The sequence below is a fragment of the Cervus elaphus genome, chromosome 9 (genome assembly GCF_910594005.1).
Source record: "Cervus elaphus chromosome 9, mCerEla1.1, whole genome shotgun sequence".
Taxonomy (NCBI): domain Eukaryota; kingdom Metazoa; phylum Chordata; class Mammalia; order Artiodactyla; family Cervidae; genus Cervus; species Cervus elaphus.
Window position 1 is genome coordinate 33,835,583 of NC_057823.1, and position 144,179 is coordinate 33,979,761.

General features: G+C 38.0%; 1 protein-coding gene across 1 annotated transcript; it reads right to left on the minus strand.

Moving 5' to 3' along the window:
• Nucleotides 1–70,561: 70,561 nt before the first annotated feature.
• Nucleotides 70,562–71,667, minus strand: FTMT (ferritin mitochondrial). Its single transcript, XM_043913957.1, has one exon. The coding sequence runs from the start codon at nt 71,588–71,590 to the stop codon at nt 70,862–70,864; it is 729 nt and encodes a 242-aa protein (XP_043769892.1). The 5' UTR covers nt 71,591–71,667; the 3' UTR covers nt 70,562–70,861.
• Nucleotides 71,668–144,179: the final 72,512 nt, after the last annotated feature.

A 144,179-nucleotide genomic window follows, 5' to 3' on the forward strand; every position in this document is an offset into this window, starting at 1 on the left:
AGAGGGTGAAATGGGGAGATGTAGTCAAAGGGTAAAAACTTCCAGATATGCAGATGATACCGCTCTAATGGCAGAAAGCAAAGAGGAGCTAAAGAGCCTCTTGATGAGGGTGAAAGAGGAGAGTGAAAAAGCCGGCTTAAAACTCAGTATTAAAAAACTAAGATCATGGCATATGGTCCCATCATTTCATGGCAAATAGAAGGGGAAAAGGTGGACGCAGTGACAGATTTCCTATTCTTGGACTCTAAAATCACTGTGGATGGTGACTGCAGCCATGAAGTTAGAAGACAATTGCTTCTTAGCAGGAAAGCTTCTTTGTCATCAAACCCAGACAGTGTGTTAAAAAGCAAAGACATCACTTTACTGACAAAGGCATGTATAATCAAGGCTATGGTTTTTCCAGTAGTCATGTCCAGATGTAAGAACAGGACAATAAAGAAGGCAGAACACTGAAGTATTGATGCTTTTGAATTGTGGTGCTGGAAAGTACCTTGGACAGTAAGGAGATCAAACCAGTCAATCCTAAAGGAAATCAACACTGAATGTTCTTTGGAAGGACTGGTGCTGAAGCTGCAGCTCCAATACTTTGGCCACCTGATGTGAACAGCTGATTCATTGGAAAAGACCCAGTGCTTGGAAAAATTGAAGGCAGAAGGAGAAGAGGGCAGCAGAGAATGAGACAGTTGGATGGCATCACTGATTCAGTGGACATGAACTTGGGCAAACTCTGGGAGATGGTGAAGGACAGGGAAGGCTTGCATACTGCAGTCCATGGGGTCGAGAAGAGACAGACATGACTTAGCAACTGAACAACAAGGACACAAACTTCCAGTTATAAGAATAAGTTATGAGGATCTAATGTACACCATGGTGATGACAGTTAATACTATGGCATCATATCCTTGATAGTAGATCTTAAGCATTGTCACCAAACACACACAAGCACACACACACACACACACACACACAAGTTAACTATGTGAAGAGAGATATGTCAGTTATCTCAATATTGGTAGTCATTCCACAATGGACATCAAATAACTGTGCTGTCCACCTTAAATATGTACAATTATATCTGTCAATTATTCCTGAATGAAGTTAGGGGAAAATGACCATCTAATTTTTGTTTCTAAAGTGATATGAAAATTTGTCTCTAAATATATAGTAACACTAGGTCTTTCTTGACCCAGCTGGCAGCACCATCAGTTGGTGGTGCAAGAATATGTTCCATGCAATCTACATTAGCTTCCATTCAAGCCAATCCAAATGGACATAGGCTTTAAATAAAATAGTACACTTACTATGGAATTGTACCTTTAAGATTAGTCCCATAGTCACACTGAACCATGATGCTGTATTTCTGGTAGAAACTGGTGAGCTTCTGTGAAAATGCTAGAGCTGCTGGCACATTGCCAAGCCTCAAGAAAAGCTGGCTGGGGTGATTTGACATGAGAAGAGCCACATGTTGCTGAAAAAAATTTGGCCTTTTAGCAAACTGACATATTTCTCTGTAAAGAAGCCTAATACATTTACATGCCAAAAAGAATTTAATAGAGTTTGAATGAAAAGAATTTGAGCTACACAAATGTGAAATAAACTCTATTTAGAGGGTAAACAAAAAATAAAAATGAATTTACTTAGAAATTGTTAGTTTAGGGTTTAAGACCTTCCCTTTAATGAAATGCCAAAAAAATGTAAACTTCTTTTATTCTCACTTAGACAAGAATTTATACTGGTTATCTGAAGTCAGAGCTAATAATCCCAATCTGTCAAAGGTCAACTCTTACATGTGGGTTTTGCAGTGTATAAAAACACTCATTTAATGATTTTTCCACTCCAGTAGTTTGAACAAAGATTGAATACTAGCTGCACAGATTTGTGCAAGGTGCTGTCAATGAGACAAAGGCAAACAGAAAAGAAAGCTGCATATAAGACGCATATACACATGATCATGGCATATTACTGCGGTGCCAAGAGAAGTGAGACGGTGGCTCTAGTAGTAGAGAACCCACCTGACAATGCAGGAGACATTAAGAGAAGTGGGTTTGATCCCTGGGTCGGGAATATCCCCTGGAGGAGGGCATGGAAACCCACTCCAGTATTCTAGCCTGGAGAATCCCATGGACAGAGGAGCCTGGTGAGTTACAGACCATTGGGTTGCAAAGAACCGGACATGACTGAACTGACTTAGCACAGTTGCGCATTAATATAAAAATAGAAACTTTGCACATAGGAAGTAAGAAGGGGGAATGATTGCATCCCCAGTTCAGTTCAGTTCAGTCGCTCAGTCGTGTCCGACTTTTTGCGACCCCATGAATCACAGCATGCCAGGCCTCCCTGTCCATCACCAACTCCCGGAGTTTACTCAAACTCATGTCCATTGAGTTGGTGATGCCATCCAGCTATCTCATCCTCTGTCGTCCCCTTCTCCTCCTGCTCCAAATCCCTCCAAGCATCAGGGTCTTTTCCAATGAGTCAACTCTTTGCATGAGGTGGCCAAAGTATTGGAGTTTCAGCTTCAGCATCAGTCCTTCCAATGAACACCCAGGACTTATCTCCTTCAGGATGGACTGGTTGGATCTCCTTGCAGTGCAAGGAACTCTCAAGAGTCTTCTCCAACACCACAGTTCAAAAGCATCAATTTTTTTGGCACTCAGCTTTCTTCACAGTCCAACTCTCACATCCATACATGACCACTGGAAAAAACATAGCCTTGACCAGATGGACCTTTGTTGGCAAAGTAATGTCTCTGCTTTTTAATATGCTATCTAGGTTGGTCATAACTTTCCTTCCACGGAGTAAGCATCTTTTAATTTTATGGCTGCAATCCCCATCTGCAGTGATTTTGGAGCCCCCAAAAATAAAGTCTGACACTGTTTCCACTGTCTCCCCATCTATTTCCCATGAGGTGATGGGACCAGATGCCATGATCTTCGTTTTCTAAATGTTGAGCTTTAAGCCAACTTTTTCACTCTCCTCTTTCACTTTCATCAAGAGGCTTTTTAGTTCCACTTCACTTTCTGTCATAAGGGTGGTGTCATCTGCATATCTGAGGTTATTGATATTTCTCCTGGCAATCTTGATTCCAGCTTATGCTTCTTCCAGTCCAGCGTTTCTCATGATGTACTCTGCATATAAGTTAAATAAGCAGGGTGACAATATACAGCCTTGACATACTCCTTTTCCTATTTGGAACCAGTCTGTTGGTCCATGTCCAGTTCTAACTGTTGCTTCCTGACCTGCATACAGGTTTCTCAAGAGGCAGGTCAGGTGGTCTGGTATTCCCATCTCTTGAAGAATTGTCCACAGTTTATTGTGATCCACACAGTCAAAGGCTTTGGCATAGTCAATAAAGCAGAAATAGATGTTTTTCTGGAACTCTCTTGTTTTATTGATGATCCAGAGGATATTGGCTATTTGATCTCTGGTTCCTCTGCCTTTTCTAAAACTAGCTTGAACATCTGGAGGTTCTCCGTTCACGTATTGCTGAAGATTGGCTTGGAGAATTTTGAGCATTACTTTACTAGTGTGTGAAATGAGTGCAATTGTGCAGTAGTTTGAGCATTCTTTGGCATTGCTTTTCTTTGGGATTGGAATGAAAACTGACCTTTTCCAGTCCTGTGGCCACTGCTGAGTTTTCCAAATTTGCTGGCATATTGAGTGCAGCACTTTCACAGCATCATCTTTCAGGATTTGAAATAGCTCAACTGGAATTCCATCACCTCCACTAGCTTTGTTTGTAGTGATGCTTTCTAAGGCCCCCTTGACTTCACATTCCAGGATGTCTGGCTCTAGGTGAGTGTGAGTGATCACACCATTGTGATTATCTGGGTCATGAAGATCTTTTTTGTACAGTTCTTCTGTGTATTCTTGCCACCTCTTCTTAATATCTTCTGCTTCTGTTAGATCTATACCATTTCTGTCCTTTATTGAGCCCATTTTTGCATGAAATGTTCCTTTGGTATCTCTAAGTTTCTTGAAGAGATCTCTAGTCTTTCCCATTCTGTTGTTTTCCTCTATTTCTTTGCATTGATCACTGAGGACGCCTTTCTTATCTCTCTTGGCTATTCTTTGGAACTCTGCATTCAAATGGGAATATCTTTCCTTTTCTCCTTTGCATTTTGCTATTCTTCTTTTCACAGCTATTTGTAAGGCCTCCTCAGGCAACCATTTTGCCTTTTTGCATTTCTTTTCCATGGGCTGGTCTTGATCCCTTTCTCCTGTACAATGTCATGAACCTCCGTCCATAGTTCATCAGAGTCTCTGTCTATCAGATCTAGTCCCTTAAATCTATTTCTCACTTCCACTGTATATTCATAAGGGATTTGATTTAGGTCATACCTGAATGGTCTAGTGGTTATCCCTACTCTCTTCAGTTTAAGTCTGAATTTGGCAATAAGGAATTCATGATCTGAGCCACAGTCAGCTCCAGGTCTTGTTTTTGCTGACTGTATAGAGCTTCTCTATCTTTGGCTGCAAAGAGTATAATCAATCTGATTTCGGTGTTGGCCATCTGGTGCTGTCCACATGTAGAGTCTTCTCTTGTGTTGTTGGAAGAGGGTGTTTACTATGAGCAGTGCGTTCTCTTGGCAAAACTCTATTAGCCTTTGCCCTGCTTCATTCCGTACTCCAAGGCCAAATTTGCCTGTTACTCCAGGTGTTTCTTGACTTCCTACTTTTGCATTCCAGTCCCCTATAATGAAAAAGACATCTTTTTTGGGTGTTAGTTCTAAAAGGTCTTGTAGGTCTTCATAGAACCGTATCCCCAGGGGCTATTAATATAGAGAAAAAATAGATACCAGTCTTTGCCTTCATGGAGCTTTCTGTCTTATAACAGAAACAGAAGTAGACCAGTAACTATGCAAATATTTAATCATACATGCTTATGAACACCACAAAGGAGAAACACTGTCAGAAGAATATGAAGTAGAAGACCTAACCTACTCTGAATTTTTAGCAGTGTTTCCTGAGGAGATGGACTCTGAGCAGAGATCTAAAGGAGCTAGGTCACTACATTGAATTGGCAAGGGATTAGTTTATGGTGTGACTGGGGATGCTGACCTCAGGTAAAGATCTTGGCAGTGAATACAGTGGACTCAGCAAAAGAAGGAGAGTTTGCAGGGCAGATCCAAGAGAGCATCTAGCTGTCAGGATCATGGCGTGATTTGGGGGGAAGCAGTGGGAAAAAGTATGGGAGAAAATGGGGTCAGAACAGAGTGGGGATTTGAATGCCTTTAATGAATACTTACCAAGGTACGTGGACTTCATTTTGATGTTCAGTAATTGTTGAAGTCATTTCAGTGGGGGGTATACTGGAAGCAGGACAAGAAAAAGCTGCTCTGTTATGAATGTACAAAATGCATTTGTGAGGAATCAGTCAGAGAAGTTGCAGTGGAGGTGTTACTGAAACTTTGAGAAGTCTGAATGAGAGTAACCTCAGTGGAAATGGAAGGAAGGTTGGAGTTAGATGTAAGGGTGAGTAGAGTGGCAAAAGTGACTTCCAAGCTTTGGTTGTTTGATGCCAGTGTCAGAATTTCTGGACACAGGGAATTTGCTGACTGTCCAGTGGTAAGGACTCTGTGCCTCCACTTCAGAGAGCATGGGTTTGACTCCTGATGGGGAAACTGAAACTGAAATCCCTCAAGCCACAGGGGAAGGCCAAAAAAAAGAAAAAAGAATTACAAGACACACACACAAAAGGATAAAATTTTGCTGAGACGTGAATGGGGTTTGTGAACCTCAGCTAAGTAAATGCACTTTTTTTTAAAAAAAAAAAAAGATGCAGTAATATCTAATAGGTAGACAGGATAAAATAATTCATGTGACAGATTTCATTTAATACAAAAGTACAGGAAAAAAACTGTAGTTTTTTCCTGCAAATCTGCTTATATGAATGAAATATAAATTATATTTTTAGATATCACATTAATTTTTAAACTGTTTTTCCCTAATGGCTATCCTCCAAGGGAGAGGCTGGCAGCTGGTTCAATAATATGAATCAAAGAGTAGGGTAGAACTAGGTAGCTTGGATGTCCCTTTAATGAAGCATCTTTACATGATATATAGTGGCTTGTTTACTCTTCTTCCAGAAGCTTAATTTGTGACCCTGAACAATTAATGAGTGTTTACTTAATTCATTTAAAAAGAAGCAACAACTAATCCCACTCTGCCTGTAATAACCAGCCAGTTGAACCAATTCCAGGCCTCTTAAAATATTTTTATTTTGCACTTAAACAATTTAAGAAGAATGTCTTGCTAGTCCACAATTGTGTGTTTTGTTTTTTTTTTCACTTTTTATTTTTTTTATTTTATTTTTATTTTTTTTCATTATTTTTTTTTTCCAGTGGGTTTTGTCATACATTGATATGAATCAGCCATGGATTTACATGTATTCCCAATCCCGATCCCTCCTCCCACCTCCCTCTCCACCCGATTCCTCTGGGTCTTCCCAGTGCACCAGGCCGGAGCACTTGTCTCATGCATCCCACCTGGGCTGGTGATCTGTTTCACCATAGATAGTATACATGCTGTTCTTTTGAAATATCCCACCCTCACCTTCTCCCACAGAGTTCAAAAGTCTGTTCTGTATTTCTGTGTCTCTTTTTCTGTTTTGCATATAGGGTTATCGTTATCACCTTTCTAAATTCCATATATATGTGTTAGTATGCTGTAATGTTCTTTATCTTTCTGGCTTACTTCACTCTGTATAATGGGCTCCAGCTTCATCCATCTCATTAGGACTGGTTCAAATGAATTCTTTTTAATGGCTGAGTAATATTCCATGGTGTATATGTACCACAGCTTCCTTATCCATTCATCTGCTGATGGGCATCTAGGTTGCTTCCATGTCCTGGCTATTATAAACAGTGCTGCGATGAACATTGGGGTGCACGTGTCTCTTTCAGATCTGGTTTCCTCAGTGTGTATGCCCAGAAGTGGGATTGCTGGGTCATATGGCAGTTCTATTTCCAGTTTTTTAAGAAATCTCCACACTGTTTTCCATAGCGGCTGTACTAGTTTGCATTCCCACCAACAGTGTAAGAGGGTTCCCTTTTCTCCACACCCTCTCCAGCATTTATTGCTTGTAGACTTTTGGATAGCAGCCATCCTGACTGGCGTGTAATGGTACCTCATTGTGGTTTTGATTTGCATTTCTCTAATAATGAGTGATGTTGAGCATCTTTTCATGTGTTTGTTAGCCATCTGTATGTCTTCTTTGGAGAAATGTCTGTTTAGTTCTTTGGCCCATTTTTTGATTGGGTCATTTATTTTTCTGGAATTGAGCTTCAGGAGTTGCTTGTATAATTTTGAGATTAATCCTTTGTCTGTTTCTTCATTTGCTATTATTTTCTCCCAATCTGAGGGCTGTCTTTTCACCTTACTTATAGTTTCCTTTGTAGCGCAAAAGCTTTTAAGTTTCATTAGGTCCCATTTGTTTAGTTTTGCTTTTATTTCCAATATTCTGGGAGGTGGGTCATAGAGGATCTTGCTGTGATTTATGTCGGAGAGTGTTTTGCCTATGTTCTCCTCTAGGAGTTTTATAGTTTCTGGTCTTACATTTAGATCTTTAATCCAAGTGGGCTTTATCCCAGGAATGCAAGGATTCTTTAATATCCACAAATCAATCAATGTAATACACCACATTAACAAATTGAAAGATAAAAACCATATGATTATCTCAATAGATGCAGAGAAAGCCTTTGACAAAATTCAACACTCATCTATGATTAAAACTCTCCAAAAAGCAGGAATAGAAGGAACATACCTCAACATAATAAAAGCTATATATGACAAACCCACAGCAAGCATCACCCTCAATGGTGAAAAATTGAAGGCATTTCCCCTGAAATCAGGAACAAGACAAGGGTGCCCACTCTCACCACTACTATTCAACATAGTGTTGGAAGTTCTGGCCACAGCAATCAGAGCAGAAAAAGAAGTAAAAGGAATCCAGATAGGAAAAGAAGAAGTAAAACTCTCACTGTTTGCAGATGACATGATCCTCTACATAGAAAACCCTAAAGACTCTACCAGAAAATTACTAGAGCTAATCAATGAATATAGTAAAGTTGCAGGATATAAAATTAACACACAGAAATCCCTTGCATTCCTATATACTAACAATGAAAAAACAGAAAGAGAAATTAAGGAAACAATACCATTCACCATTGCAACAAAAAGAATAAAATACTTAGGAGTATATCTACCTAAAGAAACAAAAGACCTATACATAGAAAACTATAAAACACTGATGAAAGAAATCAAAGAGGATACAAAGAGATGGAGAAACATACCGTGTTCATGGATTGGAAGAATCAATATTGTCAAAATGGCTATTCTACCCAAAGCAGTCTATAGATTCAATGCAATCCCTATCAAGCTACCAACGGTATTTTTCACAGAACTAGACCAAAGAATTTCACAATTTGTATGGAAATACAAAAAACCTAGAATAGCCAAAGTAATCTTGAGAAAGAAGAATGGAACTGGAGGAATCAACCTGCCTGACTTCGGACTCTACTACAAAGCCACAGTCATCAAGACAGTATGGTACTGGCACAAAGACAGAAATATAGATCAATGGAACAGAATAGAAAGCCCAGAGATAAATCCAGGAACCTATGGACACCTTATCTTTGACAAAGGAGGCAAGGATATACAATGGAAAAAAGACAACCTCTTTAACAAGTGGTGCTGGGAAAACTGGTGAACCACTTGTAAAAGAATGAAACTAGAACACTTTCTAACACCATACACAAAAATAAACACAATTGTGTTTTATTCATTCATTCTTGAAGTCTTATTTCACTCACCCTGTAATGTGGATAGAGTCAACATGTTCATTCAACCTGCACTCACATTTTGCCAACTATGGAAGTTTAGTGCATTGACTCTCAGTTATTGGATAGGAGAATGCTTTGCTGGACAGTTCTAGGAATTGTCCTAATGCTGTTCCAGGAAATACACTACCCCCACCCCCACCCCCCTCCATTTACAAGATACTCATGTGTCTGTCCCCTAGCAGATTAAAGGGTTTTAGTTTTAACTTGGAGCAGCTTTTGGAGCCCACTTGGGGTGGACATGGGCAGCCAAATAAGCAGAGATGCTCTCTCTGTATTTAGGAGTGCATCTTCTGAATCTTTTAAAGAAAAAGCTCAATTGCTATAATTAATTGAAGTTTTGGGGTCAGTTTTGTATTCACAATTAACCTGCTTTTGAATTGAGATTTCCATACAATCATTTGGTGACAGTAATAGAGACTTAACCAGCTAAATAAGACAAAGCAAGTGTTTTTGTCTTTGATATTTTTCCATTTGGAGGATGATGGAGATGAAACCATGTGTAATTGAAGAGAATAAGGACAACGCTATAAAGAAAGTTGTTCAATCCTTACTGTGCATGAACTTGAACCTGTGTCTATCCCATTTCCCCCGTGGCATTATTTACCCTCCCTTTGAACCGAATGTAGTAATCATGCTTCACTTGATTGAGAGCACACACTTATGAAAATCTTTAAAGGCAACGTTTTGCAGAGTTTTCCCTCCATAAAAATGCTTCAAACACTCCTGATGACACAATTTTAAAAGGAGAGGCTCAAAATATGAAACCTCAAGAAGAACTTCCACAAACTGGAAATCTAATGAAAGATCATTTGGCAGAAAGCAGAGTAACATTAGCAATTTTCGGAGATTGCCCGTTGAATTGGGACTTGGATAATATTAAGACAATATATTCAGTCAATTAGGGATAAAGAGGTAAATGTAAACTCTATATATCTCCAAGTATTGGATTTTGGTTGTTTTGCTCCCTGTATTGTGGTGTGGAAGAAATTTTATTTTACTATAGGATATTCCACAGGAAAATGGGTTTCTATAAAATAAAGGCAAATTTGGTGAAAATAATACACTCTAGTTGGTTTAATACAGGGATGATGTGAAGCTCTGCAGTTTTGACAATGTATTTTCATATCTTATCAAAATACACTTCCTCTCCAATATCCTGTACTCTTAAACACTTTAAAAAGATGTAATCCAGGGTGAAATACTGAAAAAATTATTCAATATCACTTTTGTTTGCATTATAAAAATCCTGGGGGAAATTGCACAGAGAAATGTGTTTGTAGTGTATTCTAAAATGTCAGGTATTGTGCTGTTATGGCTGAAGAATTTCATAAATACTTTTCCTTGTATCATCAGAAAGATCAAAATAGAAAATCACCTGGAAAGCTGTTTAAAGTTTCCTTATCTCCTTTTAAAAATGGCATGCTCTAGTTTAGTAAAATTCAAATAGAAACATAGTGGACGGTTTTCTTTTTATGTAAATATTTCATTCTTTTCACTGGTGCATCTTCTCCTTGAGACAATTTTTCTACTCTGCAATTCAGAAAATGGCATGGAGGGTTCTTTATGAAGACAAATTGTCTACAGGTCCTGCCAGGCAATAGATTAAAAATGATGTTGTTTTTTGAGAGCATGTAGAGGGTATGCAGCCACCACAACTGAGTAACAGTTAAGGCTATGAAATAATATATCCACAGTTATATAAAATGCTAATTAATGTAAGAAATTTGAAAGTTCACTGACTTTCATAATCTGTCTCTTAAAAAGTAAGTCTCATTCTGAAGAGCTGTAGTCTTCCTGCTGTGCGCACATGATTAGCGGTAATGGAAATTAGATAAGCATATGTAGTGTAAACTCATCCTTGCTTTTACACTGTGCTTGTCAAGTGGAGATATAGAATGAGATGTGCTATTAATGCTTCACTGCTCTGTGGACATATGGTACGCTTTTAGCAAAGTGGCATCCTGGGAGGATATTTGCTTATTTTTCATGCCTGGAATTGAGACACACAGCATCCTCTCCCCTAATGTCTAGTACAGAGTACTAAGAAAAACAAGTGGCTTGTTTTTTTGTGCTTATGACCTAACAGAAGGTCCCCATTCATCATAAATTATGTCTAATATAAACCTTCATAACTGAAGTTTATTTAATGTATTTTCAATCTATGGTACTCTTCTTTTTCTGTCCTAAAGTTTTCTAGAAAGGTCTGTAATCTCAAAACAAAACAAAAATACCCTCCTGTTACAGAAAGATTGGAGAATGTAGGATTTAGGAGAGCATGTGGTTAATTTTTTTTGAGAATCTATGAGTCCAGCAATGTTTTAATCTTATTTTGTTTAATCTTTACCATACACTTTTGAGATAGAAATTATTCCCAATTCATAAATGAGGAAACAAGATGGTTTTGTTCCTTGCCAGTAATCACAAAACTTCTGAGTGACAAAGTTGTAATTAAAACTCAAAGCTGTGGAACTACACTCTTTCACTACAAGTATTGTTCATAGCTCTTAATTCACCCTTACCTTCTGCATCCCTGACTTGGAAGGGTAAAGTTAAAAGCCTACTAACTTTATACCATGATTCACTTATCTTGTTACAAAATCACCCTACCAGTGAAAATTCACACTCTATGATTATGCAGTTATTAATCGACATTCAGTTTTCTCCCAAAATTCAGTGGGGATGTTGAAATGGGTTTGGTGCCTATTCTTTGCAAATCCTACTATTATCCTGAGTAATTTCTTTTTTTAAACTATTTTTAATTGGAAGATAATTTATAGGTAGTCTTGTGTTGGTTTCTGCCATGTGCTATGCTGTGCTTAGTCTCTCGGTCATGTCTGACTCATTGCAACCCCATGAAGTGTAGCCCGCCAGGCTCCACTGTCCACGGGGTTCTCCAGACAAGGATACTGGAGTGAGTTGCCATGCCCTCCTCTAGGGCATCTTCCCAACCCAGGGATCAAACCCAGGTCTCCTGCATTGCAGGCGGATTCTTTACCACCTGAGCCTACGTACGTCTCCTCCCTCTTGAACTTCCCTCCCACCTCATACCGCATCCCACCCTCTAGGATGACTAGCAGACTCCTGAAGATTATCATCATCCAGAATGGCTCTATCTCTAAAATGCTAAATACTAACAGAACCATAGCAAAGATTGCTAGTTATCTAGCAACCAATACTTTTCTCCTTCACCTTAAAACCCATGATGTGGGGTAAACATAACTATCTAGAAGAAATATTTTTAATTAACTAATTAGTTTTATTTTTGGCTGCACTGGATCTTTGTTGCTGCCTGGGCTTTCTCTAGTTGTGGGGAGTGAGGTTCGTCTTCTTTGAGGTGCTCAGTCTTCTCATTGCAGCAGCTTCTATTGTTGCAGAGTACAGGCTCTAGGGTGCACATTCAGTAGTTGGCGGCACACAGTCTTAGTAGTTGTGGCACATGGGCTTGGTTACTCTGCGTCATGTGGAATCTTCTGGGACCAGGGATCAGACCTGTATCCTCTGTATTGGCGGGTGGACTCTCATCCACTGCACCACCAAGGAAGTCTCTGAAGAAATACTTTTTTCCAGGTTCTCTTATCTCTTAGCCAAATGACAGTTCTGATCAATAAGACATAAGCAAAAGTTTGTGTAAAACTGTCCTTAAAGGGAGATGGGGCAAGAGATTGCTCTATTAAATACTTCTTACTGATTTAACAACAGATGTGGTGACTGGAGCTCCAGTAGCCATTTTGAACCATCAGAAGGAAAGCATAATTTGAAGATGATTGAAGGACAAGAGAGAAGGAGACTGGTTCCCTGATTCTTAGAGCGCTCTTATCAGCTCTGGACTGTCTATTTCTGGACTTGGTTTACATGAGAGAAAGAAGTAACTCTATTTTGTTTAAGTGAGTATTAATTTATTTCTTCAAATTCAGCCAAGTGTAAACCTGATATGTTAACTCTCAGACTCAGTATCAAGTTGTCCATTATTTCATACTTCAGTGGCTCTCTTCTAATGATCATTGTTTTCCTAGCCAGTCCAGCACTCACAGTCAAACACATGAACAGCTCTTTCACCAACACTGTAGTTATTATTTCCTAGAAAAATCAAAGAATACCATCCCAGATTTAATGCAGCAATCTAGAATTGCCTAGATTTTCTAGACTATACCATTTATTTGCACATTAATTTTCCCTGATCCAGAATGCCAACCTCTCCATGACTCTTCAGAAAATCCTAGTCTCTTAAATATCACTATATGTATGTAATATATATTAGGTTGGTACAAAAGTAATTGCAGTTTCCAACCATGAATTTTAAATCATTATGACTAGTCTCAAGGGCTTCTCGGGTGATGTTAATAGTAAAGAACCTACCAGTGCAGGAGACATAGAGGCATGGGTTTGATCCCCGGGTTGGGAAGATCCCCAGGAGGAGGACATGGCAATCCACTCCAGTATTCTTGCTTGGAAAAATCCCATGGATGGAGGAGCCTGGCAGGCTGCAGCCCATAGGGTGGCAAAGAGTTGGACATGACTGAAGTGACTTAACACATGTAGCACAAAGTAAGTATAAAATAAAGAACAAGTAATATGTCATTAGCAAAAAAACATAAAGAGAGAAATATGCATTAAAATGATGTATAATATAGCCACATTTGTTTAGAATGTATTCCAGTATCAAATGGCAAAGTTCAACAATGTAAAACTGCAATCACTTTTGCAGCAACCTAAGAATATATAATTATGTATGTACATAATCTTTGATTACAACTTTATTGACATGATTATATACCACTTCCTCCTGGTCCAGGATACCCAGATGTTTATATTGTGACTTACTGATTTTCAAAGGGTTTTCTATTTTCAACAAGTCTGACATTTCTAAGACATCAATGAAATAGCCTACGAATTTCATTGATGCTAATAGGAGAGAGATGTATACATGTATCTTCTAGTATTTTTGTAAGGAGAATGTTCAGGGATCATTTGAGCATAATGTTTTATATTTGCATTTAAATCTGACATTTTCCTCCTTTGTTTTTAAGAAACTGAAGCATTTAAAATGATCTAGTGAAATATGACTTTCAACTTCAAAAATGCATATGTCCACCCTTTATTTAAATTTTGTTGTCAATAATGTTGACATTATTCCTATGTTGACTATTCCTATGTAAATCAAAACATCTTTTAATTTAGTTTTGTGTAACATTAAAATGTACAGCATAATATCAGTGAAAACTGGATTCTCCTGAAAAGTATTTATTATCTAGTATAAATATAGAAGCCTATATTTCTATATTCTAGAAAATCTAGAAATCACTAGTTTCAAAAGCTGTAAAACAAGATTGGGCTGTCATTGCAAGTTATGTTAAAATCTCTACAGCATTGCCAAGTGTGATACTATATCAGGATAAATATTATTATCAATAAATGGTATAAATGCCTGGATTTTCAAGTTGTTTACAGAACCCTTAGAAAATTTGACAAAAATTAAATTTCTGAGAGGTTCAAATGAATCTGTTAAGAACTTAATCATTTTTATAATAATTTCTATTTCATTTGTTTTCTCTTCTAGCTTCTCACCTATCAGTGATTAATAGCTGATTATGTCTCTTCCAGACTATAGAAGATTCTGTAAGCTATGATTTCTTTATTCATTACTAATGATTAAGAAAGTACATCTTAAAACCTAGAAATATTAGCATTTAACAAAATATAGCTAAGATTACATTTTTGCTGATGAGAAATATTAGAAGGCTAGTGAACTGAGGTTCTTAGGTTGCTTCCGTATCTCGGCAATTGTAAATAATGCTGCCATGAACAAGTGGTGCATGCATCTTTTTGAATTCATGTTTTCCATTTTTTCAGATATATACCCAGGAGTGGAACTGCTTGATCGTATGGTAGTGCTATTTTTAGTTGTTTGGGACACCTCTGTACTGTTTTCCACAGTGGTGTACCAATTTATATTCCCACCAACAGTGTATGTGTTCCCTTTTCCCCACTCTAGGAAATGTCTATTCATGTTTTTGCCCACTTAAAAATGAGTTTGCCCATTAAAAAATTAATTGTTCTTTTCTTATGAACTTTTAGAAATTCCCTGTGTAGTACATTCATGAATTCATCACAGTTTGTGTTCTAGGGAAGCAGATACCGAGAGTGAAAAATGCGAGTTTTATTAAGGAGACACACATTGTAAAGTCATTAGATAGGGACCTTACCACTGAACAATTCACACACGCACACACACACACACACACACACACACACACACACACACACCCAAGAAGAATATGACCTGAGCTACTACTTTCTTGGTCAGTATGACCCTGAAAAAAGCATGATCTCGGTTCACAAGCCAAAGGAGACTCTGAAGGTGTTAATAGCTGAGAGCTGACAGCTACCCATACTCTTAGTAATGGGTGAGCTCATTCTTAAAGGGAATACACATCTCTTCATGTGTTACAGACCCTTTTGTAGTTGTATATATATATATATTGAAGATATCCTGTCAGCGGCTTGTATTTTCACACTTTTAGTGGGTTTTTTTGATGAATATGACTATTTAATTTTAATGTACCTTAATTTATTAAAATTTCCATTCATGTTAATTTTCAGTTCTGTTAAAAACTGTTCCAAGTTAATTATGGTATTCTTTTAGTGTTACTTACTAGAAGTGTTATTGTTTTGATCTTTTACATTTAGATGTACTCACCATGTGGAATGGATTTTGGTCAACAGAGAAAAATAAAATTATCTGTAATTTTATCTCTCTATCTAGCATCAGCATCATCATCTGTCTATAACTATACTTAGACAAGACATAGATAGACATCCAATTAACCCAGCAGAATTTATAGAAGATCATTCTTTTCTACTATTCTGCAGCAACATCTCTGACATACCTTAATGGTCAATAAATGTACAAACTTGTTTCAGGGCATTCTGTTTTATTGTATTAGCCTGTTTATCTTCCCTGCAGTACCTTCCCTGATTTAATTTCTGTCCCTTCAGAACTAATCTTATTATCTGCTGATATCATTCCTTGTTCTGTTTCTTCAAAACTTTCTGCCAGTCTTTCTCAATTGATGTTCTCATCTGAATAGAAGAAAAAAGATACTTTGAGTGATAATTTTATCAGTTGTCTCAAATATGTTACCATTCTAGATGCATAGGAGAGAAGTTATTAATAACTCATGAAATGGAACTTTTAAGGCATTAGAGTTTAATCCTCTCTTGAAACTCTGGTTGAGATATCTGAGAGAGCTGCTCATGGTTCCTTGTGTATTTAAAATAAGCTTGTAATATTTCCAGAAAAATTTTTGGGAGTTTAATGAGTGCAGAATTTAATCTATATTCCCTTTGAAGAAAACCAAAATCTTTACAATATGAAGTCTGAAGTCACTAATATGATATATTGTTCCAATTATTTAGGTCTTCTTTAATTTCTCTAATTAATGTTTTATAATTTTATAAGGTCTGAGGCATATTTTGTTAGATTTGTTCTTAGATATTTGTTATGTTGAATGCTATGTAAAAGTAACACTTAAATTTTTTAAAATTTCCATTGCTGATATTATTCAGAAAAAAATGTTTTTTTAAGCATTGACCTTCTAATTCTTAGCCACAGTAAATTTACATATTACTTCTCATAGTCATTCTGGAAATTCTTTTAAATTTTCTGTGTGCACAGTTGTCTATTGGATCTATCTGAATAACTACAGATTACTCCTTTTCCAATCATTTATTTTTTATTTTATGGCATTGGTTGGAATCTTCATCATAGTCTAGAAAGAGCAATAATCACACTGCCAATTTCTTGATGGAAAGCTTTCAGTATTTTCCCTTTAAGTACAATGCAGATTTCTTTCTACAAAGGATTCTCCTTATTATATTAGCAACGGTCTTTATCCTCTTAATTCCACTAATTTTTATTATGAATGGATAGTTAGGATGATCATATAATTTTCCCCTTTAGAATATTAGTGTTATGAAATACCTAAATTCAAATGTTAAAATAACCTTGCATTCCTGAAATAAATGCAGCATTGTCCTTTTCCCCACATTTTGTATCTTATCAGTTCACTAATACACTGTTTAAGACGTTTGTACCTATGTTCTTGGGAGAGATTTGCCTACAAATTTCATTTCTTAATGGGACTTTCAGTGATTGCTATCAAAGTTATGCTAGTATTGTGAATTCAAGTGGTCTCATTTTCTATTCTGAAAATGATTGACTAAAATATATTTGATCCCTTCTTAAAATATTTCTTAGTTAATTGGTAATGTCTTTTGTGCCAGAAGCTTTTTTTGTTTAAAAATGTTTCATTATACATACAATTATTTAATAAACATAGGACAATTCAGAATTTCTATTTTTTCTCAAGCCAATCTTTGTAAATTCTGTTTCCATGAATTTATTCATTTCACTTAAATTGTCATGTTTTGGACATACAATTCTTGGCCTATTTCCATCTTCCCACCATGTAACAGTGGCTTTTTGAAGTTTTCAGATTTGATAAGTGTGCTTTTTCCTACATTCCAATGCTTATTTTTACATTTTATATTGTACTTACTGGGTCACTTTAATTGGAGTTAATAGGAAGTTAGCTATACTCAAACACCTCACAAAACCAGATGTTCCTCTTAAAGCACAAAGCTCCTTACTAATAATTTTGAAAGTTAAAATTAAAGTTAAAAAGTGTTTAATAGAACAATAAATAAATGAACAAATAGTGTGTGTACACACACACACACACACACACAAGGGATGAGAGAGAAACAAGAAAACTGAAGCCTGAAAACATTGAATAGGTTACCATGCTTTCTACAAAAGTTTTTCATAATTTTAGTATACGTCAACAAGTCTTAACCAACACAATTATGTGGATAATATAAATAGATTGGTAATGTATGAGTTACCCAGGTGTTTCCAGCTTTTAATAAAAATATTTCTCACAGTGTGCCCCCAAAATAATCAGCAACTTGAAGGACAGATTAAAACCAAATTCCTGAATCCAACCCCACATCTACTGAATTAGAATCTCTCGGGGTAAAACCCAGAAAACTGTCCTTGTAACCAGCTCTCTAGGGGAGTTTTAGCCACTGATATTTGAGATTAATCTCTTTGAGATTAATTTCTTTAGAGTAACCCTCTGCTGGTAAGATACCAGACTGACCTTACCTTTGTTGTGCTATGCTATGTTTATTCACTCAGTCTCGTCTGACTCTTTGCAACCCCATGAACTGTAGCCCGCCAGGTTCCTCTGTCCATGGGGATTCTCCAGGCAAGAATACTGGAGTGGTTGCCATGCCCTCCTTCAGAAGATCTTACCAATCCAAGATTTGAACCCAGGTCTCCCACATTGCAGGCAGATTCTTTACCATTTGAGTCATCAGGGAAGCTTCATAGAGATACACTTGAGAAGCTTTTTGTACAGAGAAAGGAGAATATCTTGTATTTTACCTGAGACGGAGGATGTGCTGTGCTGTGCTTAGTCACTCAGTTATGTCTGACTCTTTGTGACCCCATGGACTATAGCCCACCAGGCTTCTCTTTCCATAGAATTCTCCAGGCAAGAACATTGGAGTGGGTTGTCATGCCTTCTTCAGGGGTCTTAACAACCCAGGGATTGAACCCAGGTCTCCCACATTGCAGGCAGATTCTTTACCATCTGAGTCACCAGGGAAGCCTGAAATGGAGGATAACTGTCTCTAAAGAGAGAAGATACAATATCTATCTGTATAGATATCTGTAAAACTGAGGTTATAAGAATAAGACATTTTCAGACCTTTTGCTGATACAATTTAAAGTGGAAATTGTTTACCTAACCCCAAGACAGTTTATTTGTTTGACTAAAGCCTTATTCTATAATTTTTTTCCAATAAAGAAGAAAATGAGTTATATAATTGTACTAAAACTCAGGCATAATGAATTATTGTTGGATGTGATATGTGTCCAGATACTCAAAAAGAAATAACTATCATTTGTCACTTCTCAGTCTCTACTAAAAACAATATCAGTTTAGAGTGGGGAAATATGATCACACAAAATGTATCTTTTTCTAATAATAAGTTTTCTTTTTACATATTGGTGCTTAATGAGTTAACTACCAGTGTGTCAATATTTTTACATTCAAACAATATAACTGATGATAGGAAAGCACAACCATTCTTTCTGTTTTGCCTTGAAATGAAAACAGAAAAGTTTTCTAAGTAAATATTAGAATTTCTGATGATAGTTTCTAGTGATGATGAACTAACAGCTATTAACCTGGGTACTAGGTGCTGTGTGATGTTAATAAGCTTCTCTGTAGACCTCATATCTGGGTTTGCTCTACACTGCCTAATGTCATGGGCTGCCTTTTGTCATGTGTCATACCTTCAGGACAAAGCAATGTAATAAATTCATCCTATTTTTATACTGTTAACTTGTATATTCCATAACCAACTGGGTTGAACTGTTCTTGAAACATTGGATGGTATGAAGCAGAGAGAGTGAGTCTATTTTTTTTAATTAGTTTTCTTTTATTTATTTGTTTTTTAATTGAAGGATAATTGCTTTACAATATTTTGTTTTCTGTCAAACCTCAACATGCATCAGCCATATGTTCCCTCCTTCTTGAACCTTCCTCCTGTCTCCCTCCCCATCCCACTCCTCCAGGTTGATACAGAGCCCCTGTCTGAGAACTTCTGCATTGAGCTTAGCTTATTCATGAGGATAAGGAGATAGCTAGGAAGAATGGTTCAGTTCAGTTCAATTCAGTTGCTCAGTCATGTCTGACTCTTTGCGGCCCATTGGACTGCAGCACCCCAGGCCTCCCTGACCATCACCAACTCGCCGAGCTTACTCAAACTCATGTCCCTTGAGTCGGTGATGCCATCCAACCATCTCATCCTCTGTCATCCCCTTCTCCTCCCGCCTTCAATGTTTCCCAGCATCAGGGTCTTTTCAAATGAGTCAGTTCTTTGCATAAGGTGGCCAAGCTATTGGAGTTTCAGCTTCAGCCTCAGTCCTTCCAATGAATATTCAGGACTGATTTCCTTTAGGATGAACTTGTTGGACCTCCTTGCAGTCCAAGAGACTCTCGAGAGTCTTCTCCAACACCACAGTTCAAAAGCATCCATTCTTTGGTGCTCAGCTTTCTTCACAGTCCAACTCTCACATCCATACATGACCACTGGAAAAACCATGGCCTTGACTAAACAGACCTTTGTTGGCAAAGTAATGTCTCTGCTTTTTAATATGCTATCTAGGTTTGTCATAACTTTCCTTCCAAGTAGTAAGCGTCTTTTAATTTCAAGGCTGCAATCACCATCTGCAGTGATTTTGGAGTCCAGAAAAATAAAGTCAGCCACTGTTTTCATTGTTTCCCCATCTATTTGCCATGAAGTGATGGGACTAGATGTCATGATCTTAGTTTTTTGTATGTTGAGCTTTAAACCAACTTTTTCACTCTCTTCTTTCACTTTCATCAAGAGGCTCTTTAGTTCCTCTTCACTTTCTGCCATAAGGGTGGTGTCATCTGCATATCTGAGGTTATTGATATTTCTCCCGGCAATCTTGCTTCCAGCTTGTGCTTCATTCAACCTAGGGTTTCTCATGATGTACTCTTCATATAAGTAAAATAAGCACGGTGACAATATACAGCCTTGACATACTCCTTTCCCAATTTGGAACCAGTCTGTTGTTCCATGTCCAGTTCTGACCGTTGCTTCATACAGATTTCTCAGGAGGCAGGTCAGGTGGTCTGGTATTCCCATGTCTTGAAGAATTTTCCACAGTTTATTGTGATGCACATGGTCATAGGCTTTGGCATAGTCAATAAAGCAGAAATAGATGTTTTTCTGGAACTCTCTTGCTTTTTCTATGATCTAGCAGATGTTGGCAATTTAATCTCTGGTTTCTCTGCCTTTTCTAAATCTAGCTTGAACATCTGGATGTTCATGGGTCATGTACTATTGAAGCCTGACTTGTAGAATTTCGAGCATTACTTTGCTAGCATGTGAGATGAATGCAATTGTGTGGTAGTTTGAGCATTGCCTTTCTTTGGAATTGGAATGAAAATTGACCTTTTCCAGTCCTGTGGCCACTTCTGAGTTTTCCAACTTTTCTGGCATATTGAGTGTAGCATTTTCTAAACTGTTAAGATATATTAAAACACCAAAGTAAGCATTATAAAATATTCACTCCAGAAATCTTAAAAATATTGTCTAAGATATGCTTAAACTTGCCAATGCAGTATTCAAAGATAACAGGTTACCTTATAATTGAGATTAGTATTCAGTTTGATTTTGCTTAGTAGTTGCCCATTAAAAAAATCTTGATTTTTTAAAAAAATGAATACACTAGATATTTAATGATAAAATAGTATATTAGATTCTTAAGAAATTGATGGAATTATTTAACAGAGAGGAATGAAAATGATTCCATCCTTTATTTTCATCTTCCCATTAGCCCATTTTATAGTCAGCATATTTTTCCAAATACATAAATGAGAAGAGCAGAATATCATAATAATTTAATCAAATCCCTTCCAGGAACATTTAGAGACAATTGCCAAATGCTGTAATCACTTCCTGCAGTCTTGATCTTTGAGGTGTTTATGAGGCAACATAATTAATGTCCTTGATCTTTTGGGAGTTATGTGTAATTATTCTGTGCCTCATCTATTTAGGACTCGGAGTTCAACTCTTTAAGGAGAACTGCTCTTACCTCGTCTGCATAATGCACTGATAGTCAAATCCTTTTTCCGAACTTCAGGGATCCATTCCTTGCCATGTATTATTCATTTTAAGTAAGTTAATGTCATTGGGAGACAGAGTTTCTGCCTTGTATGATAAAATGATTTTAAGTGAGGTATAGTTAATTACTTATCACCCATGCCCTAGTGTGCTTTTCCATATGGCCTTTTTTGGCATATGAGTGACAAGAAGTCATCAGGGCAAAATCATAAGCAGAATTTTTATATTAAAACTTTAATGTGTCAGTGACCAGGGCACGAGCTAATTCCAGTTTTCTAGCTACAGAACCTGGGCGAATAATTTAGCATCTAGTACTTCTCAATATGTTTATTTTAGTTCAACTTCTTCTGTTTGTTAAATATAGAATTATATCCCAAGTGCTTCAGTTGAATGTGTCAGTGACCTGGAAGGAAAGTTTTATTAGCAGAACTCCAGTCTCCTCGTGGGAGACATACCAAAACTCTTATTTTTTTTTTTTTTTCAAAACTCTTATTTATTTATTTTTTTCCCAATTATTTTTATTAGTTGGAGGCTAATTACTTTACAATATTGTAGTGGTTTTTGCCATACATTGACATGAATCAGCCATGGATTTACATGTGTTCCCCATCCTGAACCCCACTCCCACCTCCCTCCCCATCCCATCCCTCTGGGTCATCCCAGTGAACCAGCCCCAAGCACTTGTCTCATGCATCCAAACTGGACTGGCGATCTGTTTCACACTTGATAATATACATGTTTCGATGCTGTTCTCTCAGATCATCCCACCCTCGCCTTCTCCCATTGAGCCCAAAAGTCTGTTCTATACATCTGTGTCTCTTTTTCTGTCTTGCATATAGGGTTATCATTACCATCTTTCTAAATTCCATATATATGTGTTAGTATACTGTATTGGTGTTTTTCTTTCTGGCTTACTTCACTCTGTATAATGGGCTCCAGTTTCATCCACCTCATTAGAACTGATTCAAATGTACTCTTTTTGATGGCTGAGTAATATTCCATTGTGTATATGTACCACAGCTTTCTTATCCATTCGTCTGTTGATGGGCATCTAGGTTGCTTCCATGTCCTGGCTATTATAAACAGTGCTGCGATGAACATTGGGGTGCACGTGTCTCTTTCAGATCTGGTTTCCTTGGTATGTATGCCCAGAAGTGGGATTGCTGGGTCATATGGCAGTTCTATTTCCAGTTTTTTAAGCAATCTCCACACTGTTCTCCATAGTGGCTGTACTAGTTTGCATTCCCACCAACAGTGTAAGAGGGTTCCCTTTTCTCCACACCCTCTCCAGCATTTATTTCTTGTAAACTTTTGGATAGCAGCCATTCTGACTGGCGTGTAGTGGTACCTCATTGAGGTTTTGATTTGCATTTCTCTGATAATGAGTGATGTTGAGCATCTTTTCATGTGTTTGTTAGCCATCTGTATGTCTTCTTTGGAGAAATGTCTGTTTAGTTCTTTGGCCCATTTTTTGATTGGGTCATTTATTTTTCTGGAATTGAGCTGCAGGAGTTGCTTGTATAATTTTGAGATTAATCCTTTGTCTGTTTCTTCATTTGCTATCATTTTCTCCCATTCTGAGGGCTGTCTTTTCACCTTGCTTATAGTTTCCTTTGTTGTGCAAAAGCTTTTAAGTTTCATTAGGTCCCATTTGTTTATTTTTGCTTTTATTTCCAATATTCTGGGAGGTGGGTCATAGAGGATCTTGCTGTGATTTATGTCAGAGAGTATTTTGCCTAGAGACATACCAAAACTTTTAAACCACAACTGTCGGTATAGTTTTGGTGTGAAAAAAATCCAAAATGTTCATAGTGGAAAGAAAATTATAACATTTCTTTTAATTGTCTTGGGTTATAGAAAAGAAAGTAAAATGCTCCTTTACCTTTTATAATTAGGAAAGTGTGCTTTAAAATATTCCTTGATTGACAAATACTTGTTCTGGTACAAGTCTTGTCAACCAATACATATAATGATTATTGAAACTGAAGAATTAAGTGTGAGTGGTTCAGCTCTCTTCTGCCTACCTCAGGGAAGCTTGGGTACAGCAATCTTGCTGCGTGGGTTGGTTGTGATTTGGCATCATGTTGCTCTTGCGTGTGTGTGTGTGTGTGTGTGTGTGTCTGTGTGTTTAGTGGATCCGTCATATCCATCTTTTTGCAACCTTGTGGACTGTAGCCCGCCAGTATCCTCTGTCCATAGATTTCTCATAGTAGACTTCTGTTTTTACTTTGTCGGTTGGTTCATTTGGAAGTAGTCTTGTGTCCTATTGCAAATTTGGTCTAAAACTTCTCCCATAATAGGACATGATATTGCTATGTCATACTGAAATATTAGATCTAGAAAGGTTTTCAAAATTATTTTAGAGTAAGTCATTTTATAGTTGAGAAAACTGAGGGCTAGAAGTTAGAATGATTGAGTCAAGATTACAGTTTAATTCTTTATGGCTTAATGCCATTAAAAAACTCTCTTAATTCTAAAATAAATGAACACATGTGTGTGATTCACTACTCCTAAATAGGTATCAGAAAACCACAATCAAACCACAATTTTTCTTTTCTCTTATTAGGCTTCCCAGGTGGTGCTAGCAGTAAAGAACCCACCTGCCAGTGCAGGAGACCATAAGAGACACAGGTTTGATCCCTGGGTTGGGAAGATCCCCGGAGAAGGGAATGGCAATCCACTCCAGTAGTCTTGCCTGGGGAATCCCATGGACAGAGGAGCCTGGCAGGCTACAGTTCATGGGGTTGCAAAGAGTTGGACATGACTGAAGTGATTTAGCATAGTACAGTCAGTTCAGTTCAGTTCAGTTCAGTTGCTCAGTCATGTCCAACTCTTTGTGACCTCATGAACCACAGCACGCCAGGCCTCCCTATCCACCACCAACTCCTGGAGTTTACTCAAACTCATGTCCATCGAGTTGGTGATGCCATCCAACCATCTCATCCTCTGTCGTCCCCTTCTCCTCCTGCCCCCAATGCCTCCCAGCATCAGGGTCTTTTCCAATGAGTAAACACTTTGCATCAGGTGGCCAAAGTACTGGAGTTTCAGTTTCAGCATCAGTCCTTCCAACAAACACCAAGGCCTGATCTCCTTTAGGAGGGACTGGTTGAATCTCTTTGCAGTCCAAGGGACTCTCAAGAGTCTTCTCCAACACCACAGTTCAAAAGCATCAATTTTTTTGGCACTCAGCTTTCTTCACAGTCCAACTCTCACATCCATACATGACCACTGGAAAAACCATAGCCTTGACTAGACGGACCTTTGTTGGCAAAGTGATATCTCTGCTTTTTAATATGCTATCTAGGTTTGTCATAACTTTCCTTCCACAGGGTAAGCACCTTTTAATTTCATAGCTGCAGTCTCCATCTGCAGTGATTTTGGAGCCCCCAAAAAGAAAGTCTGACACTGTTTCCACTGTCTCCCCATCTATTTCCCATGAAATGATGGGACCAGATGCCATGATCTTAGTTTTCTGAATGTTGAGCTTTCAGCCAACTTTTTCACTCTCCTCTTTCACTTTCATCACGAGGCTCTTTAGTTCCTCTTCACTTTCTGCCATAAGGGTGGTGTCATCTGCATAACTGAGGTATTGATATTTCTCCTGGCAATCTTGATTCCAACTTGTGCTTCTTCGAGCCCAGCATTTCTCCTGATGTACTCTGCATATAAGTTAAATAAGCAGGGTGACAATATACAGCCTTGACATACTCCTTTTCCTATTTGGAACCAGTCTGTTGGTCGATGTTCAGTTCTAACTGTTGCTTTCTGACCTGCATACAGGTTTCTCAAGAGGCAGGTCAGGTGGTCTGGTATTCCCATCTCTTGAAGAATTGTCCACAGTTTATTGTGATCCACACAGTCAAAGGCTTTGGCATAGTCAATAAAGCAGAAATAGATGTTTTTTTCCGGAACTTTCTTGCTTTTTCAATGTTCCAGCAGATGTTGGCAATTTGATCTCTGGTTCCTCTGCCTTTTCTAAAACCAACTTGAACATCTGGAAGTTCATGGTTCATGTATTGCTGAAGCCTGACATGGAGAATTTTGAGCAGTACTTTACTAGCATGTGAGATGAGTGAAATTGTGTGATAGTTTGAGCATTCTTTGGGATTGCCTTTCTTAGGGATTGGAATGAAAACTGACCTTTTCCAGTCCTGTGGCCACTGCTGAGTTTTCCAAATTTGCTGGCATGTTTAGTACAACACTTTCTCAACATCATCTTTTAGGATTTGAAATAGCTCAACTGGAATTCCATCACCTTCACTAGCTTTGTTCATAGTGATGCTTTCTAAGGCCCACTTGACTTCACATTCCCGGATGTCTGGCTCTAGGTGAGTGATCACACCATTGTGATTGTCTGGGCCTTTAAGATCTTTTTTGTACAGTTCTTCTGTGTATTCTTGCCACCTCTTCTTAGTATCTTCTGCTTCTGTTAGGTCCATACCATTTCTGTCCTCTATCGAACCCATCTTTGCATGAAATCTTCCCTTGATATCACCAATTTTCTTGAAGAGATCTCTAGTCTTTCCATTCTGTTGTTTTCCTCTATTTCTTTGCATTGATCACTGAGGAAGGCTTTCTTATCTCTCCTGGCTATTCTTTGGAAGTCTGCATTCAAATGGGAATATCTTTCCTTTTCTCCTTTGCTTTTCAATTCTCTTCTTTTCACAGCTATTTGTAAGTCCTCCTCAGATAATCATTTTGCCTTTTTGCATTTCTTTTCCATGGGATGGTCTTGATCCCTGTCTCCTGTACAATGTCACGAACCTCCGTCCCTAGTTCATCAGGCTCTCTATCAGATCTAGTCCCTTAAATCTATTTCTCACTTCCACTGTATAGTCATAAGGGATTTGATTTACGTCATACCTGAATGGTCTAGTGGTTTTCCGTACTTTCTTCAACTTAAGTCTGAATTTGGCAGTAAGGAGTTCATGATCTGAGCCACAGTCAGCTCCCGATCTTGTTTTTGCTGACTGTATAGTGCTTCTTCTCCATCTTTGGCTGCAAAGAATATAAGCAATCTGATTTGGGTGTTGACCATCTGGTGATGTCCATGTGTAGAGCCTTCTCTTGTGTACAGTACAGCACAGTGCAATCTTTCTCTATGCTGGCTGTAAGAATGTGGTTACCGAGAAAGCTAGTAGCAATGTATGTGTTTTTTAAAGCAGAAATTGTATATAATTTAAGTACAAATGTGAGATATATTTCTGTCATAACTTACATATTACATATTAGTGAAGTTGATTTGCCATGCAAAAGGGAATTTGTACTTGGAAAAGATTTTCATTACTATTGCACTTGTCTTAGATGTTTATGATGCTGAATGGTAGCATTCTTTCAGTTAAATGAGAAAGGGTGCTTAACTATAATGTTACTCTCCTCACACTGTAGTCATACTTTTATTTTTAAAAATGATAATTTGCATATTTTCATTTTAGAAAGAGATGTTTGATAGAAGGTAATAAAAAAAGAAAAAAAATTAGCTAATTTCCAATGAAATAAAACTTGCCAAGAAATCAAGGCCAAGTCCAATTTAATAGTGATTAAATAGCAATTATAATTTTAGAGCCATTAAGGCAACAGTGTGAATTGATTTGGTTTCTATTCACTCCCAAGGAGGGACAGACGCACATTGTGTCAACAGATGTAGTCACTTCACTAAATAATGCTCTAGAGGGAAAATAAGGAGAGCTGGATCTATGATCAGCTTTACCAGTAATTTTGCAGAGCTCCTATTTACCATAACAGAATTTTAATCTATGGCTATTATTTCTATTCTTGCCTTTTTCTTGTAGAGAGAGTTTCACGGACAAAGAATTCTGTGAGAGTGGTAAATTTAAACAATTCTTTGCATGTTTTCAAAGCATTTCGCTACTGAGAAGATAGTTGTTGTTATTGTTTAGTCTCTAAGTTGTGTCAGACTCTTTGCAACCCCATGGACTGCAGCATGTGATGCTTTCCTATCTTTCACTATCTCCCAGAGTTTTCTCAGATTCCTGTCCATTGAGTTGGGGATACTATTTAACCATCTTATCCTCTGCCATCCTCTCTGTTACATAGATTAAAGTTGTTGTTTTTTTCAATGACTAAAGACTTAATTCAGTATCTTTAACAGACGCTCTCCCTTCTCTTTCTCTTAAATCCTTTAGATATTTTCCCTGTGTGTAATTTTCTTTCCTTATTCTCAGCTATCACACAAAGCTCGATATCTTGAAAATCTCACTTTAGATTAGTCGCTCTGCTAAGATTCAAGTTCTATTTCTACATGCCAGTTTGATCTTTAAAATGGATGTCTCACATGCACTTCAAACCTACTAAATCTCTAGATTTAACTTTCCTATTATCTTTCTCATTAAACACCTTTCTTTCTTCCAGAAGCTTATTACTTATGCTAGGAAATTTAGAACTGCTTTGTATAAAATTCCTAGCTTCGTGTCTAATATGCCTTAAATTACTAGCAATGATAGCCTTATTCTTTTCATGAATTTGGCTGCTATAATTATCTCATGTTCACCTTGAGTAGCCTTTATAATGCTGCCCAAATTCTTATATATATATGTGTGTGTGTGTGTGTGTGTGTGTGTATGCTCTTATATATATATATATGCTGTACTTAGTCACTCAAATGTGTCTAATTCTTTGCAACCCCATGGACTGTAGCCCTCCACACTCCTCTGTCCATGAGAATTCTCCAGGCAAGAATACTGGAGTGGATTGCCATGCCCTCCTCATGGGTATATATATATATATATATATATACCCATGGTGGTTTAGTCACTAAGTTATGTCCGACTCTTGTGACCCCATGGACTATAGCCTGCCAGGCTCCTATGTCCGTGGAATTTTCCAGGCAAGAATACTGGAGTGGGTTGCTATTTCCTTCTCCAGGGGATCTTCCAGACCCAGGAATCGAACCCAGGTCTCCTGCATTGCAGGCAGACTCCTGCATTGTAGGCAGATTCCTGCATTGTAGGCAGATTCTTTACCAATTGAGCTATGACAGAAGCCCATAGGGACATGAAGGTACTTGTTGTATTCCAAGAGTGGGTAGAAGACTTGTCATGGTGCAGAATGAACCCAGAAACTTGGAGGTTGGGATGAGATAAGAAAGGATCTCAAATGCCACCAAACTTTAGACAGTTTGAGCTCTTGAAGGTTTTTTAAGCTTGAGAGAGACTTGAACTTGTCTGTTCTGCTTTTCCCATCCTGAATTTCTCTTTCTCCATTTCACTTCATAGCAAAACTTCAGATAATAATCATTATATCTGCTTTGAAGTTTTTCCTGACGCCCACCCCTTGTTACACAGAGAAGTGATTAATTCCTGCTCTAGAAATTCTTTATCATTTGTTAACATAGTTAATTCTAATTGTTAACCTTTGTTGACTTTTATCATGTTTTTAATACCCTATAAGTGATTAATATATATAAATTTATGCATACTTTATGGGAAGACACTATTTTTAATCCATATATTTTATTTTTTTTATTTTTTCATCTATTTTTATTAGTTGGAGGCTAATTACTTTACAATATTGTAGTGGTTTTTGTCATACATTGACATGAATCAGCCATGGATTTACATATATTCCCCATCCCGATCAGCCCTCCCACCTCCCTCTCCACTCAATTCCTCTGGGTCTTCCCAGTGCACCGGGCCCAAGCACTTGTCTCACGCATCCAGCCTGGGCTGTTGATCTGTTTCACCCTAGATAATATACATGTTTCGATGCTGTTCTCTCGAAACATCCCTGCAAACTAGTACAGCCGCTGTGGAGAACAGTGTGGAGATTTCTTAAAAAACTGGAATTAGAACTGCCATATGACCCAGCAATCCCACTTCTGGGCATACACACTAAGGAAACCAGATCTGAAAGAGACACGTGCACCCCAATGTTCATCGCAGCACTGTTTATAATAGCCAGGACATGGAAGCAACCTAGATGCCCATGAGCAGACGAATGGATAAGGAAGATGTGGTACATATACACCATGGAATATTACTCAGCCATTAAAAAGAATTCATTTGAATCAGTTCTAATGAGATGGATGAAACTGGAGCCCATTATACAGAGTGAAGTAAGCCAAAAAGATAAAGACCAATACAGTATACTAACACATATATATGGAATTTAGAAAGATGGTAATGATAACTCTATATGCAAAACCAAAAAAGAGACACAGATGTACAGAACAGAATTTTAATCCATATATTTTAGATGAGAACCTCAGGCAAGAGTGATTAAGAAACTTTGCCTAAGTTCAGACAGCCCGCTAGTGGTGGAGTCAGGCTTTGACCCAGGCTGTCTGGCTTCTGTGTCTATGCATTCATCCACTTTTTCTTGCCTCCCAATAGTATTTAACACTGGATGCACTGTCGTGTACCCCTGTCATATCCTTGACATTAAGGGAAGACTCAAGTCCTGTGTAATACATACATTAGTTTGGCTGCAATAAGTACAATTAGAGGCAATTGAGATGTGAGCCCTTTAGGATTATTCAAGTGATAGCTGATTGCAAATGGTTTTCACTGCTAAAGTGCTTTTGAAAGTGTAATTATCCATAATACTGGATAATCAACTTATATTACTAAAGGAGTGATTATTCATTTTTGTGGCTTGCTTCTTTGTTATTACTGACTTTTCCTTTGGCCTGTCATCCCACCCACCTTTTTTTTTTTTTTTTTTTCGCTATTTCTCTGCTTATTAGTGTACCTAACAGAAGAAAAGACAGGAGATGAATTCTAATCATTGTAAGCTACTAGAGTAGGGGAAGGTTAAATTATTGGACAACATAATGCTTAGGGTTATAAGATAAAAGTTTATGCATACATACTTATTTTACATTATATTACCAAAACTCATTTAAAATTTAAGAACCATGTGTTGAGTGTTTACTATGTGCTCGGCTTTGTGGATTACATTAACTGCTATTTTAAGAGCCAGGAAGGGTAAACTTGATCTTATATTTTCACCTTTTATTAACACAGAACCATTCTGAGAAGTCTCACGTAATAACTTTTGACAGCATATATTAATTAACTTGGCAGTGTTCATAAATATACCTGTGCAAAAATTCTGACTTTAGGAAATTTGGTTCATTTTTCATTGGCTGAATATGTCTGAATTCCTTGCTTTGACATTTACAGCCTCCTCTTATCTTGTATATACATTGTGTTTTAATTGTAGGTCTGGAAATCTTCCCCAAGAACCTTCTACTGGCCACACTGATGGAGTTCCCAAATACATCACATTCATGTGCTCTAGAAAACTTCACTGTGTCGCATTTGTCTTTCTTGTAACATAATGATTTATGACACCTTTCTTTTCTTTGACATACAATCTAGAATATTTTCAGTTTATTTAATATATGTCTAATAAAAATCTATTCCTGTCTCTTTGGGTGGGCACACTCAAAGCCTGGAGTAGGGCTGAGGGTCATCAGTGACCCTCTTGTTAAAAGAGAGCCTTGACAAAAAATTTGCCTCAGACAGCAGGGGTTGGCATTCTCTTTCTTATCTGTTTTGAAATCTATGAAGCCCCTTTTATTGGTACCCTTTATATCTTGTCAAGAAGCTAAATGCTTAGTTGTCTTAACATTACAAGCAATCTTTTTTTTACTGTGGGGACTTGTATACAGTTATTAATAAATTTAAAGCCTCACACTTTGCATATTTTGTCCAGAAGATGCCTTTTTCCAGCCCTTGTTTGTTTAAAAGTGTATCTTTCATTTTTAATCCACTATAAAAATACAAATAAGCTAGATGGGTATATTTTTGATGAATTGTTTTTAAACAGTAAACATCTTAAGATGTAGTTTATCTACAGAAATTAAATTAAATAAATTTCTGCTTGGTTTCAGGTTGTTCAGTGAGCTGAGGTCCATGTCTTATCTAGTCATATCATTTATACTTTTTCAAAGTGAACTTTCTCACCCTCTTCAATAGCTGCCTCTATATTCAGGAAGGACTTTAGCAGTTAAGATTGAGGGCAGGAGGAGAAGGGGACGACAGAGGATGAGATGGTTGGATGGTATCACTGACTTAACGGACATGGGTTTGGGTAGACTCTGGGAGTTGGTGATGGACAGGGAGGCCTGGCGTGCTGTGGTTCATGGGGTTGCAAAGAGTTGGACACGACTGAACTGAACTGAACTTAGCAGTTAAGATAAGATTTTCCTTTTCATTCCATCCTCTGCCTTTGCTTGGGTCATTTGATAGGTTTGACCTTCTCAAAACTGTAGCCTTACGATCCTTTGACTTTCTCTAGTTTAAAAATCTTAGAAATCTGTTCCAGTTCATCAATTTCTACTTAACATTTGGAACTTGTCATCACCTACAACCGCTCAAGTTGAAAGATCTCATGTCTTTGATCTCAAAGCTTTATTCTTTTATTTCTGCCACAGAACTTGTTCTTTTCCTTCCCTTGACCATTAGTTGCTTCATGCATGCATGCATGCTGAGTTTCTTCAGTTGTGTCCAACTCTTTGAGATCCTATGGACTGTAGCCTCCCAGGCTCCTCTGTCCATGGAATTCTCCAGGCAAGAATACTGGAGTGGGTTGCCATGTCCTTCTCCAGGGGATCTTCCTGACCCAGATTAGTTGCTTCACTGTATTTCTAATCTCCCATCTGCCAAGCATTTCTAGATTTCACCCGTGTCTCTATTCATCCTAGACTCTCCTAGCAATTGGATCATGCTCTCTCACTCTTATAAACTCTTGGTGTTCCTGCCTTGTCAATATTCAAACAAGTGATTTGCTTATACTTGCCTTTTAGACTTATTTTGTAACCCAAAGTCATATGACTTGAAAAATTATCTCCAGCCCAAATCCCATAATTTCCAAATAAGAGTGTTATAAAAAAGAACAGACTTGAAATTAGATTTTTTTTTTTCCCTGAAGAAGTGTGAGTTGTTCTGCTTGACACATTTAGTGGAAAATGAAAGAGAATGTAACTGGGAAGATGAATGAGACCTAGGTCAAACAGTGGTCTAAAATACTCAGCTAAGAAGTTGAAATTCATTCCATAGATAGGAGGGAGTAGTTGAGAAAAATCTAAGTGGATTAATAATATTCTTAAAGCTGCATTTTTAGAAATAAAATGGTGATCATAGTGTGGGAAATTATTAGCATGTGAAGAATAATTGAAAGCTTCATGGCCTGAATTGGGCAGCTGGGACAGGAATGAAGAACTGTTTCTCCTTCACTGTATTCTTCAGTGAACTAGTATTTTGCATTTATTATAACGGTCTATGGCTCTATAACAAATTTTAGAAAAATCTCTGGTCTCTTTAATAAGATGACATGCTGGTTTATTTTTCTCATGGGAAACAAATGAGTTTACCATACTGACTCTTTTTCCTTGGTAAAATGTTCTATGCATCTTTCCAGAAATGGAAATGTTATACATACTAGAAAAATGGAATTTAACCTGTGATGTTTGTAAAAACTTTTGAAAAGTATTTTACTGTGTAGAAGTTATGCCACCTTGCTATTTAATTTGTATCAGAGAAGAGAAATGGTCTTTCCCCTCAGTATTTTACATGAGGTAAGACCACTGAACCTACCTGAAATGATTAAGAGGGTTATAATTGAATTGTCACCAAGATCATGCAATCTCTGCCAGGGAGTTAATAAAAATGTTCAGAAGTACTTTCTACTTTTAAAGCAGCCACTGAACTTGACCATAAAGCCTGGCTAGGGGTTGTTGGCAGACTCAGTCTGTGTTGCTCCAGTGACTCCAGTGAGCTAGGCGAGTTAAGAGTCCTGGACAACACTGCTTGAGAACACAAAACTTTAGAAAAAAGATGACAGCAACAAGAATAGCCTGAATGTTCCTTGGCATTGCCTTGGATAGGAAATAAATGTATAGTATAAATTCTTATGGAGTATTTTCTCTCTGTCTTTTGTTACCATGAACTTTCCAACTAACTTTAAAAGAAAAAAAAAATATTCTAAGGCCTGGGCTGAAGAGGAGAGAAATATCTAATTTTGTCAGTACTGTCAGATCCCATTATAATTTCATCATTTCATATAGTCAAATATTTTTCTCTAACTTGATTTATTGTCTGCACTGGTAAAATAGAAGTGGCTAGAACCTTTCAAATGGCAACCTATCTTGAAAAAGAATAACAATATATCAAAATTATATTCTGATGACTGTGACTCAAGTTCCTTGCTATATGACCTTGCTAAGTCACTTCAGTCATGTCTGACTCTGTGAGACCCCATAGACAGCAGCCCACCAGGCTCCCCCGTCCCTGGGATTTTCCAGGCAACAATATTGGAGTGGGTTGCCATTTCCTTCTCCAATGCATGAAAGTGAAAAATGAAAGTGAAGTCACTCAGTCATGTCCGACTCTTAGCAACCCCATGGACTGCAGCCTACCAGGCTCCTCGGTCCATGGGATTTTCCAGGCAACAATATTGGAGTGGGTTGCCATTTCCTTCTCCAATGCATGAAAGTGAAAAATGAAAGTGAAGTCACTCAGTCATGTCCGACTCTTAGCAACCCCATGGACTGCAGCCTACCAGGCTCCTCGGTCCATGGGATTTTCCAGGCAAGAGTACTGGAGTGGGGTGCCATTGCCTTCTCCGTATATGACCTTAGTTTTGTATTTTTCCATCCTTTTGAAGATTTTAGGATGGTGTGTAAGTTTTTATGTTCAGTTAGCTGCCATGGAGCTGAAATTCAATCATTAACACTTAATAAAGCCTGTGGTGTACATTTATTAATTCAGCTTGCTCTAATTTGAATGAAATTGATGCTTTATATAAAACTATATCTCTTACTGTAGTTCTCTTTTTCTTCCTTCTGTTAAGGTTTGTGTATATTTGCTATATTCTTTCCAACCTTCTGCCATGTTAGTCATTGGAAAGCAGGGATTGAATCTCTCATTTTTGAATCAATGCAGCATCTACACAGTATTATGGCCTTGTTTTCATTTAACAGGATAAAAATACCATGAAATCTATCTTAATAGTGCAACTGTTATCCCACATGAAAAAAGCATTTTTATTAATATGTTAAGTCACTTGTACTTATGTCAATATGGTCATGTAAATATAGGGCATCTTTTACATTTCACTTTATTCAGCAACACTGCCTTGAGCACTTAGATTTCAAATTTTTTGTTAGGAACTTGAAATGCAAAGAGAAAATGGAGTCCTAGTTGTCTATAAAGGTAATACTTAGGAATTGGAAATCCATTTAGTTTTTCTCAAAAAGAATCTGAATTCTTCTCTCGACTAGTTTCCTAATGACATTAGGCAATTACTATGTAATGAACTTTATTTAGCATGTTAGAAATATGATAATTAATTATTGCCTAGTATACTGTGTGGAAAATGAGGTAGTTTATTTGAGTAGAGAAGTTATGAGTTCTGATAGTTTTCAGTGTTCCAGAGCTTTTATTCCTTATTTCACACACACACACACATAAACCTATACCAAAATGGCTTTATATATGTGTTTGTCTACACACACATATATATATAATTATATGTATATATATGTGTATATATATACATGCTTTTGACCAAAGTTATTTTCATTCTAGCATTATCATTGGAGTGGGAGGGAATATAAAAAGAGAAATATTCTTCTTATTCACAACAACAAACCCAACTATAAGATGTATGAAATCCTAGGTCAAAATAAATCAAAATAAGACCTACTGGAAAAAAAAGGAAATATCTATTGAAATTTTTCATGATTTCAATCAATGAGAGAGTGGTAATGAGTATTTATGGTTGAATTGACCTCAAAGAACATGAACTATAGTCATAGCTTAGCTCATCTTGGGTTTGGATGCTTCACATTTTTTATTTCAACAGTTTTCCATGGGTTTCATGCATTTCTACATGTCTTAAGCACTGTCTGTTTTATCTTAGACTATCTGCTTAAGGATGTTTGTAAAGCAAATACTCTTAGAAGAAGTGGGCAATGTCTTGCTCCAGAGCAAATTTGATTTACTGTTCATTATAATAAAGATAACATCTACTTTTGGGGCAAAGTTCAAGCAGGTTTACTGCCCATTCCAAGATATTTGGGTTTCCTAACTGCAGAGTTCCATGCCTGTAATGTGTCCTGCTTTATGTATGAGTATACCCAGCCCTCTTTGCAGTGACTCATGGGGATTTGGGCTCAGAGAACTGAGCAAAAACAATGATATTCTGGCTACTGCTAGTGCTGTAAGTAACAAACCAAGCATTGTTTCTGATTCAGGAGCATAGTGTCTGCCCATCAAACTATTTTGCCCTGCTTGCAAGTAGGGTAAAAATCTCAAACCCGTCATATTTCTTAACAGATACAAGAGGTTGATTTCCTATTATAGAATCGTATAAATGGACCATCTTTAACTATTTATCAGTAACTTGATATGGAATTGTTTTTATCTTTTTCCCCCAAAGTCATGCAGCTTTATTTTTATTTATGTCATGCAGCTTTATTTATGCAGCTTTATAATTTTTATAAATATAACCAAAGCAAGGACAATGGAAGCTGCAGGTAGAAATATACTCCTAAGAAATATTAAATAGAGTAATTGCATGTTTTTTTTTTGTTGTTGTTCTTTTAGTTAAACGTTTAGGCTCCTACCCTTCTACACAGAGATCTACTTTATCATTTTCATCTCTTCACAACGCTATTCCTTTTGAGATTCTTAGCAGACAAACTCTAGGTGTATTATAGGAACTAAATAGAACTATAAATACAGAGTATTTGCAGACCAACCCTCATCCACAACTCTGTGGGGAATTAAGCAAATGGCAAGAGTGTTTTAAGTGCAAAGCTGCGAATTTCAGTCCTCTGTTTTGTCTTTTCTGTACTAACATGAATTTCCATCACCTAGTTATTGGAGTCCTTTTTGAAGTGAAACTTGGACAAGCATTTAATTGAACATTATGTAAGGACTAAAAGGAAAACACTGTATGTTTTAAGTGTATTGTGTGTGTGTGTGTGTGTGTGTGTGTGTTATGAACTCATTTAGGAAGCCTGAGATGATTTCCCCAAGTCTATTATCAACATCTCTCTTCATAAAGAGAGTTTTTGACAGACAAAAACATAAAAAAGACAATTATTTTGCTCTTTGTCTTCTCTCCATTGTCATTGACTATGGACTGTTCACTAACACATTTTAGAAATAGGCCTGTGAATCAGGTAGTGGGTAAAGCAAATTTTTGGTGTGTAATTTGTTTCTGTGCCAATATCAATTTTTCTTTAGACCAATAACTTTTTGAAGGCAAAGCCCCTGCCTTATATATCTTTGAATTTTCACCATTAACTCCATTGGCTCTGGATAACAGGAGGTGTTCAGTGAGTGTTTCTTTTGTTTGAATTAATAAGAAAAATAACTGAACTAAAAAATAGTAGATGGGCATTCAGTTCAGTTCAGTCACTCAGTTGTGTCCAACTCTTTGCGACCCCATGAACCACAGCACGCCAGGCCTCCCTGTCCACGACCAACTCCCAAAGTCCACCCAAACCCATGTCCATTGAGTTGGTGATGACATCCAACCATCTCATCCTCTGTCATCAGCTTCTCTTCCTCCCCTCAATCTTTCCCAGCATCAAGGTCTTTTCAAATGAGTCAGCTCTTCTCATCAGGTGGCCAAAGTATTGGAGTTTCAGCTTCAACATTAGCCCTTCCAATGAACACATAGGCCTGATCTCCCCTTTAGGATGGACTGGTTGGATCTCCCCACAGTCCAAGGGACTCTCAAGAGTCTTCCCCAACACCACAGTTCAAAAGCATCAATTCTTTGGTGCTCAGCTTTCTTTATAGTCCAACTCTCCCATCCATACATGACTACTAGAAAAACCATAGCCTTGACCAGACGGACCTTTGTTGACAAAGTAATGTCTATATTTTTAATATGCTGTCTAGGTGGGTCATAACTTTCCTTCCAAGGAGCAAGTGTCTTTTAATTTCATGGTTGCAATCACCGTCTGCAGTGATTTTGGAGCCCCCCAAAATAAAGTCAGCCACTGTTTCCACTGTTTCCCCATCTATTTGCCATGAAATGAAGGGACCAGATGCCATGATCTTAGTTTTCTGAATGTTGAGCTTTAAGCCAACTTTTTCCTTTCCTCCACTTTCACCTTCATCAAGAAGCTCTTTAGTTCTTCTTCACTTTCTGCCATAAAGGTGATATCATCTGCATATCTGAGGTTATTGATATTTCTCCTGACAATCTTGATTCCAGCTTGAGCTTCTTCCAGCCCAGCATTTCTCATGATGTACTCTGCATATAAGTTAAATAAGCAGGGTGACAATATATAGCCTTGACGTACTCCTTTTCCTATTTGGAACCAGTCTGTTGGTCCATGTCCAGTTCTAACTGTTGCTTTCTGACCTGCATATAGGTTTCTCAAGAGGCAGATCGGGTGGTCTGGTATGCCCATCTCTTGAAGAATTGTCCACAGTTTATTGTGATCCACACAGTCAAAGGCTTTGGCATAGTCAATAAAGCAGAAATACATGTTTTCTGGAACTCTCTTGCTTTTTCAATGATCCAGCGGATGTTGGCAATTTGATCTCTGGTTCCTCTGCCTTTTCTAAAACCAGCTTGAACATCTGGAAGTTCATGGTTCATGTATTGCTGAAGCCTGGCTTGGAGAATTTTGAGCATTACTTTACTAGTGTGTGAGATGAGTGCAATTGTGTGGTAGTTTGAGCATTCTATGGGATTGCCTTTCTTTGGGATTGGAATGAATACTGACCTTTTCCAGTCCTGTGGCCACTGCTGAGTTTTACATATTTGCTGACACGGTGAAAGTGTGGCACTTTCACAGCTTCATCTTTTGGGATTTGAAATAGTTCAAGTGGAATTCCATCACCTCCACTAGTTTTTTCATAGTAGATTGGCATATTTTCAGCCAGTTTATTGTCAAGAGAGAATAAAGAAAATGGTTTACTTCTGGCAGAGTAATACATCTCATTTCAAATATCCATGTATGTTTTAAAAATGGGTCTTCAATAATCTTCATCTACTCTTTTTATAATTTTTAATTTTCCTCTTTATAATGGGTCAAATAAACAAATAATTATAGCAAAAACTAACTGAGAGCTTACCAAGTGCCAGCTACTGTTTTAAGCTTTCTCCATTTTTACCTCATTTACCCATCAAAAAGCTAAAAAAAAAAAATTATCTTTATTTCTATTGTGCAAGTGAGGAAATGGGTCAAAGGGAGGATAGATAATTTGCCCAAGGGCACACAACTAGTTTTCAAGACAATATAGAGTCAAAGAAAGACTGCTTGATTCTAGATTGGTGTCTTAATCAATACTGCCTCTTAGAGAAAGGTTAAAGTACAAGTGCATCCATTAAAGGTGATCCACATCTGCAGTAACTAGCTGTGTGTGGCGTGTGCTCAATCGTGTCTGACTCTGTGTGACCCCATGGACTGTAGCTCACCAGGCTCCTCTGTCCATGGGATTCTCCAGGTATGAATACTGGAGTGGGTTGCCATGCCCTCCTCCAGAGGATCTTACTGATGCAGGGCTCTAACCCGTCTCTTGAGTCTCCTGCATTGGCAGACAGATTCTTTACCACTGTGTACTTGGGAAGCCCTGTGGCAACTATTAATAAGTATTAATTGGAAAGGTTAAAAGGGAATTGAAATGTGAACTATTTTGAAACAATTTTCTGTTGTAGGAAACTAGCATCTGGCTTTAAAAATCTTTTTTTTTTCCTTCATCCTTGGCAAAACTTTACTTTCCAGAGATTCTGGCTGGAGCCCATTAAACCTGGATACTGGAAGGGAGAAAAAATACATTTTGTACTTGACCCGAGACTGAACTTTATGTAAAGATCACGCCACATAACAGGTGTAAAATAAATGCTTTTATGGTAGACTGAGGATGGCATTAGATTCTAGATTGCTATCTCATTTTAAACTGATTTGTTTAAACTGATTCCAGTTTACAGACTATCTCATTCCCATTACTCCTTTGATGGAATTTATATCTAAATCTTAGGTGAGAATATGACATTGATTCTGCAGTAAGTTTTATATGTGTTTTGTATGGTATCATAGTTAGGAAGTTAAAGTGAAAGTCACTCAATCATGTCCAACTCTTTGCAACCCCATGGACTATACAGGTCCATGGAATTCTGCAGGCCAGAATACTGGAGTGGGTAGCCTTTCCCTTCTCAAGGGGATCTTCTCAACCCAAGGATGGAACCTAGGTCTCCCACATTGCAGGTGGATTCTTTACCAGTTGAGTATAAGGTGAACCCAAGAATAGTAGAGTGGGTGGCCTATCCCTTCTCCAGAGGATCTTCCCCACCCAGGAATTGAACCGGGATCTCCTGCACTGCAGGTGGATTCTTTACCAACTGAGCTATCAGGGAAGCCCATAAAGTAACTGGCAAACATTTTCTGGTGGTGATTCAATTTTCTGACATTTTAGAGTAAGTATATATGTGTATAAATATATAGGCTAAAAAATAAATAGATCAAGAATCAGAAGTCCTAAAGCTTAGTGGGGATTTCATAATATTATGTAAGGAAATTAACTTCCTCAAAATGGTGTTAATAACTCTGAGTTCTTGGACTTTTAATACTCGTATCTAATGGAGTTCAGGGAGCTTTCAAAAGAATGGCTTCTAAGTTTTAAAAATTGCAAATACAAATCTAAAATTAATTGATATAAAAACATCTGGGGTTATCTAATGGACCATGTAATCTAGTACTGAAACAAGATGTGACAGTTGGCGGTTGGCTTTTACCTTGGTAATGTTTTTTGACTTCCACATTAGCAACACTTTGGACTAGATAGTTCTTTGTTGTGGATCTGCCCTGTGTGTTATACCGTGTTTAGCAGAAATCCTAGTGTCTAGATGATAGTATCCCCCCCCCTTCCAGTTGTGACAACCAAAAATGTCTCCATATGTTTTCAAATATGCCATGGAGGCAAAATTGCCCCCATGGAGAACCATTATGCATTAGTGTCTAAAAACACGTTTAAGTGAAGAGGTACTTTCTTTTTTTCCCCCCTAAATTGAAGTATGTGTGTTTGTGTGTGTGTGTGTTCAGTTGCTCAATCGTGTCTGACTCTTTGTGACCCTATGGACTGCAGCCCGCCAGGCTCCTCTGGAATTTTCCCGGCAAGAATTCTAGAGTGGGTTGCCATTTCCTACCGCAAGGGATCTTCCCAACCCAGAGATTGAACCCAGATCTCCTGCATCTTCTGCATTGGCAGGTGGATTCTTTACCACTGAGCCACTTTTGATTTAAATTATTATATTAGTTTCAGATGTACAGCATAGCGATTCAGGCTTTTTTTTTTAATAGGTAATGCTCAATTAAAAGTTTTTGCAAGATAATGATCATAATTGCCTGTGTTATTCAATGTATCCTTGTTGCTCATCTATTTTATGTGTGGTAATTTGTGTCTCTGAATCTCGTACCCCATCTTGTCCTTTCTCCCTTTCCTCTCCCCACTGGTAACCGCTAGGTTGTTTTCTATATCTTGAGTCTGTTTTGCAATATACTTTATTTTTTAGAATCTACATATCACTGATTTTTTCTTATTTTATCTGACTTATTTCATTGAGCATTTCTCTAGGTCCATCAGAATTCTGCAAATGGCAGAATTTAATTTCTTTTTTAAGGTTGAGTTTTATATATATATATATATATATATATATATATATATATATATATATATATGTATACATAAAGACACACACCACTTTGAGGGCAATTTTTTTTATCATGAATGGGTGTTGAATCTGATAAAATTCTTTGTTTACCTGTATTGAGATTATCATGTGATTTTTATCCCCCCTTTTGCTATGTTCTGTATCATATTGATTGATTTGTAAATATTGGACCATTCTTATATTCCTGGAATAAATCCAACTTGATCGTAGTGTGTAATTCTTGTTATATATTGTTGAATTCAATTTGCTAATTTTTTTTTCTTGAGGATTTTTGCATCTCTATTCAGCAAAGATATTGGCCTGTAATTTTCTCCTATTGTGGTCTTTGTATGGTTTTTGATATGAGGGTTATGCTGGTAATCCATCCTTGTAGAATGGATTTAAGGGTGTTCTGACCTCTTCAATTTTTTGGAATAAGTATTAGCTCTTCCTCCCTGGTGACTCAGCAGAAAATTATCTGCCTGTGAATGCAGGAGACACGAGTTCCATCCCTGGGTTGGGAAGATCCCCTGGAAGACGGCATAGCAACCCACTCCAGTATTCTTGCCTGAAGGATTCCATGGACAGAGGAGCCTGGCAGATTACAGTCTGTGGAGCTGCAAAGAGTTGGATATGACTTGGCAATGAAAACAATATGTTTGGTAGAATTCCTCTGTGAAATCATCTGGTCCTGGGATTCTATTAGCTGGGTGTGTGTGCACTATTAGCTGGGAGTTTTCTAAATTGCTAATTCAATTTCACTCCTAATGATATATGCATCCTCTAGGAATGAATTCTCTGCTTCTTCCAGTCCCTGTGGAACTCCTGTGACCAAGACCCACTAGCTGTCAAAGCCAAATACTCTGGGGCTCCTCCTTCTGATGCCAAACTGCCAGACTGGGAGCTTAATGCAGAGCTGAGAACTCTCACCCACATGGGAGAAATTCCATGATATAATTCTCCAGTTTGTGGGTTATCCTTCCAGGGATATGGGATTTGAATATATTGTGAATGCACCTCTTCTACCATCTCATTGTGATTTTTTATCTTTGCATGTACAAAATATTTTTTAGTAGATTCCAATAATATTTACTGATGGTTGTTCAGCAGTTATGATTTTGGTGTTCTCATGGGAGAAGGTTAGCCCAAGGCCTTCTACTCCACCATCCTTTCTTCTCTCCCTATCATATTTCTGGAAGAGAAGGGCACTGATCCTTTGCCCCAGCTCTGAGGAATTTAGAGCTCAGTTGAAAGACCTAACTGAGTCATGGGAGGTGGAGCTCATAATAGTTTTAATAGAGAAAAATCTTAGATTGAGTCAACAGATATCATAGGATAGTGTAAACTTTCTGAAATAAGCTGACAAACCTGTACTGAAGCATTTAAGTATTATATTTACATTTCATTGCAGCATAATAGTTTCATCTATCACACTACATTAATGTTGTTAATTTGAATTTTATTGCTTTTTAAATTTTGTTTGTATACCTTGTTAACTCATTTTGGTGGTAGAATTAAAGCCCTAATCATAAGCTCTAAGCATTAGGAATTTATACTTATTTGTTGTTGTTGTTCAGTCAACAAGTTATGACCAATTGTGACCCCATGGACTGCAGCAAGCCAGCACTCCCTGTCCCTCATTATCTCCAGGTGTTTAAACATATTTAAAAAACATGATAATAAAGACTCAGAAAGACACAAAGATGATTTTTAACATTGGAAGGGATTAGTGCATTTCTGAAGTTTGAGAAACACTGGATTTGAAGTATCAGAGGTTGAATGGAGGGAAGGGCAGCAGATCAATGGGGGAAAGTCATCCCTGATAATTTTGGGGGAAACTCTAGACTTAGACGCTGAACTTGTGCCGCATCATCTTAACTTATGCCAAGCACATAAGAAATAAAAATGCCTAACTTTACACCTAAAGCAACTAGAAAAAGAAGAAATGAAGAACCCCAGGGTTAGTAGAAGGAAAGAATCATAAAAATTAGGGGAGAAATAAATAAAAAAGAAACAAAGGAAATCATAGCCAAAATCAACAAAACTAAAAGCTTGTTCTTTGAGACGATAAATAAAATAGACAAACCATGAGCCAGACTCATCAAAAAAAAAAAGGGGGGGGGGGGGAGGGGGAGAAGAATCAACTCAACAAAATTAGAAATGAAAATGGAGAAATCACAACAGACAACACAGAAATACAAAGGATCATAAAAGACTACTATCAGCAACTATATGCCAATAAAATGGACAACTTGGAAGAAATGGACAAATTCTTAGAAAAGTATAACCCTCCAAAACTGAACCAGGAAGAAATAGAAAATCTTACAGACCTGTCACAAGCATGGAAATCGAAACTATAATAAAAAATCTCCCAACAACAAAAGCCCAAGACCAGATGGCTTCATAGGGTGAATTCTACCAAGAATTTAGAGAAGAGCTAACATCTATTCTACTCAAACTCACCCAGAAAATTGCAGAAGAAGGGATGCAAGGATTCTTCAATATTTGCAAATCAGTCAATGTGATACACCACTTTAACAAACTGAAAGATAAAAACCATAAGATTGTCTCAATAGATGCAGCGAAAGCCTTTGACAAAATTCAACATCCATTTATGATTAAAAAAGCCCTAGAAAGCAGGCATAGAAGGAACATACCTCAACATAATAAAAGCCATATAAGATAAACCCACAGCAAACATTATACTCAATGGTGAAAAATCGAAAGCATTTCCCTTAAAGTCAGGAACAAAGACAAGGGTGCCCACTCTCACCACTACTATTCAATGTAGTTTTGGAACTTTTAGCCACAGCAATCAGAGAAGAAAAAGGAATCCAGATTGGAAAACAAGAAGTAAAACTCACTGTTTGCAGATGACATGATCCTCTGCCTAGAAAACTGTAAAGACACCACCAGAAAATTACTAGAGCTAATCAATGAATACAGTAAAGTTGCAGGATATAAAATTAACACACAGAAATCCCTTGCATTCCTATACACTAACAATGAGAAAACAGAAATAGAAGTTAACTAAACAATTCCATTCACCATTGCAACGAAAAGAATAAAATACTTAGGAATAAATCTACCTAAAGAAACAAAAGACTGATATATAGAAAACTATAAAACACTGATGAAAGAAATCAAAGATGACAGAAATAGATGGAGAAATATACCATGTTCATGGATCAGAAGAATTAATATAGTGAAAATGTGTATATTACCCAAAGTAATCTATAGATTCAATGCAGGCCCTATCAAGTTAACAATGGTATTTTTTCCAGAGAACTGGAACAAATAATTTCACAATTTGTATGGAAATACAAAAAACCTTGAATAGCCAAAACAATCTTGAGAAAGAAGAATGGAACTGGAGGAATCAACCTGCCTGAATTCAAACTATACTACAAAGCTGCAGTCATCAAGACAGTATGGTACTGGCACAAAGACAGAAATATAAATCAATATAACAAAATAGAAAGCCCAGAGATAAATCCACACACCTATGGACACCTTATCTTTGACAAAGGAGGCAAGAATATACAATGGAGAAAAGACAGTCTCTTTAACAAGTGGTGCAGGAATGAAACTAGAACACTTTCTAACACCATACACAAAAATAAACTCAAAATTGATTGAAGATCTAAACGTAAGACCAGAAACTATAAAACTCCTAGCGAAAAACATAGGCAAAACACTCTCTGACATAAATCCATAAATCACAGTAGGATCCTCTATGACCAACCTCCCAGAGTAATGGAAATAAAAGCCAAAATAAACAAATGGGACCTAATTAAACTTAAAAGCTTTTGCACAACGAAGGAAGCTATAAGCAAGGTGAAAAGACAGCCTTCAGAATGGGAGAAAATAATAGTAAATGAAGCAACTGACAAAAGAATTGACCTCAAAAATATACAAACAGCTCCCGCAGCTCAATTCCAGAAAAATAAACGACCGAATCAAGAAATGGGCCAAAGAACTAAACAGACATTTCTCCAAAGAAGACATACTGATGGCTAACAAACACATGAAAAGATGCTCAACATCACTCATTATCAGAGAAATGCAAATCAAAACCACAATGAGGTACCATCTCATGCCAGTCAGAATGGCTGCTATCAAAAATTCTACAAACAATAAATCCTGGAGAGGATGTGCAGAAAAGGGAACCCTCTTACACTGTTGGTGGGAATGCAAACTAGTACATCCACCATGGAGAACAGTGTGGAGATTCCTTAAAAAACTAAGTAGAACTGCCATACGACCCAGCAAGCCCACTTCTGGGCATACACACTGAGGAAATCAGAATTGAAAGAGACTTGTGTACTACAATGCTCATTGCAGCACTGTTTACAACAGCTAGGACATGGAAACAACCTAGATGTCCATCAGCAGATGAATGGATAAGAAAGTTATGGTACATATACACAATGGAATATTACTCAGCTATTAAAAAGAACACATTTCAGTAAGTTCTAATGAGATAGGTGTAACTGGAACCTATTATACAGAGTGAAGTAAGCCAGAAAGAAAAACACCAATGCAGTATATTAACACATATTTAGGGAATTTAGAAAGATGGTAATGATGACTCTATGTGTGAGACACATATGTAAAGAGACACAGATGTAAAGAACAGACTTTTGGACTCAGTGGGAGCAGGTGAAGGTAGGATAATTTGAGAAAGCATTGAAACATGTATGCTAACATATGTAAAATAAATCCCCAGTCCAGGTTCAATGCATGAGACAGGGCACTCAAGGTTGTTGCACTGGGAAGACCCTTAGGGATGGCATGGGGAGGGAGGTGGGAGGGGGGATCGGGATGGGGGACATATGTACACACATGGCTGATTCATGTCAATGTATGGCAAAAACCACTACAATATTGTAAAGCAATTAGCCTCCAATTAAAATAAATAAATTAATTTACCAAAAAATAAAAATCAATGTTCTCTTTTTTATAACTAACAAAATTACAGAGACTGCTCACTGAGTTATTCTGTATATTTCCTGTTGACAATATTAAAAAGTTAATAAACACACTGTTGCCTTGTGTAAGCTACAATGTGAAAAGAATGCTTATTCAAGCAAGATTGCTTCAATTTTGATCATAACTGAAGACATCGGAAACAGAGATGGAATTAGGTATATTTTCAGGTGACTTTGACAATGTATTGTGTCACATTGTCCAAACAAATCACCCCTTGTGATTTTAGCAAATGTAATGACCTCATAGGCTGAACATCATGCTCTCTTTATCTGATATGCTCCCATTCTCTTCAGTTGTTGTTACTTTACTTCTCTGTTGTACTGACTTGAAGAACCCTTGAGACTTCACTGCCCTATATACCAAAAGAACTGGAAAACCTTCTGTTTCCAGCCATAATAATCCTTTGCCTGTTTTTTCTTTTATTATCTTCTCATGGAGAGTGTTTTGGACTGGTGGTCAGCAAAGTACAAGGGTAAAATTGATCATGAACTCAACCTGGTTGCAGTGGTTGAAGTGGAAGGGTTCAGTCCTTCCTACTGAACCCATCTCTCTTTCTTCCCAGAGAGGAGAGATCCCTGGAATGAATGACTCCTCCAGCTCCAGTAGAGTTATAGATTATACTCATCCAGTCTATGGCCATACCACCTTGAACATGCCGGATCGCATCTGATCTTGGAAGCTAAGCATGGTTGGGCCTGGTTAGTACTTGGATGGAAGAGTATACTCATCCTGACAAAAATGCAGGCAATAAATCAGACAAAAATTTTACTACATCGTTAGGATGGGTCTTTGCTAATTAGGCTCACTCCTTTAAAAAATTATATGACCCAGGTTACATTTTAGATACAACTTTTTGGAAAGAAACATTACTTGGTAATTAATTGGACATAATTTTCACAAAGTCTTACTGAAAAGAAGACAGTTTATGCAGCTTATCTGTCACTTTATAAGCTCCAATATATAGTACTTATGCTTTGAGGTCCCGATGCTTGAAAAATGAAATTCTTCAAGTTACTGATTTTGGAATCAAGTCTCTCATTCTTATAAAGAAACTATCAGCATTGTTTGATAGAAAAATTTGAGTCCCTGTTTCATAATGTCAGATTTCAGTAAGATAAGTGAAAATGTAGGTCTAGATTCTTGTCAACATAGTTGCTTTGTAAACCCCAATACTTTTTATGGATGTAACTTGTACTAAGTTTGTTAAAGCTATGGAAAGAAATCCCAAGAAACAGGAATAGAGACTTTAACTTTCTGAAAGTTCATAAGCTCATTGAAAATTGTTTGGACAGATTTCCGATTATCTTTGTAAAAGAAACAAGGTCTGATTTCTTCCAAAAGACCAGTCTTCCAGGAGATGCACAAATGTGCTTTATGTATTGACATATTTCTCAGAACTTTAAATTGTTAAGACCAAGTTTATTTGAAATTTTATAAAACAAATTCTCTCCTGACTATATTATTTGTTGTCTCTTGAACTTATATTTATATTATAAGGGAACAATCTGTCTTGGTTATTTTTAAATTGCATTTTAAAATTTGCTTACATTATGGGTAAATCTGGTTCTATATTGATAAGAAATAAAAAAGTTAAATGAAAAATTCATTCCTCTTGAAGATTCAAAAATCACTCCTTTTAAACATATTTTTATTTTATGTTTTAAATAGAAGTAACTTCTAAATGGAATGCTTTCAGGTATGTGTATTACAAGCTACCTATTTTTTATTTTTGAGGAAGAATTCTTTTCTAAGAAGATAATGCTCATGACTGTGGGCATTGAAAGCTGGAATTTCAGGTATCAGACAAGAAAAAATACTTTCAAGCCTTTGATCTGAAATAAAGAGCCATCTGAACAAAGCAGAGACTGATCCTTCATCAACCACAAAGAATCTAGACAACCCTTTACTGGAGTTGGTTTTATAACATTAGAGCACTTTTTCTTCCCTGTTGCAACTTTTCCTCATTGTTCTTATTATGCATGTTTTCCAAGTACAGACTAAAGTACCATGTTTTTCTATTTCTTCTCTGTATCGGAGAGGATTACCTAAGAAATATGGAAATATATTTTCATAGTTAAGTTTTGAGACATATACTTCCTTTTCCTTCTAATTCTCTCTATTTTCCTACCTTTCTCCTCATTTGGGGGAGATTTCTTCTCCATCAGTTATAGAATTAACTTTGTGTGTAAAGGAAGGCAATGTCTCAGATGCTAATGCAGTTTAATTTTCACTGAAGCATTTTTCATAAGATTTGAAATATTACAAAGATATCTAAATAATTCTTGTCAGAGAGGGAACTATAATTCTCATGAATTTGGCAATCATTCATTCATCAACTACTTCCTGTATGCCTAAGATGTACAGGGCACGGTGTATATCTCCATATGTTAATTAGAAATTGTTGTCTAAAAAATATAGTCACGACCTGAAAGTAAACTTATTTTATTTGGTGGGAATGTTTATGACTCCAAGCCTGGGAGATAGCATCTCAGTAGCTCTGAGAAAACTGCTCCAAGGAGGCAGGAGGGGATGTCAGGCCATATACAAGTTTGCAACAAAGGAAGCAGGCAGTCTGAACATCAAAGATCAGGTATCAAGTTAAGGAATTTGGCATTCTATGTATATGGGAAGATGCAAGCCTCTGGGCTCACAGAATTCATTCTTTTCATATGCACTTCAGCTATCTGAGGCCAATCCTGTTTCCTTGTTCACCTTGCTTCTTGCATTCCCCTAGCTCCTCATCTTGCATTCCCCTAGCTCCTCATCAATCAACGTGGTGAGTGGCAGCATTTGCAGGATCACAGTTTGGGGAACCCTCATTCATATTTGGAGGCCAGAAATCACTGATGGCTATGACAATTCTTGTTCATTGATATGGCAGGAGATATTTTTGTTTCACAAAATTGTCCATGTCTTCATGTAGGAGGAATAAGTACTTAAATTAGAACTACGTCTAGCCAAAGCTATGGCTTTTCCAGTAGTCATGTATGGATGTGAGAGTTGGACTAACTATAAAGAAAGCTGAACGCTGAAGAAAAGATGCTTTTGAACTGTGGTCTTGGAGAAGACTCTTGAGAGTTCCTTGGGCTGCAAGATCAAATCAGTCAATCCTAAAGGAGATCAGTCCTGAATATTCATGGGAAGGATGGATGCTGAAGCTGAAACTCCAATATTTTGGCCACTTGATGCAAAAAATTGACTCATTGGAAAAGACCCTGATACTGGGAAAGACTGAGGGTGGGAGGAGAAGGGGATGACAGAGGAAAAGATCATTGGATGGCATCGACTCAATGGAAGTGAATTTGAGCAAACTCTGGGAGATAGTGAAGAATAGGGAAGGCAGGCATGCTGCAGTTCATGGGGTCACAGAGTCGGACACAACTGAGAGACTGAAAAACAAATGTGTCATAAAACCATTTGAAGAGCCAAGAATGCTTCCTAGAAAATAAATGGCATTTGAGCTGGATCTAATATTTAAACAACAGCTTTACCATGGAAGAACAGAGAAAAGGACATCCAAAGAAAGGAGAATAATATATTCAAATGCATAGAGGTAATATCTTAGGAAATATCAAGAAGTATGGTAAATTAAATATTTAAACTTTTTTTTTTTCAGCTCAAGACACAGCTTACCACTGACTTTTCCCACTTTTCACCAACCATCTTTATGCTGTTATAACCAGCTTTTCCCAGCCCTACCTAGTCACCCCAGTTGAAAGACCTGGTGCAGCTTTGCCTAGCCCTTGGAACATTCCTGACCAGAGTTGAAATCTTATGGACTTTTTTGGTCCCAGCAACAAGGAGAGTCTGGAATCAGTCCTGTTATCCTGAATCCAGGTTCAGCTGTGTGGGGGTGGGGAGGCAAGAAGTGGGGCTGAGCTACATACCAGCTCTACTACTTCTTTGGTCCCCTGTGCTAACCTTCAGCCCATGAGATCACTGCCAGTCTCTTCCTCTAGCTTGGGGTCCTACTCCCAGCATCCTCGTTCCTGGATGCCCTACTATTTTGAAGGGATTGGTTGGTCCATACTGACAATACAATTGTTTATGTAAAAATATGGTGACTGCTATCTATTCTCCTCCCAATGTGCATTTTTCCCTGCTATGAATCTCTTTTAATGTCAAACCTTGGCATAACCAAGACTGATGAGTCCTCATCATTTTGATACTGCTGTTGGAACACTGACTTTGTCTATCAGCATCCCTTCTCTCTATTTTGAGGCCAGTTCTAAAGTCAGGGCAGCTTCTCAGTGAAACACTTGGGATATTTTTATGAAAGTAACAGAAATTTTATTTGAGCTAATTGAAGAGTGACTGAGACTAGGAAACACTTATTGGAAGAGTATGGGACTTCCTAGGTGGCTCAGTGGTAAGGAATCTATCTGTCAATGCAGGATACACAGGAGACACGGATTTGACCCCTGGGTCAGGAATATCTCTGGTAGAGGAAAGAGCAACCCTCTCCAGTATTCTTTCCTGGAAAATCCCGTGGACAGAGGAGCCTGATGGGCTACAGTCCATGGGATCATAAAGAGTTGGTTATGGCTAAGCAACTAAGCACTCATGCCCATGGGAGTTTCTCCCACATAGACAAAAAGTTATGGGATTAGATCTTTGCAAAGGTAATATTGAGGCCAGAGGCAGCAGGAAATGATGGGCTGTTTGTTCAGATGCCATCAGCTTGTGATGAAATCAACTGTGCATCTTTTCTCTTGAGATCCTGAGCTCAATTCCAGAGAGAGTTAAGTTCCTTAGAGTAATTGTGTATGTTTGAATGGTCTAGATTAATCTATGTTTTTCCCTTCCATTTGGGCCCCTTAATTGGCATCCCACAGTCAGTGGGAACAGAGTAAACATCTAAACAAAATGATAGTACTACACACAGAAGAAGTTGTCATGGAGATTGGGTGAGCTATTCCAATACTATCAACTGTACTCAGCCTCTCTTTTTGTGTATGGTCTAAGTTATTTTCTCCTCACTGGCTGATACTATTTGGGTCCAGTATGCATCAAGATTATGCCCTTTCAGTGTATGACAATACTGGAAACTAGAGTTGCATTTTCCTTTATGAGGCTTCTTGAAGGATTTCTTAAAGGTTGGTCATCTAGGTTGCTTCCATGTCCTGGTTACTGTAAATAGTGCTGCAATGAACATTGGGGTATGTGCAAATTATGGTTTTCTTAGGGCATACGCCCACAAGTGACATTTCTGGGTCATATGGTCATTTTATTTTTAGTTTTTTAAGGAACCCCCATGCTGTTCTCCTTAGTGCTTGTGTCAATTTACATTCCCACACTACTGTTAAGAAAGTTCCTGTTTATTCACACCCTCTCCAGAATTTATTATCTGTACATTTTTTGATGATGGCCATTCTGACCAGTGTGAGGTGAAATAGATAGCTAGTGAGATGCTGTTATACAGCACAGGGAACTCAGATCGGTGCTCTGTGATGGCCTAGAGGGGTGGGAGGGAGGCTCAACGTGGGGGGGTATATGTATACATATTGCTAATTCACATGGTTCTACAGAAGAAGCTAACACAGCTTGTAAAGCAATTATATTCCATTAAAAATTATAAATTTCTTCAAAAAATCAAACAATATTTGGTCAGACTTGGGTTGTTTGCCTAATGGAATGAGAATCCAAAATCTGTAGTTAAGGGACCACGTTTACTTTACTTCTGTTAGACTTGAGAGGAATAACAAGATATAATATCATAACTATAACTAATTCTGGTAAAATCTTCTGAAGCGTGAAAATGAAAAAAGTAATTTTAATGCAAATTGCATCTGTGCCTATTGTAGTTTAATATATTTTGCAACTATTTATTATGTAATTAATAAGATTTGATGTTTCTTATTGTTGGCATGAGATTCAATACATATTTGAAAAAAAATTCTTTCTCTTAAAACAATATACTGTAACATTTTAAACGTATTCAGTCCTTGGTTTTTTTTAAAAAATGTTATTTCTAAATACCTGTCCTTAAAGCATTTCTCTCTTTTCAATCGATCAGTCATGAATTTTATTGTTTTACTTCACTTGAACAAAAGCTGAGTGGTTGACATATTAAGACAGGATGATAGTTAAAGCCATTTTCAGTTAAAATATCTGTAGTCAGTGATTCTTTGACTCTTCATTATATTGCTGGGTTTTATATTTTCCTCTTGTGATGAGCATCTTCCTACATATAAAAGAGTGCTTAATTCAATAAATTATAGCCAACTTTGTCTCCTAATTTTGTTTGACTGTGATGCTCAGTAGGTCAAAGTGGTTAACTTTAGCATTATGTTAACTTTTGCAGAGAACTTTTCTCTTTTGATTACTCTCTATTGGGTTGGCCAAAAGGTTCATTCAGTTTTTTTCTAGATAGCTCTAGTAGTGATTAGATGTCCTTAACTTATTCAAAACAATTTTGTTAGATTGTGTTGTGACAGCTGTCATATCAGCATGTGAAAACAAATTGGTGAATTTTTGTGTAGCCATTTTAATATTGAAGATGGAAGAAAAAAGCAACACTTTTGGCTTATCATGCTTTATTATTTTAAGAAAGGCAAAAACACAACTGAAGCACAAAAAAGATCTATGCAGTATATGGAAAACATGCCGTGACTGATCAAATGTGTCAAAAGTGGTTTGCAAAGTTTCATACTAGAGATTTCTCACTGGATAATGCTCCATGGTCAGTAGGCTAGTAGAAGTTGATAGCAATCAAATTGAGACATTAATTGAGAACAATCAATGTTCCATGGGAGATAACCAATATACTCAAAATATCCAAATCAAATGTTTATAATCATTTGCACCAGCTTGGTTATGTTAATTGCTTTGATGTTTGGGTTCCACATAAATTAAGTGAAAAAAACCCTTTTTGACCATATTTCCACATGTTATTCTCTAATTAAACATAATGAAAATGTTCTGTTTTTAAAACAAATGGTGACAGGCAATGAAAAGTAGATACTGTACATTAATGTGGAATGGAAGAGATTGTGGGGCAAGCAAAATGAAGCACCACCAACCACACCAAAGGCCAGTCTCCCTCCATAGGAAGTGATGTTGTGTATATGGTAGGATTGGAAGGGTGCCTATTATGAGCTCCTTCTGGAAAACCAAAGGATAAATTCCAACAAGTCCTATTCTCAATTAGATCAACTGAAAGCAGCACTTGACGAAAAGCATCTATAATTAGTCAACAGAAAACACATTGTCTTCCATCAGGACAATGCAAGACCACATGTTTCTTTGATGACCAGGCAAAAAACTGTTAAGCTTGGCTGGAAAGTTCTGATTCATCCACTGTATTCACCAGACATTGGACTGTCAGATGTCCATTTATTTACGTCTTTACAAAATTCTCTTAATGGAAAACATTTCAATTTCCTGGAAGACTGTAAAAGGCATCTGAATTGTTCTTTGCTCAAAAAGAAAAAGCTTTTGGAAGATGGAGTCCTGAAGTTGCCTGAAAAATGGCGCCCCCCCCCCCAACGTAGGGGAACAAAATGGTGAATACATTGTTCAATAAAATTCTCGGTGAAAATGAAAAAAAAATTGTCTTCTATTTTGACTTAAGAACCGAAGGAATCTTTTGGCCAACCCAGTACATACTGTCCCTCAACCACTTTCTAGATATCAATGCATGTATTCTGTCACCAGGAAAAGGTATATCAGGTGAATGAACAGCTCAGCATAAGGCATAACCAGGACTGGAGAAAAAGCAACTCAGACTTGCTTTTTTCCCCCTCTAACAATAGTCTTGTAATAATATCTCAGTTGTTGGGTTGTAGTACACAAGTGAAATGGTAGCGTTGTCAATTTATAAGAAACTCAATTAAAAAAATAAATAAGACATTTTCAATTTGTTTCTTTTATTGTAACTACTATTTATAGCCATAATCATCTGTTACTCTTGACTAGAACTTAGCTTTCTGTGCAACACATTTCAGAAATATTTCATGAAAATAAGAAAAGCTATCATATTGTCTTAAGTTTAAAACAGTGTACAAGTTGTAGGGAGGTGGGAGGTGAAAGGTGCTCCTGATATTAAATATAATAACATTTATCACTGCACTTCTTAGAAAGCAATGGAGCATTTTTAATCTGTGCTCAGCTCCATTGATTTCAATGAATTCTTACCATAAACACACTGGCTCAATCTGGACTCAAATGAAAGCAATAAAGTAATATGCGAACTAGTTCTCTCAGTTCTTTGCTATCAGTGAATCAGCTCATGATAGAAAACACTACTGATTTCATTTGAAAAGTTGTTAAGTATATAGTATGAGTATATAAAAGTATAATTTAAAAAATATTGTAACCAAGCCTCAAAAATGCTAATATTTGAAATTATGAAAAATATATATTAGGAATTACCTTAAAATATAGCATATTGAAATACATGACTCTTTTCTATGAGATGTATGATAGACATATTTTGTTACAGGAAGAAAGAAATCTAAGATTGGCACGAAAGCAATAGATTAACGGAAAGTCCATATGAAATCCACAAATCTAAATTAAATACCTATTTTAGTTCAGCATAATGCTAATATGGTAGGATAATTATTTTCAAAGGGTAGAGATGGGGACATAACAGAATATGTCATGGATTTTTCAAATACATCTATTTTTGAAAAGAATTTGGAACTTTATCCCTGTATTTTACCTTCAATATTTTTGAGTGTGATCCAATTGTTATTGAAAAAAACATGAAATGAAAGGTAATTCAAATGATTTCAAATACTATGTATGCAATAAATCCTCTAGTGTGAATATGAAAAAAGATGTTTATATTTCTGTGAACAAAAAAAAAAAATCAGATTTTTCTCCATCCAGGGTAAATGCTAAACTTATATATAAGGGCTATGAATTTGATGGAATCCTAGGTTTTTAGTTTGCCTGGACTGTCTTGATTTGCCCCCAACTTATAAATTTGAAATAAAATCTAGTATAAGATGGCCTAGTACAGTCATTATTAATCGTGATGGATAAGGAAGAATTACGAGAAATATTGAGAATTGAGCTGACCCAGAAAGGAAGTTCAGGAACTAATTTAGAAAGAAAATAAAGGATGATGAGGGCCATATTGACTATTTCCTGAGATGTCTTTTTGTCCATTTGTTAAATCCTTTTGTTTTAGTTAACTGCATTTTTAGTTCAATAAGTTAATAGTCACATATGTGGCTACAAACAATGCTTTATCAAATTTCCAAAACAGCCAATTGGCATTTTTGCTTTTTAAAGGATTGCACAACAACAGCAATAAGAGAGAGACCAAGGGCTTTTCTCTGGTTCCTTCACCAAGACATCTGATCACCTTTGTGACTAAGCTATCTGAACAGTCTGCAGTTTGTTGAACCTTGACCCCACATTAACTGAAGCAGCTTCAAATCCATTACAGGGATGGTAAGTCACCTTTGTAAGTCAAAGATTATCATTCATTATTTTCATTATAGACTAATGATCTGCGGAGATTTAAAGCTCTCCAAGAGTTGAATGTACTGTTTTCTGTATACTCTGGTGCAGGAAGGAAATTACAAATTGTTTTAAAACTTCAGCCATTTAGAGAAAATCAATTCAGACTCCATCAAAGTACCATTTTGGACCAGATATTCTGTGGTCACTAGTGCAGAACAGCATTATTTCTTTTACAAATATTGTGAATGATGGATATGGTCTGGCTTATTTTCAAGTTTGGGAAGAGGTCAAATTAGATAGTATTCATTTATAATAATTATGATAAACTTTCATTTTTTTGCCATATCCCACTTGACACAATTCAATCACTGTGATAAATGCTTTACACACTTTAAAGTAACACTCTTCAGAACCCTTTCAAGAAAATGAGAAAACAAAGAGAGAGAAAGTTCAATAATTTACCCAAAGCAACACAACTGGTAAGTGAAGTCAGATTTCAAACTCAGACCTGAATTTTAAATACCTTCACTATTAAGTGGGTATAATTGCTTTCCCCAAGTCACATGGCTAATGTGTTAGCCAATATGGTTTATATAAATTTTTTTAAGACCCCGCCCCAAAAAGCCTTATGGAAAGGCAAAAAGAAAATATGTTGGGAGAGTGTAGGGGTGATCACTGTCATTTTTAAAAGTGCTAAAGAAACCAGCTGTTTTTGGTCAGGGATTGAAAACAATAAAATCAGAGCCATTGCTCTTTTCGCTTCCTATATTATGGTGTATAAAGAAATTTGGGGCTTCCCTGGTGGCTCAGTGGTAAAGAATCTGCCTGACAATGCAGGAGACATGGATTCAACCCCTGGGTCAGGAAGATCCTCTGGAGAAGAAAATGGCAACCCCCTCCAGTATTCTCGCCTGGAGATCCCCATGGACAGAGGAGCTTGGAGGGCTACAGTCCATGGGATCACAAAAGAGTCGGACGTGACTTAGTGACAACAAAGAAATTTTACACATAGTGTTTTGTGAAAGTGTTTTGTATCTTTGCAAATACTGTCTGGTTAAGCTGCTATTATTCATTCTGTCAGCTGTGATAACTAAGACAAAATAAGTGAATTGATTTGTCCAAGGTGGGTGGCTGTTCCAGAAATAGTGCCCAGCCCTCCAGACACTATGCTCTGCTTATCTATTTCTTTTTCATAAAGTCCCATTGAATCAATATTCCTAAAAGTATTAAAGACTTTTTTATTTTAGTGAGGCTAATGGAAATGTTAATACATTTTAAAGAGAAAACCAATTTGATATTTGAGATTCTTATATACCTCATATGGAAACTCTTCCTGGTGGCTCAGACAGTACAGAATCTGCCGGCAATGCTTGAGACCAGGGTTTGATCCCTGGGTTGAGAAGACCCCCTGGAGAAGGGAATGGCAACCCACTCCAATATCTTTGCCTGGACAATTCCATGGACAGAGGACCATGACTGAGTGATTTTCACTTTCTCTATACCTCAGGCAACCTTATCAATACTGACCATATGAAACCCAGAAGTGTTTGGCACTAAATTACATTTTCAAATAAAGAATAACCTTCATGAATACAGATTTCATTAATTCTGTGGAAATTTTTCTTCATTAAAATGCCTTTATAACAGATAGCTATTTTGAAATATAGCATTTGGTTTGTAGCTGATACACACAGGGGAAAATGCTCTTTTGGTAAAAACTATTCAGTATTCTTTTCCTCGTATTTAAACATGCTAATAAACATGTTTATTTTGTGCAAACATGCTAATAAAATAAAGATAAAGCTATGGATTTGTTTCTGTGATACTTAGAACATTTTTTTACCTTTTGCTTTGTAAGTGATTTCAGATAGACAGGTTTCCAAATTAGATGCCTTATCCACAAGATGGTGTCCTAACATTAACAACCAGTAGGTTGAGCTTACAAAAAGTATTGACTTTACTAGATGAAATGTTTTTCAAATTGAAAATGTCAAGTGCCCATGCATAAAAATAATTACTCCTTAGCCTGTGGGTTTTGTGCAAAATATACTTGGGAAAATGTATTGTTCAGCTCAATTTGATTAACTCTCATCGTAGATTTGTATTTATTTATGTTAATGCTATACTGGAATATTTAGTTCATTAGCTTCTAATTTATCTAAAACAATGAGGAAAACTGTTTTCCTTGCAAATCACAACAAATTTTCAAGTGGCACAATAGGTGAGGTTTGTGTAATGTATATATATATTTTAATGTCATGAGAAATACACTTAAGAACTTAACAGTTTTATCTTGTATTTTTAAATTTCCATAATGATTTGCTTTTGAAATCAGGGAGGGTAACATTTAGTTAACGTTGCACCTGAATGCATTTAAAATTTGAATATGATAAGTTGTATATTGTTTTCTGCTTTTAAAAACTAACATTTATTTCCAGGATCCTGAGAAATCTCTGGTTCTAATAATTCTTACTGGTTATCACTGAATTCTGAACACATATAGACACTTTCTAATACCAATTTCTGGGGGGAAAGAGGTTAAAAGCATTCTACTACATTTAAGAGAGTCTGAATAAAAAACAAATTGTTTCAGATAAAATTAAATAGATTGATAGCCTCTAATTCTGTTTTAATACTAATTTAAAATAAATCTGGACTTGCCCTACATTGAAAGCAGTACTTATTGCTTTTAAAAAGGTACTTTCATATGGGAAAATAATCTTAAAAAGACAGGAGATATGTATATGTATAACTAATTCACTTTGCTGTATGCCTTAAACTAACACAATATTGTAAATCAACTGCATTCCAATAAAAATTAAAAAAAAATAAAAAGATAGTTTCCATGTTTTGTTAGCTGTTAAAAACTTGTTAAAGAGTATTTTGGGGACCTTTCTATATTTTCACCCTGAAAAAGAAGTTTCATACAAAATCACTTGGCTATGTTAGAGGGAAAGAAAGAAGTATGTCAAAGTAAAATATATAGAATCACTTCATAAGTTCTCTCTGCATTAGTGTGAATTTTATAGAGTTTTGAAAATAAATCTGGCAATATATGTTTGAAAAAAGTATATACATACTACTGAACCTGGTGCCACCATTAGAAATCTGTCCTATAGAAATAGAAGTACCATATGACATGATATGTACAATAATATCCACTCCACCACTGTTCATGGAAACCAAAATAAAATAGTACTGTGAGAAGGTGGATCCTCATCCAAAGATGAGTGATTGAATATATTATTTTATATCTATACCATGGAATGGGCTTTCCTGGTGGCTTGGAGGTAAAGAATCCTCCTGGATGCAGGAGGATTTGGTTTGATCCATGGGTTGGGAAGATCCCCTGGAGAAGGAAATGGCAATCCAGTCTAGTATTCTTGCCTGGAAAATCCCATGGACAGAGGAGCCTGGTGAGCTACAATCCATGGGGTCACAAAAGAATCCGACATTATTTAGTGACTAAACAACAACAACAATACCTTGGAATATTATTTACCTGCTAAAAGAAGGAACGAAAGCTTTGAAGCAATACAAATTGCCTAGAGGAAATCTATACCTATATAGGTATTAATACCTGTATATATTAATAAGTATAAGAGTACTTTTAAATGGGAAATTAAGGAATTTATAATAAGATCTCATTTTAAAAAGCAAAAAAACATATATTTATAATATATATGTATATTTATTTGCCCATATGAAATAGTCATGGAAGGAAGCATAGAAGAATTCATATTAGCTTACTTACATGAGCTCCTTCTTGAGGGTTCTTATGGGTTTCCCAGAAAGCAGACACTGAGATAGAGATTGGCATGCAGGAAGTTTATGTAAGAGTGGCCCCAGAGTCAATCACTGAAGGGAAATGAAGGAAAGTACAGTAGATTAAGCTGAGGGAAAGACTGGGCTAGGCTGCAATCACAAGAGCAGCTCAGTTGAGACCTCTGGAGCTGGCATATTCTTGCATAGTCATTTCTAACTGGAGCAAGGGAGTCTTTTTGCTCTACATTCTCTATTTGCCTCCCCCTTCCTAATCCTCCATGTTGACAAAATCTCCATGTTTGGATGTGGACTGTCACCAGGAAGGAGGTATGATATAACTGTAGCTCTGCTCAGCTGAAGGTGATCCTTAAAAAGGAGGCTTGAACTGTGAGCATCAACTGTCAACATTCCCAGCCACTGAAGCAGTAAACGCTTTAGTCCTGAAAGGGCTAAGGAAGTTTAGTTGGCACACTATAGCATTCTCTAAAGAATATGGTAAAGAATAATGTGGTTGATTGGAGAAGGAGAGAGGAAGAGGTAACCATACAAGAAAACGGAAAAATAATTTTAATAAAAGCATTTAAACAAGTGGTAAGTGGGCATTAATACTGCAGTGGTGTGGGGGTAGCAAAGCTATGAAAAATTCATAATATTTTACCTGGAAAAAACCTTCCAAAACCTTTCTTGACCCAATTTTCTGGGTCATTCTTGCTTTTCAATGTACTGTATTTTCTTTGACAACACTGAAGGAATACAGTGCTCAGTAAAGAAGCATTGAGAAATAAGCTTAAAGATTTTATTTTCAGAAGGAATAAATATCTGATGAAGGAAATTACATCATTCTGTACACTTAATGCAGTATTTTGGCTATGGTAACTGTATTCTTACTAAGATGCTATATTTGGAGAAAAAAATTGTCTTGGGAAAAGTGATAAACGTGCTGATGATCTACTGTGCCTTAATATATATTATAGTAAGCCTCTAAACTACTTTAACTAGACTTTATATACAGCTTTGTAGTTTTCACTTATTGAATAGCTATCATATGCCAGGCAGTTTATTATGCACTGGGGGACTAGAAACTACAGACTTAGTAATTCAGAGCCTTGTAGGAAAGACAAATGCATCAAGTCAATCACAGAGTGGTAAAGACCCTGGTATAGATAGTTAGAGTGTTATGGGAGCTCAAATGACTACCCAAACCAGAAGTTTGCAGCCTGATGATGTCAAAGCTTTTAGGAAGAGAATACTTCTGAATTGTGGGGTGGATATTTTGAAAAGTGAATAATAAAGAAAATCTAAGGGTAAAAAGGGCTCCAAAATCACTGCAGATGGTTACTGCAGCCATGAAATCAAAAGACGCTTGCTCCTTGGAAGAAAAGCTATGACAAAGCTAGAGAGTATACTAAAAAGCAGAGACATTACTTTGCCGGCAAAAGTCTATATAGTCAAAGCTATGGTTTTTCCGATAGTCGTGTATGGAAGTGAGAGTTGGACCATAAAGAAGGCTGAACACTGAAGAATGATGCTTTTGAACTTTGATGTTGCAGAAGACTTGAGAGTCCTTTGGACTGCGTGGAAATCAAACCAGTCAATCCTAAAGGAAATCAGTCCTGAATATTCATTGGAAGGACTGATGCTGAAGCTGAATCTCCAATACTTTGGCCACCTGATGGGAAGAGCCAATTCATTGGGAAAGACCCTGACGCTGGGAAAGATTGAAGGCAGGAGGAGAAGGGAATGACAGGATGAGATGGATGGATGGCATCACCAACTCAATGGATGTGAATTTGAGCAAGCTCCAGGTGATGGTGATGGACAGGGAAGCCTGGGGTGCTGCAGTTCATGGGGTCTCAAAGAGTCTTACACAACTGAGTGACTGAACAACAGGGAGCTGTAAACAGTCTAGTATATTGCAGTCAAGACTGTGAGCTGTTTGGACTGGCATGAGGGCATAAGTCTTAGGAGACCATGTTGAAGAAAGAACCATTAGGAGAAGCGGCAACAAGATCATAGTCAGGATCCTGATACAGGTCACAAATAAGATAATGCAGAAAGAGTATAATAAAGCAGCTATTTATAAAGAAGTGGTGGGGGAGTAGGGCAGGGATTGGGCATTTCCACCCCAGGCCTAATACAGCAAGAGATAGAGTGGCTTATTAGAGCCTAGAGACAGAATGGCTGAGTAGAGGGAGCTGCCTTCCTCGTAGGAGGCATTGAGTCTGTGGAGGGATGCTGCAGACCGGCAGTGACATTGAAAGGAGGCAGCTGGGAGAACAAATGCCTTGATGGGACCACAGGGAAACTAAGCCCTTTGTTATGTCCTTGCAGGTTAGAATGGAGAGAGGTGGAGAAGAGAGAAAGCAGCTCTGGAAGGGGCAAAGAGAAGATCTCCTCCCAGCATAAGTGACACTTGCAGCATTGAAGATTAAGTAGGAGGTGAGTCAATGGAAAAGGGAAAGAGGCAAACAGAGCAATATGGCAAAATGCTGTGGCATGAGTGTGCCCGGTGAATCTAGTAATGCCAGTGCAGCTGGGGTGGAGAGAGCAAGGAGGTGGGATATGAAGTTACGAAGGCAGACTAGACAGGGCCAGTCATGCCAAATTAAATACTTTTGCCTTTATCCCAAGAGCAATGCAACATCACAGAGGAGTCTGCTCATGTATAATAGACAGTGGTATGGGGAATAAATTAATTTTATATGAAGGTTCTTTATAAATCACACAGTACAATGTTAATAGTACTTAGTGTTATTAAACTTAAGAACACTGTCTCTACTCTGGTTTTCTTGAATTCACAATAAATTGGTTCCTATTTTACTATCTATAATAATTCAAAGATACTTATTAAATGAATGAAATGCCTGACAAAAATCAGAAAAAGTGTTTTTAGAATGATACTCTTAACAGAAAAATTGGTTTTCTGCTTTGGTGGATATACAGATAATTCTTGTTTTTCAAGGCAGTGCAGGGCTATAAAAATGATCTTGCAAGTTGAAACCATCCAAAGTGATCTTAATAATCACTGGGAGGATTATGATCATTATATGACCTTTAAATATTTTTTGACAAAACATGAGATACTCCCTTACTGTTGGTTATAAATGTAAAGGGAAATGAAAAAAAATGGTAAAGCCAATACTTATTTAATACTCTGAAACTTAAAACATTAGGAACATTGAGATTTAAAGTGTTTTTTTCTTTGAAAAAGGAGACACAAATGGCCTACACAATGAAAAAGTCTCACTAGCACTGCTTTCCCAACTACCAGGTTTTCTTCATTGAGGGCAAATGACATTATCCTTCCAGAGGTAGTCTTTGCATATGCAAGCAAGCATACTCACAAATACACTGACAACATTTTCTCCCTTTAAAAAACACCCGTTCTAAGCAACTAATATTGATTGAGCATTTGCCGTGTACCAGAAAATGTGTTCACCTTTCTATTCTTTTGGAGAAAGAAATGGCAACCCACTCCAGTATTCTTGCCTGGAGAATCCCATGGACAGAGGAGCCTGGCATTGAGCTACAGTGCATGGGGTCGCAAAGAGTTGGACACGACTGAGTGACTTTCACTTCACTTTATATTCTTTATTTCATTTAGTCCCCTGATAAACATTGCAATAGTCTCTCATGGCAGAGGGAAATCTGTCTCTGAAAGTTTAACGTCTTTTCCCAAGATCATGCATTTGGTGTGTGGTAGAGCAGTTATTCTCATACAAGTATTTTGAATTCTCGAGTGCAGGCTATTAATAACCAGACTACACTATCTAGGATCTGTGTATAGGTTACGCAATAGCACTTTATTAGTCCGACAGCCCTTTTATGGTAGGGGAAATTCTTTTTTGCTAATTCAGTCTATGAAAACATGGTGCTCAGGGGGTTTGAGAGAGACTGAGGTTTGGGCAAAAGCATTAGATATCTCTCTCAAGAGATTGTTGGGTCACGATCTGCACTGGGAAATCGGCCAGGCTGCCTGGAAGGAGTACAGCCCTGAGTGCATGTCTACGGTTTGTTCTCTGAAAACTGTCAGGCAGTCCCTCTCCTAGCTGGGCATTCTCACCCGGCCTGGGAGAGCCCCTGCACTTGCACGCACACACACATGCATCGTTTTGCTCATTCCAAACAAATATACCCAACAGAGTGTCTTAAACTTACATGATAGAAATATGAAGCTTAGGAAAACTAACACATGCCAAAGTCTGTGCACCTTCCTGATTTCATAAACTGAGTGCCCTTGGCAGATTATGTTTAAGAGCTGTCTGCTTCCTGAGTGTGTCTCTTGGAGCACTCTTGAAGTGTCTCATGCTCCCTTTTCTCCACCGTGGACACCTCACCTTTCTTTGTGACCGTGGTGGTGTTGAATGTTTTCTCTGATGCCTTTCATGTGAGAGTGGAAAGTTTGAAGGTGAAGTTCAACTTTTAAAAAAATCAAGTGAACCTTATTGGCTTCAGAAACTCAGGGTCCAGTTTCAGTAAGAAATGTATACACCCTGTCCTGAGATATTTTGTCATGCAGACTAAGTGCTTCTACAAGCAAGTTTTCAAATGAACTGTGCAAAACCTGATTAACAATTGCATGTGAAGGACGATGACTTACAATAGATGCTAATGTTCAGGGGAATATGCTATATTTTCCCACCAATCTGAAGGCCTTGAATCTTGGCATCATTGGGTGTTTGTGTTCAAGAGTAAAACAACGTCTCAGGATATTTAGGTGTTTGGAGTCATTTCTTTCGCATACTAGGTTTTTGTTTAGAAATCTAGTTTCCACTTGGTTCAGCTCCAGGCACATGCTTTTTGACTTGTAGTTTTTTATAAATATTAGACAGAGTAGAGATTATATCCCATCTGTAAAATGACTTATATTTGCTATTTTGTAATAATATCTGGTAAATGAAGCTGTTAGGGGAAGCACACTGACTGAAATTGCCCATCCTGGCCAGGCACCGTAGTAACCATTTGCATGAGTTGTTTTATGACAGGAGGTCCTGGTAAGGAACACAGAACTAATAACCCACCACGAACTGCAAGAGTTTGGGAAAGGTCAAAAGGAGACTTCACATGTCCGACCGCCTCCCAGAATCCAGCTTGGCATCCATCTTGGCTGAACAAGGTGTGCACCACTGGGAAGGACTCTGAGTCAGAATGATTGGCTAAACACAACCCAGAAATTAATCCCATCACCATAAAACCCGAGACTGCCAGCCACTGGCAGAGCTGTCCTCCTGGTTTCCCTTATCCGACTGCGCTCCACCCGGGTGCCCTTTCTGAGTAAAATCACTTGATTTGTCAGCACATGTGTCTCCTTGGACAATTCATTTCTGAGTGTTAGACAAGAGCCCAGTTTCAGGCTCTGGAAGGGGTCCCCCTTCCTGCAACAAAGCTAATTAAAATATTTCTAGGTAGAGGTAGCTATATCTCAGTAGATGATCTCATTTGCTACTTTTGATCCTGGGTGGTCTTGGCTTGCAGTTGCTTGAAGTCAGGATTTTAGTTCTGGGCCAGAGGTTGAAGTCAGACAGTGAGAATGCTGAATCCTAGCCTCTAGACCACCAGAGACCAGCGACCAGTTACAAGGCCCTTGCCTGTCAGCTGTGTAGAAATGAATTTCCACATAGAGATGGGATGTAAAGAAGCAAGTAAAGTGCTTATTAAGAGGAAAAAGGGTACATGTGGATAGACACACAGGTGGGCTCAGAGAGAGTTCTACCCTCATGGTAGTTTGAATTACTTTTGTGGGGCATTTCTTCTGTGATTCTTTCTGCCAATCATCTTGCTTTCCTGGTTTTGAGTTTGTATTTGGTATATCTCAGGGTCCTCCCATGTGTGTTGATGGATCTCTTAGACAGGATGGATTCTAGCAAAGAGGCCTATGGGCTGGTTGACATCACTACTCTGGGGTGGCGCCCCCTTCCTTTTTGACCTTCAAGAAGCCTTTCTGTGCGTGTGTAGGTGGAAAGCTCTCCTTGACTTCAAGAACAAGAAATGTGGTCTTTCATCTGGTCAGGGCTTATCTCCTTCTCTTCTTCATCTTGGAGTATTTGTCCACAGGGCACAGACTCCAGCTTCTCAGCCTGAGACCCATCTATCTCTTGCCTCACTTTATTTGGAAGTTGAGTTCAGCCAGGGTGAAGTGACTTTCACTTTCATCTTAAAGTTTATGTTAATTTCTTCCTCTTTTATTCATTCTGTTTTTGGAGGACATGTCTTTCCAGGTCATACCTAGGTTTTTTTTTATCTTGTGCTCCATTCTCCATTAGAACCTCACTCTATCACTTGCTTCTCAAATCTTTCCTTTTTACTAGCTTCTCTTGTCCTGAAAGCACTCATAGCCATTCCGTACCCTCTACTATCTTCAATTACTTAAAAAAGAAAAACTTTTCAAATAAGAATTCTATATTCTCTACCTGTTTACCCCCATGAATATGGCTTTCTATCTCCACCACTCCTAAAGCCACTATTCTGAAATAACAAATGAGTTACAGATTTGCCAACTCTGATGTCCCTTTTATAAATTGAAGAATGAATGATTTACAATGAAAAAAAAACTAATAGTTACTAGTTGGGGGAGGTGAGGAGGGAAGGATGTGATAGGGATATGGGCTTTAGAGACACAATCTGCTTTGTGGGGAAAAAAAAATTCCAACAGGGATATATTTTACAGAACAGGGAAATATAGTCATTATTTTGCAATAATTTTAAATAGAATATAATTTGATGCCTTTCAACCCACAACCTAATTAAGCTTTATAGCATTTGACGGAAACTCTCTACTATGGTGGCTTCTAAGACAAGTGTTTTTTTTTTTTTTTTTTTTTGGTTTTGATATTTTTATGTTCTTTCTCTGTATCCTGTCAAGGTTTCTTCATCTAATATCCCCTAAATATAGAGCTACTTTAATTTACCAATTGTCTCTGTCTGGACCCCCCTCTACTGTCTTTTTATTAATATCTCCTCTCTTCTTTGTCATTTCAGCCTTTTCAGTTTTACTTATGATCTCTATGTGGATAACTTTCCGATAACCAGTGTTACAGAAAATAATGCAGGGGGATAAAAAGACGGGAGTTTGTACTAAAGGGGCAAGATGAAAATTTTTAGCATTGGTAAGATTCAGGATTTTGCTGAACGTCTGGTATAATGTATGAGAGAAAGCAAGTGGTCAAGAATGACAAGACCCTAGAAACTGGTAGAATGGAATTTTCTTTTATTATGAAGCAAAAAAATTTAACTAGGTTGTAGAGGATGGTGAAATCAAGTGTATGTTTTTGATGTCTATGTTTCATAGACATTTCATATTTAATATCAGACCACCTTACCTGCCTCTTGAGAAATCTGTATGCAGGTTAAGAAGCAACAGTTAGAACCAGACATGGAACAACAGATTGGTTCCAAATTGGGAAAATAGTACATCAAGGCTGTATATTGTCACCTTGCTTATTTAACTTCTATGCAGAGTACAGCATGTGGAATTGGGGCTGGATAAAGCATAAATTGCAATCAAGATTGCCAGGAGAAATAGAAATAACCTCAGATATGCAGAAGACACCACCCTTACGGCAGAAAGCGAAGAGGAACTAAAGAGCCTCTTGATGAAAGTGAAAGAGAAGAGTGAAAAAGGTGGCTTAAAACTCAACATTCAAAAAACTAAGATCATGACATCCAACCCTATCACCTCATGGCCAATAGATGGAAAAACAATGGAAACTGTGACAGACTTTATTTTCTTGGGCTCCAAAATCACTGCAGATGGTTACTGCAGTCATGAAATTAAAAGATGCTTGCTCCTTGGAAGAAAAGCTATGACAAACCTAGACAGCAGAGACATCACTTTGCCAACAAAGGTCCATCTAGTCAATGTTATGGTTTTTCAAATAGTCATGTATGGAAGTGAGAGTCGGACCATAAAGAAGGCTGAGTGCAGAAGAATTGATGCTTTTGAGCTGTAGTGTTGGAGAAAACTCTTGAGAGTCCCCTGGACTGCCAGGAGATCAAATGAGCCAATCCTAAGGGAAATCAGTCCTGAATATTAATTGGAAGGACTGATGCTGAGGCTTCAGTTCAGTTCAGTTCAGTTGCTCAGTTGTGTCTGACTAATTGCGACCCTATGAATTGCAGAACGCCAGGCCTCCCTGTCCATCACAAACTCCCAGAGTTTACTCAAAGTCATGACCCTCGAGTCGGTGATGCCATCCAGCCATTTCATCCTCTGTCATCCCTTTCTCCTCTTGCCCCCAATCCCTCCCAGCATCAGGGTCTTTTCCAATGAGTCAACTCTTCACATGAGGTGGCCAAAGTATTGGAGTTTCAGCAAAAAGGTAGATAGTAACTCACTAATCTCATGACACACCTATAGGCTGCAATATGCAGTTCAAAATACACTCATCTAGAAGGACTGAAGAGGACATTTTCTGCAGAAATGTTAATAGCATGCCTGTGAGGCAAGATAAAGCAACTTAAGTATAGACTGTATAGTGAGATTGATCCACATAATCAAAAGCAAATCATCATGGACTCTCCAACCTCAATTATTTCTCTTGTTGTGATCCCTGCATTTTTCAACTTGTCTATTCTCTGGTTTGAACTCTATTAATTTTCTTCCTATACCCCATTTCTGAATTCTCTTCATTGAAGCATCTGAAAATTTAAAAAGAGTCTATCTCTAAACTCTCTCCAGCATGTCTTTGTTTCCATATCCTTTGGTTTGACCATGGTTCAGCCCTTTTTGCTTTATTTTTATTTTGTAGCTTTACTTTTCTATCATTATTATAATTGGTACCCATGATAAGAAATTTATTTTAAAAAGACAAGTAGCTAAAGAAAATAAATACCAAACACAACATCACTAAGAGATTTTCCAGTTACATTTGTTGGTATATATATTTACATTTTATATGCATATATTTTATATAATTTCCCCTGGAAGTTTAATATATGCAATTATATAATATAACCCTACCTTGCAATATGCTTATTTTTTTCTTTTTTTTTTTTTTGCAATATGCTTATTTTTAAGATAACACATTGTGAATTTCTGTCCACCTCATTATGTATTTGACAACATTGTATTTAATAGCTGCAGAGCATTTCCAGGTATGCGGTTTTAATTTGTTTTGTTGAGTTTGTGCAGTCATGTGTGCATGGCTCTCAAATCTGGTACTGAAGGGTGCACAATTTGCCAAAGACCCAAGCTGCTGTGCTCAAAAATGGGTCCATCCCTTAGCTCACTGCAAGGCTAGACTTCCTATGGTCATGCTCAGTCATTCAATTGTGTCCAACTCTTTGCAAGCCTGTGGACCAACCCACCAGATGTGTCTGTCTATGGGAGTCTTCGGGCAAGAACACTGGAGTGGGTAGCCATTTCCTCCACCATGGGACCTTCCCAACCCAGAGACTGAACCTGTGTCTCCTGCCTCTCCTGCACAGAGAGGCAGATCCTTTACCACTGAGCCACCTGGGAAGCCCCTCCTATGGGTCACTCCCAGTCAATAACTGAATGCCAGAAATGTACGTGGGCAGGCCCATTTCTCGGATGCTTGGTGTTCCTCTGATGAGCAATTTTAGCTGGAGGTCTCCCAGACAGTCTTGCAGAATATCCTGGAGAACTATGTACAACTTCCCTTTCTTCCTTTCCTCAGGATCAGACTCACACAGAGTCTGAAGTCTCTCCCTGCTTCTCCCAGCTCTTTTCCCATTTCCTCTCAACATCCTTTATTTTTTCCTTAACACAGTTCTTTCTTCACTTAATCCCATCTTGGCATCTGTTTCTCAGAGGCCCCAAACTAACACCAATATTGAGGTTGTTTTCAGGTTTTTATTATCTACAACCAAACTTCTGATTGTTCACCATTTAGCACAGCATTCTTCTGTTGGGGTCCCTTTGGAGCACTGCCATTGCCCATTAAATTGAACCTAACCTTTCCTTCTCACCTCCATAGGTGGGCTCTAGCCCATCTTTCCACACACCACCCAGCACTCTTAGTCTAGCCAAAGGTCTACTGACCAAACCCCTACATACGAACGAGTTCCATTCCTAGGGCATGTCTGTAAGCCCAATTTGTTAGTAAGTTCAACAAGGTTAGCCTAGAAACCCAACTAACACAATCGCATATAGCACTCTACTGTAATGGTTTATACTACTTTTCACATAAATAATACATAAAAAACAAAAACTAAGACATTTCTAATCTTACAGTATAGTACCTTGAAAAGTACACTAGGGCAGTACAACATCTGGGATACAGGGGCTGGTATTGAGCAAAAAGGTCAAGAAGAGATACTGATTGGAGGATGGAGACAAGTGGGAGAAAGCAGAGTTGAAGGGTCCATTTGCAACAGGAGATGGAGGACAAACTGCAATTTCACTCATGCCTGGTATTGATGGCACAGGTTCTGGTTCCTTGCTGGATTCAATTCTACTTAAAAAGATACTGTACTACTATACACTTGCAGAGGACGCACACACGTGACAATGTATGCCAAACTGGACGTGTGAACGCATGCTCACATCTTTGAATGCTCGAAACTTAAAGGTTCATATGTAGGGGATGTACTGTATTCTCCTACTCACTTTATTGCCCTTTCTCCTGCCTCCCCAAGAAAACATCTGCCCAGCTAATGCTTCTTTTATTCTGAATTCCTTCTTGACTTTTCCACCCCAATATTCTTTCAGCTTCATTTTAAAGGCCACAGGAACATGTTTTCTGCAGTATGTTCACCCTTTTTGGTATGTTAAAAGGGAGGCTGTACAGTCTATTATCAGATATGTAGGTATGGTTATATTATCATTGCTAAAACACACACAAAAAGCTAGCTGAGATTGGGTTTGTTGGGGAAACACTGAGCTAAATGAAAACCAATCCAATAATTTTTTTGGTTTGGATTTTGTTTTTAATTTCAAGATTTACCAGAGCCCTTAAAGTGCTAGCACACATTGTGTCTTTCCAAATCCAGCATTTATACTTTTTTAGCTTTTCTTGAATTTGGTTGATCACAAAATCCTTCAAAAACAGATTGCACTTTTTGAAAAGGGTAAAACTTGTTACAGAACTTTCCACGTATTATTTTTGCAGTACTACATATCCTTCATCTTGCTATAGCCTATTTGCATATTTATCTTACACATATTTCCACTTTAGCCTTTAACATAATGTCTTGAAAATAACAGGCATTTGTTGAGTTGAAATTCATGGATATTTATTGCAGGGTCATGGTCGGGAATATTTGGTAACTGTAAAAATTTAGTTTGCATCTATTTCAGTAGGTTTTTTGCAGTCTTTTTTATACCATCTCATTCTGGGCTGGGAAAATCATCTTGATGCTGGGCAAACAGCCATTGTTAACATGGGGCTAAATACATTTTCTCTACAAATCACTTTATTGAGACATTATAATAAGAGAAGAATATAAAAAGATTGGAGGAAACAGCTGCCTCTGGGTCCTGGCACACCCTGTTTGGGAAGGCAGCCTATGGGTTAGTTGCGATTGTTTTCATTTCCAAGGGTATGTTTGTCAAAAAGGTACTCTGCCAGACCAGACTCGGGGGCCCCCATCTTAACCAAGTTGTTCACGTGGTCACCTAGTTCTTTGATAGACTTCACCTGCTCATTCAGATAGTGGGTTTCTAGGAAATCGCACAAATGGGGGTCACCTTTGTCTGATGCCAGAGTGTGCATTTCCAGCAACGACTGGTTCACAGTCTTTTCCAAGAGCAGAGCACACTCCATGGCATTCAGCCCGCTCTTCCAGTCGTTCTGGTCCGGTTTCTTGATGTCCTGCAGGCAGATCAGTCCTCCCCGCTGGTTCTGCAGCCTCATCAGCTTCTCCGCGTGCTCGGTCTCCTCGCGAGACAGTCGAAGGAAATATCCGGCAAAGTTGTGCAAGGCCACGTCATCTCGGGAGAAGTAATAGGCCATGGACAAGTACACGTAGGACGCATAGAGCTCCAGGTTGATCTGGCGGTTAATGGCGGCCTCGGAGTCCGGGTGGAAGTTCTGGCGCACCCGGGAGGGGGCGCCGGCGGCCCCCGCCGGCCCCCGGGAAGAGGCGGCTGCGGCCAGCAGGCGAATGGGGGCGGCGGGCGGGTAGTCCGAGGACAGCCTGGGGACCCAGCGCGGCAGGAAAGCGAAGCCGTGGCGCGCACTGCGCAGGAACACCAACGATGTGCTGATGTGCTTGGGCAGGAACAAGAAGCAGGGCAGCATGGCCTCTCCTACTTAGAAGTAGGGAAACTGAGGCCAGGCCGGCTGAGCGCGGTCAGGCGCCGCCGGGGCATCAGATCTGAATCAGAACGCAGCCTTAGGCGACGGCGACTGCGTCACACGCCCCTTCGCTTCCACACGCACGGAATTCCAGGCGGAGGGCTGTGCGGGCGCGCGCGCGTCATTCGCCGTGGGGAAAAGGCTAACAGTTAGAAACATTTCCCCCATCGTCGACGCGAGATTTCTGGTTTTTGGGAGTTTGTAATTTACTGTTTCATCTAAGTTTAAAGTCCTGTCAAAAAAGTAGATGCTGTGACTTGCAAAAGAAAGGATGGAGCCAAACCGTACTTGTCCTCCCTCTCTGACCTTTTTCTGTCCAAGGACCACGAGATGGGGGCGGCAAGGCAGTGAAATAGAGTAAAACAAAAATCAACACCGATTCATCTGAGAGTAAATAAAGGTCCACATCCAAAGAGGATGTTTATAAATTGACTTTCTGGTTATTTTAACAAATTTAAGTATGGAAATAGTTGGCAGTATACTGGGTAAATTTTCAAGAGTCTGTAAGATAGTGCTTTCTTTAAAAATGACTTATTTTTAGATATAAAATTTATTTTCATTGTAAAAAGTCAGATATTGTAGAAATGTAGGAAAATATATAAACTGTGGCTTCCCTAGTGGCTCAGATGGTAAAGAATCATCCTGCAAAACAAGGAACCCAGCTTCGTCCCTGGGTCAGGAAGATCCCCTGGAGCAGAGCATGGCAACCCACTCCAGTATTCTTACCCTGGAGAATCCCATGGACAGAGGAATTCTGGCTGGCTACAGTTCATGGGGTTGCAAGAGTCCAACACAGTTGAGTACGCTGGCACACACTCAGGTGTTCTTTACTCTTGGGTAAATGCTTTGTGTGGAAGGGCCAGACCATATAATACATACATGCTTAACTTTTTAAGGAATTTAAAATAAAATTATTTTTTAAAGTGGTTATACCATTTTACATTCCTGCCTGGCATTGTATGAGAGTTCAAGTTCCTTCATATTGTTGCTAACACTGTTGTCATTTTAAAATTTTATTTTATTTTTTTAAAATTTTATAGAGTATAGTTTATTTACAATGTCGTGTTAAATTTATTCATCATATTTCAGCCAGTCTAGTAGGTGTATGCTTCTCAGATGGCACAATGCAAGAGATGCAAATGCAGGAGATGCAGGAGATTCCACTTTGATCCCTCCATCGGTCAGGAGGATACCCTGGAGTAGGAAATGGCAACCCACTCCAATATTCTTGCCTAGAAAATTCCATGGACAGAGAAGCCTGGCGGGCTACAGTCCATGGGGTGGCAAAGAGTTGGAGGCAACTAAGCAACTAAGCATGAAGTAGGTGTATACTGGTGCGTGCATGGTAAGTAGCTTCAGTCGTGTCTGACTCTGTGACCCCTTGGACTGTAGCCCACCAGCTTCTTCTGTCCATGGAATTTTCCAGGCAAGAATACTGGAGTGGGTTGCTGTGCCCTTCTCCAGGGGATGCTCCTGACCCAGGGATGGAAACCTGGTCCCCTGTGGCTCCTGCAGTGTGGGCAGGTTCTTCATTGCTGAGCCACCAGGGAAGGTGTATACTGGTATTTCATTGTATTTTTAGTTTGCACTTCCATAATAATTAATGATGTTAAGTATATTTTCACATATTTCTTGCCAGCCATATGTCTTTGATGAAGTGTATGTTCAAATCTTTTTCTCATTTATATATTGGGTCATTTTTTATTCTTATGGTTGTTTAATTTCTTACAATTAATATCTGGGTCTTTGATATTAGTGCTGCTTCTGTTCAGGTCTTGTTTATATTATCTGTATATTACTTTTGTATATTTCTGTGTGCAAGTCAAATTTCCTGTCTAGGTCAGTTTCCTCAGTTGTAAATTTAGGATCCTCCTTGCCTCCAGTGGGTGGTTGAAAAGATTGAAGAAGAGAATGTATGCAGAGGACTTATCAGAGTGCTTGACATGGAATAAGCACTCGAAATATTCTTTCATAGTTTTTATTGGATAATTTCTAGGTGGTTATTCATAATCAATGTATTATTGAGCAAGTGATGAAGGTTATTATTGCATTTGGTAAGACTTACACAACTTATAAAGAATGCTGACATGTATTATGTTGTTGCTATCATGTATGGGTAGTGAAGTAGAAATTCTTTTATTATATGAACATATCAAGCCTGTAGCTTTGGAGTAAGCTCCCTAGTCTCAAATGAGCTTCTTAAAGTGTACCATAAATAAAGATGGATGCCTCAAATCTAGGCTTCCCTGATAGCTCAGTTGGTAAAGAATCTGCCTGCAATGCAGGAGACCTCAAATCTAGTGATACCCAAACTCTGCTAGTAGAATGTGATTGATATTCACTGAGCAATTTCTCACTAATTTTTGCTTCTCCAAACCCATTTCTGCTTTTATTTTCCTCAAACTTTTTCTACTCCTAAAATGTACTTCCCTAAAGAGAGGTTATGAAAATGATTCTTTAGAGTGGTATTAAATGCCAACTGCTCCTACTAGTGTTTTAGGAGAAATGATGCTCTTCATATAAATGCTTATCCCCAAGGTAATAAAAATCACAGCTATAAAACAAATGCAATACATGAGATGTAATGCAAAATAATGCCATAAAATACAGTGCACATTTAAATATCACATGTTAACTTGTCAAAAATGTTTCTTTTTCTCATTACAAAGTTTGTCATATATTTTGCTAGACTTTGAAAATGCAAAGATCTGGTACGTGTTATTTTTATCTTATGGACATTTTTAAAAATCTTATGAACATTTTGATTTCTAGTATTCACAGTAAAATTAATGTTGTTATACCAAATACATGAAGCTAGACCATCACCCACTCCTCTTCACAAATCATTTCTTCCTCAGTTTCAATGGCTTCTTTTATTCTTTGAACACCTCCTTAAGCTTTCATGCTTCTCTAGGATGCCCTCTGCTTCTTTACCTTCCTCTCTTCCCTTTTTTCACCGTCTCGTGAAATCCATCTCATCTTTTAATTTCCCATCAAATGTATTACCTACTCTTGTAAGTCTTACATAACCTCATGTAGAATTCATGACTATTTTTTGTTGTTGTTGGCAAAGAGTTTGTTTATATTGAGAGCTTATCATATCATATCATAATTATAATCATTATCATAGTTATAATTCCTTGTGTAAAGTCTATGTATGTGTCCTTAAGGGCAGAACCATCATCTTATTCATTTTAAAATCCTCAGGCCTAGCATAAAGCTTGACTATTTTTAAAAAGCACAAATAAATCCTTTCAGGTGCCAAAATAGATAGGGACAGAAATTCTTACTTCGTATTACATATCAGCTTGGTTGGATGCACTTTTATAAAATATATTAGCAGATGGCTTCACTTTAAGTTCTCTGAGCCTGTCCAGAAAAACCTCTGTACTTAAATTTCATTCTCCAAATGAATAACAAGATCCACTTATCTCTTCTTTATAGATATATTGGTTATTTATTTTATATGCTAAAGTGCTTTATAAATTAGAAATTAAAAACTATGTGAATGTGGATTGTTATTCACTCAGTCATGTTTTGATTTATGTAATATACATAGATCAAATTTTATCATATTATTTTCTTTAAAGCATTTGGTTGTACATACTAAGTTTTTTTAAAACTTACCTACTTTGGAAAAATATTTAAACAACACTTTACACTTTTGCATAAAACAGATGGAAGCAGTGTTATAATAAGGGAAAGAAAAGATGAAAAGTAGCTTCACTCTCATATTTGTTTTTGTAATAAAGGCATTTTTTCCTTGTTTTCATTTCTTTTTATTCTCATATTTACATTCAATCAAGGTTAGTAGCATAAGCAACTCTTCATTTTCACTGATTCTGGTCCTTTCTAAAATTGCTTTTCTGTGAGATGTGACAAAGCCAGGGTGGAGAGAAGCCCATTGATTACTAAGGATCATGTACTTGCTGTTAATAGAGTATTTGAGAATTCTGAATAGAGAACAATAGAGGAAGTTGTCTTGAAAAAAGAAAAAGTATCATATATGTATTGCTAGTCTGTGTATTATCACTAGGAAATCTCTTAAAATTCCACAGGTAGTGTCTGGACTCCGCTGTGGAGCCCTTTCTGGCCTCACTCTGGGATCCTTTCAAAACTGGGAAACCTGGGTCACCTGATAAATGAGCCAGAACTGAGCCCTCAAGTGCAGTACATGCTGCCTCTGAAACTGGAAGAGGTCGAGCAAACTGTGTTATTCATTGTATTCAGCTAGGGTCAGAGGGGCAAGGCGCAGCACCTCTTACTTTACCTTGGAAGAGGTATCTGGCAGGCGTCAAACTGTTAGACTCCAAAAACGACACCAGTATTCTAGCCACTGATTATCTTCCACCTTCTAAACCTGAGTGTCCAGGGTATTTCTTTGCTTACCAGATCTGATCAGCTCACTGCCATCATTCTAACACGATGCCCTGTGGAATGTTCAGATGAGACACACTCTCTTTGGACTTATTGTAACAGAGGGCAGGAAATTTAGCATATCTCTGAAGCTAGAATGAGAAGACTCACTGCTGCCTATCCTGGGTGAATGTGAGCTACTTCAGGTGCCCCTTCCTGGTGGATATTGAAAATCATATGTACTCTAAGTTCAAAAGTCATGTACATGAACTAGAGGCTTAGTTGACCTGTTTCAGTAAAGATACCATACCTAGAACAACAACTTCAACTGGGGCTCCTGCTTGGATAAGTACACTATCCTCCATTATGATTCATGGGATTTTGCAGAGACTAGATTGGTGACTTAAATGGTGACGTACATAGTAGGGACCATTACGCTTGCCTCATTTAAGTCTTTAGGGATGACCCTGATCGTTGCCATTGTAGCCAGCGTGTGGCACTCATTGGCTTTAAGAACTTTGATGGATAGGGGCTTGTTCTCAACCTTTCTGACAGCTCTTATTCCATGTGTCAAGGAATCGGTGTGAGGCTCCTGGGACCTGCTAAGAGTCCATTCCAATTATGCATTCAGAACTGAGATGATAACAACTAGATAGGTCCATGGATACATTGGACCCAAAGTGAGATAATCCTGGGAACCAAGTCCTTTATCTATAATAGCACCTTTTCTAGTCAGTCCTGGCCTACATTTCTGAGCTTCTGATGAATGTTGGTGATTTGCCTGCCATCACGTTATTTTTTGTCTTGTGTAAATAGTGAGTACCACCAGTCAGTGGAATGTTGGATCTTATATACCAGACCAAATCTAGCATGCTCACTTTCTAAGCCTTTCCTCACTTAGAATTCTGCATTCTGCCAGCATTTTCTTACTTAGACCATGCTGAGATTTGAGCTTAATTATTCATATAAGGGTGGATGGTATGAATGTGTGTGTGCTAAGTCACTTCAGTCGTGTATGACTCTGTGCAACCCTATGGACTATAGACCTCCAGTCTCCTCTGTCCATGGGATTCTCCAGGCAAGAATATTGGGGTGGGTTGCCATACCCTCCTCCAGGGAATCTTCCCAATCTAGGTATGGAAACCATGTCTCTTACATCTGCTGCATTGGCAGGAAGGCTCTTTACCACCACGTAACAAGTCCTTTGAAGATGTAATCAAGTTAAAAGGAGACCGTACTGGATTTGGGTGGCAGTGACTTGGCTTCCCTTGTGGCACTCGTGCTAAAGAACTCTCCTGCCAAAGTAGAAGATGTAAAAGACATGGGTTCCATCCCAGGTTGGAAAAATCCCCTGGAGGAGAGCATGGCAGTCCACTCCAGTATCCTGGAGAATCCCATTTACAGAGGAGCCTGGTGGGCTACAGTTCATTCATAGCATCACAAAGAGTCAGACATGACTGAAGCGACTTAGCATGGACACAGCACGTATTTAAGTGACTGGTATCACTAAAAGAAGAGGGCAATTTAAAACAGACACATAGATACACAAGGGAGAAAACCATGTAAAGTGAGGAAGAGATTAGAGTGAGAGATTCCTTGGTCAAGGAATGCCAAGGATTATTAGAGATCGCCATAAACTATCAAAGGCATGGAAGGACGCTTCCTTAGCATCTTCAGAGGCAGAGTATGTCCCTGTCAATATGTTTCAAATTTCTAGCACCCAGAACTGCAAGAGAATAAATTTCTGTTGATTTAAGCCAATTGGCTTGTAATACTTTGTTATGGCCACCCTGAGAAACTAGATTTATGCTGTCCTACAAACCCGGGCTTGTAGGACACCTGCTTCCATTGACGCCTCTGCATAGACTCTCGACTAGCTAGAGAGGGGCATGCTTCTCCCTTTTAACAGGAGGGAATGGGCTGCTTCTGCAAGCCAAGAAAATCCCTGTAAAATCTGTCAGTCAAATAAACTCAAGTGCATCTCACCCAGATGTCTCCATTCCGACTCTCTGTCCTTCTCTATCAAAACCCTGATTTTGGTGAGGGCTGCAGATTCAGTCTTCACTGAAATTCTCCCTTTGCGATCAAGTTCTGTGTTTTGTCTACAGCTCAGGCTACCCTCAGACGCTAGGACAGGAGTTTGCAAGCTTTTTCTATAAAGGGCCGGATAAATATGTTAGACTTTGTGGGCCATACAGTCTGTCACATCTGTCGGCTCCACTATTGTAGTGTGGATGCAGCCACAGACTATACATAAGCGATAAGCATGTCATGTTCTAATAAAACTTGATTTACAAAAACAATAGTTTGTTTCATTGTGATCAGTGCAGGACCAGTGCACACTTAAAAATTAGAATAGTTTTAGAAAAGTTCAATAAAGGGTTTATATATGGATATATGTGAAGGGAAGGTATGTGAAGAGATAGTAATCAACTCTGGAGCCAATCTTAAGAGCAGTGCTGTGCTTAGGTGCTCAGTTCTGTCTGACTCTTTGCGACCTCATGCCAGGCTCCTCTGTCCATGGGGATTCTTCAGGCAAGAATGCTGGAGTGGGTTGCCATGCCGTCTTCCAGGGGATCTTCCCAACCCAGGGATTGACTCGGGGTCTCTTGTGTTACAGGCGGATTCTTTACTAGCTGAGCCACTAGGGAAGCCCTCAAGAGGAGTACTGGTTACCAGAACCCAGGTGAGGTTGTAGTGTTGGGAGAGAACCATCTGGAAAGGAGCAATACACCTAGTCAAGGGACAAAGCCCATTCAGGAAAACTTGAAGGCAAGAATCCAGGGGAATAAATACTTGACCTCACTCACTTCTTTCCCTTACATCTCTTGCTAGAGCTCCACACAGGTGTAGCTCCATTTTGCATTCTAAAATGTAAGTATGATTCCATCATTCCCTACATCAAATCTTTTACTGATTCTACATTAAACTATAGTCCTGCAAGATACATTCTCCCTTGCATCTCTGTGACATTTCTTTCTCATTCCCACACCTTTTACACTTCGGAACACTTGATATGCTTCAGTCATTATACACTTCTTTTTAGACACTGGAATGTACCCTTTGCTCCTTTCCCTAAGGCATCTACAGGCTGTCTCCTCCACCTGGAGCACTGTTTTGCCCAGGAGTAATCACAGAGGGTTTGTGGGTTCAGGGTTAACAAAATCTTTCCCACTTCTGCATGAGATTGTGACTGCTGATTAGTCTAGTTCTGTTAAGATGTGGAGTGTATGTCTAGGCAATCTCGCCTGTGGAAAAATTATCTCCGATTGGCAAATTAACATTCTCACTTCCTGGAGTATGGTGACTCTTGTTTCTGGGAATGCCTTTAGTGCATTTGCTACAAGAGATACTGGCTCCTCTGGGACATGAGGCTTTTTAGCAAGGGCACCTTCCATACTCATTTTATGGGAATCTTGAGAGGAAACTTGGTATATCCTGATGCCAGGAAACTGTGGTTCTTATCCTCTGTTCTGGGTGGCATGGTGCTAGTCTTGAAATATGAATGTTTAGTTGAATCCAAGAAGACCCTTTGTGGTTGCTACAGTGACTAAATAAATTAACATTAATTTACCTTCTGACCAACCCCTTACTGCTGTTGCTTCCCATAATCATGCAACTGTGTCTTCCACTCTTCCCTCTGCATCTTTGTCTTCTGGCTAATTTCCACTGTTTTCCTGATTACATTTTAAATGGTTTTTAGAAGTCTTCAGTGAGTCCCATAATCCCTTTTACTAACCCTAGTATAAGAATAAATTATAATTATCTATTTAGGGTTTTTTTTTTTTTTACCCCACTATATTGAAAAATTCTGATTATTAGGAGAATCTCCATCTTTTTCATTCTTAGGTTTCTAGTGTTTAAGATGCACTCAATAATACTGTTAATAAAGTGAACTAGAGGCTACAATTTCCTCAAGTCTCCAAACTTTCAGTTTTAAATAATACTTAAGAAACAAAGTTAAGGGAGTTATAATTTGTTTAATGATTTAGTTGTAGTTCATTTAATAGCTTATTTTTTGTCAAGCTCCACTACTACTAGAGGCCAGTGAATAATTATTAATTTTGAGCCTTATATTCTTAAAGGTTGAATATGAATCATCTTCAATTTGATTTGACTTAATTGGATTTAATTCCAAGTAAATATATTGAACACCTGATACTAGAAGAGTAAGTAAATGATATGGTTGGATATTAAGGCCCTTGTGGATTCAAAAAATTGGTATAGATGATCTTATTTACAAAGCAGAAATAGAGACAAAAGTACCTAACAAGGGGCTTCCCTGATAGCTCAGTTAGTAAAGAATCAGCCTGCAATCCAGGAGACCTGGTTCAATTCCTGGGTTGGGAAGACCTGCTGGAGAAGGGATAGGCCACCCACTCCAGTATTCTTGGGCTTCCCTTGTGGCTCAGATGGTAAAGAATTCTCCTGCAATGTGGGAGACCTGGGTTTGATCCCTGGATTGGGAAGATCCCCTTGAGAAGGGAAAGGCTACCCACTCCAGTATTCTGGCCTGGAGAATTACATAGACTGTATAGTCCATGGAGTTGCAAAGAGTTGGACACGACTGAATGACTTTCACTTTTTTTTTTTCCCACAAATACAGAACAAATATATGGATGTCAAGGAGGAAAGTGGGGGGTGGGATGGATTGGGAGATTGGGATTGATATAAATATGCTATTGATTGCTGTTGTTGCTTAGACACTAAATTGTGTCCAACTCTCTTGTGACCCAATGAACTCTAGCCCGCCAGGTTCCTCTGTCCGTGGGATTTCCCAGGCAAGAATACTGGAGTCGGTTGCCATTTCCTTCTGCAGAGGATCTTCCCAACCCAGGGATCGAACTTGTGTCTCCTGCGTTGGCAGGATTCTTTACCACTGGGCCACTAGGGAAGCCCTATATGCTGTTACTACTATGTATAAAACAGATAACTTATGAGAACCTACTGTATAGCACAGGGAACTCTACTTAGTGCTCTGTGGGGATCTAAATGAGAAGGAAGTCCAAAAAAGAGAGGATATGTGTATATGTATACCTGATTCACTTTGTCCTTCAGTAGAACATTGTATAAAATGTAATTTTTAAAGCAGTTATACTCCAATAAATTTTTTTTTTAAAGATAAAATATAAGAGCCACGTTCAGTCATTGAAGCTTGACTGCATTAGCATCTCAAACCAAGTTCAGGAGTATTAGCAACTGCATTGTAGAGAAGGTCAGATTTGACTATGGTCTTAAAAGAAGTTGGGGGATGGGAACTCTATGCAGAAAAAACATCATGGGAAGTTCCCAAAGGTGAGAGGATATAGTTTCATTTGGAACAACAAGAGGGTAGGCAAAACTTCCATGGCATTTGTTTGCAATATAGACAGTGTATACATTGTATTTTAGGAGAGAATTGATTTAATTGGATCAAAGTTTTGAATCTTTTAGGTCTAAAGAATTTGATGATTGATGCCATCCTTTCGTACTGTAATATATTGCAGTTTGAAATCTTTTAAAACAATAAAGTGCATAAAACATACTTGTGCTGACCTTTATATTATGCTTGGAGTAACTATTTTAAGTGCAAGAACCCTGTGATGCCACTTCCACCAAAGATGTGCTTTGCCATTGTTACTTAAGTTACATAACAAAGGGTTCTTTCAGTTCATGGGTTGGATACCAACAATGGTTTATGACAATAAATGTATTCTTTTTAAGCTCCCTGCTCTCTCAATATTAGCTCAGGACTAAATATGTTTGAAAGTATTATTTTCTTTATGAAAGGAGCAGGATCACATACTTATGTCATAAAATTTTGCTATAATGATTTATTACTTAATTCTGCTAGTTTGAATTATTTTATAATTTAAAACAGGATATAGTGATACAGCAGTTTAAATTTTATTTTTATTTATTTTTAACACCAAATCATTTTGTATTGGGGGTATAGTCAGTTAGCAATGTTGTGATAATTTCAAGTGAACACTAAAAGGACTCAGCCATATGTGTTAGTGTATCCATTCTCCTCCAAAGCCCCCTCCCATCCAGGCTGGCACATAACATTGAGCTGAGTTCCATGTGCTATAGGATAGGTTTTCGTTGGTTATCCATTTTAAATATAGCAGTGTGTACATGACTTTCCCAAAGTCCCTAACTGTTCCTTTCTCCCTGGCAACCATGAATTCATTTTCCAAGTCTGTGAATCTCTTTCTATTTTGTAACTGAGTTCATTTATATAATTTCTTTTTAGATTCCATATATAAGGGATGTCATATTATATTTCTCGCTCACTAAGTATGATGCTCTCTAGGTCCATTCATGTTGCTGCAGATGACCTTATTTAATTCTTTTTAATGGCTGAGTATTATTCCATTGTGTGTGTGTGTGTGTGTGTGTGTGTGTGTGTATGCTGCTAAGTCACTTCAGTCGTGTCCGACTCTGTGCGACCCCATAGACAGCAGCCCATCAGGTTCCCCCGTCCCTGGGATTCTCCAGGCAAGAACACTGGAGTGGGTTGCCATTTCCTTCTCCTATGCATGAAAGTGAAAAGTGAAAGTGAAGTTGCTCAGTTGTGTCCGACTATTAGCAACCCCATGAACTGCAGCCCGTCAGGCTCCTCCGTCCATGGGATTTTCCAGGCAAGAGTACTGGAGTGGGGTGCCATTGCCTTCTCCAATATATATATGCATATATTCCACATCTTCTTTATCCAGTGATACAGAATTTAAACATAAGCTCTAAAGCTTCTCCAATGATCATGAGAAAAGTAGTAGTCACTAATTAGCTGTATGTGAGAAGCCCTATACAAGTTATTCTAAGGACTTTCTCTCACTGTATCTTCACGAAAGCACTGTAGAAGGAATCAGTACATCCATTTTGACTGTTTACAAATTAAAGAGAATATACACACCTGTATCTCAAGTTTTACATAATCTGAAGGGATTTAGAAAAAAATGTTTCTAATAATTCCATTTTCAATCAAAATAGGAAGAATATTTTAAAAGTTGAATAGTATGGCAATGCTATCTTTAGTGACATGAATTATAGTAGAGAATTTTAGAACCAGAAAGGACCATACGGTTTGTCTATTTCACTTATCTGTTTTAAGAATGAAGAGGCTGTGTACTAGAGCGTATTGGCACAGAGCGACAAATTTGGATAGCAACAGGCTTGCCTTAAGGCAGTATTTTTTTTTCAAGTATACTATACTCACTTAATACATGCTCTGTTTTCCCAAAAGTGACTAGTATTTTAGAATTCAGTAAAATCATGAGATGCTAGTACTTACTCAGTGACAATGCAGTATGGCTTTCCTTTCTATCAAACAGAATAAAACATTGCCTTTCAGTAAAGAATTGCCCATCACCAGAACCTTGTAAACTGAAGCTTTAGATGGCTGTGTAGATAGTTTTACTTTTTGGTTGTAGGGAAAAGTGAAATGGCCATTCAATTGTATTTGTTCAGATTGTTTACTAGGGCCAGTGTAGACAACCACTAATACCATTTGATAACCACCATGGGCTTCCCAAGTGGCTTAGGGGTAAAGAATCCACCTGCCAAGCAGGAGGCTCGGGTTCTATCCCTGGGATGGGAAGATCCCCTGGAGCAGAAAATGGTGACCCACTCCATTATTCTTGCCTGGAAAATCCCATGGACAGGAGAGCCTGATGGGCTACAGTCCATGGGGTCACAAGAGTTGGACACAGCTTATTGACTAAACAACAACAACAACAAGCTACCATAGTTTAGAATGTTATATGAGTCCTGTAGGAATCTACAAATAAATTCTATTTACAAAAAAGTCATAAAAAATTTTGATTCAGCAATCCTATTTTGAGAAATTTATTATTTTGGAAAATATGGTACATAGTAAGTACATAAACATATGTTAATTGCAATGTTGCACTTAAAAATAAAACTATCATTTATTGGAGCATTGACAAGTTATAAGAGTTATAGGTTATAACTTACAAGAGTTATAAGGTATAAGAGTTATAACTTATAAGAATTATAAGGTATAAGAGTTATACAATGAAACATCATACAGCCCTTTAGTAGAATAAAATAGTTTTCTTTGTGTTAATATGGGGAGGTATTGAAAAGATATTCTCAATGGAAAAATCAACATGGCTGTGTTTTTATACACAATTTCACATTTGGAAGGAAAAGAGAGTGTATGTATAAGTGTAAAATATTAGTAGAGAAGTAATACAGAATAGGTGTGAGAAAGATTAAGAACAAGTGTACTTACTGGAAAGAGGAATTACAATTTGTGATAGCCTAGAACAAAACTGAGCAATTGAGCACACGCGTGTGCGTGCGTGTGCTCACACACACACACACACAGAAACAGAATATAGATTCTAGATAATTTCCCAGGAATCGAGGGCTTTTGTATTGTCATAGGTGGGTGTTGCAGTGGCTTTGATTTTAATTACATTTTAAAATGTTGGTTATAGTTAATCAGCATATTTTCTATTACTACCAGAGATATTTTCTATTACTCTTCTTATAATTTGTCCACCTAAATATGACCTATAGTTAAGAAAATATAGTTAAGAGAATATATTTCAAAATTGAAATATAAGCATATTCTTGTTTTAAAAACTAAAAATAATACAAATTTCAGTTCAATAACATTTACAATAATTTCTTGTTGCCTTTGAACATGAATAAATTTCTGTTCAAAAAATCTGCAATGTGTTTTAATAAATAAGAGTTTTGTGGTTCATTTAATTGTAAGCCTAAAGCTAAGTTGTGTATTTATCTTCATGATATAGAAAAATGGTGTTATCAAACTTCTCACTCACTGAATTGATGACATGCACTCATGCATGCCTACTGGAAAAACACTAACCAAAATAAATGAAATATGGTTATTTTAGGATAGTGTATGCAGGACACTTTTGAGACTGTCCCACTTCATCCAATAATTATTTCTGTAACTGTAGAGATTAGTCATTTTTACCCAACTAATTTAAAAAAGACCTCACTTCATTTTTCATTCTGCATAAAGTAAGATCGTATTGCTTTGTGTTTAGTAAGTACTCATAGGTCTTCCCTGGTGGCTCAGTCAGTAAACAGTCTGCCTGCAGTGTGGAAGACCAGGTTCAACCCCCAGGTTGGGAAAGTCCCTGGGAGAAGGAAATGGCAACCCACTCCAGTATTCTTGTCTGGAGGATTCCATGGACAGAGGAACCTGGTGGGTCTCCATGGGGTCACAAAGAGTCAGACACTACTGGATGACTAGCACTTTCTTTTCACTTTCAAGTACTCATAAGGTACATGGCATTCATAGTTTAGGTCCCTGTTCATAGTTCATTTATAATCCAACCAGAAGATAGATGACTGGGACAAGCATACTATAAAGGTACACTACCTTTCTTTCCCTCTCTAGCAGATAAAAGAGCTCCTTGGGACAAAATCAGTCACAAAGCTTGCAGGAATTTCATTGCTGTGGAATTGACAGTTATTCACATCTTTTGGCTTTGGGACTCTGCTGACTGTTCTCTCTGATCTCTGTATTGGCCCCCAAATCGCCTACATTTTAATCTTCCCAGCTTAGTGTTTTGGATTGCAGGGGTGGCATTAAGTTAGAATGTTTGCTGGGGGCCTGTGTGGTTCCCCAATACATTCTAAGTCCCTCCACCTGCAAGAGGACTGCCACATATGATTGTGCAGTTTGAACAAGTGGGTATAACGGAGGGATCTATAGGTGGCCAAAATCCCGCCTGTGATTCCTGGGCAGGCTGTGTTCCTTGAAAGAGGGGATGATGCTCATTGTACAACAGCACTGTTCAAGTGTCAGTCTGAGACCAGTGGGCTTGCTAGTTTTTAATTTGTACAAAGGCACTGTATGGCTTAGCACTGATCTTGACTTGGAAGAATTTTAATTTTGATCCACATTTTGATGATACTTACATTGAAATAGTGATTATGTACTTCAGTCATAGGTCCAAGGGTCCAAATTTTAAAAGTTCGAATTTAGTTCTCATCTATGAGTTGTTCAAGGACAGGGACCTTCTCTTCCTTGTTTCTGAATTCCCAGTGTCTTGGATATTGACTAGCATATTCAACAATGAGTAGTTGATAGGTGAAAGGGTAAATGAATAAATGATTGATTCACTCAGCTCGAAATATTATATGTACAGATGGATATTTAGGTGATAGAGAGTGGCACCCCTATAGGAGAGTAGCTTGGATTGTTGTGAGTGATTGATAAATGTTTTGCTTTATTTTATGATGTATAAAGGAAAGGCTAAAAGAGTTTACTCCAGAAGTGCCATTAGTTGTTCCAATTATGCAAAGATATGACTCTGTGTATACTTGATCCATATACCAAGACTCTAGTCCAGAGGTAGCTGAAAATCTGTGATGGAGTCCATTAGAGGTGAAGGAATCCTAGAGGGCACACAGCATTTCCAGTGGGGCACTAAAGATTTGACATCCTAAAGAGCCAGCTCTTTAAGATCCCAGCACATTGACTAGTGTCATGGACCAAATTGTTTTCCCTGCAAATCCATATGTTTAAGTCCTAACCCCTAATGTGACTATAGTTGGAGATAGGTTCTTTCATGAGATAATTGGGTTAAACAAGATCATAAGAATGAAGCCCTGATCTAATAGGGTTGGTGTTATTGTAAGAAGAAGATGAAGAGACACCAGGATTGAGCTGTACAGGGGAAAAGCCATGTGAGGACCTAGGGAGAGGATGATCATCTGTTAGCCAAGGAGGGAATTCTCACTAGAAACTAACCCTGCTGTCACTTTCATGTTAGAGTTTTAACCTCTAAAAAATAGGCTTCCCTGGTGACTCAGTTGGTAAAGAATCTGCCTGCAATGGAAGAGACCCAGGTTCAATCCCTGGGTGGGGAAGTTCCCCTGGAGAAGGAAATGGCAACCCACTCCAGTATTCTTGCCTGGAAAATCCCATGGACAGAGGAGCCTGGTGGGCTACAGTCCACGAAATCACAGAGTCAGACATGGCTTAGCAACTAAACCACCACCACCACTATAAGAAAATAAATTTTGGTTGTTAAAGCCACCCAGCCTTTGGTATTTTGTTGCAGCAGCCCTAGCAGCCTAATACAGACTAATTTAAAGCTGATGATCCAAATAGCAGTTAAAAGAGCTATTTTTCTTGTTGGAATTAAACATTTATGGTTTTTTTGTTTTTTTTTTTTGGTAATCAGGTTTACTTTTTTTGGCATATGGAATTAACTTAAATTTTTAAGGTGAAGCTTATTTTTTAGCACTCATTATTTCCTTTTGACGTTGTTTGACTTGCAAATCTTAGCAATTTGATGCAAATAAATTGATACATGGGCCCTTTATGCTTTGGTAAAGGGTTTTTCATAATCATTCTAAATGAAAAGCTGTTTCATTATTCTTCACATTATGTGCACTCCTCAATATACAATGTGTGTGTGTGTAAATACATTTGTGAACAATTCTTCCATGAACTGGTCTTATCATTTATGAATAACCTTTAAAGATTACCTTCTACTTCTTTTAATGAAAGCAGTTAGGAAAATAAAGTTACCTCTACATTTTAAAAATTATCTAATTCTCAGTATTCTCAGTATGTGTCTTATATGATTGCTAGAAAAATTTTAAAACAGCATTCTTGTAAATGATGAATCATTGTAACAGAGGGTATTCTGAAAGCCTTGAGAAGACCATTGTTCTATGAGGTGTGATTTTTGCAGATATCCATAATCATTAGACTGTGTCTCTTGTCACATCTAACAGCTTCAGTTTAGGGCCAACCACAGGCAAGATCCAGGTCAGGGAGATAGATGTGAAATGATTTTGTCCTCCAAGCATGGCATCCCCTGTAAAACCAATGGGTCACAGGATTGGCCTGACTCCTTACTACTTAAAAATGTAGTAGGGATCTACTGTGATTCTAATGGTCTGGTACCATTACTTGTTTCAGGAAAGAGAGCTAAAAATGTAATAGCCTGATATACAATGTATAGGAAAAGATCCCTTAGAAAGCTGTGAGGGTCAAAAGTGGTAACTCATTATTGAAATTTTAATCTTTGATGATACTTATATAAAAATAATATAAGTGATTTAGAGCAAGACTTGAAATAAAATTTTTTACTTTGAGGAGAAGATGAGTTGAATGACTGTTGTTTGAGTGGCAGATATGGATGTTATATGTATTTTTGATTGACACTCTAATTTTTCCATTTTTTATCTTAAAAAGTTAGAGGTAATGATATATCTGGGATGAATCATATTTTCCAAGTCTTTTACATTTTTTTTCTGTTTCTATCTACAATTTAATCCCTTTCTACTGAATCAAAAGAATATTCTTGCCTAACTGAAATGAAAGTTATTCATCAGATTTGGTTTACTAATACTTTACCAGAGAATTTCATAAATTTCATTTCCAAACAGTATAATTTAATATTTAATCTTTATTCAACAAGTAAAAATTACTTGTGAAGGTGATTATAAATAGTGCAAGAAGTTCAAGTTGTTTTCTTACAGTGTTAAAAATGGGCCGCCTTGAAAGATAGAACTTATTCCATATGAAAGAATACATTATATTTAAGTGTGCTTATTGGAGCCTTTGGTACAGGAGGTGCAGATAACTGAATCGGTCATATTGATGTAGAATATTTGAATCAATGATCACAAATAATGGCTGCTGATTTAGCAAAATTGAAGTCTAGAGGATGTATTTCCAAGAAACTTTCAACACAATATGTGAAACACAACTTTCATCCCAGATGATCCCTATCTCCTGTTATCCATGCTTTTGTATAATACCCTTCCCTTGAGTGTGAGCTGGACTACTTACTGCCTTGCTAATGAACCAAATATGGTAAGCGATATGGGATGTGATTTTCAAAGCTGGATGGAAAAAAGACTATGAATTTTAGTTTGGTTGTTCTCTCTTGCTCTTTCTTGGATCATTTACTCTATGTGGAAACAAATTGCTATGTTATGAGGCAGACCTGTGGGAAGGGACCAGGGAGCGAGCTTGGATGTAGGTGTTCCAGGGCCTGCCAACCCCCACCTGATGCACCTTGGAACACCATCCTTTCTCAATCTAGTCTTGTGATAAGAGCTTGACCCCAGGCAGCAGCTTGACTGCAATTTCATAAAGACTCTGAGCCAGAGGCACCAAGCTGTGTTGCACCTGGAGTCGATCCACAGGAACTGGAAGGTAATAAATGTTTGCTGTTTTCAGTCACTGATTTTGTTACATAGAAATAGATAACCAGTACACCATGTTTATTAATTCATTAACTAATATTCGCTTATTAAGCCATCTGTCACCTTCTGATTTTAATTGATATAATTTCAAATGCTGTCTTACTAAAGACAGCTTGATTTGAATAATACAGATATTTGACATAGCATTTGAATTGATTTATATTACATGTTACTGGTATTTTTAGAAGAACTTATGTTTATAAAGGAAAACTTTATATTTACTAGAGTTTATTGATTCCTAAATTTAAGCAATGCTTACATCCAGGGAGGGCAAGGTGAAAAATTTAGAAACAGAAATTGTAAAATGATAAGATTAAATCTATTTGCTTTAAAAGACTATTTGTCTTTTGATCTATCAGAACGCCTTTGGAAGTCGTTATCTAAAATTAATTTTATATTGCTATTTTTAACATAGTTTTGAAAATGTTTACATCCAGAATATGATTATTCTGCCCCCCCCCCATAACTTGCTTCAGTGAATATATGCATACTGCTTCTAAGGATAAATAAATAAAAAATAATAGAAATCTATTTCCAAGTACGTTCTATTAAGGGCCTAGGTTACAGAATAATGAATATTTTACATGGGAATACACTGTCTTCTAACAAATTATAGAGTACATAAAATATTCATAGTATTTCTGAATGTATATCGGTATAACAAAAGATGTCAACTGATTACGATAGTTTCCACAGATGATCTCAAAGTACTTTTTCAGAGTCAAATTCCTATTTCTGATGCAGTTCCTAAATAGGGCAGCAGTTGTTATCTTTATGAAAAATACACCTGAATTTTAAGCTTCTGTCAATAAAACAAAGAGGGGTAGAGTGAGAAGGATCCAGTGACATGCACACATGCTTGACAACTTTCAACTTGCAGAGAGAATCCAAAGCTTAAATCATGATAGTTTAGCTGGATCCAACAGTCACCCTACCCCTAACAGATCATTACTGTGTTTTTCCAGTGGCTGCCAATACCCTCCGGTTAGGTTTTCATTTCCAAAAGGGAAGCAAATGCATAACTTCATTGAAATAGGAGTCAAAATATAAATCAAGGAATTTAGACAAAACCTTTGACCGTGGAATGCAGGTCTCTTAGGAATAAAGAATAGACAAAGCAAATGTGCTTGGCTTTTCTGGTTAAAGTCTACCCTGAATTATCAATTATGTGGGCTGGTCTGGTAGCCAGTATTCTAGCAGCTGTCCATGGTTGTCTGGAAACTGGCTCAGCTGCTGCCTCTGCTTGCTCGCATGCATGCTAAGTCACTTCAGTTGTGTCTGACTCTTTGCATTCCTATGGACTGCCTGACTCCTCGTCCATGGGATTCTCCAGGCAAGAATACTGGAGTGGGTTGCCATTCCCTTCTCCGTGGGATCTTCACAACCTGGGGATCAAACCCAGGTCTCCCACATTGTAGGCAGATTCTTTACCATCTGAGCCACCAGGGAAGTCCATGCTGCCTCTGCTTGGGGACTGTTATAACATGACCTTTGCTACAAAGTATACATTAAGAAGTCTATCACTTGCCTTTCCCCCCCTTTCTTTCTTTGTAATGTGTTGATATTAGGTGAAATCACATACCTACAGTTCAGTGTAATCCTAGGCCTTTAGCTTGCAACAAAGCACTGAAATGTCACACTTAATGAGAAAGGAAAAAATCATGCAGAGTGTGAGCATTTCCACTCCTTTGGAAAAACATCTTCCTAACCAGGATAATCAGGTTTTGCTGTGACACCTGTTATACTACAGGAGCATGGGAAGAATCTGAAATGAATTCTTCTCTCCCAGGGCACTAAATGATCTGTTGGAGGAATCTGTCTTGAAGTAACAGCTAAATAAGTCATAAATCTCTTGATATAACATGAAACAAAATGTAACAGTGATAATATACCGTATTAAATCATTGCTTTCTCTGAGAGCTATTAGCAGCCTTCTGCTCTATTAGCTCAGTGATGTGACAAAGAACAGTGAGATATGTGAAGCCATAGATATGAGAGGCGGTGTGGCAGAGCTTTGGCACTTGCTGCTTCAACAGCATTGTCTAAAATCTGTCATAATTGGTCATTTTACTACGACGAAAGCTTGAACTGTGTGCATGGTTTGTTAGGATGAGGTGAGGAATGTGTCACCTAGCTTTCTCGGGAGCTTTGTTTACTTTTGATACCTGCAATTCAAGAAAATTTCGAGAAAATTTCTTGAAAATTTCTTCTGGTCTTCACTAGAATTCAGTATTGCTTTGAAGTGCTCAAGTATTTGATAATTTAGGGAAAGTGCAAAGTTATTCAGATTAATTTCATAAGAGTAGAGGCCTGCTAGCAAGCATCACTGACTCAATGGACCTGAATTTGAGCAAACTCCAGAAGACAGTGGACAACACAGGAGCCTGGTGTGCTGCAGTTGCAAAGACTTGGACACAACTTAGTAACTGAACAACAACAACTAGCAAGTAGAGTTAAGGCTGCTAGAGATCTTCTGAGATCAATGGAACCATTTTCTGGGATTGGATATGTTCTTTTTGCTGTTCAGTTGCTAAGTCATGTCCGACTTTTTTGCAACCCCATGGACTGCAGCACACCAGGCTTCCCTATCCCCCACTATCTCCTGGAATTTACTCAAATTCATTGAGTCAGTGATGCTACCCAACCATTTCATCCTCTGTTGCACCCTTCTCCTTTTGCCTTCAATCTTTCCCATCATCAAGGTCTTTTCCAATGAGTCAGCTCTTCACATCAGGTGGTCAAAGTATTGGAGCTTCAGCTTCAGCATCAGTACTTCCATTGAATATTCAGGGTTGATTTCCTTTAGGATCAACTGGTTTGATCTCCTTGCCATCCAAGCAACTCCCAAGAGTCTTCTCCAGCACCATAGTTTGAAAGAATCAATTCTTCAGTGCTCAGCCTTCTTTATGGTCCAACTCACATCTGTGCATGACTACTGGAAAAACTTTGACTATGAAGATATTTGTAGGCAAAATGATGTCTAATTTATATAAAATTCTAGGAAGAGATTAGGCTGTTGTGACTGGTTTAATTCCTTCTTTCCAATTAGAGAACTGCACATAAACTGGCCAAAGGCAAGGCTGCTTTCTTGATTGAAGACCCATAAGGAGTAAGCTTTCCTAACTCTCTGGATACCTTATTATTTGTGCGTTGCTCTCCAGAAGGAAGAAAGCAGCCAGAGAGTTTTGGTGGTCACAGTTTTAAGTTTATAGAAAATGTAAAATTTTATGGTCTTGCCTTGTATACTTCAGGGTCTACTTAGACAAGCACATTTTCTGACACTAACAGGGCCCTTGAAAATCATGGTATATTGCTGTTCAGTTTTCTGCAGATACTCAGTGGAAACAATTTTTCTCTCAAACGTTTTCAAAACATATTTTTCAAGCTAACTTTTGGTGGTTTCCTGGGAGGTAATAACAGCAGCAATTTGCAAAAACTACACCATAACTTTTAAAGAGATAATATTTTCAGCAGATGCTTTGTAAATCAAAGATAAGCAAAAGACCATTTTGAGAATATCACCATTGCACTGCTGGGTGATAGTCCAAGAAAATATTGACATCCTGATAGAAACTTACAGTCTACATTTTTTATTTTAGATATCTAAAATTCAAGTAGAGTAATGAATGAACAATAAAAAGGGAAAGATGATATTGGGTTGGCCAAAAAGTTCACTTGGTTGTTTACATGCTATCTTATGGAAAAACCTGAACAAACTTTTTGGCCAAACTCAATAGTTAAATTATGCTTAGCAGTGACAATAAGGTTTTGAGGAATATGTGTGATATTGGCAGATACCAAGGGAAGAAAATAGGACTCTATATCTTGGCCAACTTAATGGCCAATTTAATGGTAAATTTACTGTCTTGCTCTGAAAAAGGCAAAGAATTAAAAAAAAAAAAGTCTTAGTAATTTTCTGTCCAGGTCTCAAGTTTGTTGGCTAGGAACTTTCTGTGAATACTGATGTTACAATATTGTGTTACACAATTTTTCCTCCATCAAACCTTGGTAACTATTTCTCCCTGGGACAAGAAAAATGTCTATGTTAAAATGGGAAAAATCAAGATAACTGTAATGGCTTTTGTTCTGTAGTAAAGCACACAGAACAGAATTGTAATATCACTTAATGGTTGTAAGTGATGAGTGTTAAGAGTTTCCTGACTCAGACATTCTTTGAAAGTTCAAAAGAAACGTTATGGGAGCTGTCACATTCCCAGAGAGCACAGGATAGATCTGTTTGCTTATCTCAGTGAAGTCCATGTTCCTAATTCATGTCTGATACTACAATACACCTGCTCCCGGGAGCTCATGGGCCCCTGAAAGCAAAGGACAAGTCTTGTTCTGTTATTTCCCATTAATGGCCCTTTGAGAGGTATATCAACTCTGTTTCTGTGGATCTTCTTTCTCTGTGACAACTCAGTTATGGTAAGTACCCATAGGATCAGCCAGGAGCAGAAACATAAATCAAACTGACGTGAGTCCAATTCAAAATCATAAATCAGTTTGACAAAAGTTGAATTTTAAAATGTATGAGCTATCCAAGATTGACTGTGATCTTTCGAAGCTGTTTCAATAGAAATATTTGGTCATGGTAAATCATTTTGGGAAGATTTTAGAAAAGGTTGACATATAGGCCAAAAACTTGCCTGGGCCTCTAAAAAACTTGGCCATCATTAAAATAAGTCCTCCATACCAATTTTCTTTTTAAAATTGATTGTGGAAGCGGTTACAGTGACTTACTCTTACATTTAACCTCACTCAGATATATATTTAGCATATTAGATATTTTCAATGAAAAATCCTATTGTTCACCTTATTTTAAAAGTTTCTGTTTACCTTATAATCTATCCTTAATTTGCAGATGTCTTCTTATTTTATCATGTCATAGTTTCATCCTCATATATATATAATTATTGTCCAGGCAGAGAAAATAACCTTTCAAATTTAAGGTTCTAATATTTCAAATATTTCTACGCTCCCTGAATAAATAATTCTGTGCCAGCAGAATCTCTCTGATGACTAAAGTCATGTTCTCATATTAGGGAATATAATTTAGACTGCTAGCAAAATACAGTTCTGAGAGATTTGTCCTCCTATAAATCATTGCATATTGTGTTAACATTGTGATTATAGCTCTTTGAGTCATTTCCTAGAAGCCCATGATGCATCTGGGTTTAGTAGAATGTTGTTCTTCTGGTATATGCTTATTGTTTGGAGGATTACTGATACATGACTTCACTTACAGTTTTATTCTCACTCTTTACTACTAAACTGAGGAAATCCAGTTTTTCTCCCTTATATGCTATATACCTGAACATACATATAGAGTACAGTAGCAGAATTCTTTGGAAATTTTTTTTGGTACTTATACTTCTTCAAAATTATAGAAGATGTGAAGATGGATGAAGAGGCAGTTCTTGTAGGAAAATATTTATATGCATTTTAAGAAGATGGAGGTCTTCTCATGCTGGGGCTGCTGACTTTGGTCTTTGCTTGTAACTCCATTTTGCAGGGGCTGATTATGTCTTATCTGGATGAAGATGATCATGAACAATGTTTCCCTTGTCTGCTCTTCTTCTCCTTCTCTTCCATCTCCTTCTCCTCCTTCTTTTCTTTGCCCTGTCCCTTCTCTCCTTTTCTTCTTCTTCCTCTTCTTCTTTCTTTTCAAGGTGAATGTCATGTTAGTGAAGAAGCGTGTGATGGTAGAATGAAGAAGACTGAGGCAAATGTTAGGCAACTCAGGCCCATGATGGCTGTGAAACTTTGGACAAGTGATTTAACTCCTCTCAGGTCCAGTTTTCTCATTAAGATGATAAATGAACTATTGAATGCTAATCCTTCATGAATCTATGAATTTATGTTGTGAGCTAGAAAGCACCAGGCGTCACCATTTCTCTCCTCTTGCGGCTATGGTTTCTCCAGAATTTGCTTATATTTTCATCTCCATTTCCTTGTTACTGCTGTTGTTCAGTTGCTAAGTTGTGTCCAACCCTTTTCAACCCCATGGACTGCAGCACGCTAGGTTTCCCTGTCCTTTACTATCTCCTGGCGTCTGCTCAAACTCATGTCCATTGAGTCACTGATGCCATCCAATCATCTCATTCTATCACTTCTTTCTCCTTTTGCCTTCAGTCTTTCCCAGAATCAGGGTCTTTTCCAATGAATTGGCTCTTCTCATTGCCTCAGTTCAATGAGCCACTCAAACACTGCAGTAGACAGTGTTGGAACCCCACTCCTATTCTCTCTGCCCACCCTGACATTCACGTGCAGGGAGAATGTCCATGGCTTTCTGGCTCTGTGCTTGGGACATTCTTTGATCCTGGGGGTATACTGTGCCCCCTGACCAGCAGTTCTGGGGAGCTACCTGCCCTGTGGCAATCCCAAAACAATGAAGGATAGGAGTTGGAGAAACTACCTCAGCTTTCTTACCCAGCAGGAGGCAACTCTGAGGAGTGATCTATTCCATCTCTCAGAGGGTCCCCAGTAGAAATACGTTCCAGTTTTCCACAGGGCAACATGACCCTTATTAACATTCTTCCTTTCCCTGTCTCACATCCCCATGAGCTTCCTGAGCAATAACTTCCATGAGCAATAACTTCCAAAACAAACTCCTTGAACCCAAAGGCTTATCTCCGTCTTTGTGTCTGGGGAAAATGCTTGTTTGTCTGCTGTCTGCTCCTTCCTGCTTCTGAGACTGCACTGCTTGTTTGCAGTTTTAAGTCATCATATTCTTATGTGTCAGTCAGAACCCACTCCCTTTACCCCAAATTTGTAGTCAGCATCTCTTCAAGAGTCACTACTGCAACCCAGGCTCTTCTCTCCTCTGGGATTGCCCTGCCCTTCTTCTGGAGAAATGCCTTTTCTCCATGTCTCTGTTCAACTTGTTCTCTCTCCCACAAACCAAGAAACAATCTACTTAACCAACTCTTGCTCATCCTTGTTAAACATTCCTTCTTTAGGGAAGTCTTCCTACACATTTTAAAGAGGATGATGCCTCCCCACCTCAGTGGCTCCCATTGCCTCCTGTGTTTCTATTAATATTATGACATGGATTACATTTGTAACTGCTTATTGACTCTTCCTAATGGCATTATACACTGCATGCTGTTTCTCTTCACCCCTGCAGTTTCAGGATTTAGTGCATTTCACAGCCTCTAACAGACACTGCTGCTGCTAAATCGCTTCAGTCGTACCTGACTCTGTGTGACCCCATAGATGACAGCCCACCAGGCTCCCCCATCCCTGGGATTCTCCAGGCAAGAACACTGGAGTGTGTTGCCATTTCCTTCTCCAATGCATGAAAGTGAAAAGTGAAAGTGAAGTCACTCAGTCACGTCCAACTCTTAGCGACCCCATGGTCCGCAGCCTACCAGCCTCCTCCATCCTTGGGATTTTCCAGGCAAGAGTACTGGAGTGGGGTGCCATTGCCTTCTCCCTAACAGACACTAAGTATACAATTATTGAAGAGTAAGTCGCTGAAACTAAGGAATTGCTTAGCTCAAATCTTCATTTTCCAGACTAGAAGATCAGAGCCCCAGAGATATAAAATTAAGGCAGAGAGTGGAACTAGAATTCAGAAACCCTAACTCTCAGCCCAGGGATTATATTAGCATATGCAGTGCTTGCATGCATGCTCAGTCATGTCCAACTCTTTGCGACCCCATGGACTGTAGCTCACCAGGCTCTTCTGTATATGGACTACTCCAGACAAGAATATTGGAGTGGATTGCCGTGTCCTCCTCCAGAGGATCTTTCTGATCCAGAGATCGAACCCACATCTCATGTCTCCTGCATCCACAGGCGGGTTCTTTATCACTGAGGCTGCCTGGGAAGACCAGCATGTAGAGTAGTCCCTCCCATCTGTGTGATATGTTCCAAGACCCCCAGTCGGTACCTAAAACTATACTGAATTCTATATTTACTATGTTTTTTTCCTATGCATATATACCTACAATAAAGTTTAATTTATAAATTAGGCAGAGTAAAAGAATATCTGAATTGCCAGCATCACTAGTCTTGCATTCAGGGGCCATTATTAAGTAAAATAGAGTCACTTGAACACAAGCATTCTGATAACCTAGATGGCTACTTAGGGAGTGGGCAGGATACACTGGACGAAGGATGATTCATGCCTGAGCAGGAGAAAGTGGGACAGAGTGAGATTCCATCATGCTACACAGAAAATTCCTGGCAAATTAAAATTTATAAGTTATTCATTTCTGGAATTTTCCATTTAATATTTTTGGACCATGGTTGATCGCAGGTAACTGGAACTTAGAAAATGAAACTGTGAACTAAGGGGGACTACAGTATGCTACACAATACTTTTTCCTTTCCATTCGATCCATAACCCACAACCTTCATGTGCCATGTTTTGCAAATGAAGTTTCATGAGATGATGGGGCAAGCCAGGGGGCCTGAAGCCGTGGGCTGCCTCCAGTTTTCCGGAGGTTTTTTTGCTGGTTTTCTCTGCTCCCTGACTCCCTCCCTCCCAGGCCCTGCCAACCTCCTTCTCCCTCACCCTTCGGCCCCACCCCGTGATCTCTGTTATCCTTCATCTTTGACAGGGGCCTGGCTGTAGGTGCAGGAAGGTCGAGGTGGGTGCTTGGAACTTGCAGTGTCTTAGAGCTGGAATGACATTAACTGTCCCCACCAAGACTAGTGGCACCCGCCCTGTGGTGCGTCCACTGGGTGCTGCGTCTGGCCACTTGACCACCCTTCATCCAAGTATGAGTGTCTCCCACCACAGAAGTTTAAAGACCCTTCAGGGTCCCCTGTATGTTGTAGCGGGGGGAGTCAATGCATCAGAGAGACTTGGGAGGGAGTTGACTTGTCCAGATCTGCCTCCTCCAAGACACAGCTCTGGGATCTCCTACAGGCCAGCACTTACACCCAACATCAATGGACAGCCCCATACCCGTGTCACCTGTTAGAGTTTACACTCGCCCCATAGTCCTTGTGCCCCAGGACACTCCCTAGGCTGGCTGTTACCCTGAGGTGGGCCAGGATCCTCTCTTTCCTTCTAGATTTTCTGAGTCTTGCTTGCATCTCTCCCTTCTATCAGTCTGGAAGGAGCCATGTAACATGAACTGTGTAATTTTGGTGATTCTGCATATATATTTAATGCTTTGATATTTGCATTTGAAACTAACATCACATAATAGAAACAGTAAACCTCATGCTCTCATTTAAAACGTTAATTGTTTCTTTACTGAAAATGGCATGAAATAGCAAATAAAAAAGCAAAAGGTTAAATAATCTGTGAAAGAAAACAAGCTTCTCATGTGCATTAAGAATACTTTTCTCCTGCCTCCTGAACAAGGGTCCCCACATTTTCGGTTGGCACTGGGGCCAATATATTACACAGCCATCCCTTCTATTGCCTCACAAGCCTGTCCCTGCACCATGAGGTCGTACACATTTATCACCTGGCTGGTTTCCACAGAGCTCCTACAAGTTGAAATAATTGCCTGCTGTAGCAAAATAGTTCAGGGAAAAAACGAAGCTCTGGTTGTTCTTTGCAGTAGAACACATTACCCTAAAGCCTAATGACTTAAAACAACAAAATTTTCTTGATCCCTTCTGGCTCTGAGGGCTGACTGCCTTTGATGTGGCTCTTCTCACTTAGGGGCTGCATATGTTGCCGTCAGACAGCACCTGGTGAAGGCCCCCTTACTTGCATCTCTGGGGATGAGGTTGGGTGTCGGCTGGGATGTCAGTTGGACCTGTGTTCTAGAACAATTGCATATGGTTTCTGTATATGGGCCTGAATTCCTCAGGGCATGGTTGCTGAGATGCTTTAGAGAAAGAGAGAGAGAGAGGCACAAACAGTATTGTCTTTTCTGAGCTGACCCATCCTGGGAGATCACACAGCATCACTTTCTCCTCATTCTATTTATTAGATGTATGGAGGCTGTGAATTATTTGAGCAAAGGCCCATATAATAATGTATGGTTCCTAGGACTCACCTGCAGGGCTCAGCGACCTCTCAGAGAGGAAAAATTTTGTCACATGGTTGGTGCATAACCAATGGCAGGTACTTTTGTCTTCAAAATTCATTTTCTAAATATAAACCAGGGAACACCTTTACCTTTGGTTCTTCAAAGAACACTATTTCTAATATTTGACTTCAAGTGCTGGCTCTATCCAAGGCTTCCCTGATGGTTCAGACTGTAAAGAATCTGCCTGCAATGCAGGAGGTTCAATCCCTGGGACAGGAAGATCCCTTGGAGAAGGGAATGGCAACCTACTCCAGTATTCTTGCCTGGAAAAATTCCATAGATAGAGGAATCTGGCAGGGTACGATCCATGGGGTCTCAAAGAGTCGGACACGACTGAGTGACTAACACTTTCACTTTCTGGCTCAATCTAACATCTAGCTGTTAGCCTTTACTCAAGTCATTTAAACTTTCTGAGCAGCTGTTTCTACCTAATTTGTTGTGCAAATTAATAATAAAATATGTGCAAAATCACTTTGTAAACCATTTAGGATGTGAGTGTAAGTAAAAAATTCAGTTCCATTGACAAACTCGGTGGCAGTTCTAATTAATTAGTTCTATAGACTTGAGTTTTGCTTTTATGGTGAACCATTGATTCTTCATATAGAATTATTACCTCTGCCCTCTCCTCTCCTTCTCTGTCCCTGCCTATTTGATTGTTTTTAAGAACAGACTATTGATGATACTCTGTTCTCTTATTATTTACTATCTTTATTATTATTCTAATCATATTACCTTTTACCTTAAAACTGTAAGCTCTTGAGTATTTGTGGTTTGGGAGTGTGGGATGGAAAAGAAAAGCATTAAGAGAGGTAACGATTTTATCCTTAAAAGAAAGCCAAAGAAGGAATCCCAAGTCAGCTTAACTCTGATACCACTTTACAACATAAATCTTTTTTGATTGATTTTGACCTCCAAAACCCTCATCATTCATCAAAAAATTGACACTTAGCTTGTATTGAGCTTTTTATGTGTGTTTTATTCATCAGAGAAGAAACCTAATATTCTCAGGTTTTGTTTCCTTTTTCTGTACATGCTAACATGTTCTAGAGTAACTTACATAGCACTGAAGTTCAATACATTCTCCTGATATGTTGCTTCATATTTATAGTTTCATTATTGTATGCCCCTTAGTCTCCTGCTGTTTCACATTAGATGACTTAAGCCCTCTTACGATGAACTCTGAAACCTTTGTTGCTAGCATAGTTGAAAATTGTGTCATCTGCTTTTCTGTTCACTAACTCCTTGGTATTTTAACCCTGCCATTTAAGGAGCTGATATTTCCAACCTGAAAATAAAGGTAATAGAATGTATTGTAAGATATAACAACAAATGCTTACAGAATACCTACTATGTCTGAAGCACTGTATATCAACATCATTTTATCTTATTGGATAAAATAGAGCATTTTTTGGTGGTTCATTGAAGAAAAAACTGGCTATAGTATTGTTCCTTGGAGTGTTTTATTATAACTCTGTATGTGAAAATGAGATTTCTGTTTTCTCCTAGGGCATTTAACATGCACTTACATTGCAAAGTAGATTGTGTCCTCTGAAAACAAGAGCTGTGTTCAACTAGATTCTAATTCTCAAAGTGGTTAGTATGGTGCTATTTCCTGCCATTCCCTTTGCAGATGCTCAAGTACTGTTAAAAACAGTATTGTAGACTGTGCCTTGGCAGTATTTTTAGGACTGTGATTCTGAATTCCCTTCATCTTTTTCCCACCCCTGCCTTTACTCCAGGTTTAATTTACAAGTGTCTCTGAATGTAAATTAAATTGGGAAAGTCAGTTTTTCCATCTTACGTAAAAATTAATTTTATTCAAGCTCCTCTTTAGAAGAATTCTGTGGCTTTATAAACCTTTATACACTGGAAATGAAATTCAATACTAACCTTTTCTTCAGTCTCCAGTTTTTGGCTTCTTTCTTTGGTGGTCTTTCACTGTGTACTATGTGATATTTCTTATTCTCTTTGCTAAAGCAACAGTTCTGAAAAGAAAAGAAAAAAACACATTTAACATAAGTTATGTGGTAACATACATAAAAAACCCTGCCCAAGTGTTTAAAAATTTTTTCCCAGTATGACAGTACCGTTTGTTGTTTTCAGAAAATAAGACTGAGCTTGCCCTTTTGTATTTTTATTATACAGTCATACCTCAGAGACAGTGCAGGTTCAGTTCCAGACCACCACAATAAACTGAGTCATGTTATATTTTTGGTTTCCCAGTGCATGTAGAAGTTATGTTTACACCATATAGTAGTCTGTTAAATATGTAAATCACTATTTCTAAAAGAGTAATGTACATATCTTCATTAAAAAACACTTTATTGCTAAAAAATGCTAAGCATCATCTGAGCCTTCAGTGAGTCCTAGTATTTCTGACACATAATATCAAAGATCACTGATCACAGATCATTATAACAAATACGATAATAATAAAAATTTTGAAGTATTGCAAGAATTGCCAAATGTGGCACAGGGACACAAAGTGAGCAAATGCTGCTGGAAAAAAATGGCACCAATAGACTTGCTCAACACACGGTTGCCACAAACCCTTACTTTGTGAAAAATGCAAAATCCACAATGTGCAGTAAAGCCAAGTGAAATCAAAGGTGGTATGTCTGTTTTGGAACCAGTTACTAAAATAACTGAAGAATTGTCATTTTCCTTTAAGATAGAACAATGCCATTCTTTTAGAATTCTGAAAGAAAAGCCCTGAGGAGCCCAAATTTGCCTCAGCCAGAGATCTCTAAATTTAGCACACAACAGCCACACCTGCAGAGCTGATTAACACACAGATTGCTGGGCTCACTTCCTGAGTTTCTGATTCAGCAGTTCAGGGACAGCGCCTAAGAGTTTTAATCTCAGCAAGTACCCAAGTGACACTGATGCTGCCTTCTAGAGATTGCATTTTAGGGCCTACTGCCACAGGCTTGCACCGAGAATCACTTCTATGCTTACTTTTGTGGCATTATAAACTGCGGGGCTCTGTTAACAAAAATAATCTATAACAAGAATAGAAAATAGTTTTATTTGAGCCAAACTAAGGACTAGCCCATGACTAATACTCTCATGACTGCAGCCATGAAATTAAGATGCTTGCTCCTTGGAAGAAAAGTTATGACCAACCTAGACAGCATATTAAAAAGCAGGGACATTACTTTGCCAACAAAGGTCCGTCTAGTCAAAGCTATGGTTTTTCCAGTAGTCATGTATGGATGTGACAGTTGGACTATAAAGAAAGCTGAGCACCGAAGAATTGATGCTTTTGAACTGTGGTGTTGGAGAAGACTCTTGAGAGTCCTTTGGACTGCAAGGAGATTCAACCAGTCCATCCTGAAGGAAATCAGTCCTGAATATTCATTGGAAGGACTGATGCTGAAGCTGCAACTCCAATACTTTGGCCACCTGATGCAAAGAACTGACTCACTGGAAAAGACTCTGACACTGGGAAAGATTGAAGGCAGGAGGAGAAGGGGACAACAGAAGATGAGATGGTTGAATGGCATCACCGACTCAATGGACATGAGTTTGGGTAAGCTCTGGGAGTTGGTGATGGACAGGGAGGCCTGGGCTGCTGCAGTTCATGGAGTCACAAAGAGTCAGACATGACTGAATGACTGAACTTACCTGAACTGAAGGACTAGCCCAGAAACCATCTTCCCAGATTACTCTGAGAAGTTGCTTTGGGGAAGCAGGCTGTTCAGCACAGTTTTATATCTTGTCAGAACAAAGAACATTAAACAAGTCAGGGTTACATTTCTTCAATGTTTCAAAAAAAAGACCAGCACATACACAGTGAGTCAGGATGGCCTCAGCACTTGGAAATGGTGTTTATCATCAAAGGAATACCAGCATTGGCATCCCAGGAAGAGGAGCATTTAATTTTTCACATAAACACTTTTTTTTTTTTTAACTTCTGTTCAACGTGTCCTTTTCTTAAATAATGAAAGTAGATGTCCAATGTAGTTGTGATAGGCCACACATAGGCTATTTCAGTTAGCATAAAATTCAAATAAGTCAGAATGACTTCCCAATAACTCAATATATGAGTATCTGTCAGCTCCAAGCTTTGGAAGCTTAAATTTATTATTAAACAAATATAATCTTTAAAGATAATTTGAAATGTTATTTTTTTTTTTACAAGTAGAATTTTGTGTGCTGTTGTTCAGTGCTAAGTTGTGTCCATCTCTTTGCAGCCCTGTGAACTGAAGCACACTAGGCTTCCATGTCCTTCACTGTCTCCTGGAGTTTGCTCAAACTCATGTGCATTGAGTCAGTGATGCCATCCAACCATTTAATTGTCTGTTGCCCTCTTCTGCTCTTGCCCTCAATCTTTTCCAACATCAAGGTCTTTTCCAATGAGTCAGTTCTTTGCATCAGGTGGCCAAAGTATTGGAGTTTTAGCTTAAGAATCAGTCCTTCTAATGAATATTTAGGTTTGATTTCCTTTAAGATTGATTGGTTTGATCTCCTTGCTGTCCAAGGGGCTCCCAAGAGTCTTCTCCAGCACCACAGTTCAAAAGCATCAATTCATCAGTGCTCATCCTTCTTTATGGTCCAACTCTCACATCCATACATGACTACTGGAAAAACGATACCTTTGACTAGATGAACCTTTGTCAGCAAAGTGATGTCTCTGCTTTTTAATATGTTGTATAGGTTGGTCATATCTTTTCTTTCAAGGAGCAAGCATCTTTTAGTTTCATGGCTGCAATCACTGTCCACAGCAATTTTGGAGCCCAAGAAAATAAAATAAAAGGAACTCTCCTTTGAATAGTACCTGTTTACCATTGCATTTTAAATATTGCTTTTAGTGTTCTATAGCATCTAAAATTGCTTTCAGAATATTCAGTAATTTATTCCAAGAATACTCACTCTGTGGCCACTGGGTCTCAATCGCCTGGGAGAGAGACACTAGCACACAGTACAGGTATGGAGTTTAAATGTATATTTCTATCATGATGCATTGGCTATAGCTATATGGATTCTGACAGCCTGAACATGAGGGTTATGATCAAAATATGCCCTTCACACTTCTTGACCTTAAGGTTCATTCTCAATATAAACTACTCTGACAAAACTGCATTTGAATATCTGAAGCAATAAAAATTTTAAGGACGTTTGTTCAGTTGTGACAACTGATTAACAGATGGAGTGTGAAATTAAAAACAGGAAGTTGGCTCACTTTTGTAATTCAGTTCAGTTCAGTTCAGTCACTCAGTCGTGTCTGACTCTTTGCAATCCCATGAACTGCAGCATGTCAGGCCTCCCTGTCCAACACCAACTCCCAGAGTGCACCCAAACTCATGTCCATTGAGTCAGTAATGCCATCCAACCATCTCATCCTCTGTCGTCCCCTTCTCCTCCTGCCCTCAATCTTTCCCAGCATCAGGGTCTTTTCAAATGAGTCAGCTCTTTGCATCAGGTGGCCAAAGTATTGGAGTTTCAGCTTAAACATCAGTCCTTCCAATGAACAGCCAGGACTGATTTCCTTCAGGATGGACAGGTTGGATCTCCTTGCAGTCCAAGGGACTCTCAAGAGTCTTCTCCAACACTACAATTCAAAAACATCAATTAAAAAAAAAAAAAAGCATCAATTCTTCTGCATTCAGCTTTCTTTATAGTCCAATTCTCACATCCATACATGACTACTGGAAAAACCTTAGCCTTGACTAGATGGACCTTTGTTGACAAAGTAATGTCTCTGCATTTTAATATGCTGTTTAGGTTGGTCATAACTTTCCTTTCCAGAGAAGGCAATGGCACCCCACTCCAGTACTCTTGCCTGGAAAATCCCATGGACGGAGGAGCCTGGCGGGCTGCAGTCCATGGGGTCTCGGACACGACTGAGCGACTTCACTTTCACTTTTCACTTTCATGCATTGGAGAAGGAAATGGCAACCCACTCCAGTGTTCTTGCCTGGAGAATCCCAGGGACGGCGGAGCCTGGGGGCTGCTGTCTATGGGGTCACATAGAGTCGGACATGACTGAAGTGACTTAGCAGAGGCAGCAGCAGCAGCTTTCCTTTCAAGGAGTAAATGTCTTTTAATTTAATGGCTGCAATCACCATCTGCAGTGATTTTGCAGCCCAGAAAAATAAAGTCTCTCACTGTTTTCATTGTTTCCCCATCTATTTGACATGAAGTGATGGGACCTGATGTCATGATCTTCGTTTTCTGAATGTTGAGCTTTGAGTCAACTTTTTCACTCCCTTCCTTCACTTTCATCAAGAGGCTCTTTAGTTCTTCTTCGCCTTCTGCCATAAGGGTGGTGTCATCTGCATATCTGAGGTTATTGATATTTCTCCCGGCAATCTTGACTCTAGCCTGTGCTTCTTCCAGCCCAGCATTTCTCATCATGTACTCTGCATATAAGTTAAATAAGCAGGGTGACAATATACAGCCTTGACATACTTCTTTTCCTATTTGGAACCAGTGCAATGTTCCATGTTCAGTTTTAAGTGTTGCTTCCTGACCTGCATACAGGTTTCTCAAGAGGCAGGTAAGGTGGTCTGGTATTCCCATCTCTTTCAGAATTTTCCACAGTTTATTGTGATCCACACAGTCAAAGGCTTTGGCATAGTCAATAAAGCAGAAGTAGATGTTTTCTGGAACTCTCTTGCTCTTTTGATGATCCATCAGATGTTGGTAATTTGATCTCTGGTTCCTCTGCTTTTTCTAAAACCAGCTTGAACATCTGGAAGTTCACGGTTCACATATTGCTGAAGCCGGGCTTGGAGAATTTTGAGCAGTACTTGTGTGTGAGATGAGTGCAATTGTGTGGTAGTTTGAGCATTCTTTGGCATTGCCTTTCTTTGGGATTGAAATGAAAACTGACCTTTTCCAGTCCTGTGGCCACTGCTGAGTCTTCCAAATTTGCTGGCATATTGAGTGCAGCACTTTCACAGTATCATCTCTTAGGATTTGAAAGAGCTCAACTGGAATTCCATCATCTCCACTAGCTTTGTTCATAGTGATGCTTCCTAAGGCCCACTTGACTTCACATTCCAGGATGTCTGGCTCCAGGTTGGTGATCACACCATCGTGATTATCTGGGTCATGAAGATCTTTTTTGTTCAGTTCTTCTGTGTATTCTTGCCACCACTTGTTAATAGCTTCTGCTTCTGTTAGGTCCATACCGTTTCTGTCCTTTATTGAGCCCATTTTTGCATGAAATGTTGGTATCTCTAATTGTCTTGAAGAGATCTCTAGTCTTTCCCATGATATTGTTTTCCTCTATTTCTTTGCATTGATCACTGACGAAGGCTTTCTTATGTCTCCTTGGTATTCTTTGGAACTCTGCATTCAAATGGGTATATCTTTCCTTTTCTCCTTTGCTTTTTGCTTCTCCTCTTTTCACAGCTATTTGTAAGGCCTCCTCAGACAGCCATTTTGCCTTTTTGCATTTCTTTTTCTTGGGGATGGTCTTGATTCCTGTCTCTTATACAATGTCGTGAACCTCTGTCCACAGTTCATCAGGCACTCTGCCTATCAGATCTAGTCTCTTAAATCTGTTTCTCACTTCCACTGTGTATTCATAAGGGATTTGATTTAGGTCATATCTGAATGGTCTAGTGGTTTTCCCCACTTTCTTCAATTTAAGTCTGAATTTGGCAATAAGGAGTTCATGATCTGAGCCACAGTCAGCTCCTGGTCATGTTTTGGCTGACCATATAGAGCTTCTCCATCTTTGGCTGCAAAGAATATAATCAATCTGATTTCGGTGTTGACTATCTGGTGATGTCCATGTGTAGAGTCTTCTCTTGTGTTGTTGGAAGAGGGTATTTGCTATGACCAGTGCATTCTTTTGGTAGAACTCTATTAGCCTTTGCCCTGCTTCATTCTGTACTCCAAGACCATATTTGCCTGTTACTCCAGGTGTTTCTTGACTTCCTACTTTTGCATTTCAGTCCCCTATAAGGAAAAGGACATCTTTTTTGGGTGTTAGTTCTGAAAGATCTTGTAGGTCTTCATAGCATTGTTCAACTTCAGCTTCTTCGGCATTACTGGTTGGGGCATAGACTTGGGTTACTGTAATATTGAACGGTTTGCCTTGGAAACAAACAGAGATCATTCTGTGGCTTTTGAGATTGCATCCAAGTACTACATTTCAGACTCTTGTTGACTTTGATGGCTACTCCATTTTTTCTAAGGGATTCCTGCCCACAGTAATAGCTTTAGTGGTCATCTGAGTTAAATTCATCCATCCAGTCCATTTTAGTTCAATGATTCCTAGAATGTCGACGTTCACTCTTGCCATCTCCTGTTTGACCACTTGCAATTTGCCTTGATTCATGGACCTAACATTCCAGGTTCCTATGCAATATTGCTCTTTACAGCATTGGACCTTGCTTCTATCACCAGTCACATCCATAACTGGGTGTTGTTTTTGCTTTGGCTCCATCCCTTCATTCTTTCTGGAGTTATTTCTCCACTGATCTCCAGTAGCATATTGGGCACTTACCAACCTGAGGAGTTCATCTTTCAGTGTCCTATCTTTTTGCCTTTTCATATTGTTCATGGGGTTCTCAAGGCAAGAATACTGAAGTGGTTTGCCATTCCCTTCTCCAGTGGACCACATTCTGTCAGACCTCTTCACCATGACCCACCCATCTTGGGTGGCCCCACATGGCCTGGCTTAGTTTCACTGAGTTAGACAAGGCTGTGGTCCATGTGATCAGATTGGCTAGCTCTCTATAATTGTGCTTTCCGTCTGTCTGCCCTCTGACGCCGTCTCTCAGCGCCTACCATCTTACTTGGGTTTCTCTCACCTTGGATGTGGGGTATCTCTTCACAGCTTCTCCAGAAAAGTGCAGCCGCTGCTCCTGACCTTGGACGTGTGGTAACTCCTCTTGGCCATAATTAAAAATTTGTTAATTTTTGAAATGAAATGCACAGGTGGCTGGGTTTTGTTTCTTCTTACAACAGTTCATGTAGGGTAGCTAATCATTCCCAGCCATTTACTGTCTACATTTAGACACATGGTACTTACATCCCGTTTCCTCTCTGCTTAGTACTTTGTATGTATTAACGTTTAAACAGTTCTAGGCAATGGACTTCCCAGGTGTTGTTAGTGGTAAAGGACCTACTGGCCAATGCAGGAGATGTGAGATGCAAATTAGATCCCTGGGTCTGAAAGATCCGATGAAGAAGGGCATGGCAACCCACTCCAGTATTCTTGCCTGGAGAATCCCTTGGACAAAAGAACCTGGTGGGCTACAGTCCATAGTGTTGCAAATAGTCAGACACAACTGAAGTGACTTACCACACAGGCATTTTGAATACATTAATTGTCTATAATAGTCTATGAGGTAGTAATATTGATCAATGTACATATTTTATAGATTAGGAAATAGGCCTAGAGAGGTAAAAAAAAAAAATACCTAAGCTGCACAGCAGGTAAATGATGGGGCCAGGATCAGATTTTGACAGTCTGATTCCAGAGCCTACTCTCTTTTCCATTAAGTTCTGCTGACCTATGTGATATCTCTGGTACTTGTCATACGTTATGTTTAGCTTATAGTTTGATTTCTATAAATACATATATTTCTTTTCCAATTAATAGTAAGGTCTTTGAGGGCAATCTAGGGTTAATACCTCTTATATCCTATAGAGTGTCAAGCACAACACAGCACATATAACAGGCATTTAATACGTACTTTTCAATGGACTTGGAGAAGGAAATGGCAAACCACTCCAGTATTCTTGCCTGGAAAATCCCATGGATGGAGCAGACTGGCAGGCTACAGTCCATGGGGTAGCAAAGAGTTGGACACAACTGAGTGACTTCATTTTCTTTCACTTTTCAATGGACTGAATGGTGAAACTACTAATTGCTTAATATTTGAAAATACAAATCTCTATTTTCCTATATAGATAAAGTTAGGAATGTGCATTTTCTTTCTTAAAATAGACATATAAAACTTTGATATATACCTATATTAAAGAATATAGTTGTATGAATTCAACTGCTATTGTAACTGAAAGTGGGGGGCTTCTGAATGCTTCTCACAAAAGCAAGTAGGTAGGCCAGGTTGGTGGAAAGGAAGAGAGGGAGGGGTGAGGCAGGGTGGCAGAGTCCTGTCCCAAGGCCAATGTCTCCCCTTCCTCCACCCCCCTGCACTGTGGGCCAGAGGTTTTATAGACAGAGGGAGGGGGCTATATGCAGAAACAGCACAGCCAGCTCTGGCAGTCATCTTGAAATTGGTCGTCAGTGTCTGATAAGCATCATCCTGATTGTTTTAAGTACAGCTAATCTTCAGTTCCAAAGTTGGTTTGTTTCTATTTCCTTGAGGCCAATTCTCTGAATTGTGGCAGCTTATGTCACAGCTGGGCTTCCCTGGTAGCTCAGCTAGTAAAGAATCTGCCTGCAATGCAGGAGACCTGGTTCAATTCCTGGGTCAGGAAGATCCCCTGGAGAAGGGATAGGCCACCCACTTCAGTATTCTCGAGCTTCCCTGGTGGCTCAGGTGGTAAAGAATCCACCTGCAGTGTGGAAGACCTGGGTTCGATCCCTAGGTTGGGAAGATCTTCTGGAGAAGGGAAAGGCTACCCACTCCAGTATTCTTGCCTGGAGAATTCTGATAAACAGAGGAGCCTGGCGGGATGCAGCCCATAGGGCCACAAAGAGTTGGACACGACTGAATGACTAAGCACAACACATGTCACGGCTACAGTCTGGTCATCCTGTAGTTAATTTCTCTACCTGGTGGGTGTTTCCGTATCTATAAGACAGCTCACAGGATGTGGCTCAGAACACTACCTACTGCCCTTGGGTGGTAGGTGGTTTAGTAGCTAAGTTGTGTCTGACTTTTGAGAACCCATGGACTGTATCCCCTATGGATGGTAGCCTGCCAAGCTCCTCTGTTCATGGGATTCTTCAGGCAAGAATACTGGAGTGGATTGCCTTTTCCTTCTTCAGGGGATCTTTCAGACCCAGGGATTGAACCCAGGTCTCCTGCATTGCATGTGAATTCTTTACTGACTGAGTCACCAAGGAAGCCCCCTATGGATGTACTAAATGTCCTTGACTATGCCTAATGACTACCTTATTATTTTTTGGTCTCCTTTGACTATTCTCCTTTGTTTATACATTTTCTCACTTCTCTGATTAAACCTATCCTTGGGCTAAAGTTTTTACACACAAAAAAGGAAGGCTGAGGACATGGGGAAGTGGTAGGGGTCAAGGGGGCAAGAACCATAGAGTCCTGCTCTGTTTCACTGTGGAAGACATTGCCATTAGCATAACGGTCAGACAGACCTCAAAATTTGAAATGGAATCAGAAAAGTATTTTAAAGCAAGATACAAATCAAATTTCATCTCATCCTGTCTCCCTTATTTTACTTATTAAGCAGCACAGAAAAAGAACTATTCTAGGTCGCATATATTTAATAGTTACTGGAAAGAACTAACTCAGGTCTTTTGTTGGTTTAAAAATTGGGCCTTGTATGTGGAGACCACGGAGAGACTAAAGAAAGGCAGACGACTTCAGATTAACAGGTGGCCATTCTAATAAGCAAGAGAAGGTACATGTGATCCTTGTCTTCATCAGCCCACCAGAATCTACAAAGTTTATATGGAGGCCTTAACTGGGTTCAGTCACATCTACTATCTAGGTGGTTTCAACAATACATTGTTCTTTTAAGGCCGAGTCCTTGAAAACACCTTCCACTGTGGAAACAGTGAACAGAGTGTACTTTCCAAAAATGGGGTGAAAGTGAAGTGAAAGTGTGAGTTGCTCAGTTGTGTCCAACCCTTTGCAACCCCATGGATGGTAGCCCACTAGGCTCCTCTGTCCATGGGATTTTTCAGGCCAGAATACTGGAGTGGGTTGCCATTCCCTTCTCCAGGGGATCTTCCTGACCCAGGGATCAAACCCAGGCCTCCCACATTGCAGGCAGATTCTTTACTGTCTGAGCCACCAGGGAAGCCCAAAATGGAGTGAGGAGTTTCTCACTGCCTGGGCCCAGGTTTTGCATCAACAGGTGGTTACATCCTCTGAATGGCCTCCTCCAACATCTTTCAGCTTTAACTATATGAGTTCCCCTATCCCATAGAATTTATTCTTTTTGGTTTTTAAGAATGTATTTCTCTGGCTTCCCAGGTGGTTCAGTGGTAAAGAACCTGCCTGCCAAGCAGGAGATGCGGGTTCGATCCCTGGGTCAAGAAGATCACCTGGAGAAGGGAATGGCTACTCACTCCAGTATTCTTGTCTGGAAAACCCCAGGCATATTTGGTTCAAATATGGACAGAGGAGCCTGGCAGCCTACAGACCATGGGGTCACAAAAGAGTCTGATACGATTTAGCGACTAAACAACAACAACAAAAATTTCTCAGGCTAGTGTTAATACATGTTTTAAGGTGAGTTTTAACTCTTTCCCCCAAATGTGTTCCTTTTAACAAACAAAAAACCCCTAATCTTTACCAATCTAGATTTCTGGACTTCTCAATTGGAGATATAGAAAACTTTCATGTTATTCTTTTAAGATTACATCTAGACATTTGTATAGAAGTAGCTTAGTCCTGTGTATCTGTCTTTGTTGTGTAACAAATCAGTGGCTTAAAACTTTTTGCCAAACTAGGTAGTTTCTGCAAGGCTCCTTGAGCTGGGGCTGCGCAGCGCAGGAGCCAAGCAATTGTGAGGAGATACACCACGTCCAAGCGCAGAGAATCAAAATTGCCAGGAGAAATATCAATAACCTCAGATATGCAGATGACACCACCTTTATGGCAGAAAGTGAAGAAGGACTAAAGAGCCTCTTGTTGAAATGAAAAAGTTGGCTTAAAACTCAACATTAAAAAAACTAAGATCATGGCATCTAGTCCCATCACTTCATGGCAAATAGATGGGGAAACAATGAAAACAGTGAGAGACTTTATTTTTTTGGGCTCCAAAATCACTGCAGATGGTGACTGCAGCCATGAAATTAAAAGACCCTTGCTCCTTGGAAGAAAAGCTATGACCAACCTAGACAGCATATTCAAAAGCAGAGACATTACTTTGTCAACAGAGGTCCGTCTAGTCAAAGCTATGGTTTTTCCAGTAGTCATGTATGGATGTGAGAGCTGGATTATAAAGAAAGCTGAGTGCTGAAGAATTGATGCTTTTGAACTATGGTGTGGAAAAGGCTGTTGAGAGTCCTTTGGACAGCAAGGAGATCAAACCAGTCCATCCTAAAGGAGATCAGTTCTGGGTGTCCATTGGAAGAACTGATGCTGAAGCTGAAACTCCAATGCTATGGCCACTTGATGCTAAGAACTGACTCATTTGAAAAGACCCTGACACTGGGAAAGATTAAAGGCAGGAGGAGAAGGGGACGACAGAGGATGAGATGGTTGGATGGCATCACAGACTCAATGGACATGAGTTTGAGTAAACTCTGGGAGTTAGTGATGGACAGGGAGGCCTGGGATGCTGCAGTCCATGGGGTCACAAAGAGTAGGACATGACTGAGTGACTGAACTGAACTGAATTCCTTGAGTTGTGTTGCACTCAGCTGGGCTGACTGATTTCTCAGTTGTTAATTGTCAGGCTGTTTGGGGTGTGGCTGATTCTGGATAATTGGATTCACATGTTTGATTCTTGCCTAACTCTCAGATGGGGTATAAATACGACTAGGTCACATGCCTTTTATCAGCCAATAGGTTAATTTAAGTGTATTCATGTGGTGGCAGTTGCAGAAGGCTTCGGAGCACGCAGCAAATAGGTAAGTTCTAACATGCAAGAGGTTTTCTACCCAATGCTTGTGTCATGTGTGTTAGTGTCTCATTTACATGGCCAGTTACATGACCAACCTAGATTCAAGAGGTGGGAAAATGAATTCTGCTTTCATATTAATATGATAGGAAGGATCATTGCAAGCGTTGTAATAATCCACTACAGCCTGTCCTTTGATCACAATTCATTCACTTTCCTCTCACTTTTAAAATATCTACATCTCCTCTGAAGACTCGTCAAAAGTCTCATTCAGTTCTAGCTTTTGGTAGAAGTCTAGAATCTCATGATTTTAAAAAGGTCTGAATACGGCTCTTGGATGTGTTTCTTTTGCTCCCAGAAACTAAAGAAAACTGAATTAAAATTACAAGTTGTCTGTCCCCCACATACAATGGTAAGACAAGGATAGATAAAGTAATTATTAATATAACTGACTTTCCATTCAAACAAACGAAGAGAAGGAGGCAGATAGCAGGCACTGATTCACGCAATTCTGAAATGCCACAGGGGAAATGCTGCTGTGTCTTTTGACTCTGGAGCCAGGGAATATTTTTGTTTTTTGACTAGGGTTTAGTTCTCCTCCACAGAAGGCACTTCCCAATGCAAAATTTCTAAGTTTATTTGTGTGCGGTTTCTTTATCCATTGTTCTCCATTAATCTTGACTCTGTTATATGGGCTCTTGCTTCTATCTTCTAAAATGTTGTCTTTTCTACGAAAATTGCTTTGTTTGCAACTGAGTAGCTGTCTTAGTTTACTTCCTCCCATAGAAAGTTGACATACAGAGAATTTTTTATTGCTGAAATTTTAACAATCTCAATTTCTTTTCATCTAAAATAGTGGCCCTTTTACTGATAAAACTCCCATAAAATTTTTGTGTTTTTTTAAGATTCTAGTGTACTCTAATCAATAAAATCCAAAATCTCAATTGTTTTTTGAAACTGCCTCTCTCTGTAGATTTAATAAACACCTTTTTGGGTGTTAAACTTTTGTGTGTATGGGTGCATGATTAGTCGCTCAGTCGCCTTCGACCCTTTGCGACCCCATGGGTTGTAGTCTGCGAGGCTCCTCTGTCCATGGAATTCTCCAGGCAAGCATACTGGAGTGGGTTGCCTTTCCCTTCTCCAGAGGATCTTCCCAATCCAGGGACTGAACCTGGGTCTCCTGCATTGCAGATGATACTTTACCCCCGAGCCACCAGGGAAGCCCCAAACTTTTGTGTGACCACACCCTTATTATTTTTAGAAGCCTTGTGTAAATCTCAGAAAGGACATTCAGCATTCCTTGAATATTTCAGGATTTTAACAAAGGCTTTTACAGACACATCCTTGATTTTATCCCTGTTTTCATTTTATTTTGAAAATATTTTTCTGGTTGGAGATACTGGAAATGAGAATCAGTTTTGTTTTCTGGGCCAAGTCCTACAACTTTATTTCCCCTTTAAATTCTGCCTGAAAGCAGAATGGGTCTCTTTTAGTTTATCTCTCTCTTGCCATACCTTATCCTAGAAGCTAAAAGAAGCCAACTGACACTTTGAACATTTTGCTCGGAAGCTATCTTATCAATGTCAACAAGTTGACCGGATAATTTTCTGCCTAACGTGTCACTACAGGTGACAGTTTTGCCAATTGTTCTTCTGCTTCAGCTTTTATAGCAGTTTCCTCACTGCTTTTCCAGCTTCAATTTACCAACCAGTCCTAAACCCAGTGCCATATTATTTCAGGTTAGTTGATAGCAGCACATCCCTTATAGGTACCTATTTATTCATCAGCTAATTTGCTTGTGTAACAAAATCCCAAACCTCAAAACTTAGTGCTTGAAAATATAGCTATTTTTTAGCTTAGGATTTTGTGGGTCTGTAGTTTGGACTGGGTTTGGTGGTGGCTCTTTTGATCTGTGGTGGGCTTGGCTCAACTTGATTGGACTAACTTATGCATCTGCTGTTAGTTGGCAGATTAGTTGGGGGCTGGCTGATCCAGGATGGATCAGACTTTTTCTAGTGATTGGCTGATATCTGGACAGATAAGGTAGCTGAATAATGTGTCTCCTGTCATCTAATAGGCTAACCAAGGCTAGTGATGGTGACAAGAGATCCCCAAATGGCAAATGGCTAAGCCTCAATGTGCAAATGCTTTTCAAGTCTCTGCTTATGCCACAATTTGCTAATAACTTACTGTCAAAAGCAATTCACGTAGCTCAGCCATACTCATGGATTAGGGAAATAGACTTGGTCTCTTCACTGGATAAATTAAGAATTATTGTTACTTTAACAATCTACTACACTCTGAAAATATTCTCTATGACTACAGTCCATTGTCCACAGTCTAATATTTTCAGTACCTATGGAATTCAAAAGGGAAATGGGACCTGTCTCATATCTACATTTTCAAGGATGCATTTCCTAGAATAAACTTCAATTCTGTTTATTGTATATGTAAAAATAATCTGAATATGAAATAAAATCAATACTTACCTGACCTTTTGAATCTTACTGTTCTATTGATAACCAATATATGCATTTCCTTGGTAACTATTGAGTTTCTCTCTTTGATTACTAATCTAAGTATTTACATAAAACAACACAGGCAAAGCATATACGTGATAAACATTGCAGAAAATACTATTACTCCATAGGAAGTCAACTTTTAATAAATATTTATGTGCAAATTTTAGTGTTTGTAGTACTAATTGTATGCTGGCTCATGAATTATCTGCTCTGTCTCCTGGTGTGTTTTCCTGAATTACTGAAGCTTAAAAGGTAAAACTAAAATTTCCAAACTCCTTGCAACTTACGTTCTTCGTATTTATCTGAGGTCTACCAGGCAGATAAACTGTTGAGATTTGGAAGCCAGTGATAAGTAGTATTATGTTTTGTTGAATTCAGGGAGAGATCACCTTGTGGGGAGGATTTTCATTTTTCTTGGCTAGATAAAGATGTCTTCAATACCAAAATGCAAATCTGGGTTTTAGATTTGAGTATCAGCAAGAAACAAATGGCACACGGTCTATTTACAAAGGAACTGATTGTAAAGGTCTGAGTGACAGGTAAGAGATCCCAATAAGAACAGCAAGAACCCTAGTCTAACAGGAGAAAGGGTTGGGGTACACCTCATCTCAAGGGATTGAGGAAAGGGGAAAGGTTGCTGGAATCCAGAGGGAGAGAGAGTTGTATAAGGCAAGTTGCCTTGCGTAACACATCCATCCTGAGGAAACCTAACGCAACAGGAAGGAATCTAAATGAATAAGTGCCTAAACATACTCTTTATTCTTTCCAGTAATTCTTTCCAGTCTTCTCCCAGTACCCTCCTGGACTATCCAAGGAAAACATGCAGAGGTCATTAGCTTGTGATGGAGTCTGAAAGACTAGCCTCTTACGGCAGAGGGAAGAGTGAAATAGAGCAGAGTGGATCAGGAAGAGCAAATGGAGGACGTCTGGCACAGGTGCCTGGTAGCTGTGAAATATTTGATCCAGAGTGTGGTGGTGGGCTCCCCAGGTAGCACTAGTGGTGAAGAACCCACCTGCCAATGCAGGAGACATAAGAGATGTGGGTTTGATAATGGTGAATACAGTGGAAGTGAGAAATAAATTCAAGGGATTAGATCTGATAGACACAGTGTCTGAAAAACTATGGATGGAGGTTCATGACATTGTACAGGAGACAGGCATCAACCATCCCTAAGAACAAGAAATGCAAAAAAGCAAAACAGCTATTTGAGGAGGCCTTACAAATAGCTAAGAATAGAAGAGAAGTGAAAAGCAAAGGAGAACAGGAAAGATATACTCATTTGAATTTGGGGTTCCAAAGAATAGCCAGGAGAGATAACAAAGCCTTCCTCAGTGATCAGTGCAAAGAAATAGAGGAAAACAATAGAATGGGAAAGACTAGAGATTTCTTCAAGAAAATTAGAGCTGTCAAGGGAACATTTCATGCAAAGATAGGCACAATAAAGCACAGAAATGGTATGGACCTAACAGAAGCAGAAGCTATTAAGAAGAGGTGGTAAGAATACACAGAAGAACTATACAACAAAGATCTTCAAGACCCAGATTATCATGATGGTATGATTACTCACCTAGAGCCAGACCTCCTGGAATGTGAAGTCAAGTGGGCCTTAGGAAGTATTACTATGAACAAAGTTAGTAGAGGTGATGGAGTTCCAGTTGTGCTCTTTCAAATCCTAAAAGATGATACTGTGAAAGTGCTGCACTCAATATGCCAGCAAATTTGGAAGACTCAGCAGTGGCCACAGGACTGGAAAAGGTCAGTTTTCATTCCAATCGTAAAGAAAGGCAATGCCAAAGAATGCTCAAACTATCACACAGTTGCACTCATCTCACACACTAGTAAAGTAATGCTCAAAATTCTCCAAGACAAGCTTCAGCTGTCCATGAACCATGAACTTCGAGATGTTCAAGTTGGTTTCAGAAAAGGCAGAGGAACCAGAAATCAAATTGCCAAAACCTGTTGGATCATCAAAAAAGCAAGAGAGTCCCAGAAAAACATCTACTTCTGCTTTATTGACTATGCCAAAGCCTTTGACTGTGTGGATCACAACAAATTGTGGAAAATTCTGAAAGAGATGGGAATACCAGACCACTGACCTGCCTCCTGAGAAGTCTGTATGCAAGTCAGGAAGCAACAGTTAGAACTGGACATGGAACAACCGACTGGTTCCAAAGCAAGAAAGGAGTACATCAAGGCTGTATATTGTCACCCTGCTTATTTAAGTTATATGCAGAAATATCATGAGAAATGCTGGACTGGATGAAGCACAAGCTGGAATCAAGATTAACGGGAGAAATATCAACAACCTCAGATATGCAGATGACACCACTCTTAAGGCAGAAAACAAAGAACTAAAGAGCCTTTTGATGAAAGTGAAAGAGGAGAATGAAAACATTGACTTAAAGCTCAACATTCAAAAGAGTAAGACCATGGCATCTTGTCCCATCACTTCATGGCAAGTAGATGGTGAAACAGTGGAAACAGTGAGAGACTTTATTGTTGAGCTCCAAAATCACTGCAGATGGTGATTGCAGCCATGAAATTAAAAGATGTTTATTCCTTGGGAGAAAAATTATGACCCACCTAGACAGCATAGTAAAAAGCAGAGACATTACTTTGTCAAAAGGTTCATCTAGTCAAAGCTATGGTTTTTCCAGTAGTCATGTAGGGATGTGAGAGTTGGACTATAAAGAAAGCTGATTGCTGAAGAATTGATGCTTTTGAACTGTGGTGTTGGAGAAGACTCTTGAGAGTCCCTTGGACTGCAAGGTGATCCAACCAGTCCATCCTGAAGGAGATCAGTCCTGGGTGTTCATTGGTAGGACTGATGTTGAAGCTGAAACTCCAATACTTCGGTCATCTGATGCAAAGAACTGACTCATTTGAAAAGACCCTGATGCTGGGAAAGATTGAGGGTGGGAGGTGAAAAGGATGACAGAGGATGAGATCGTTGGATGGCATCACTGACTCAATGGACATGAGTTTAGTAAACTGGGAATTGGATGGGGAGGCCTGGTGTGCTGTGGTCCATGGGGTTGCAAAGAGTCAGACACGACTGAGTGAATGAACTGAACTGAACTGTAAGGAATGAAATGTTAAAATTAAATATACTATTAAAATACTATTTAAAATGACCAATGTGTTTAAGTAAATCTTGGAAAATGTACAAAAAATGCCTCCTATAAAATTTTAGACTTGAGGAATCCTTGAAGTGTATCTGTGAACTCAAAGTTAATACTCCTTGTTCTGAAGAACCATGAATAAATGAGATAATTAGATATATATGAAGGTTGTGGTTACCATATTCAATGCTAATACCCTTTGCTATACCAATGTTAGTTATTCTAAAGAGACACTCAGTTTGAAATATGAGCTGGCATATTTTGTGGCACTTCTCCTAGTGAGAAAGTATCTTGATCTAGGGCTTTATCAGCCTATATACATACACATATATATGTATGTGTATGTATATATATATATATGGAGTTTGCTAATGGAAGCTGAGATGCCTCTAAAGTTGTGAAATAGAAGAACTGATCATTTTCTTCTGAGTTTATAACAATTTGAGAAGTGCATGACATTGCATCAGAAACTATACTTTGCTTTTACTTAAGTTTTGAGCTCAGCAAGTCACATATTTCCTGAAGTCTATTTGAAGCAATATAGCAAAGCTAGTACAATTTATATTTAAAATTAGGGAAGCTATATTAAGTATAAGCTATTAAGTTTATATTAAATTATGTTTTACATTTTAAAACAGCAGTAGAAAGAAAATATGTGGTTATGAATATATATACATAACGGCATATTTTGAGTACATTTGAGCATTCTTTTGTCACTTATAAATCAGCCTTCAGCAACATGTCTTCAATAACATAAATGCAAAATATCTGCTATTTAAGTAATCTTGAGGCAAGTAATAGGATATGTGGTGTATATAACTGTTTTTCCCCTTCCTCCTGCATGATCCACCATCTGGGCTTTCAAGTAGATTTTAGGTGGTTGAATAGGGTTTTGCCCTGCATCTTCTGTTTAAGTTGTTAAGTGAAGTCACTCAGTTATGTCCGACTCTTTGTGACCTCATGGACTTCAGCCCACCAGGCTCCTCCGTCCATGGAATTTTCCAAGCAAGAGTACTGGAGTGGGTTGCCGTTTCCTTCTCCAGGGGATCTTCCTGACCCAGGGGTTGAACCCGGGTCTGCTACATTGCAGGCAGACACTTTATCATCTGAGCCACCAGGGAAGCCCTGCATCTTCTGTTTACTCCTTTTTAAATTGTTGTTTTGTTGAGAATCAAGACAAGTAAAGATGAAGTGAACTAAAAAAAGAAAAATAGTAGAACTGTGCATTGAAAAATGATGTTTTCTGGACTAGAAACTAAAACGAAAGTTACAGGAGTAAGGGGGATATGTAAGGAATATAATTATTTGATAGATGGTAATAGTGTCATAATAGTGCCTCCCCTATGTTGACAAGAGATATTATTTTTGCTTTATCAGTACAGCCATTGTAAGTTGTCATGTTTCATTTTTAAAAAATAAACTTATAAACTTCTGAATTGGCCAAAGTGTTGATTTATTATTCTCTATGCAGCTGCACTGATCTTCTCATATTATAACTTCTTTTGGAAATTAAACAAATTTTCATTAGCTAATGACTTCTTTTATATGTAAGTTTGAAAAACATAAGTTAGATGCACTTTATAAAAGAAGGAAAATGGATAGATATAGTGCCCAAAAAAATAAATAAATAAATAAAAGAAGGAAAATGGAAGGGCAAATTAGTTGGACTTTGAAACTAACTTGTTAATTAAGTTCTTCATCACCATCAATATGCACTTAAGAGACTGAATATAGAAGTGAAAGTGAAATTCATTCAGTGGTGTCTGACTCTTTGCGACCCCATGGACTATACAGTCCATGGAATTCTCCAGGCCAGAATACTGGAGTCGATAGCCTTTCCCTTCTCCAGGGAATCTACTCAACCCAGGAATCTAACCCAGATCTCCTGCATTGCAGGCTGATTCTTTACCAACTAAGCTATCAGGGAAGCCCTGAATATATAAGTAGGCAATGTATAAAAATAGATCTCTAACCCACAATCTGCAGCAGGTAGAAAGCCTAACAACAACCCTTATAATGATGAGCAACCAGCCAACCAGTTCTTGATCAATAACTGACAGCTTCCCTAAATTTTACCCCTGCTTCCAACTTAGGATCAAGAGAGAGAGCCAATCAATCACAGAGCATGCCCCACTTTTAATTAGTCCACTATAGCTTCCCCCTGCCAATAGCCTCCAATTAGGGCATACCTGAAAGCGTCCCTTTTTTTCCTACTATAAAGCTATTCTTTTTTCCTCTCTGTCTTTAGGTGGCTGCCAAACACAAGTGATTATTGCTGGGGTGAATTCCTTTCTATACCAAACAATGTTGTAATTTGTGTAATCTTTAGTTATTTCCATGTTTCTTATAGTGAGAAATAGTCTGCTTACCTGCCTTCCCCATGAGCATGAGATCCCTAGAACGAAGTGTGTCTCACAGTGCCTGACAATGTCTATTACGTAGTGCTTTTCTAGTGCTCAATCTCCCAGTCGTGTCTGATTCTTTGTGACCCCCAGGGACTGTAGCCTGCCACACTCCTCTGTCTATGAGGTTTCCCAAGCAAGAATACTGGAGTGGGTTGCTATTTCCTCTTCCAGGAGATCTTTTCCACCCAGGGATCAAACCTGTGTCTCCTGCATTGACAGGTGGATTCTTTACCATTGAATCATCTGGCAATCCCTCTAATTAAATATTAGGTTCTCAGAAATGCTTATCCATTTACTTGTTGAATGGATGGTATTAATAGCAGGAAACCAAGTGGTATAATGTAAGGACTCTAATCTCAAAACACTTAAAATTCTCATTATTTTTCCAGGTAAAGCTTGCATATGCAACTTTTGATGATACCCAAAGATAATTAGCTCATTTCCGAAGACAAGATAGCATCTTACTGGACTTGAGGACTGCTATTTGGATATAGCGTTTTTACTAGCCTCATAAAATTTTATGACTCATTAGACCATTTTACTCTTGCTCAGTTTTAGATCAACATCCTATTTAGTAGTTTCATTTAGGTTTGCTCTTAATGGAAATTTATTCCTGCCCGCCCTTTAAAATCCCAGTATTCTGAAATTGCAGGTTTAGAACCATATTTATTCTGTTCTCGTCTCCTTTGTAAGGTAGTCTTATGCTAGAATTTATTTATAAATGACTTTAGGTGAAAGAAGTTGATCAACATTTTCAGGAAAGATATTATTCCTTGAAACTGTTTCTTCTGTATTCTTTCTTTGAAGATGTTCTGTTTCTACTCTATACTATTCTATTCATAGCAATAAACAACAGAGGAGCAAAGCAAACATTTTCTTTGGCTGTTTTCATTCTTCTCCTCTGCCCAAAAATATTTTTCTCCCAATTCCTTGTCTATTGAAAATACTGCTTTTTTTCATTTTCTTTCCCAACCCTCTCTACTTCTTGTTATTCTTCAAATATATTTGAGCACTTACTATTTGGTGATGCAGGAATTAACCAGACAGATACAATCCTTGCCATTCTGAAACTTCTATCAGAATGGAAAAAGATTCACAATAAGTTGACAAATACGACAGCTAAAAATTGTGGAAATTTTTAATTAAATAAACAGGGTAATGCAATAGACAGGATCTAAGAATTGGTTGCAATAGTTCTTCAGAGAAGAGTGTAAGAGAAAGCCTTTTGGAGGTACAGATATTTAAGATAAAAACACCTTGCCCTTTTTATTTTTCTTATTCATCAGTTTCAAATAATACTTTTCAAAATACAAGGTTCATAGATTACTTTAAATTTTCTAAAATTCACATATTATGATTTGACTATTGCAGGATGTGAGCCACAGAGGGAAACACTACCTGTTTTCTTTCTTCTTGAGAGAGTTATTATATGGTCATTATTTAACCAATGATTTTTTAAAATTGTTTTTTAAGTGCAGTTATAGAACATTGCCTACCTCAGTAGACTGGATACTTTAGTTTCCTCAACTGAAGAAAAGCAAAATCAATCAAACTTTTCCTATAGTGGGCCATGTGAGCAATTTAGGCTTTCTAGAAAGCCTAAATTATGGTCTGCTACAGCTATCCAAGTCTGCTGTTGTAGGATGAAATAGCCATAGGCAATATGTAAATGAATAAGGATGACTGTACTACAATAACCATTTAATTACAAAAACAGGTAGCAGGTCACATTTGGCCCTCAGGCTCTAGTCTGGCAACCACTCACCTCTCTGATGGTGGTTGTGTACTTAAGTCGCTCAGTTGTGTCCAACTTTCTATGACCCCATGAACTGTAGCCTGCCAGGCTCCTCTGTCCATGGGATTCTCCAGGCAAGAATACTGAACTGGGTTGTGATTAAGAGTCATAAATGAGGTAGTGTACTTAAGATACTAATCACAGTGCCTGTTACCAGTGTTCAGTAAATATGTTATCACAGATAGTAAAATTATGATTAGCATCATTATAGATATTACAAAAACTATGGATGTCAAATGTTGGGCCAATTTCTTAGTTTGATTTTGTTCTCTCTAGTTTTTCTGTCATTGAATTTCAGTCATTGATCACTATTGTATCATACAGACTCTTAGCTCAATCTCACTCTTTTGTTTGGCTGTGGTCCAGTCAAAAGTTTGTCAAAATTTGAGCCATTTGGGAATCCATCTAAAGAAAAAAAAAATAGGAAAAAAAAGTCCACTAAGTTTTCCTGATGACTCAGACGGTAAAGAATTCGTCTGCAATTTGGGAGACCTCGGTTCAATCCCTGCGCTGGGAAGATCCCCTGGAGGAGGGCATGGCAACCCACTGTGATAGTCTTGGCTGGAGAATCCCACAGACAGAGGAGACTGGTGGGCTACAGTCCATGGAGTCGCAAAGAGTTGGACACAACTGAGCGACTAAGCACGGCAAAGATCCTTCTTAGTCTACCATCCTCTGTAGCCTAAATGACTACAATAGGCAAAATGTGAATCATGTAAAAATTTTTTTTGAAGACAAAAATGACAACATACATTCAAACATATTAAAATAGTGCAAAAAATGAGTAAAACCATGACAGGAGGTATAGAAGCACCCAAAATTTGAATAACAACTGGATTTTTAAGGGACAAACTTTATTCAATTTAAAGCTTACTTGACATCATCAATAAATGTCTCATACAAAAGAAATGAAAAGAACCACTTTTTATATCTTAGAGAACAAGCCCAGAGGTGAACATATTTATTGAAAACAAAAATGAATCTTTCCAAAAACAGAGAAACAAGTCATATAAGTGAACTCATTTTTTAGAAGAAAGCGAAGACTCTGTACAATGTTATACTTGCTTAAATATTAGATGTTTTCCCACTAAAAAAATCCAGTTATATTTGAGTTTCCTTTGTGTGTTAGCCGATTGAGCAATAGATAAGTGTTGAGGAATTAGTGAGTAGTCTTGAATCACTGTTAACTGAAATATATTTTTACTTAAGTTTTTATAGTTAATTTTTAATGGCAGAGCAATACTTTAAATAATATTAAGGATAATAGATGCCTTCTTGTCTTATTCATGATCCCCAAAGGGCAGTGCACTGTAGTCAGGATCCTTGAAAACAGTACAATTTGTAGTCCACTTGGCAATTCTCTGTCCTCTCTGTTCTCTGAGCCCCTTTTTTCTTTATCTGTATCAGCTCTTAAAATGTATATTGTCCCTGGACACCTTACAATTTCATTGTCTTCATGTATGCCTCTCCTTTAACCTCATCCATACTGTGAAGTTTAGAAACAGACAATTTAAAAACTGCTGCTGCAGTTTCTCTGCAAGATCCTTTTAAGTTAGGAGAAAAGATTAAAAAAACTTTTGCTGTTAAGAAAAATAGAATGCTTAATTAGAATAAGCAGGAATGTTTCTATTTGTACCAATGTTAGATAGCATCACTGACTCAGTGGACATGGATTTGAGCAAACTCTGGAAGACAGTGGCGGACAGAGGAGCCTGGCATGTCACAATCCATGGGGTTGCAAAGAGCTGGACACAAGTTAGTGACTGAAAAACAGCACAACAATTAATTAATGTATTTTGTGTGACTATGTTATTTATTATGAAATGCATTTGAGTTCATTAAAATATTTGATCCAGAGTGTAATAGGTGGTGGGCTTCCCAGGTGGCACTAGTGGTGAAGAACCCACATGCCAAAGCAGGAGACATAAGATGTGGGTTCTGTCTCTGAGTGGGAAGATCTCCTGGAGGAGGGCAAGGAAACCCACTCCAGTATTTTTGCCTGGAGAATTTGGAAAATGTAAAATGTTTTCAGAATTGTTTGAAGATTATTTTCAGCATGAAATTAAACAATAGGCCAAATAGAACAGTGCTAAAGTTAGGGAATATACAAAAATTTACTTAAAAAAAATAGAAGTTGCTGTCCTTGTTTATTATTATAAATCCTGGTGAAACAATAAATTACATATAATTATACTTGATTACTTGATATGATTTACAATCATGTAAAATTAATTACATAAATTCAGTTTGTTCAGTTTACTAAAAATGCTGTGGTTAGTTACTTACCTCAAAATAAGTATTTAGCAAGTCTGGATAAAAGAAAATCCACAACTGTTTAGAAAGCACATCAAATTGGAATGGTGGGGAAAATCTTCAGTCTGTAAAAGAGAAGACTTTTCAGCTGGGAGAGGACAGGATTGCTGCTTTCAACTTAATAATAAGCCTGATACATTGAAGAGGTATCAAAGTTTTACACTGTAAAATTCTCAGGGGTATAACTGTGATGTGTGAGTTTTTGCAGTAAGACAGAATTCATGAAGTAAATCAATGGTTCTGAACCTGTTTTGAGTCACTGAGTTGATGGAAGATGTACTTGTCAACAATATGCAAATATTTATGTAGGATTTCAGGCTTGTAGATCAACTACTTTGGGGAAGGGGTTTCAATAGATGCCAGATTAAGGATCCCCCTAGAGTAAATGAGAAAACTTTCTAACATATGGAACTGTTGAAAAACTTAATTGTGGACTCTTTCTTTCATTGCTCTTCATTTGATCAGGAGATACAGATACATTTAAAAAGGTAATATGTTCTACGCATGAGGTTTGTTGAATCTTTCCCTTGAAGTATTTAAGACTAGGATAACTGAATACCTTCATCTAGGAAAAAGTGCCTGAGTATAAATGAATCAATCAGTGAGAATTCTTACCAAGAACCATTTGAAATTATTATGGGTACTGAGTGTGCTTTCTATCTAAAACAGTGGAGACAACAGCATTCTAGCATGGATATTGTGTTCATTTGCATTATCTTATCAATTATTTAATTTTAGAGAGAGAGTTCATAAACTCTTCCTGTTTAGACATTTCTCTGAAGATTCTCCCATTTGACTCGCTAGAGAATTTACAAAACCAATATTGGTTTGAGAATGATTTTTTATTGGAGGGAAGAGGATTAAAAACTCCCATCTAATAAAGAGGCAATGCAATTTGCTTATATACTATATTAAGTCAAACTTTTGCTTGAATTTTTAAATGGTAAAATTGAATGTAAATGCATTATTTAGCATTTTTATCAGTCTACAGTTTTTTATAAAGGTACCTCACACAGGGAAATGATTACTACCAATTTCTTAAGAATGTTCTGAGAGACCACGTTCAGTCAAAATGTAGTCCTTAGACCAGAAGCATCAGCATCACTTGTAAGCTTGTTACAGTGAAAATTTATGATTATTGCCTCAACCTCCTCCCTCAGAATCTCTCCTGGTGGGAACAAGCAACTATTTTAACAAGCTCTCCATGAGATTTAATGTATGCTAAGGTTTGAGAACCACTCATATAGTTGAACTTATATGGGCTTTGGGGTCAGATAAACAGTCTTTTAATCCTGATTTCTCTATTAACTAATTTTGTAAACTATTGAATCTGTCTATACTTGTTTCCTATAAAGAAGGGGTAATAAATTTTTTTAAGCCTGCTAGAGGATACGTGAAAATGTGTAAAAGTAATAGAATGCTCCCACAGAATAATAGGGTGCACAGTAAATGGCAGATTTTTCATACTGGAGTCATGATATATGCTATTAGTTGACTATTTACCTAGTACCAAGGTAACTGCTCTACATGTATTGACTTACTTGATCCTCATAGCAACCTTATTTGGTATGCATTTTTATCCATTTTACAGAGGAAAACATTGAGGTATAGAATAGTGAATTTTCAGCTCAATGAACAACTGAAAACTGAATAAAGGTTAATGTAAAACTCAGTGATAAATATTTGCTTTAACTTTGCAATTTTTAATTTAAAATGTTTGGTAATGGTACTTTGGCTTCTTTTTTGAATCTTAAAAATGCAAAAAAAAATTTGTCATTAAGTGCTGATTTCAAATTAATGTTAACCTGCTCATGTCTCACTGTGTCATCTACACAATGTATTTTTCAGTCATTTACTTATGCTTAGTTTCATTTCTGATAGCCTTTCCATGAGCTTTAAATAGTATCAGAAATCTGATTGGTAGCTACATTTAGTCATTTTAAATATTTGTAATTTGAATAGAACTTCTTTAGTGCATTCTCTGTTTTGTGGTGTGTGGATTGAACCTAGGGTAAATTATATGTTTTAGGCTTAACCACCATTTTCAATTTCAATATATTTGAATTAGAAAGTTCCCAGACTATTGGGTTCTTTATTGTCATACTAAAAGGATGATTTATTTTCATGAGAAATATGTCTTAAAATCATGGCCTTTTGATGGAAAAAATGCTGAGTTAAGTTCAAGGCAAATAAATATGTAAAATATTTCTTCAGGACTGGGTCATGCACTTTTCAAATGAAATGCTCACATGATATTGCTGTGCATTGAAAATTAGTGCCCCCTGGCCTGACACAGATCTGATGGCACTCTGAGCACTTTTAATCAACACTGCTTTCCTGATGGTGAAAAGTGAGAGCTCAGTGATTAGGAATTACTTTTTTCTTGATTCCTAACTTTTTCCCACCTCCTGGCTGCAGTTTTTGCCAGCTTTGTGGGGTATAAACTTGCATTAGTCTCAAATTTTTCTGCAATACAGATAGAAAGATTTAATTACTTCTTTTGTTTTGAGTCTGTGGGAAACTAAAAAGATTTCTAAGTGATCATTCAAAGTTAACTAGGAGCTGGTTAAACAAATACACTTTGTGTGTTCCCTTGAATGTAGGAACAGTAAAAATGAAAACAAATTTCTAGAAGAAACTACTTCATAATTTAGTGTTCTCAATTAGTAATTTCTTCTGTTCTTATTTGAAGCAAAACAGCAAACTATCCCATTATTGTAGTCAAAATTAATATCCTTGTTGCTGATTTAATATTTGATAAACACTCATTGATTCTTGCTGAATGTATGATTCTATTTCTTTTGTATAATCTTCTAGAATAGTCTGTTTTTGTATGCAATTTTGATTTTCACCATACAGGAGATATTGTTCTTAAGTATTTATCCAAGACGTTAATTACTTTTATCTATACATTCATTTTTATTGTTGGGTTTTAGTTTTTTTTTGCTTGAAATTGTCTTCCTTTTTAATTTTCAGCTTTTTCAAAGACAATGATTATGATGGTATTTACAGGTAGTATTGTTTAACTATGATAATGGTGAGTTACACACTGATCTTTTTCTATTCTTATTTTTATTTCCATTGTTGTCCTTTGGAGTGGGAATATTTTATACAGGATAGTTTGGTAGAAATAGCAGGTTAATGTTTGCAGATGAACACTTGAAATCAGAAAGTGGAGAGGAAAAGAGGGAAGAAGAATGAATTAAAAATCATATTACACAATCTGTGTGAGTGAGGTGGGTCACATGAACACACTCTCCAGTGCAAACTTTGTGGTCTTATGTTAATCTAATCAAGAAACTATTTCCCTCTGGTACTATCTGTGTCTATTTCAGGTTGTGAAAACAAAATATGAGTCAACAGTGTTGAGCTCTCTTCAGATGTCACCATTCTAGACGTGTTGTCATCCCATTTAGAGAATAATCTTGCCTTGGCATTAGAAACTATAGCTAAGATTTTTATTTAGTACAAAAAATGACAAAATATGTATCCAAAGCACTCACACGAGCAAGTTCTTCTATCATATTACTAAAGTTTGGATCTTGAAATTAGTGTGTTATAAACATCTTATTGTTGACTAAATTACAATGAGTTAATCAAATTGATATTGACTTGAGAGAATTAACATTGGGTCTGTTTTCCAACTTCTGTTTTTCTTCTTTAGTTTGAAAACTCCAAAAATGACTCTGTAATCTTTTATTTATCTATGGGTCAGAATTTTGCTATTTATATACTTAAAGAATAGATGACTGACTAATGGGAGTACAAACTGTAAGATTTTAATCTATTATCATGCTTATTTGTTAATTAGGTAAGTGTGAAATAATTGAATAGGTCTGGAATTATTGAAAGTAGTTTAGTCTCCACCTTCTTTAAACTGTGTGCAATTTTTCCTACATCATTATAAAAGAACACCTTTCAATTTGTTTTTATCTTTAGACTCAATAATTCTACATATAATTGAAATCTGTTATTTTTATATCACTAAATTGAAATAAAATTCTTAAAGCAATTAGGGAAATGTTTCTTCTCCAGACAAATAATCTTATTCCTTGTATATCCTTATGACATTTTGTGGTTCAAGTTAGCTCTGTTTAACTAGTCCTAGGAAATCTGACTTTACTTACTATTGCTGGGCTATTATAAAGGATGCAACTCAGGAACAACCAGATGGAGGCAAGGTATGTGGGAAAGGGAGTGTGTCACCCTGCTGACACCTTCTTGTGTTCACCAACTTGGAAGCTCTGCAAACCCCATCATTTAGGGGTTTTTGTAGAGGTTTTATTACATAGGCATAATTGATTAAATAATAATGCACCACTGGAAAAAAAGAAAGTCACTCAGTTGTGTCCAACTCTTTGCGATCCATGGACTATACAGTCCATGGAATTCTCCAGGCCAGGATACTGGAGTGGGTAGCCTTTCCCTTCACCAGGGGATCTTCCCAACCCAGGGATCAAACCCAGGTTTCCCACATTGCAGGTGGACTTTTTGTTTGTTTCTTTTTTATTTTTTAAAATTAATGTATTTAATTGGAGGATAATTACTTTATAATATTGTGGTGGTTTTTGCCATACATTGACATGAATCAGCCAAGAATGTACATGCGTCTCCCCATCCTGAACCCTGCTCCCACCTCCCTCCCCATCCCATTCCTCTGGGTTTTCACAGTGCACCGGCTTTGTGTGCCCTGTTTGATGCACTGAACTTGGACTGGTCATCTGCTTCACATATGGTAATACACATGTTTCAATGGTATTCTCTCAAATCATCCTACCCTTGCCTTCTCCCACAGAGTCCAAAAGTCTGTTCTTTATATATGTGTCTCTTTTGCTGTCTCGCATATAGGGTCATCATTATGATCTCTCTAAATTCCATATATATGCTTTAATATACTGTATTGTGTTTTCCTTTCTGACTTACTTCACTCTGACTTACTTCACTCTTACTTCACTCTTCATGCTGTACTTCACTCTTACTTTCTCTGTTACTTCACTTCTTCATTCTTACTTCACTCTGTATATTTCACTCTTACTTCACTCCAGTTTCATCCACCTCAGAACTGACAAATACATTCTTTTTAATAGCTGCGTGGTATTCCATTGTGCATATGCACCACAACTTTCTTATCCATTCATCCACCAATGGACATCTAGGTTGCTTCCATGTCCTAGCTATTGTAAACAGTGCTGCAATGAGCACTGGGGTACATGTGTCTCTTTCAATTATGGTTTTCTCAGTGTGTATGCCCAGCAGTGGGATTGCTGGATCATATGGAAGTTCTATTTCCAGTTTTTTAAGAAATCTCCACACTGTTCTCCATGGTGGATATACTAGTTTGCATTCCCACCAACAGTGTAAGAGGGTTCCCCTTTCCTCCAAACCCTCTCCAGCATTTATTGCTTGTAGACTTTTTGATAGCAGCCATTCTGCCTGGTGTGAGATGGTACCTCACTGTGGTTTTGATTTGCATTTCTCTGATAATGAGTGATGTTGAGCATCTTTTCATGTGTTTGTTAGCCATCTGTATGTCTTCTTTGGAGAAATGTCTATTTAGTTCTTTGGCCCATTTTTTGATTTGGTCGTTTATTTTTCTGGAATTGAGTTGCAGGAGCTGTTTGTATATTTTTGAGATTAATTCTTTGTCAGTTGCTTCATTTGCTATTATTTTCTCCCATTCTGAAGGCTGTCTTTTCACCTTGCTTACAGTTTCCTTCATTGTGCAAAAGCTTTAAAGTTTAATTAGGTCCCATTTGCTTATTTTGGTTTTTATTTCCCTTACTCTTGGAGGTTGGTCTTAGAGGATCCTGCTGTAATTTATGTCAGAGAGTGTTTTGTCTATGTTTTTCGCTAGGAGTTTTATAGTTTCTGGCCTTATGTTTAGATCTTTAATCCATTTTGAGTTTATTTTTGTGTATGGTGTTAGAAGGTGTTCTAGTTTCATTCTTTTACAAGTGGTTGACCAGTTGTTCCAGCACCACTTGTTAAAGAGACTGTCTTTTCTCCATTGTATATCCTTGCCTCCTTTGTCAAAGATAAGGTGTCCATAGGTGCGTGGATTTATCTCTGGGCTTTCTATTTTGTTCCATTGATCTATATTTCTGTCTTTGTGCCAGTACCATACTGTCTTGATGACTGAAGCTTTGTAGTATAGTCTGAAGTCAGGCAGGTTGATTCCTCCAGTCCCATTCTTCTTTCTCAAGATTGCTTTGGCTATTCGAGGTTTTTTGTGTTTCCATACAGATTGTGAAATTATTTGTTCTAGTTCTCTGAAAAACACCATTGGTAGCTTGATAAGGATTGCACTGAATCTATAGATTACTTTAGGTAGTATACTCATTTTCACTATATTGATTCTTCTGACCCATGAACATGGTATGTTTCTCCATCCATTTGTGTCATCTTTGGTTTCTTTCATCAGCGTTTTACAGTTTTCTATATATAGGTCTTTTGTTTCTTTAGGTAAATTTATTCCTAAGTATTTTATTCTTTTTGTTGCAATGGTGAATGGAATTGTTTCCTTAACTTCTCTTTCTGTTTTTTCATTGTTAGTGTATAGTAATGCAAGGGATTTCTGTGTGTTAATTTTATATCCTGCAGCTTTACTATATTCATTGATTAGCTCTAGTAATTTTCTGGTGGTGTCTTTAGGGTTTTCTACATAAAGGATCATGTCATCTGCAAACAGAGTTTTACTTATTCTTTTCCAATCTGGATTCCTTTTATTTCTTTTTCTTCTCTGATTGCTGTGGATAAAACTTCCAAAGCTAGGTTGAATAGTAGTGGTGAGAGTGGGCACCCTTTTCTTATTCCTGATTTTATGGGAAATTCCTTCAGTTTTTGCAGGTGAATTCTTTACCAGCTAGTCACAAGGAAAGCCCAAGAATACTCGAGTCAGTAGCCTATCCCTTCTGCAGTGGATATTCCCGACCCAGGAATCCAACTGGGGTCTCCTGCATTGCAGGCAGATTCTTTACCAACTGAGCTATCAGGGAAGCCTAGAATGTGCCCCTGGTGATATCTAAACCTCCAGTCTCTCTCCCCTCTTAGAGATCAAGGGGTGGGGCTGAAAGGTCCAAGACTCTAATCATGCCTTGTTTTTCTAGTGACCAGTTACCATCCTTAAGTTACCTAGGGGCCCACCAAGAATCCACTCATTAAAACAAAAGATGCTTCTGTCACTCAGGATATTACAAAGGACTTGAGAGTTCTATGTCAGGAATTAGGGGAAAAGACTAAATACCTGTTTCCCATAATATATCTTCCACAATCAAAAATTATACAGAGAAAGGTCATTGCTTGTCCAATGCATGCTGAAACTTCCAGAATGCACAAGACTCTTCTTTTTATTGTCAATTACAAAAATGACAACCAAGTAACTAGTTTTTATTCTAGCCAAGGGATGATAGCATCCCTTTTCAGTTCCACATTTACAATAGGATGGAAACAAGTTCCCTGTTTTTTGTTTCTTTCACAGCTCTTAACCCGTTGTCTTGTATAGAACATATCCCCAAAATGTGTTGAATGGATGGGGTCTAAAATAAGCACCATAACAGCTTATTGAGATTTTAATAATTCTTCCTGTTAGTAAAACATTAAAAACACCCATAACAACAATAAATGCTTGAAAAAATTGAATGTCACTTATGCACCAAGAACTATGCTAAGTTTTTATATGCATTCTAATTCATCATTATTTGAAGATATGCTTTACTTTCTCCCATTCTATACATGAAGCTCAAACAGCTTAATTGACTTTTCCATAGCTGAGTTCAAATAAAGGACTATTAGTAACTATTCCCCATGCCAGAAGCTTTAAAAATTGTTGTTATATATTAAATGAGTTTTTCACAAAATGAAACAGTTGAGAAAGTCACAGCAATGTTTTTACTCCCCTACATTCTCATTCCTCAAAAACTTCAGTCCCTCCCACCCCATGGATTACTTCCTTATGGTTCTACATTTGGCTTATTTTTATCAAACCTAAGATTTATGCTGAGGAGGAAAAATGAAAGTAGATCTCTGTCATATGGTGTCACATTGGAAAGCTGATGTCAATTAATTGAGTATTTTGCTATAAAATTTAAGGACAAAATGGCATTCTCTCTCCATTTGCAGCTTTGTATTTGAATGTAAAGTAACAAAACATAGAGGTAAATGTAGATATGGTACAGATCTATTTCTTGTTCTGTTTCTAGAGTCTTTCAATTTAGTACAATCAGTGCCTTTGTGGCTTTTTTTTTTTTTTTGCAACAGCTATACTATATGCTTTTACAATATAAATCATTAAATAATTATTGCAACATATTTTATTCCTATCATAGCTAGATGAGAACACCCTTTGCATCATTTATTGTTTTGTAGTACCAGAATTTTAACACTAGACAGTCTATTGATCGAAGACAATAGCTATTTGAATAAGAGGTATGGGCAAACTCTCCCTAATAAATGTGGTACAATGATATTGACAAAGTTTCAGTCTACAGTCTGACTTGCAGAATCTCTGCATACAGAGAAAAATCACATAGTCTGACAAGCTCTAATGTTTTATACAAAATTCTTTTCTGAGTTTTTCTTTGCATGTATCTCATTAGAATTAAATAGCTCTTTCTAGTCAACTGAGAAATCAATATTCAGAACTAATCTGGTATCAAATTGGCTCCCAGTTTTAATCTTATGCTTAATTAAAGCTTCTCATGTATGTCTTATCTCTCATTGTCTTTTTTTTTAAAAAATAATTCTGTATAGAAATAATATTCATGAATTAATGATTTCATCCTATAATTAAAGGATAATTTGAAGTGGTATCAGTTTAATGAAAATACAGATTTTTTTTTGTGGCATTAAAGTGGATTAAAAAAGTTTCATTACTCAGTTTACTCAGCGGGACTTTTGGCAGGAATTCAGTTCCTCCAGCTTTCCAGTTGCTCTGTGGAATATTCATCATCTTGTGTGTAACCTCAGAATATCTCCCCAGGTAGTATGACAGAGTGAAGTTAAGGGGAAAGGAAGGGTTTATGGAAGACTGTATCAGTGTTCCCTCAAATTTACTTCTTCTTTTTGAAAGAAAATTATGAGTCCCATTTCTTTTTAAAAAATTTTTTATTTTGTATTGGAGCATCATTGTATGGAGTATATTGTGTTACTTTCAGGTGGACAGAAAAATGATTCAATTATTCACATACATGTATCTACTGTTTTTGAAATTCTTTTCCCATTTAGGTTGTTGCAGAATATTGAGCAGAGTTCCCTGTGTTGTACCGTAGGTTCTTGTTGGTTATCTATTTTAAAGATAGTGTGTATATATTCATCTCAAACTCACAATTTATCCCTCCCCACAACCTTTCCCCTTTGTTTTCTGTTTGTGAGTCTGTTTCTGCTTTGTAAATAAGTTTATTGGTATCGTTTTTTGTTTAGATTCCATATATAAGCAATATCATATGATATTTGTCTTTGTATGACTCACTTCACTTAGTTTGATCATCTCCTTCCAGGTCAATCCATGTTGCTTCAAATGGCATTATTTCATTCTTTTTAATAGCTAAGTAGTATTTTATTGCATATGTGTACCACATCTTCTTTATCCTTTCATTGATGGACATTTATGTTGTTTCCATGTCTTGGTTATTGTAAACAGTGCTGCAGTGAACACTGGGGTGCATGGATCTTTTCACATTATTGTTTTCTCTGGATATATGCCCAGAAGTGGGATTGATGGATCATATGGTAGCTCTCTTTTTCGTTTCTTAAGGAAACTCCATACTGTTTTCTGTAGTGGCTATACCAGTTGGGAATGTAATTGCCAGTGCAGGAGGGTTCCCTTTTCTCCAACTTTCTCCAGCATTTGTTTGTAGACTTTTTAATAACGGTCATTCTAACCAGTGTGAGGTGATATCTCATTGTATTTTTTTATTTGTTTTTATCTAATAATTAGTGATGTTGAGCATCTTTTCATGTGCTTTTTGGCCATGTGTATGTCTTCTTTGGGGAAATATCTATTTAGACTTCTGCCCATTTTCTGATTGGGTTGTGTGGGGAGAGAGCAGATTAGCCAAGATGGCACATTCAGGCTTTCTCACCCCACCTTTTATAAATAATGACTGTGTAACAACTGAGAATCATTTATAGTACTGTGCATACACGTTACGAGGTACTCACTTGGTCACGGGCTACTTTGTACACAGGGTTACTTTTGTGTGTACATGTATATGGTCTCCACCTAAGAAGGGGCGGCATTACTGCTGCATCATGACTGTGTCTGTTGGGTCAACCACGAGAGGTGAGAAGATAGTGCGTCGACTGCTATGGCTGCTGCTATAGCCAGGAGAGAATAAAGTTGTCTGCAGCTCCTAGAGCTCCTTGAGTTTTCTTCCAGCTTCCCTGTTTGCACTTTATCTACCATGGGTTCAATGAACAGTGCACACAGTGAGACACAGTGAGACAATTGGCACTGTGAACAGGATCAGCAATACAGGTTGTTTGCTTTTTTTGATATTGAGCTGCATGAGCTGTTTATAAATAGTTTTGGAGATTAATCCTTTGTTGGTTGCGTCATTTTCAAATATTTTCTTCCATTCTGTGGGTTTGTATGCAACTTATTGTGCTTACAGTGTGAAATAGAGTTTCTTATTCCATGGACATTGACCTTTGGCCAATGGAATGTGATCAGCAGCTAAATACACTACATCTAAGCAGACATCTTCAACAGCCATTGTGTTTATTTCCACCAATTCTCTTGTGCTTTTCCCCTGCTTTGAGAATTTCATGTCCCAGGTAGATGTCTCATCTTCGGCCTGGATCCTTGAATGACAGAACATGTAGAGCAGAGACACACAGCTGCCAACATGAAAAGTGAAAAGTAAAAGTAAATATTTATTATAAGTCATTGAGATTTATAGCTTATTTATTACCATAACACAGCTGACTGATTTAAAATGGTTGTATGTAACTTCAGGAGATTACAAACAGATTGGGTTTATATCAGTAATGAAAATAAGAAAATGGTAAATTCTTTTTAGTGTTTGGAGTAGAGAAGTGGGATTAATCTCATTTTAGAGCTACCCCACTGTAAACATGGATTCAAGAGTTATAAGTTCAACCTTCAATTGTAAATATGTAGAAATAATGGTTTATCGTTTAGAAATTCATTATGTTGTGATATGAACAATGAATAGTTGCTATTTTAAAGGGATTTGTTCTTCAGTCCCAAAGGCAAACATTTTCAAGTATAATTCCAATCAAATCTAAGAAACTGTCATAGCCTTTTGTTGAGCCAAAATGGAATTTAACTGTACTGAATACTTAAAAATAAGTAGAACCTTAACTGTATTTTGTAAATCTTTTCTTATGCTTCATTGTATTTGTTTTTTCTAAATTTAATTTGCATGTAGTGATTATCTGGTCTAGTACACTAAAACTAACAAATCCATAACAAAACAGTTATTGAGGTTTAAAACAGTTGTGGAACTATGCATATTTTGCAGTCATTGGAGTTCCCAATCTTACAGTAGCTATAAAGTAACTTATTTATGTAGTTAAAAATAAACACAAACTACTAATACACAAACAGTGGAAAATGAAAAGTAAAATATTCTATTTAATCCTATAATCTTATTTCTAAGAGGTAATAATCAGCAAACATTTCTATTTTTAGTTCAAGTTTTTGTTCCCCATGCCCATAATTCTAAATATCATTCTTGAACCTTTATTTCTTTGTTGACTTATCAACTTTATATCTTATCAGTTTACTTGTGATATAGTAAGTCACTAATTTAGATCATAACCAGTTTTTCTCAAGCTTTAACATAAATACACATCCTCTGGTGATCTAATAAAAATATGGATTATAATTAAGTACATGCAGCCTTTTAATCATACTTCTTGCTATTTGGTCAGGTTGGGATGGACTGTTCTCTAAATCTGACAGAAATGGGTTCTTCTACAACTTCTTGTCAGCTCTCTGTTGAGTTAGTGACATTGTTTCTTGGCTCTCCTATTTCTTTTCTGTTAGATTTTCTGTTTTAAATTTTTTTCTTGGTTTTTACTTCAGATAATTTCTCTTTGTTCCTTTATAGCTTCAAATGTCTTTATTTTGTTTTCAAAATCAAAGCTACTAATATTTTAAGTGTAGAATTTAAGATTTAAAATTTACTGCTTTTGGACTTTTAAAGATATTGCTCTGGTTGCCAGTAATGCTGATGGGAAATTAGATGCAAAATCATTTTTATACTTTTGAAGGTAAGCTTATTTTTTTAGATACTTTCAACACTGTAAATTTATTCTCAGAGGTCCGAATCATATGAAGAGGAATCTAGGTTTGGGTTGTTTCAGATTCAGTATGCAATGCATTTAATGCTTCTTTAGAGGGGAAGACGTAGTTACGGAGTTTGAAATGGACGTGTACACACTGCTTTATTTAAAATGGATAACTGACAAGGTCCTATTGTATAGCACATGGAACTCTGCTCAATGATATGTGGCAGCCTGGATGAAAGGGAAGTTTGGGGGAGATTGGAAACCTGTATATGTATGGCTGAGTTCCTTCATTGTTCACCTGAAACTATCACAATATTTTTAATAGGCAGTACCCCAACAGAAAATAAAAAAATTAAATTACAAAAAAAAAATCCTTAAAATCTGAAGACTTGAGTCTGGCTTTCAGCTATTGCTTCTTAGATGTCTCTTATTCCTGTTTGTTGTCCTATACAGTCCTACATCTAAGTAGTCTGCCAGTCCAGTTCTGTTTATTTCTCTGTTTTTTTTGCCTGTTTGTTTTCTCCTGTGAGTGTCTCACAATTTTTAATTGATTTTAACATAATTGCTATAGCTGACTTTAGACTTAATGTCATAATATAGGGCTTCTCTGGTCACTCAGGTGGTAAACAGTCCACCTGCAATGCAGGAGCCCCAGGTTTGATCCCTGGGTCAGGAAGATCCCTGGGAGAAGGGAATGGCTACCCACTCCAGTATTATAGGAAAGACTGAGTGAAATCATCTTAACACCTGGCAATGGGCAGGTCTCTTCTGCTATACCCTTGGAATAAAATGTTGAGTCCATATTGCCAGGACTTGAGTGAGTCTGGAATTTTTTGTTGCTATGTTTACCCTCAGGGCACAACCAGCCTCAATTGCTCTAGTGTTTCCTCATGTTTAATCTGGGGCTTGCTGGAAAGTGTTTCTCAATGTTCCCTTGCACTATCAGCTTTCTTTCAACTGTGCTACAATGCAAGTCTGTCTCCATACTTTCCCTCTCCTCCAGTGGTAGACAGATGTTGCACATTCTAGGTGTTTTCTAGGTTGGTGGTGGGGAATGGGGAACAAGGGATATTGTCTCTTCTCCTGATTCAGCCTGAGTCTTGTATATGCCCTGGGTCCTTGGGGGGGGGGGGTGCCCTCTGGTTCCCCTCCCTGTCCCCCTGATATCCAATTTATGACTTTTATATTTTGGAAATGTTGGGCTTTTATTTTTTTTGTCTTTCCCTATAAGTAGAAGACCCCAACTGGTGCGGAATTTGGAATATTCCTTGCCTCTCTCTCAGGGGTAGGATTTTCCCTTTTTTCTTTCCTGCAGCCACACTGATCTTCTGTGCCCCGCGGTGCAGAGCTTTCTTTTATCCTTCAGACACTTCAGGATTCTGTATCATAGAGAGAGGTCTAATTAGGACTTCAGGCTTCACTCCTATTGACCTGCAGCATCAACAAAGGCTCTCTTTGGTGTTCCACTTTGCCCCCAATCTTTTTTCATGAGCCCAAGGTGGAGGTCAATGGAAAGGAGCCTGTGAATGGAAATAAAATCCCCTTGTGTATACAGATTCCCAGGGTTCAACATTCTCCTGCTAGCCTAGTTCAGGCTTTTGTAATTATGGTTAATCTGATGGGTCAACTCAGCTGGATATGTAAACACAGTGCTTGGATGTTTGGTCAGAGATTATTCTAAATGTTTCTGTGAAGATGTTTTTGGATGAGAGTGACATGTAACTAGGTGAATCCTGTGTAAATCCAGGTTGCCCTCTGTAATATGGATTGGCCTTATCCAATCAGTTGAAGGCCCAAATAAAACAAAAGTCTTATCTTTTCGAGCAAGAAGGAATTCTGCCTGCAGATGACCTCTGCAGTTGAACATCGGTAGCAGCTCTTTCCTGCGTTTCCAGCTTACTGGCCCATCCTATAGATTTCGGGATTGCTAGCCTCCATAACTGCATGAACCAAATCATTAAATTGTGTGTCTGTCTCTCTCCAATTAGTCCTGTTTCTCTGGAGATTGCTGACTAATATAGCAATGAAAAACAAATTTTCCTGAACTTTAAAAGTCTTAAACTTTGATGGTACCTGATTTCTTCTTCCCATGATCTGCTACAGGTGAGCAGGAGCTCCCAGTTCATCTCTCTGAGGAAACACCCATCTTACCTTGGATTTCAGGCTTTTTCATTACCTTGCAAACTCAATTCAAGAAAAATTATCATTTTTTGAAGTTTATCCAGCATTTTCTAGTTTTTATTGTTGGCACAATGTTCTTTCCAGCTCTCTAAATCCTAGACAGAAAAAGAGCTTTCAGTAATGATTGTCTTTAATCTCTCTTAGCATAAAACTAGAGGTATTTATTTTAATTCCTTTCTGCTCCTTTTTGTTGTTGTTATTCAGTCACTTAGTCATGTCCAGCTCTTTGCAACCCCATGGATTGAAGCACGCCAGGCTTCCTTGTCCATCACCAATTCCCGGAACCTACTCAAACTCATGTCCATTGAGTAGGTGATGCCATCCAACTATCTCATCCTCTGCTGTCCCCTTCTCCTCCTGCCTTCAATCTTTCCCAGCATGAGGGTCTTTTTCAATTTGTCAGTTCTTCACATCAGGTGGCCAAAGTATTGGAGTTTAAGCTTCAGCAGTAGTCCTTCCAATGAATATTCAGGACTGGTTTCCTTTAGGATGGACTGTCTTCCTCAAGCTAAACAACTCCCATTGCTGTGTTAGTCTTTTCTTTTTAATGGTTGGGTTTGTGATTTTCTCTGGTCAGGTTTTTCCACACTTAAACTCTCAAATATATTCTGTCTGCCAGAAAATTTTTCCTTCTTCAATGGCATATTTTCTATTTTTAGATTATATATTTTATTTTTTATGGTATATCTTCACTATCATCCCAGTGTAATTTGGGGGTCAATAAAGAAAAATGCTAACAATAAATCCATTATCTTGAACCAGAAGTTTCCTTACAGACTTTTAGCAAAGGATAAATAACACTAATTTTGGTAAGTGTGATTTCAGTCCTACTTAAATAATAATATGACAGTCCATCCTATCTATTTGTTAGCTATTCATTCAATAAACATTCAGGGCTTTTAAATTAATTAATTTATTTTTTAGGGCTTTTTAATTTATAAGGCACTGTCTAAGGCATACGTATTTTTGTTGCTATTTAGTCCCTAATTTGTGTCTGTCTCTTTGAGACCCTATGGACTACAGCATGCCAGGCTTCTTTATCCTTCACCATCTCCTGAATTTTGCTCAAATTAATATCCATTGCATTGGAGATGCCATTCAACCATCTCATCCTCTTTCCCCTTTCTCCTCCTGCCCTCAATTTCCCCCAGCATCAGGGTCCTTTTCAATAAACCAGCTCTTTGCATCAGGTAGCCAGAGTTTTATATGTATAGTGAAGAGCAGACAGAAATTAGCTTATGTTTTATTAGGAAAGTAATTAATTATTGATGATTTAATTACAATTGTAATGGATTCTACAAGAAGAAACTAGTTTGGAATGACAGTATTTAATAAGAAACCTAATCTAATCTGGCAGACAGGAGAGATTTCTTCCATAAAGTAAAATATGAGTTCCACTCTAAAGAAGAATGTGTAAAAATTTTTAAGAAAGTATTTTAAAAGGAAAAAAAGTATTTTAAACTGAAAAAACAGCATCAAACAAGGTCCCCATTGTCCTTTGGATTTAGTGAAATCTACAACCCTCTTCTTGGTAAAGCCCATGATTTCCTTTTTTTTAAAAAATATCTATAACTGTATGCAATAAATTAATGTCAGGGAGTCAAGAGATAAGTCCTAAAACCTGCTCTGTTACTGATGAAGTTCTTTATTTTGGGTAGGTTAACTTCATTTCTTGGTGATTTGATGCCCTATTAAATGGTTTAAATTATTATGGTTACTATGAGAATTTTGGAGAGAAGATATAATAAAGATATTGATAATAATCAGGAGACATAGAAATGTTTGTATGTTTTTCTTAAACACAACTACAGTTATTTAACTCCATAAAAATAATTAAAAAATAGTATAAAGCTAAGCATGCCAAATATTTATTGAAATATTGTACACAATAGCAAAAATATAGAAGTAACCTTAATTTAATAACATAAAGGTAAACTATGTTACATCAAATTAGTGAAAATTAGTCAGCTACTGAAATGAATGGCTATATAGAAGCATGGGAAACTATATTCTAAACTAAGTTAAAGCTGCAGATTATATTAATAAGTTTGTATGGGTTTGAATTTGCAAAAGTGAATAAGTTCTGTTGATGCTGTAGCTTCTAGAATTGTATCTTTTTCTCAAAAGAGTCTTTGATATGAATATAATCATTTAGAAGGAAAAATGACAGGATAGCTATGAAAAATATGCCCCTTCTGACTTGGCTTCTGAGGCCTAATAAAACAAAATATGTCAAGATCTCTGAGTTAGAAATGGCAATTTTTCAATGTTCATGGATAGCATAATTCTCATGCTCCAAATACAGAAGATGACATAAAATGAGAGATGGTTACCAAATCTCTTTCTGCATGTGTCAAATTCAATCATCTGAAAAACATTCCTTTGGGCCTTGAGCCTATTTGTTTTTATAGATTTCTACTAAAATATAAATGATCATGGAAAGAGCAACTCCTTAAGGCATTATTAACTAGCAGCTTTGTTGACCCCAGTTGGTTAAGCCCATAATTCTGTGACGAAAAGTTATAAGGAACTCTAGGGTGAAAATGGAAAGAAGCCAAGTTGATAAAGAGCAGAGAGTAGGAACTACACTGAATCTAGTAGAATGCCCAGCAAATGTTATCCCAGTGAACAGTCTTGCCTTAGGATCAGTTTCATATTTGTGTTTGCTTTTGCAAAACATTAGTACCCATCTGCAAATCTAGTATACATCAATCGTCTACTTTCTTTTCAACCATGCAACCTGAAGGATATAGGAAGGTATTATATTTTAAAAGAAGTCTAAGTGGGAAATTAAAATCTGGAAAAAATCTTCTAATAGGAAATCCAAATCCTATTTTAAAAAGCCATAATTATGCTAACAAGGTGGATTAGCATAGATGTCACATCTGTGCCTTATCTTTGGTTTGATGTTTTCAGCAAACTAAAAACAATAAACGGAGACATCGTTCATCATATATTTCTGATCATAAAACCAGCAGAAAGGACGCATGCTCGTTTGACTAGAATCACAACATCTGATTCAAATGAATGATGAAATATTTCTTGCTCATCGAAGGGAAAACCCATTTCAATTCTTTTCTCAGACTACTTTTCTTTTCATGTAAGTGCATGACAGTGTGTGATCCCCAAGTTCTGTACATTGGGAGAATTAGCTCTGGCCACTGACTTGCAAGCCACCCCTTGAGTGAGGATATTATAACTGCTGTCCATTTTTGGCTGCCACCCACATACCAAGCTGTTCCATCTCTGAATCAAGCTTGGGCTTTTCTTCCTTGGTCAGCCGGTTGTAAGAGAGGCCTCATATGGCCTCAGGTGGGAGCTGAGGGAGAGTTAGTGGTGCAGCAGTGATGACATGAGGGGTGGGCTACAGACACCGGTAGACACAGTGTGCTTGTAACCTCTGGTTCTGCTTGTTCTAGTCCCGCCTTAAGACAGATGGCCCACTTTTTCATAACACTTGATGGGTCTGAAAATACCAAACTCATGTTGGGCAGATTTGGCAAAAAGATCACTTAGTACCACGTGGGTAAAGGTAAACGATCCTAGGAGCAACCCAGGAGGTATTCTTCATAAGGTGCATAATTTCAGCTACAGGTAGCATGGCTTTGCTGAAGACTTCTAGCACTCTCCATTGTAATTTCCTAGGAGTTTTCCCTACCTTCCACGTGAATGTTTTCCCACCACCAAAATCTTTAATACCATAGGGTTTTCCAGTTGATTTGCTCAAGTACCTGAGCTGCTTACATTGCAGCTTGAGAGCTCAGCAGGACCTTTCTTGCTCTGGGTCCCAAGGCAAGCTGCTTGGTTTTCATTGTTTACAAACTGATCCTAAGAAAATCTTATCTTGGCAGAGCAGATCTTTCTTGGTTGAAGGTTTAACCTTCTTTGGAGTTTGGTTACTCCAGCTATTAAGTCTTGGGCCTGGGCCTCAACTTTCTCTGCCCTCTACAAGATATTAGCTCTGTGAGATTCCAAGGAGGCCCTCTGGTATTTCATACTTAACTATTAATCAGTGATTAATTACTCAGCTTTTCTTTATCTTTTCTCAGAATATCAATTGTTAGTAATAATCACCCAATTGCATAGTCTTATTTTTAGTTGCTGTTACTCCCATATTTCTCAGATGTTTGATACAGGGCTTCCCTGGTGGCTCAGAAGGTAAAGTGTCTGCCTGCAATGCAGGAGACCCAGGTTCAATCCCTGGAGAAGGGAATGGTTACCCACTCCAGCTATTCTTTCCTGGAGAATGCCATGGACAGAGGAGCCTGGTGGGCTATAGTCCATAGGGTTGCAAAGACTCAGATATGACTTAGCGAGTAACACTTTCACTTTCTTCCACCAATTAATGTATTTTCCTCCACTGGAATAACATTTGAATTTATGGCTCTGGAGAGTTTTAACAACTGGACTGCAACTTGTGTCAGAGACTACAGTGCGCCATCTGTGACCAACAGAGGAGATCCTTATCACCAGTGGGTAACAATTGATTTAGTTAGAAACTCTATCTTAGCTATCTTTTTCTTGGACCATGTCAAGAATTGTTGTAGGTGTGTTCCCTGGGATGCACCCTCTGAGATTCAGTTTTTCTTTTTACCTTTATTTATGATTTATTCGGCTGTGTGGGGTCTTAGTTGTGGCATGGAGGCTCAGTAGTTCCTCTGCACA

Coding starts and splice junctions, on each gene's coding strand:
- FTMT (XM_043913957.1), bottom strand. CDS start 71,590: ATGCTGCCCTGCTTCTTGTTCCTGCCCAAGCACATCAGCACATCGTTG.